The sequence below is a fragment of the Prionailurus bengalensis genome, chromosome A3 (genome assembly GCF_016509475.1).
Source record: "Prionailurus bengalensis isolate Pbe53 chromosome A3, Fcat_Pben_1.1_paternal_pri, whole genome shotgun sequence".
Taxonomy (NCBI): domain Eukaryota; kingdom Metazoa; phylum Chordata; class Mammalia; order Carnivora; family Felidae; genus Prionailurus; species Prionailurus bengalensis.
Genome location: NC_057354.1, coordinates 22,160,063 through 22,277,631, shown reverse-complemented (window position 1 = coordinate 22,277,631; position 117,569 = coordinate 22,160,063). Strand labels below are relative to the sequence as shown.

General features: G+C 54.5%; 1 protein-coding gene across 3 annotated transcripts; it reads left to right on the top strand.

The window, feature by feature from the left end:
- Positions 1–18,919: 18,919 nt before the first annotated feature.
- Positions 18,920–70,224, top strand: SRC (SRC proto-oncogene, non-receptor tyrosine kinase). 3 transcript variants are annotated; one of them, XM_043602409.1, is made up of 16 exons: positions 18,920–19,227; positions 36,741–36,811; positions 48,944–49,141; positions 49,977–50,234; positions 51,941–52,040; positions 53,009–53,026; positions 58,418–58,450; positions 59,306–59,404; positions 59,574–59,677; positions 61,502–61,651; positions 63,094–63,249; positions 64,685–64,864; positions 66,472–66,548; positions 67,267–67,420; positions 67,513–67,644; positions 67,939–70,224. In XM_043602409.1, the coding sequence occupies exons 4-16, from the start codon at positions 49,985–49,987 to the stop codon at positions 68,145–68,147; spliced, it is 1,662 nt and encodes a 553-aa protein (XP_043458344.1). In that variant the 5' UTR covers positions 18,920–19,227; positions 36,741–36,811; positions 48,944–49,141; positions 49,977–49,984; the 3' UTR covers positions 68,148–70,224. The 3 variants fall into 3 exon arrangements, with proteins under 3 accessions (XP_043458344.1, XP_043458345.1, XP_043458346.1); XM_043602410.1 differs by lacking the exon at positions 58,418–58,450 and having other exon boundaries at positions 18,921–19,227; XM_043602411.1 differs by lacking the exons at positions 53,009–53,026; positions 58,418–58,450 and having other exon boundaries at positions 18,922–19,227.
- Positions 70,225–117,569: the final 47,345 nt, after the last annotated feature.

The window sequence follows — 117,569 nt, the reverse complement described above, 5'->3', positions numbered from 1 at the left end:
CTGCACATATCCCTCAGAGACCTCATCCAGGCTCTTGGCTTTAAATTCCACCTACATACATGCTCACGTCTCCCAAACAAATCCCTCCAGATTCCTGGCCTTGAGCTCCGGAACTCCCATATCCGACTTCCTACTTCTCTCTCCATCCGGGTTCCCAACACGCATCTCAGAGTAAATTCCTGATTTCTCATGGGCAGTCCCAAGTCTGAGCTTTTTGTAGATTTCCCCAGCTTTAAGAGCATCTTAATTCTTCCAGTTGCTCAGGCCAAAAACCTTGGACGTCTCCCCTCTTCCAGCTCCTCTCCACTCCTGACCCTTAAGTGGTTCCTTGTGACTCAACCTTCGAAGTCCAGAATGATACCTGTTTCACCATTTCCCTCTGCTGCTTCAGTCCAGCCACCATCCTCTCAGCTGGATACTGTAGCAGCCTCCTTGTGGGTAGTCCTCTCTCCACACAGCAGCTGGAGGGGTCCTGGAAAAACCTATAATACCATGTCCCTCCCTTTCTCCCATCTCACTCATGGAAAGGTCAAAGCCCCACTGGGACCCACAAGGGCCTGCAAGAGCCACGCTACCTCCTTCACCCTTCTGCCCTTGTGAGACGTCACGCTGCCCTTGCCCACTCTACTGTATCCTCACCGGTCTCCATCTTCCTCAGGCATGTCAGAAGAGCCCTGCCTCAGGGCCTTTGAACTTGCTGTCCCCACTTCTTCTGGATACTATGTCTCATATGGTAGACAGAATAATGGGCCCCCCCAAAGATGTCCATACCCTAATCCCTGGAACCCGTGACTATATTACCTTACATGGCAAAGGGACTTTGTAGATGTGATTAAATTAAGGATCTTGAGACGGGGGGATGGTTCTGGATTACTGAGGTGGGCGTGCGCACAGGTGCCCACAGCATTTAACCTAGACCTGGTGGAGATGTAGCTGTGTGGTGTTATCGAGGAATTTACATCTCTGATTTTCAGTCCACCAAATGGAGATCGTACAATAATGTTGCAGGGCTATTGTAAAAATTACACATGTTGGGGGCACCTGGCTGGCTCAGTCGGTGGAGAGTATGATTCCTGATCTCAGGTTTGTGAGTTCGAGCCCCACATTGGGACTTTATTTTACTTAAAAATAAAAGTCTTAAAATAGATTAGACATGCTGTGTGTGTATGAGGTGCCTAGAGCATAGTGGGTAGTTTTATAAATGAAAATGACTAAAAATGATTATTCGATCAGATAAATGTATCATGAAAACATTCTGACCTCAGAGTGTCTGGCTGGCTCAGTTGGTAGAGCATGTGATGCTTGATCTTGGGGTTTGAGTTCGAGTATCCCATTGTGCACAGAGCCTGCTTTAAATAAATAATATTAAACACACACACACACACACACACACACACACACACACACACACACATTCTGACCTCCAGCTAGCCATGATCTTAGCTTCTTTGGAAGACAAGCAGGTCCTTAGCTTTTCAGTCCTGGGAAACCAGAGGTAAGGGAAGGGTTCTGAGGCTAAGCTCATAATTGTGTTTGTATTTGCAGAGCTCTTCATGTTTCTAGTAGATTTTGCTATCAGTTTTTCCCTTCCTCGTTTTTCAAATGATGGAGGTGGAAAGCTACAGAGCAGCAAAGGGGAGAGGAGCTACCTTGAAAGAAATTCTAAATGAGCACATGGAGGGAGTTCATTAGTCACCAGGGAAATGCAAATTAAGGCCACAATGTGATGCTGGAATGACAAATGGAAAAGACTGACCACACCACATGTTGGGAGGGACATGGAGTTAACTCTTGTACCTTGCTGCTGGACACGGAACATGGTAAAACCACTTTAGAAGACCGTTTGGGAGTTTCTTGAAAAAGTTCACCACATATCTGCTCTGTGACCCAGCACTCCACTCCTAGGAATTTACCCGAGAGAAAAGAAAATATTCGTCCATAAAAGTCTTACACTAAATTCTAGCTAGAATATTCATAGCCACTTTGTTCACAAAAGGCCAAAACTGGAAATAGCCCAGATGCTCACCTTCAGTAGAATGGATACATTGTAGCGTGTTATACAGTGAAATACTACACACAATAAATAAATGATCTACTCTACACACAGTATTATATGAATGACTCTCAAAACTATTATACTGAATAAAACAAGCCAATATACCCACAAACACAGAAGTACAATAAATGGTGTCTGGATCATATGGAAATCTAAAATAGACTGATCAGATAGGTGGTGGTTCCCAGGAGAAGGACTGACTAGGAAGGGGCACAAGAAAAATTTTCTAGGGTGATGGAAATATTCTGCATCTTGATACGCAGCTACCTACATTGAATGCTTAAGATGAGAGCATTTCATTATGTGTAAATTACACCTTACTAAAACACTTTCCTGTGGGCCATGCACTAAGTTATGTGCTTTGTATACATTATGTTGTTTACCTTGTCAGCAAATCCCATGAAGTGGATATTATTGTCTCTGCTTTACAAATGAGAAAACCAAGGCTCAGAAAGTTTAAGCAATCTGCTTCAGGACACAGTTAAAAAAAATTAGATTAGAACTCAGGCAGTATGATTCCAAAGCCCATGCCTCCAAGATTCCCACTTTTCCCTCAACCCATCTTCTTCCCTAACATTTTACAGATGGGGAAATTGTGTGATGTGTCTGGTAATGATTGGCATGTGTGGTATGTGTGTTTGTAGTACATGTTTAAGATGGGGTGACATTATCGTGTCTGTGTGGTGTATGTGCTGTGAAATTGCGTGTGCAAAGTGCGTTAGTGGAATGTATGTCTTTTATGCGTGGTACATATGAGCACCAGAGACGCGCTCAATGCCACCTGTGCTCTTTGGAGTCAGAGTTGAACTAGAACCCAGATCTCTGGGGCTTCCTTACTGTAGCACACATCTTTACTTGGGCTTTAAAGAGGTCAAGCTCACTCCTACTCAGCTCAGGGTCGGGAGCTAAAAGTACAATTTTTTTTTTTCATTTTTTTTTTCAACGTTTATTTATTTTTGGGACAGAGAGAGACAGAACATGAACGGGGGAGGGGCAGAGAGAGAGGGAGACACAGAATTGGAAACAGGCTCCAGGCTCCGAGCCATTAGCCCAGAGCCCGACGCGGGGCTCGAACTCACGGACCGCGAGATCGTGACCTGGCTGAAGTCGGACGCTTAACCGACTGCGCCACCCAGGCGCCCCAAAAGTACAATTTTTTAAAATATTTATTTGAGAGAGAGAGACAGAGCATGAGTGGGGGAGGGGCAGAGAGAGAGAGAGAGAGAGAGAGAGAGAGACAGAATCTGAAATAGGCTCCAGGCTCTGAGCTGTCAGCACAGAGCCTGACGCGGGGCTCGAACTCAGGAACGGCGAGATCATGACCTAGGCAGAAGTTGGACTCTCAACTCACTGAGCCAACCAGGTGCCCCTGAAAGTACAATTTTTAAAGAGTTGAGTATAACATTCATATTATGGGAGACCCAAACTCAGGGCACTGTGACTTCAAAATGAGAGACTGAATTTTCCATCTGTCTTTGTACTGCTAGAATAGTTCCAGAGGTTTCCTGTGACTCGTGGACATATGCCATTCACTCTCCCTGCAATTAAGACATGCTACCCCCAAACACCGCCCCCTATCACCAGGCTCACCTGTTACTGCTCTGTGTGTCTTCTTTATTTATTTATTTATTAAAAAAATTTTTTAATGTTTACTTTTGAGAGAGAGAGACAGAGCATGAGTAGGGGAGGGGCAGAGAGAGGGGAAAACACAGGATATGAAGCAGGCTCCAGGCTCTGAGCTGTCAGCACTTAGGGCTCGAACTCATGAATTGTGAGATCATGACCTGAGCTGAAGTCAGACGTTTAACCAACTGAGCCTCCCAGGCCCCCCTCACTGTGTCTTCTTGGTTGCAAGATGTCCAAGGCCTCCAACACATTCAGCAAGCTTCCGTCTACTTAATTTAAGAGGAGCACGCATGAGTTTCTCACTTTCTCCTTGACCGTTGGAGTTCAGACAGGGATTAGCGTCAAGAACAACAACAATGACAAGAAAAAAACCACATAAAAACCCCACAAACAAACTAAAAGAACAACCAAACAGCTCGTCTCCCTTGGCCTTAACTCACATCCAATCGGTGTTAAGAGTGTTTTAAAAGCCATGCAGTCTTTGGTGTTCTTAGAGGGCCGTACCTTGTGTTTGGGGGGAATTTGGCTTAAACGACGACAACTTCCTTCCCCCAAAGTATGGCTCTCTGAGAGGAAAAATATATAAATGTATAATAGAAATATATAAATATTTACAGTCTATAAATATATAAAATATATATGTTCTCCCAGCCTGAGTCCACTAAAGAGAAACTTCATCTTGAGATTATTTTGTCTTCTCTTCCAAAGTTGCAGAATGTATTTCATGGTCTGCCTTTTCTCTGGAACTGGCAAATGGTGCTGTGAATGAATCACCCTGTTTCTTGGGAATGTTTTGCTCCAAGAGCTCAGAGGGGGGGTACAACAAGATGATAAACAGCCTCTTGAATGATCTCTCCTCCCCTCACTGCAGGCCCCGGGGCCTGTGGGTTCATAGAACTGAACGAGGCTGGGCTTTTAGAGACTGCTGGGCCTAACCCAGTGTTGCAGACAAGGAACCCTAGGTTTTCGCACTTAGAGAAGGGGAGCCGTGGAGCAGGGCCAAGGCCATCTGAGTATGATTCATTCCCACTGGTCGTGGGCCCATGGACTGTGCCTTCATTGCTTTGAGTTTCAGCTTCCTCCTCTGGAAAATGAGGGCAGGGAGTCTGATATCCCTTTTGGTTTTCTATCATCTGGGGGCCGTCTGCATCTAAACGTCCACCTGATAGAAAGGCTGAACCTGAAATATGGTGTTCTGCCTCCAAAGCCAGAGAAGGGTCAAGGTCTGTGGCCCTCATAAGGCACCTAGTGGTTCAGTTCAGTTGAGCCTGGTTCAACAAACACACCCAAGCCCCAACTCTCTCCAGATCCTAAACTGGACACTGGGGACGCCAAAGTGGGTCAGATGTGGCCCCTGCCTTCAACCTGTGGGGCCACATGGACACATAGCCAATTACAATAGACTGTGGCAAGCTTGGTGATATCATTCCTGAGGGGCTTTGGGACTGCAGAGGAAGGACCTCAGCCTGGAGGAGAGTCAGGGGAAGCCTCCAGGGAGGTGACAGTCAGAGGATTAACATCAGGTGGCCTTGATGAAAGGAGGGGACGGAATGAGACCTTGGGAAAGCCCCTCTCCCGCTCTGGGCCTGAGCCTCCCTAGAATGCATTTGTGGGGGGTGGCTGACTGTTCTGATGGCCGTGGTCTCCCTAGTCTGGTTTTCTGAGGTGGGGAAAGTGTCGATTATAGTTTTGAGCTTGGAGAGTGCTTTGTCCAGCAGCCAGGAGAGACCTGCCTTTTTCTGGCATTCAATGCCTCTGCCCTCCGCATCTTCTAGGCCCACACTCCTCAGGGAGCACAGGGCCGCCTGCCACCCTCTGAGCTCCGACCAAGTCCCAGTTCATGTGGGAACAGCCCAAGCTGAGAGGTTGGAGTGAGTCACCCTTCCCTCCCCTGACCCCGCGCCCTGTCCTCAGTCCACGGGAGAATTGCAGAGTTGCCCTGGCCGGGGGTGGAGGGGGAGAGCTCTCAAGGCTGACAAAGGGATTAGGCGCACAGTGGGCTGGATGATATCAAAAAGGAAATTGTTATTCAGAAGTGTCTGTCCCTCTGGCAAATGGCAGGAGTCCCTGACCCCAGGTGGGCAGGATCCTCAGTCCTGTCAGCTTCCCCATCTCACCCCTGCCCTTACTAGCCAGGCTGAGCCCCCGGGAAAGTGCCCACTTGCTCTCCACCCTTCCTCTCATTCTCTCTGCCCCTCCACCCGACCCCCCTGCCACTGCTCCCCTGGGGTGCAGCCACAGCTGCCCTGTGGCTCAATCCCCTGAACACCCTGTGTTCCCGTCCTCAGTCCTATGGCCTCCTGGCAACATCTGACCCCTTCAGAGGCCTCCTCCTGCAGCCTTTTTAAATATTTTTTAATGTTTATTTTTGAGAGCAAGAGAGGACATGAGTGGGATGAGGGGCAGAGAGAGAGACACACGCACAGAATCTGAAACAGGCTCCAGACCCTGAGCTATTAGCACAGAGCCTGACATGGGGCTTGAACTCACGAACTATGAGATCATGACCTGAGCCAAGGTCGGACACTTAACCTACTGAGCCACCCAGGCACCTTCCCCCCCTTCAGCCTGCTAAACACGAGGGCTCCTTGGGACACTGCCTGCTTTCTTCTCACCCTATACACAATGTCCTACTCTGGGCCTCAGTTTCCCCATCAGCGAAATGAGCACACAGAAAAGCACCTTTTGCCAAGGGGATGATGCAGGGATCAAATGAGTTAACACAAATAAGGCGCTTAGTGCCTGAAGCAGTGTGTTCAATAACTGTTGGCTGAAGTATTACTAATTTTTCAAAATCTCCATGGATACCTAAAGGGTTTCTCCAACATAATTTGGCCAAAACTGAACTCGACTTTTTCCCCTCAGCGGGCTCCTACCCAGGCTTCCCCATCTCAGTAAATGGCAACTCCATCCACTCAAACTAAAAGCCTGGGGACCGGTCTTGACTCGGCCTCTCTGTGCGCCCACACTCCCCGTCCAACTGAGGACCCTGGGTGCTTCCTCCATGCACTTGAATCAGGTGCTCCTTGCTCACCTTCCTGACAGGGCTGAGCACTTCACCCCCTCCCAGAGGGCTGCCCGGCCCCTCTCTGCCCCTCCACTCCCCCTCCACGCAGCTGCCAGTGAGATCTTTCAAAAACATCCCCGGGATGGTGCCTCCCTCCTTGGCCCTTAGCACAGCCCACGAGGCTCTAGGTTCCAGCTGCCTCCCCCACGCAGGTCAGTCTCACCCCAGGGCCTTTGCCTGAACCCCACCAATCTTTGTAGGGCCACTCTTTCTGTCCTTCAGGTTTTCACCAAAATCCGTCTCCTGGGTGAAGCCCTTCCTGTCCTCCTGTCCTCACGCCCCCTGCCCCCCAGCCTGCCCGCCTCCCCCCACTGGCTCCTGCTCTGGCACACAGCACAGTCTGTGTTTCTGCATCAGCAGGGTTGCTCTCTGGCTTATTGACTACCCCTCACTTTTCCCAAGATCTCAACCTGTGATCTTAAAGGCAGGAGCTGTGTGTATTTTATCAGCCAGTGTGCAACCACCAGACGGGCAATGTTTCATCAACTCTCAAGGCCTCAAGTGGATATCCAGACCTGGGCTCTGTGACCTTGGGGAAGTTACTCACCCTCTCTGGGCCTTGAGTTTCCAGTGTCTGGCAGATAGAGGGGCTTGGCTGCTGATGGACTCCTCCTTGCCTTGGCGCAAGGTGCAGCAGGGTGGGGATGCCGCCCAGGCTGGCCGTTTCACCTGCTGTATATTTCCCGGGGCACATTTCCTCTTGTTGACACAGAAAACACTCTGTATGTGTTTGCTGAGTTGAATCAAGTCAAATAGTCCTGCCCCAAGGCCCTGGAAACACAGATACCAGCACCTCTAGGAATGGGAAGCCTACAGGGGAGCTAGTTCAAGGCCCAGGGAGCGAATTTAACTATTGGATGATTAAATATGCTTAATTATTGGGAAGTACCTGTAGTGGGAAGTAGAGCACAGACCGCAAGCGGCAAGAGGCCTGGTTCAAATTCGTGTTGTGGGGAGAAGCCTCCCTGCCAGCTCCGGGCCTCCCCCATCCAGCCATCTGGACGGGGGAGGTCTTAGCCAGGGACCGTGGCCCCAGGGAGCCGAAGCCTGGGCCAACACGGGGGCTGGGATCCTTCCTGGCTCCTCCTGAGATCCCCACCCCACTGAGCTGGCATGGGTCTGGGGAGAAGGTGAGGCCAGACTCAGGGCGTGACTTGGGGCAGGGTTGGCTCCGTTCCTGGTCTGAAAGCCTGTGTTAATATGCTAGCCTCAGGCAGGGGCTGGGATAGGCCTGGCACTGTTCCAGCAGACAGGGGCAATCCAGGCCTGAAGTTCTTGTCCCAACAAGCATGGGGCCTATGCAGTGTCAAGCCCTGGTCCGGGCAGTGCTGGGGCACAAGCATGACCCAGGCCCCAACTCTTAACTCCTGGAGCTCTAGGTCTGTGGGTAGAGGTGGGGGGGGGGGGGGGAGTGGAAGGGTTAAACTGAGCATTCCTTGTAGGAAGAACAGATGGGGTCTGTGAAGCTTTGGCCTAGGCTGGAAGGTCAGAGGAGGGACCAGAGAATGAACAGGATTAACCAGGGAGGAGAGGCAGGGAGGACACCCCAAGTGAAAGGGAAAAGAGGAGAAAAGCCTGGAGGTGAGACAGAAGCACAGGTGCGGGGGTGACCAAGATGGAGCTGGGACTGGAGAGGCTGGCGGGGTCCTGTGTGGCTTCCTAAGTATGGGCTCTGGCCAGAGGCCACAGAGTGTCAGTGAAGGCCCAGAGCTGTGTTTTGGAAAGAGGAGCATAAGGGCTCTTATAGGATGAATCGGGAACAGGAGACCAGAGGCCAGGAGCTCAGAGGACGGGATGGTGTGTGGATGAGCCAGGCTCCTCCTGGGCACAGGGGAGGGGGCCAAAGGAGGGGTGGCTGGAGGCGTAGAGGCAGCAGGTCTTGAGTGTGTGTGTGTTGGGGGCGGGGGGGAGGCTGGAATGCCTGGTTTCTGGCTGAAGTGCCTGGGAGGACGGAGCAGCTATCTCTAACTGGGGGGCACAGGAGGGGCCAGTTTCGGGGAGTGGAGGATGTGTTTGTTTAGGAAAAGAGGGATACCTGGGAGACCGGGGTGGGGGTTGGGGAGGTCATAGGGAAAGGCCTGCAGAATGATGAATGGATGGGTGTAGCGGTCTGCAGGACATTGGGGAGACGAGGGCTGGGGAGTGGGGGGGAAAACTGGGTGGTGTCCCTTCTCAGATCTTCTCCTTCTGGCTCTCTGGAGGCAGGGAGCAGGCTTGGCTAGGAAGTGAGGGAGATAATGGCCCTAAGAGCACCCCAAAGCCAGGGGAGACGGGAGTGGGGGACAAAGGGTCCAGCCCCCAGCTTAGGATGGATGAAACATTTCTGGGACGCATGTGGAAACCTACTGGACGTCGCAGAGGACTGAAGCTCCTGTGGCCTGTAGCAGTGACCTGGAGAGCACATCTTCTCTTGGTTTCTCTCCTTCCTAGGTTCTGCAGCTTCTTAGATCCCTCCCCGAGTGAGTGCTTGTCTCACACTCTGCTTCGGGCGGGGAGGGCTAAGGTAAAGTCTAGTTGAAGCTTCGGGACTGTGGGCTCCTCTTGGGCTAGCACTGGCTGTGTCCTTGGCCTTAAACCTAGGCCTAGGGCCAAAGAGCCCCCCCACTCATTACTGCCTCCGCCCGCAGGAAGGATTTGTGGAAGTAAACAGAGTGAGTCAAGGCGAAGGGGGAAGGGGAAGAGGGGGTTCTGGGACGTCCTGGGAGAGAACTGGGCACTTCCCCTGGGAGTTTCTCTCTTCCTCATCAGATGGAGCCAGGAGCAAAATGAGCACCAAGATCCCAGACAGATGCACCTCCAGGGGCCAGCCCACATGAGGCAGAGAGAGGTCAAGCGCACGACCAGTTCACCCTTGAGGACTTAGATTCCCAGGAGCCCTGAGCTGTGGAGCTCTGTGACCAGGCCTTGTACTGCGTGTCCAGGTCAGTCGGGGAGCAAAGACCCACTGTGGTCAGAGTCACAAATAACCTGTATTACTTCCTATTGCCCTAGGAACATGAGCTTACTGTAGAAGACTTAAAAAGTAAAGACAAGCATGGGGGCACCTGGGTGGCTCAATTGGCTAAGCAACTGACTTCAGCTCAGGTCATGATCTTGCAGTTCATGGGTTCTAGTCCTGTGTCGGGCTCCCTGCTCCCTGCTGACAGCCCAGAGCCTGGATACTGCTTTGGATTCTGTGTCTTCCTCTCACTGTCTCTGTCTCCCTCAAAAATGAATAAACAGCATCAAAAATTTTTTAAAGAAAAAAATTTTAAAGCAGTAAGGACAAGCACAAAAGAAAAAAATGATTAAGCTCATGTATGATCCTCTATCCCTGGGACAACTGCTAGAAACCTACTGATGTTTGTCTCTTTTTCCTATGCCCACTTTTTTTTTTTTTTTTAACAGAAATGGGATTATATGTTAATACTGTAACATAATTTAATTTACTAATACAGCATGAACTCTTTCCATGGCAAAGTATATAGATCTACATTGTTAATTTTAAGGCTGCCAACGTTGTCCACTTTATTTTATTTAAAAAATTTTTTTGTAACATTTGTTCATCTTTAAGAGACAGAGACAGAGCATGAGCAGGGGAGGGGCAGAGAGAGAGGGAGACACAGAATCTGCACCAGGTTCCAAGCTCTCAGTTGTCAGCACTGAGCCTAACGTGGGGTTTGAATCCACAAACCGTGAGATCATGACCTGAGCTGAAGTTGGACACAACCCACTGAGCCATCCAGGCACCCGCCCCCCCTTAAAAAAATTTTTTTTTTAATGTTTATTCATTTTTGAGAGACAGAGCTATGTTGTCCACTTTATTAATGAAGTCTTGGGCCAGCTGCACCAGAAATAATAGTAACAACAACAACATATCCGTTTACCAAACATCTAACATGCGCATGTCGAGCTAATCACTGAAGAGCCACAGGAGATGTGTCCTTTCCCCTCAGTTTACAAATGAGAGAAGGGAGGGTGAGGGGGGGTCAAGTGACTTGCCCAAGGCCACAGGGCTATTGAGGCAGGATTCAAAGCCAGGCGTCTGTAGCTGCTCTTAATGATATTTGGCCGCCTGGTTGGTACTCCTTCCTGGGCCCCCATATTTGTTTCCACCCAGAAATTCACATGAATTGGAGCCTTGTGCATGCATTTTACGAGTTCCACTTGGAGGGGGAGGCTTTATATTGGGGTTGGCAGGGCGGGGTGAGGGCAGGCCTCGTCATCCTTCCTGCCGATTTCTTATGGCATCCTGGACGTGTCATTGACCTCTTCCCTCTGCAGCTATGGAAACAATGCTGGCCAGAAAGGGGGAAGGGACGTGCCTAAGGCTGCACTGTGGAGAGATTGCACTGGACTGGGGTCCTGGTTTTCGATTCTGTCCGCCGGGGGTGAACAAAGCGTACGGGATGGACGGACAAGGACATAGGGGTTAGAGGCCCAAGCTCCAAAGGACCATCACTGCTACATCTGTCCTGGCGCAAGTCTTGCCATATAGGAGACCTGTGAATGGGATACAGAGGCCAGGATGGGGAGGGGTGTCTGTGGAAGTCTTCCAGGAGGGGTCCAGGGGCAAGCAGGGTTTGGACAAGCAGAGAGAGAGGAGACGGTGGACCCTATGCACAGGCAGATGTGTGGAGGCAGAAAGGAGAAAGGGTGTGCTGAAGGGCAGGAATAGGACAAGGAGGAGACTGACCAGACAAAGGGTCTGGGAGTCTTTGAGGGGCCAGAGAGGACCCAGAGGCTCCAGGCCTGGCCCTTGGGGCAATCCCCTAGCCACCACAGAGCCTGCCCTGGTAATTCCTAAACAGGAACAGAAGGAGGAAGTTCTATAAGCGACACTCAGCTGGTGAGTGGGAGGCACGACTTGGTTTCGTTTCCAGACCGAGTCCTGGAGTCGTTTGGCTCTGGTGCCCGCCCCCACCCTGGCCCATCCCCTGCTGCCTCTGCCCTCCGCTCAGGTAGTGGTGAGCCCCAAAGCCCAGGGAGAGGCCAGAGGAAGTCCTGTCGTGTGGAAATGCCCTGACGTCTCTTTCTCTGCCAGACCAGACAGTGAATTCCGGAAGCCTGGGCCGCAGTTTCCACTTCCTCTTTGCCTGGCAAACCCTTTCCTATCCTTCAAGACCCAACCTAAATGTCCCTCATCTGGGCGCCTCCCGGAGAAACCCCCATCTAGGCAAGCTGAGAAATGGCTACCTCTCTCAGCTCCTCCAGCCCTCAGACTGAACTTAAAAACAGATGGAAACGGGGCGCCTGGGTGGCTCAGTCGGTTGAGTGTCCGACTTCGGCTCGGGTCATGATCTCATGGTTCGTGAGTTCGAGCCCCACGTCGGGCTCTCTGATGTCAGCACAGAGCCTGCTTTGGATCCTCTGTCTCCCTCTCTCTCTGCCCCTCCCCCACTTGCACTCACTCTCTCTCAAAAATAAACAAACATTAAAAAAATAGACGGAAGGAATCACCGTTCATTGAGTCTGTGCAGTGCGCAAGGCACCGTGCTAGCTACCTCTCAGCCTTGACACTTTATTGGAATCTCTCAGCGTCACTGGTAGTTGGTACAATCAATCACCAGGTGCTCGACGTCACCAGCAGCAGAGTGAGGCCTCGCAAAGTCCCACGGGTTGCAGATGGTGGGGCTGGATCCTTCGGTCATGGAAGTTCATGGCTCCTGGCCCTCTAGCTCAGGATGTTTCAGCGTCTGTTTCCCCTTCTGATTTGAGAATCCCCAAGGGGCAGGGTCTGTGTCCTTGGACACCTGGCCCAAAGAAGTCACTGAGCCAAGGACAAATCTTTGAACCTCTCAACCCACCTTCACCATGATAAGGACATAGGCTGGTGCACTGTATACAGTAGACATTTAATAAATTCTTGTGACATCAAGAAACTTTTATCCTAGTCCAGGCTGTCATAAACTTGCGGTATGACCTTGGGCAAGTCCCTTCCGTTCTTCAGTCTTCAGTTTCCCCAGCTTTAGAAGGAAGTGTTTAGAGACCACTTTCTTGGCTTCCTGCCTGTCCTAAAACCCCCTTTTTTTCTTTTTTCTGGCTCTAGAACATAATGTGGCATATACCCCTATTGTTAACATCTTGCATTGGTATGGTACATTGCTTACAACTAATGAAACAATAGTGGTATATTATTATTAACTAATGTCCACACTTCCCTCAGAGTTCCTTAGTTTTTCCCTAATTTCCCTTTTCTGTTCTAGGATCCCATCCAGGATGCCCCATTTTATTTATTTATTTATTTATTTATTTATTTATTTATTTATTTAAAACATTCTTTTTCAAGTTTATTGATTTTGAGAGAGAGAGAGAGAGAGCGCGCGTGTGCACACGAGCCAGCAGGGGAGCGGCGGTGGGGGTGGGGGGGCAGGGGGAACACCAGAGAGCCTGATATGGGGCTTGAACTCATGAACTATGAGATCATGACCTGAGCCAAAGTCGGATGCTTAACCTACTAAGCCATCCAGGCGCCCCAGATGCCACAGTATATTTAATCATCGTGTCTCCTCCTTAGGCTCTGCTTGGCTGTAACAATTTCTCAGACTTTCCTTGCTTTTGATGACCTTGACAGTTTTAAGGAGAACGGGTGAGCTAATATTTGTAGAATTATCTCTCTACTGGCATGTGTCTGATGTTTTTCTCATGGTTACATTGGGATTATGGATTCCTGGGAAGAAGACCACAGAGGTGAAGTGCTGTTCTCATCACATCTTATCACGGGCACATGTTATCACCATGATTTATCCCTGTTGATGTCAACCTTGACCACCTGGCTGAGGCAATGTTTGTTGGGTTTCTCTACTGCAAAGTTACCTCCCTGCCCCACCTTCCATGCTGTCCTCCTTGAAGGCGGAGTATGGTATTAACATTTTTGCTTCTTTGGTATCTACTTTTCAAAGCCCTCCCACAAAACATTGCTACGGTCCGTCTTTCCAACAAGCCTGGGAGCCTTTGGAGATGAGGTGGAAATGGAGGCTCAGGGAGGGGACTGGGGTGGAGGTCAGCAGTTGGGCCAGGCTCCATGTGTCCCACCTCTCCCTTCTGGATGTGAAATAGGTGAAGGCTGTGAAGGCCAAGGCTCACAGAAGGTCTGGGCAGGACAGAACCGCCAGAGTATCATTCTCAGAGGGGCTTGAATTCTGCCTGGGTTTGCATTCGAGGTCCTGCACTCCCTCACTGTGGCATGTCCCCTCACTGAGCCTCAGTTTCCTCATCCGTACAATGGGAATCACAGTAGCTCCTACCCCATAGTGCTGTGAAGAACAAACAAGTACACACAGGGCCCCAGAACGGAGCACTGGGCAGGAAGCTCTGTGCACAGTGACGGTGAGCTGGTGCTATGATGATTATTTTTACAAGTATTCTTTGAAGCCCTCCTGTTGCAGGCTGTCTCCTGTGTGCTCAGCAGGCTCCTAACCCCCTCTGATCTGTGGGGTCACGGCTCTGGCTGCAGATTTCCTCCCTGCCCTCTGCCCTCCCGCCAGGCCAGGCGGATCAAGGGCCCGGCTCTTTTTCATCTTTTCTCACAAACATTCTGAGACATGGTGGAAGGAGGCCTGGGCTGGAGTGGGGCCTGCCTGCCAGAGATGCCCCGTGTGACCTTGGGAGAGTGTCTGTCCTTCTCTGGTCCTCCACCGTGGCCTGAAGAGAGTGGTGGGGTGTGTGGCTGAGTTTCTTGGCTCTTGGCCTTCACAGGAGCCTGGTGGGGCCAGGTGCCTCCCTTCTCTTCACATGGGCAGGTCTTTTCTGCCTGTGACATCCCCTGTCCTGTCACCAGACCCTGGGCTGGACAGAAAAGCATTTGAACCTCAGGCTTCCCGTCTGTGAATTGGCCGTGCACACACAGAAGGTGGGGCTGAGAGGATTTTGATTGTGTGGGGCTGCACTCAGTGGTTAACACCTTGGTTTGCTTGGGCTCCACCCGCTTCCCTTGGCTGGAAGGTGGGTGGATGCTGGAGGAACATGCTGGAGATTGGCCACACTCCTGGCAGCTGGCCTCTGAGGGAGAACAGGCTCACCTGCTCCTAGTCCTTCTGACTCTCCTGGGGCGAGGCACACTTCTCTAGTGTCTCGTGTTTATGCCTTCAGGCTGGTCTGGCCTGACTCCCTGGAACTCCGGTGCACACACACCAGGTGAGCCAGGGACCTGGCTTTAACTGGCTCAGCCGTGGCTGCCGTCAGCACAGAGGCCTCCAGACTGCTCCTCCCCACCCCTCAATCTGTCTCCCACTCAGTGATCGCATATCTCCTCAAGCCCTTCTCTGCCCACAACCCTCCATGGCTCCCCGGGGCCTCTGAGATAGATAGAAGCCAAGCCTGGCATTCAGGGATCTTCGGGGCTCACCCCAGCCACACTTCCCACCTCACTTCCCCAACTCCAGCCCCCATCACGTGCTCCGTTAGCGCTGCCGCGGCCATAGTTCCAAACACAGCAGTGGTTTGGGCCTGTGTCTTTGTTCATGCTGTTCCCTTCGCCTGGAACACCATCTCTCCTCAGGCTCCTACACTCTCCATAGAAGAGTATGGCATTACACATGCTGGGGGGCTCCCCTGGGCCCCTCCAGCCCCCAGTGCTTGCTCCATCACCATGCCCAGTGTGCGGGTCCCACTCGCCTCTCCCCGAGGCTGTGAGCAACTCCAAGGCAGAGACCAGACTTGGTTTGTTCCCCGCTGCATCCCCAGCCCCCAGCACAGACCCTAGCACCTAGATGCTCGGTAGATGCTTGGTAAATACTGAGTGGCCAGAGGACGGAAGAGTAAGGCTTGGCCAGGCACTAGGGCATGGAGAGCATTGCTGGCAGAGGGGCCAGCAGGTACGAGGCCTCCGGGTGGAATGATCGGCTCTGACGGAGTGGCTGCAGGGAGGCAGGCTTGACAAGGAGGGAAGGCCACCAGGACCTGCGTAGGAGGCCCGAGTGGCTGGCAAGAGGCACTGAAGAACTGGGCATCTCTGTGTAAACTGTAAAGTGCGGTGTCACGGAAGGTGCCAAGCCCACTCCAGAGCCTCAAGCTAGAGCCTGCCTACTCTTCCACCCTATTCTTTCACACTGAGCCCAGTGGTTTTGAACAGGCAATTTGTAGTAGATCTTCTGGGGAATGACAGGGCTGGTCTGGAATTTCCCGCTGAGAGTCTGTGACGGGTCAGCTTCCCAGTCGCTGTCGCTGTGGCTGTCAGAGGGTGAGCTGGGCTGGGGGTGGGCGTGGCAAACAGGCCATTGAGTCAGAGTTACTGGTGGGGGGTGGTGCCTCAGATCCCACGTGGCGGGGAAACCAGTCTCACCCAGGGGACTGTCGCCAGTCGTGCGGAGCCAGGCCTTGCCCCACACCTTCCACCCTGTCCTCTGTGTAGCTTTGACTCAGGTTGGGTGTCAGAGGGATGAGGAGGTTTCCAGAGACATAACATGTTGATATCCATAATATCTGTCATTTGCTGGGTGCTTTGGGTTGGGAGATTGTCCTCGTGGCTTTCTAGGCCTGGCCCAGGGCTTTGTATACTGTTGGTGGTCAATGAACGTTTGCTGTCCGTTAACGATGATGAATACTTTGCAGGTATTAAGCAATGAGTTGCTGTTCTACTAACAAGGTTTTAAACAAAATAATGCACAAAGAGCCACTTATCCACCAGGCTAGACCAGTGGGACTCTTGTATCTGCATAATCATGGAAGTTGGTACGGTTGTTTCCCCCAGTATATTGAGGAGTAAATTGAGGTTCAGAGGGCAGGGTCATGCAGTCAATGGAGAGTTGGAACTTGAGCTTTTGTGGATGTCCCTATCTCTCTGGCCAACTGGGCAGTATCTGCTCTGTGCTGGGCACGGGTCAGGCCATAGTCCCTGCCCTCGGGGTGGGGACAGACATACCCTAGATGGACTTGCAGTGTGCCTCCATCAGGGGTTTGTCAGGAAGCATGTCCCGGAGGAGGTGGCACTTTTTCAGGACCTTGATGAACAGCAGGGGTTGGGAAGCGGGAGATATGGGGCAAGTATTCTCCGCTGGCTTACAGCCTGAGCAAAGGCCCAGAGGGGTGGTTTGAAAATAACAAACACTTCCAACACTCAATAATGAAACCATTGTGCTGGCCACATCCTCCTGAAGGGCCTCCTGAGAACCTCAGCCTCTGAGCCAAGCCTCAAAACCAGTGATGGCTCCAGGTGGAAGGCCACATCTGTGCTTGAGAGCCAACATTTGCCCCAGTCGTCCCCCACTCCTCCAAGAGCGTGGGTAGGGGTATGACTAATGAGGGCTCTCACATACTAAGTGTATATCACCTATTTCATTTTCATGAGAGTCTTCTGAAAGGAGCACTATCTTTAGCCCATATTGCAGATTGGCATACCGAGGCTTACAGAAATGGCATGCTAAACATCACATATACAAGAAGTGGCAGAGTTGGGACTTGAAACCAGGTATGTGGGTCCAAAGTCTGTGCTTTTAAAGCCCTCTGTCATCCCAGGCCCAGAAGAGGCCCGGAACTTTCAGTTGAACTCCTGGGGATGAATGTGATGTACTTGTAAATATTTAACAATTAGCTCACTGGCAGGGAAAAAAAAAGCCTTTTTTTTTTTTTTTTCGCTTACTTCCAAGGTGAAAATATTCCCACCGACCGTGGCTAATATCAGGCTACCAAGGTGACATCGTTGAACTGTTGGAAAGAGATGAGCCCATTTAGCTCCTGCAAGGGGTGCCAAGAGTTGGTTCCAGCACCCACTGGATGAATATCCTGTCCCTGGCCCAGTGGGGCCCGGAGAGGCCTTCAGGAGTGAATAAGGGCTGAGAAACTTGCTCCTCCAGCAAGGGGCCCGCCCAGAATCCCAGGAAATTGTGGTTAATCTTTAAGCCAGCCCTGCAAACAAGTGCAAGCCATTTTACCAGCCCGGGCTGGCTTCTGGTGCTGGCTCTGCTGCTGGCCTACTGTGGGCCACTTCCCTCTCTGGCCTCAGTTTACCGACCATAAGAGCTACCATTAGCTGAGCACAAGTTCAGCCACCCTCACACTTGTCCCTTCTCACCTTCTCAGGAGTCCTCTGTGACCATGTTCACTTCTGTTTTACAGGTGAGGGGACTGGGCTGGGGAAGCTGGTGGATTGGTACCAGGTGCAGCAGGTGGGCAACTCGTCTAGATTTGAACCCAAATCAGTCTGGCTCTAGGCCTTGCTCATTCCTGATCTCTTGGAGGCTCTATTGTACTCTGAGGCCTTTGCCTCCTGTATTCTAGGCTTTCCCTCCCAGCTCCTCTTAGGAGAAGCCTAGGCCTGGTGCTATTTGACCTGGCTGGGCCTTAGTTTCCCATCTGTGAAATGGGAGAACTTTCAGAGGAGAGAGGAAGCAGGTGGTGGTATTTAAAACTGGATTCAGGCCCACCCTTCCCTAGGCCATGATTCCAGGAGGGCAAGCGAAGAGCCAAGGGTGGGGTGCCCACCCCTAATAGGGCAGTTCTGGAGCCTGGGCCAGGAGGCGGTGGGGGTAAAGTGGTTGGCACAGTGGTTGGGGGAGCCTCTGTGGCCCGAGGCAGCATTTCCTTATTGTCTCCTTTTTCTGCTAAGCTCCTTGCCCCCTGCGTCCAGATATAATTTGCCTCTTTATTTACTTAGAAGTGTGATTGCCACTAAATACCAGCTTCAGCCCCCTCATAAGCAGGAAGACCCAGAACTCAGTGACTTCTGATGAGCTGCCTTAGTTACTGTTTTGTTTTGTTTTTCAATGCACATTAAAACGAACACACATCTATTAAAATAAATGTTGCTCTTCCCCACACGGTGCCTCCAGCACCCCCGTCCCTACTTTGGGAAACACAGGTCAAGGCCAGGGTCCAAGGCCTGGTTCTTGTCAGGTGACTTCTTTCTCTGTGACTCAGTGTCTTCATCTGTAAAATGGGGACAATCATCAGCCCGCCCAGCCTAGGCGTTGTTAGGAATAGAGCCTAAAGTCGACCTGGCCATTAGCATGGTGCCTGGCCAGGAGTGAGGGCTCCATCAGTGCTAACATGATTATTATCATTACCCGTAATTGCGAAAAGAGGTGGATTTGGGGTGAATAGGGTGGGTCGACTGGGGGCAGTTGGGGAGGGCATTTTGGGGTCTCACAGGGCGGGGCGCTCTCACCCGGCGGGGTGGGGGCAGGGTTTCTGTGCCTCCGCCCCCTGCCCTGCCCCTCCCGGACCCCTGGCTCCAGTGGGTGGGGGACCCGCGTGTGGGTCTCTCCTAGGTCACCGGCGGGGAATCGGTCCCCGCACGCTTCCTCGTTCCTCCTCCTCCCGGCGGCCTGCCGGGCCCCTCCTCCCTGCTCGCGCGCTCCCTCCCTCCTCTTCCCCTCCCCGGGCCGCCGCCTCCTCCTCTCCTCCTCCCTTTCTCTCTCGATCTGTCTCTCCCGGCCCGGAATCCATTCCGGCCTGGGAGCCGGAGCGGCCAAGGCCGCCGTCTGCCCGACCCCCTGGCCGTCCGGCGGTCCGCCCTCCCGTGCGTCTGTCTGCCGGTGCGCCCGCCTGCCGACCGGCCCAGGTGAGCGCCCCCCGCCCGTCCGCGGGCCCCCAGTCCCGGCCGGCATGGGGGAACCCCCGCGCGGGACCACCGTGGCGTTGGGTCGCGGAGCCGCGGGGGCTCCTGTCCACCCCTCCAGCCTCCGCCCCCGGGTCCGAGCCGCGATCCCGGAGCGCTGGGCGGGCGCGCGGGGACCTGCCCGGCGCGGCCTTTTGTTGTGATGCCGCGGGGGAGGGGGCTGGGCGGGGGGCTCAGGGGTCCTGTCCGCGCGGGGACCACCGCCGACTCACCCTTCCCCTACGAGCCCCCTGAGAGCGGGAGCCGGGCCGAGCCCCCCGGCCGGGTCTAGGCCAAATCTGAAATCTGAGCCTGTCGGCGCCGCCTCTGGCCGCGGCTGCGGGGCCTGGCGCCCCCGGCCGGGGATGGGAGGTGGAGAGGGGGCGGGCAGGGTGGGCCTGGGGGCGCCAAGCCAGGGGCGCCGGCCCGGGCACCAGGACTTCCCTATACTCCTGGGGCTTTGGGTTGGGCCTGGTGCCGCCGGCCTGGAAGGGACTGGGCCACGCTGTTGGTCCCCGCTACCCCCAGCCCCCCAGCCTCGCCCCTGGCAGACCCAGCCGCCTGCCTGCTCAGAAGTTGGCAAAAGTTTTGGGTTTTCTCCACCAGGCCCGGTCCATCTGCCTGCCTGGGCTTCGGTTAGGGGTGGGTTTGAGTCCCCAAAGGGGCCACCACTTGCCCTGCTCTGTGTGGTCAAACAACTGCTTACCTTCTCTGATCTGGGGGTCCTGATCAGTGGCAGGTGGGTCTGGCTGGGACTACTGGGCTGCTGGAGGGTTGGGGGTGAACAGAAGAAGCTCACCTGTGGGGTATCAGTTCCGCCTCGGGGGCCTTTAGGCTGATGGCACAGTGGGCAGAGCAAGTGCGTGACCTCAGATGAGGCTCCCTGAGCTTCAGGACCTCTACAACTGGGGCAGTGGTCCCTGGGTCACCTGGGGTGAGTCCAGGCCCAGCCACAGTGCCGCTGAGATCGGGCTTGGTTTCGAGAATAGGCCAGGCTGGTCCTGTCACTGACCCTTTTCTCAGCCTCCTGGCCAGGCAGACGAGACACCAAGGCTTCTTGGCTCACTGGGTGACCCGGGCCAAGGGACTGCCCCTCTGGGTCCCCCCATGGAAGGGGGGCAGCGTGTATGTACTTCACCATGCAGGAGCCTGGTGTGTAGTTGGTGCTCCCTAAATGAGCACTTCGCTGGATGAGTCGCCTAAAATGGGTGGGGGCCGAGGGCGCTGGCCCTAGTGGGGCTCGTCTCCAGAAGAGGATGGATTGGTGTCCGAAAAGCCACTTCATAACCCCTGGAGAAAGAAACAGGTCCCGTACAGTCCTGCCATCCGGCAGCTGTGTGACCCTAAGCAACTCACTGCCTCCTCAGGCCTCAGTTTTGTTGAGTATAAAATCGGCCCAATGGAGAAACTGAGGCTTGGAGAGGGGAAGTGAGTTGGCCAAGCCCACACATCTTGAAGCTGGGTCTACACTTCAGAGACCCCAGCCTGGCCGCCCTTGCACCCCTCCGTTGTTGGGGGAGCAGGGGTTTGCCAGTACGGGACCAGGCACGCAACAGTGTCGGAAAAGACTGTACTGATAGTGACTGTGTGGAAGCCACGAGGTCCTTTTGGTGATGTGGTCTTTCCACCCAGGGAAGTGACTTGCAGTGTGTCACCTCTCTCAGCTGACTGCCTGCCTAGGCCCTCCTGTGTGGCCCCTGGGCTTTTCCTCCTGAAGGTGTCCCTGCCAGGACTGTCCTCTCCTCCATGAGCTGCTTATCTGTTCTTGCTCTTCAAGGTTTAGCTTCAGGCCCGCCTCTCCCAGGAAGGCTCCCAGGCTCTGTCCTCCACTGCCCACCTCTTCCTGGAGCATGAACTCTCCCTAGCTCACGCGCAGTGCCTTCTTTTGCTTCTTTGTGACCTGGGAGGGGTGGGGGGATGTCTGTCTCCGCCAAGCCCCAGGAGCCAGGGAGGGGATGGCTCAGTGACCTGCTGACAATGCCCCCCCACCCCAGCCCCCTAGGTCCTCAAATGACCTCATTTTCTCAAACCTGCCTCGATGCAAACATCCATGACCCTGTATGAGCATCTGCTAATAACCAGGAGTTTCAAACTCAGGCTGAGCGGTGTGGGGATGGGATCAGTAGTGAGAGTTGTAGGAGGCACGAGGAGGCGTCCAGGAGGTGGTGCTGAGGGAGAGCAACAGTTTGCTCCAAGTTAAGGAGAGATGGCACCCTTTCTCCCTTTGTTCAGACACTTCCCAGGGCCCCTGGGGTTGATAAGTCCTTGCTGCAGAATTGCAAACAGGGTCCCTGGTCTCCCAGATATTTGAGTCTAGAGGGTGAGCCAAGTATCAAACAAGTTGCCAAATAAATTAATATATAATCACAGATGTGATAAGGGCCCAGAGAGAGAGAGAGAGGCGTGGGGTGCAGAGGAATCTGGAAGGAAACATGTAGGAGTTGGCCAGGCATGGAGCTAGGAGAAGGGCTTGCCAGGCAGCGGGAACTGCATGTGCAAAGGCCCTGAGGTGGGGGAGTGTGTGTTGTTATGGAGAAACAGTGGGAAAACCTCTGAGTCTGGAGCACAGAGAGTTAAGGAGAGTGGGTGAGAGGTGAAATGGGGGTGGGTGTTATCAGCAGGGCTGGACCATATGGGGCTTTGTAGGCTTTGGGGGGGAGTTTGACCTTCATCTTCACACAAGGGGCTAATTCGTGTCCCCTGTGTGAACAGACCCATGTTGGAGGCCAGGGGTACAGAGCTGGCCAAGGCATCTGGTAGAAATAGATCTGTGGGGCTGGACTCCCAAGTATTCTGTGAGGGCCTAGATCAGGAGTCAGGAGGAGGAGGCATTTGAGGCTGGGCTTTGAGAGTGGAGTAGGAGTTCACTGGTAGGAAGACGAGAGGGTGGCTGGAGGTTGGGAGTGGGGCAGGGAGCAGGCAGGGGTCAGCTGGAGACCAAAGGTATGATAAGGGCTCAGGAGTCAGGTCTGCGTTCATGTTCTGTCTCCACTCGTTGTGCATCTTTGGGTCATTTACTGTATCTTTCCGAGAGTTATGCCTTCTTTGTCTCGAAAATGGGGACAATAAATATCTCCCTATCAGGTGACAATTAAAGGAGGGCCGTATGGCCCCAGTGCCTGGTGCCAGTAGGTACGTAGGAAAGGGGACCTGCCTTGAGTGACGTTACACTGGGTGGGTCGGTGGGCCCAGTGGGTCTGGCCATACCCGCTGTGTCATGAAGGCCTTAAGTGGACGAGCTCACAGAGTCTGAAGGGGCTGGTCTGGGCAGGCATGGCCTGGGAAGGGATATTCACAGACAAGGCCACCCATGTGCTGGGTGATTTGAGTCCTGCTCTGCCCTTGCTGTGTGAGGAGGCTGAACTGGGGAGAGCATTTATTGGGTCTAGCTCGGCCCCACTTTGAGAAAGCCTGCCTTACCTGAGATTGGCCCATTTTCCAGATGTAAATACCAAGACCCAGAGGGGAGAAGCCGCTTCCTGCCCAGGTCGTGTGGCCCCCACACCTCTATCTCCCTTGGGTCTCTACAGCCCTTTACTTCCCCTCCACTACCGCCTTATCTCCACGGTAAACCACTCTGGTTTCCACTCAAGCCACTTGGTGGGGGGGAGGGGTACTTCCTTTGGGACACCTCAGTTTCCTCATCGGTCAAGTGGCATAGTATGAGTCATGGCTCCTAGGATGTCCCACAGGGACCAAAATAAAGCATTCAGCACACATTAACTAGATAAATAGAGACGGGGAAGAACCAGACGCTACTCAAGTCCTTCCTCGTCTGGCAGCTAACAGCCCCTCCCTGCGAATCAGTTTCTGAAGCTGTGAAATGGGCATGGGGCTTACACTTAGTAAGGCCAAAGGGAGATTGGGATGAGATTGTACCTGCCTTTACCTGGCCATTGGCTCTGCACCACAGTTCTGGAAAGGTAGGCCCAGTACATGCTTCCTTGTGTTCAAGGCCCCGTTCCCACTGTGTGTCCAAAGGCAAGGCGCTTAGCCTCTCTGAGCATCAGCCTCGCACACCTCCCTTGTGAAAATGAAATCCACTAATTTCTCCCAGTGACTTGAATCTACTGGATGTTCAGTGACTGGGACGTCTTTCTCCCTTGCCCTCCCTTGTGGGGGCTCAGATATTACCCACCCTTAGGATGGCCCAGGCCTGCACTGCTGTGCTGAGAAGCATTCTGAGGCCAAGTCTTGGCTTCATGGGAATGAGTGCTGGGGGAGATTAGTAATGTCTGCCATTGGCAGAGGAGTAGAGCATGTTGTACGTGTGCCATGAGTTTGTCATTCCTGATCTATTCTGACCTTCTCTTTTCACAGATGGGGGAATTGAGGCCAGAAAGACCCAGGACATATTATCCAAGCTGGGAGAAAAATGCACATCTCTTGTCTTTTGATCCAGGGCTCTCCCGACTCAGCCAGCCTGCCCCTTCCCACAGGACAGCCTGGGTGGGGAGGAGTCCAGGGACAGATGACTGGGGAGGATCCCAGAGCTGGAAGCAAAACCCCCCATTTCTCCCCCTCCTTGCTATAGGACTTTGAACAAGTGACTCCTCTCTAACCTGGGCCTCAGTTCCTCTCCTCCCCATAGACTAACCAGAGGAGTTCCAGAATAAAATGAGAAGCTAAAGGAGAGGAGAAGCAGATGATCTTGGCCAAGTTCCCTCCTGCCCCGGTCCTCAGTTTCCTCCTCTGTGCAGTGAGAACTTTTCCCTCGCTGAGGCTCTATGATGGGGATCCTGGCCAGCGAGTTCTCCAGGGCAGGCATGACTGAGTCTTCTTAGCGTGCATGTAGGCTTTTTGAGACTGCGGGAATGAGTCCTGCGAGTCCTCAGACCCACTGGGCTGCGAGGCCAACAGAGATGGACTCCTGGTGCTAGGAGTGGAAATCAAGTTCGGATGGTGTCAGAAAACTAGGCCTCGGCAGATCTGATTGCCTTCTCCTGGCCTGCCCGGATTTGCTGCCCCGTCTTTCAGTGTATCTGATGTGGATGTCCTCATGTTGTGCCCTCTCCAGCCAGGTCATAGCACGGTGGCCCATTCTATCCTTTGCCCCAGCCTGGCGTGGACAGAACTTTTGTTCCTGTTACACAGAAAAGCAAACTGAGGCTCAGAGGGGCCAAGGGCTGAGGCCACGGTCGCCCAGCACGGTAAAGCGTGAGCCCAGGCTTCTGGCGGCTGGGTGACTTGTAGCATCTGATTCCCACGGAGTGTGCACCCAGCTTTCCTGAAATCTCTCCCAAGGTTTAGGGTTGGTATGTTGCTGGGGGCAGGCGACCCTGACTTTCGGGGCTTCTGGTTCTGGCTGATGGATCTCTACTCAGATCTGCAGTATCGGATCTTGCAGGGGGCCCCCAGCTGCCCGGATTGGCATCTCATGGGTGCTCCATGGATGCTCATGGCATAGAGGGAGTAGAAGTAGCAAGGCTCTTGGAGCCACTCGGTTCTGGGTTCGAATCTTGATTCTGCCGTTTGCTGTGTGGGATTGTGGGACAGCAATCGCTTGGAGCCCTAGTTTCCCTGTCTTTGAAACGGGACGACAGGGCCGGTGCCAGCTCCGATAAGGGGGTGTGAGGATCAGATGAGCTAATGTGTGTCTGCTCTGGCACAGAGCCTGCATACAGTAAGTGCTTAATATTTCTGCGATTAGGAAGGTAATCCCCTGACGAGGTGGGAATTCGGGACGGGAATTGCGGGCCAATTGATCAGGGAATCCCTGGGGCTGAGTCTGGGCACCTGTATCTGTGGCAGCCTTGTCCTACGGGACGTGGCTGAGGGGATGGTTAACCAGAAACAGACAAGTTTTGTGACTGGGTAGACTGGAAACCACCAGCGCCATCTAGCCTCCCCGAGCCCGGCTCCTGCCTCAGCTGACCTGTGACTTGCCCATCTGTGACGTGTCAAGGCCTCCCAGTGTCCTAATCCCTGGCATTGAAGGCCTCCTCACTGAATGGGTCTCTCTCTGTGAAGGTGACCACTGATGGAGCCGTGGGTGCTTTGCCCCTTTGCTTGGCCTGAGAGGCAGGAGCTGTTATTGCCCCAATGCTTTCTGTGGGGAAGGAGCTGTGGCTCAGAGAGAGGCCAGGTGGGCCCGGGCTCCACAGCAAGGGCTCCTGGAGGTGAGCTCTTCCCAGCCCCACCCCGGTCACTCCTACATTTTCCTTTCACTCGGGTGACCCCTTAGTCTTTCTGAACCGTTGGCTGTCTTCCTGTGTGCCCGAGCTGTCCAGCCTCCGTGCCTTGCCTCTGTGGGCCCGCTGCCCAGTGGTCTGCCGTCTCGCAACTTGCCAAGGCGGCTAAGATGCCTCTGCCTCCAGAAAGTTCTTAGTGACCACCCTCTGTCCCCCCACCCGACTCGTTCTTCCCTCCTCTGCACCCCGCTGCCACTCTCTGCCCTCCCTCATGGCTCTGACACATTCTGCCTTAGACAGCAAGTCATAGGATTCTTTTTTGCCTCTCAGGCAGTAAGGCGGTAATCATCACTCCAAGGGTGCCGCACTTCACAGTTTACAAAGCACTTTCCACAGTCACCTTTGAGTACCCCCCAGCACGGCTAGGCAGATGGGGAAACTGAGGCCTCAAGCTCAGGCTCACCCCAGCTGCTCTCTCCGCTTGAGCTGACGGGTCTGAACCCCGCCCCCGCTGCCAAGAACCCCCAATCTCCTGAGGCCAGAACCCCTCTCTCGGAGCCCCAAGAAAGGATTTGGAGGTTCAGAGAGGCGAAGTGACTTGTCTAAAGTCACGTGGCCTGGAAGGCCGGCAGAGCTGAGAAGGGGCGGATTGTGCCCACGTTCCCACAGCTTCTGAGTGGAGAATCAGATGTAACCGTGATCCTGAGGGAAAAGTGACCAGCCCCTGGGGTTCCTTCAAAAGTCATCGGCTCCCTCAGCACATGCTTGAGCCCGTGTTCGGTTGCGAGTGCTTGTCCTCGTCCTCAAACCTAGTCCTCACAGTGTCTTGCAAGGCATCAGTTCTGGCCCTGTTTCACCAGAGAGGAAACCGAGTCTCAGACAAGCAGAGACTTGCCCAAGGTCACGCAGTACATGGATTTGGACTCAGGGCCCCATGAACACTATGGGTCTACCCTGCCTCATCCAGGCTGGGCCCTTCTTTGCCTCCTGTCTGACCCCTGACCCTCCCTCAGCCCCTGCTAGGCATTCCTCTCAGGACAGAGAGGCCAGGAGACTTCTCTGGGGAGCCGCCTGCCTCCAACCCCAGGGCTTCTGCACCTCCAACTGCTGTCACCCACAAGCTCTGTGACTTTGGTGAGTCAGTTCACCTCTCTGTGCTTCAGCTTCCCTACCTGAAAAAATGCGCCTAATGACCGTATCCACGTTACGGGCTTGTTCTAAGGATCAAGTGAGGTGCCTGATGTCCTCAGCAAAGCCGGCACATAGCACACCCTCAGTAAATGTTAGCCGCTATTTTGTTATAATTCGGATCAACTTGAAGAGGAAAGGATTGACAATCCCATTCTCCAGATAGGAAGACCGAGACTCGGAGGAGGGAAGTAGCATCCACCAGGCCACAGGGGGATGTCACAGCTAGAAAGCTCCTGGGGCACATCCCACTTTCCAGACGGGGCAACTGTTTCCTTCTGGGATTCAGTTTTCTCATCCGTGCGGTGGGTTTGTGCATGTTGTGGGGAGATAGTTCTATCGCATCAAAGTACTGTGGTTCATCCATCAGTAGCCACCCTAGGGAGAGGGGAGAGGGGCTCCTCTTCTATCTGGGCTGGCGGGGCTGTGCCCTGTGCATTTTGTCCCTGAGTTTTGCCAAGTTCTCAAGCTTCGGCCCGTCTAGGAGGCTGAACTGGGCCCAGCCAGACCTTCTGGGTGCCCCGTGGCTGCTGACACCCAGGTCCCTCCACATCACCTGTTCCATCTGCCTCCTGTGCTGCGTGCCCTGGGCAAATGGCTTCTCTTATTGAGCCCCAATTTCCTTATCTATGAGATGGGGGCAGGGGTCTTTTCTTCACTGGGCAGTTGGGAGGACTGGATAAGCTCATTTCCCCCCAAATGCCCGCCTGCGCCAGGTTTATAGGAAGTACCCAGCTAGTGGTTATGGTTATAAGGATGGGCAGGTTTCTGACTGGCAGGAAGGAGGTACAGCATTCCAGGCAGAGGACCCATGTGAGCAAAGTCTCAGAGGTAGGACAGTTTAGGGAGCACCCGGTAGTTAGGTGGGGGTAAGTGGGAGAGGAACACCAACTTCCAGGCTTTGGACTGACCTGAGGCAAGTAGGCAGGGTGTCAGCAGTGACTGAGGTGATGTTGACCTTCCTGCCCTCCAAACTGTAGCGTGGCTTTTGGAGGCTTGGGAGCAGCCACCTGTGATCCCCACCCCCATCCCTGCCAGGTGTTCCCGAAGGCCCTGGAACCAGATGAGCCACAGTTCTATTTGGGGACAATTCTGCTGTTCCCGTTTCTCTCCTGTGCCCTAGTTTTAGAAACGACGTGGGTTTGGTTACCAGTTGGCCATTTGCAGAAAGCACCCCCGCCCCCCTCCCCCGCTCCGCCCATACCTTAGATCTGTGGGCAGCGTGGGCAAAACAGGACTCATTATTGCCTTTGGGGGTTGTTCCTGGCCTCTGTCCCTGGATTCTCTGGGCAGGGAGTTAGCAGCTGGACTCTTGATTACCTGCGGCTGGTGTCGGGGCTTGTGCTGGGTGCTGGAAACCCCAAGGGATGTGTTCTGGGAGCAGCCAATGCTCTGGTGGAGCTGGACACAGACATTGATCATTGTCCTACCACAGGGTAGGCACATATGAACTGTGGCAGCCCGTTACAAGGCCAGAAGGGCTTCCTAGAGGAGGTGATACCTGGTCTGAGTCTTAAAGGGTGAGCAGGAGCTCAGGAGGGAAAAAAGAATGGTGAGGGAGGGCATGGGTGAAGCTCTGGTGGTGGGAACTCGCCTGGCATGTGCAGGCATAGGTCATGTACAAGGCAGTTGGAAGGTTGACCAGGCAAGCCCTCAAACCCTTGCCAGGCTTTGCTGAGGTCTCCCGCTGAAGGTGCGAAGGGAAGACAAAGAGAAGGGTCAGACTTGGGCTCCGGTGCTCCATTACTGTTGCCGAGTGAAGGTAGCTCATGGGGGCTGGGGTTTCAGATAGGGATCGAGAACCCCTATCTGGGGCAGAAGGTGGGAGCCGGTTGGGGCCTTGGAGGGAGCAGGCCAGGAAGGACTTCCTGGAGGAAGTAATACTGACAGCTTGAACCAGGGCCTGAAGGTGTGATGTGAGCAGCTCCTCTTGTCCGAGCCCTGAGCAGTGGTATTGACTTGAGAGGCGGCTGGTGGCCGTCAGTGGAGAGCCCGAGGGCCTGCTCGGGGGTCTACATGCTGTCCTCAGGCATGAGGAGAGACTCCTGGGCAGGACTGACTTGTCAGGCACTGTGGGCGTTCTGTCGGCATCGTGGCTTTGGTGAGGTGGCCCTGGAGAGAAGGTGGGTGCTAGCCAGACAAACGGGATTGATGGGGGAGCAGTGAGGAGGGGGTGGGGGCCTCTGTCCCCTCTCTGCCTCCTCATACATCCTTTCCCTGCAGAAGCCTGCCTGGCAGGAAGTGGTGGAGACGTGTTGGGGCCTGGCTGGCCAATTCCCAAGGTGCCTGGGGCATGGACTGGGTGTGGGGCAAGGGCTCTGGGTTCAGGGCCCGACCTCCTTCCCTTGTTGGGTAAACCTTGCCAGGGTAAGGGTCTCCCCACTTGGGTGCAGGGCTAGGCATGGGTGCCCATTTGTACCTCCAGAAAGGCCCCTCCACCCTCTTGAACCCAGAGGGTCTGTGCTCCAGGCAAGGTGAGTTGAGAACCATGACTGAAGATTCTGGTGCCAGATGGGTGTGGGTTTGAAACCCAGCTTCGTTCTCTGCTGCCTGGGAGATCTTGGCCAAGTATCTCTGCCCTTCGGAGCCTCAGTTTCCTCATCTGCAAACACGGAGGTCACCCTAGAGCCTCCCTCCTAGGGCTTAATGAGGTTTCAGGGACCCCAGCCCCTGGGGTCTGGCTTTGGAGCCATTGGCCCAGCTGACCAGGGGTGGTGGGACCTGCTGGGCGGCTGAGGGGTGGCTTCTGGTCTGCCCCAGGCTCAGCACAGGCACTGAGGACAAAGCCCCTTTGTGGTAGGACAGATGGAGCCCGGGAGCCCCCCTCTTCGGACCGGAGGGCCGCCGCCTGCCCCTCCTCCTCACTCAGTTCCCCGGAGGGAAGGAGGTTCCTCAGACAGAGAAGATGGGAAATGAAAGTCGGGTTGTGCAGGAGGAGAGGCTGGGCTGGCTGCAGCTGCTCAGGCCAGAGCCTGGCTGGTGAGCTTGGGCGGGTCTGCGCCTGCTCTGGGCCATCTTCTCAGGGCCCTGGGCATCCCTGGCAAGTCCCAAGCCCACTGTGTGGGCCCAGTTCACTTATCCGTTCGTCGTCGTCTGTCCGCCCATCCATCCATCCATCCGTCCATCCTTCCATCCACCCATCCATCTATTCAGTAATTACCAGGCATCTACTCCATGCTAGGCCCTAGGCTTTTGGCCAGTGGCCGGACAGTGCCCAAGCATCCCAGCTGTTAACTCTTGAATGTTACACCCACTGCAGCATATTCAGCCGTGAGTGAGACAGAAGTGGCCCCTGTCCTCGCTAGATGTGTACCCTCACTATGTCATCAGAGCTGCGGTCCACGCTAGGAAGGAGAAGTTGAAGGTCCTCACTCCATCCAGCTGGGGGAGGTCAGAGAGGCCTTCTGCGAGGAGGGACAGCTTTGGAAACAAGACTCAAAGACAGAGCAGAGTTGTCTGGGTGTGTTGCCATTTGAACAGGTGGTTAGGAAAGGCCCCCTGAGCAGGTGATGTGTGAGTAAAGCGCCCGAAGGAAGTGAAGGAGCGAGGGGTGTAGCTGTCCAGGGGTGGTGTGCTCTGGGTAGGGGGGCCAGCAGGTGCAAAGCCCAGGGCAGGCGCCTACTGGGTTCTTGGGGTGAGGGGGAGCAGCACACCGAGTGAGAAGGGCAGAATAAATGAAAAGGGGTAGGACTGCTAGAGTCCTCTCTAGGGTTTTGGAAGCCCCTGTGAGGACTTTGTCCTTTGTCGGTTAGGGGCTGTGAAGGCTGTTAAGTAGGAGTGATGGTTCAGACTGACATTTCAGAAGGGCTCTCTGCCCCCAGGTGGCCAGCTTGGAGGAGGAAGCTGGGCCTGAACTAGGGGGTGGCCGTGTGTTTGGATTCAGGATGTGTTTGGAGGTGGGACTGACAGGGCTTGGAACTGAGTTACATGGGGGCGGGAGGAATCATCTTTCCTCTCTTGGGCTGCTGGTGATGAGGGGCTGAGTCCCCACCACAGAACACTGTGGCTTCTGGTTTATGTTTGTTCCCTCTCCCCAGCCCATCTGGAGGCACGGAGTCCCAGTGGCTTCTTCACCTTGTCCTAAGGACTGGACTAAGCCCTCCAGTTGCCGTGGCTCTAAACAACTGTACGCCTTAGGTGAAACTGGCAGGACCCTACCCGTCTTACAGACGAGAAAACTGAGGCCAAGAGTGGGACCTCCATAGCCTAGGGTACACAGCAGGGCAGGGTTGGGGTTTGGTCTCTCGGGACTCAGGGGATCTATGGGTTTGGGGTCTATGGACCTTGCCTCCCCCCACCACTTCCAGCTAAAGATTTCTGGGTGTACCTGAGATTTTTTTTTTTCTGCCCTGAACTGTCTTGGAGATATGGAGGCTGCTCAGTGTGACCTCAGGGTCAGGGGTGGGGTCAGGAGCCTAGACTCTCACTGGCCATGTGAGCCGGACCTCAGTTTCCTCTGTTGGGGGCTGGCCCTCACAGCAGCTTTGGGAGGACCAGATAAAACAATGCATGTCAAGTGCCAAGCCTGATGCCTGGCATACAATACACATTCAGTAATCAGCAGGTATTTTTATTATTGTTTCTGTGGGGAGTAAGGACATGTGTGTAAGTCTGGCCTCTGGCTACGTCCACCCACAGAGCGGGGCTTTGGGGGCAGGGCGGGAGTTGCCAAGTGATGTCTTCTAGATAACTCAGCACCAGGGGATTGAAAGTCCCCGGGATCCATGCCCAACACCACTTGCCACACCGGGAAACTGGCCATGAAACAGCTTGGGACAGAGCAGGGTTTTACACCAGGTGGCCTGCCGCCTTGCCCTGCTCCCGCGCCGCCCGCTTCCGGGCCTTCTCTTTCCCTCTAGGGCTTCTAGGCTGTGGACAGGTGTAGACAAATCCTAGCGGGAAGGGATCCTGCACTCTACAGGGCAGGTCAGGGTCTGGGGTCTAGAAAGGGGTCCCCTTTCTGCCCAGGAAGAAACCCCAGAGCTACAGGGGCTGGAGTAGTTCTGTCTCTCTGGGGCTGGGATTAGTGGGCTCTGTGGTCCGCTTAGGCTTTGCCCTCACCGGGCTGCAGGTCCTGTCCCCAGCAGCACACCCGCCTCTCTCTGCTGGTGCCGGTACAAGCCTGCGGCGCCTTGCCCCTCCCTGGCCACACTGGCAGAGCCGGTTTGAGGCCTGCCCGCCCCGAGCGTGTTTGCACCACGAACATGGGACCAGACATGTTGTGGCTGCTTTGGCCTGTGGATGGCCCCTGGCTCACTCTTCCCTCACTCCTTGCTCACTCAGCAAACATCCTCTGCTACCTGTTCTGTGCCTGCGCCCGTGCCGGGTGCGGCTTGGGGCCTGGAGTTGTCTCAGACTTGCGCACGGCCCTGTGTAAGTCAGGGGGGTCAGAAGCTCTGCCACAGGGACACGCCAGGCAGGGGCAGGAGAGAGCAGTGGTCGGGGTATAGGCTGTGGGACTCCACAGACCCAGGGCCGAGGCCTGTACATCTTCATCATATGGGGCCCTGGGTAGGACCGATTCATCCTTCCCTTCCTCCCTCCCTTCCTTCAGCTCTTCCTCCCTTTTTCCCTCCCTCCCTCCTTGCACTGGAGTTTGTGAAGTCTCAAGGGAGGCAGGTGGTATAGCTTTGGGGAGGTGACAGCATGTGCAGAGTCTGAAGGCTAGGGGGTGATTACAAGTTAAAGGGAGGGTCGGGGGGTAGGGAGGAAAGAGAACGCAGCAGGCCTCGATCCTGTGAGCAGCAGGTAGGAGCTTTGAAGCCATCTTGCTGACTACTGTCCCCAGCCTCAGGCTCAGATGCTCCCTCCCTCAGAGGTCTGCCAGAGGCATCATGTCGTACATAAGTAAATGGAGGACTGGACTTCCTGAGGTCACACATCGGGGACAGGCCACCTGTGTGTGGGCTTGGAGATTGGAGGAGGGGGGTGGAACTCAGGGCTGACCGTGTGGCAGGGCCAGGCCACCAGGTGCTCCTGCCCACCAGTGTCCCTGGAGGGAGTTCCTGCATGGGTGTGGGTGGGGAGGAGGGGGGCACTGTGTGTTCCCGGAGCAGAGAGGCAGGGTTGCTGGCAGGGAACAGCGAACACTGTGAGCCCCTGAAGGCAGTGGGCAGAGGCTGCTGGCTGGCGGTTGTCCCCCCAAGCCCATCAGCCATCACCCATCAGCCAGTGGGGGTGGGGCAGCTGGGAGCCCAGGGAGAGATGACCTCGGAGAGGCTTGTTATCTCAGTGGCATGGGGTGGCGGTGGGGTGGGATGGAAGGTTGGGATTGGGAATGGTATCTGCTAAGGAATCCTTGGCATGCCAGGGTCTCTGTTCGGGTGCAGATACTGAGCCCCGAGGTGGGGGTGTGACTTGCCTGAGGTCACACGGTGCTTCTGATGGAGGCCTTCCGCTCTCAGCCAGGTGGTACCTGGCTGTGGGTCCCTGAGACCTGCCTGTATTGGGCCTGGTGCCTTGAGAATCTTCTCTTCAGTCCCAGTGCCCACACCCTCATCCAGGGGCCGGCCCCGCCTCGCCGTATGACCTGGGGCCGGGTGCCCCTCCAGAGTCTCAGCTCTTGGTCTGTGAATGGGGATGTCTCACAAAGCCTCCCTGACACCAGGGCTGTGACCCCCTGGCCTATGAGCCTGCCCACCTGCTGGCAAAGGCCGCTTGGCCTCGACTCTGGGGTAGAGGCTACAGTAGGGTATAGGGTGGGTGAGACCTTCTAAGCCCGCCGCCCTCACCGGCCCCGGGAGGCTCCAATGGGCAGGAGGACCAGTAGCCCCCTTCCAGTGACCTCCCTCTCAGGCCTTGGTGGAGGGGGATGGTGGGAAGTGGGCGTGGGAAAGATGGAGCCACCCACTGTGTGCTTGTCTTTCCCCCCATTTTGCTGTTGGGGAGACTGAGGCTACATGGTTTACACTGATCTTACACTCCCTTTGGGCCTTCCCAAGCAGTCCCTTCTGCCTGGATCATACTTCCCCTCCCTCTTTTCACACACTGCCCAGCCTTCAGACCTCAGCTGGGATGTCCCCTCCTCTGGGAAGTCCACCATGGTTTAGGCCCCCTCTTGCCCCTCTAGCCCTCTAGAGTTCGAGATGACTGTGCTTTGCCAGGGTTACTGTGGGATGAAGGCTCAGTAACCTTACTTTGCCCTTCTCTACACCCTCAGGGGCCTGAGAAAACCTTCATGGCCTCTCAGTGTTTCAGGACCTTCTGATCTAGGTTGCTGGATAGATCCTCTCGGGGCCTCCTTCAGACCTCCTCGGGCCTGGGCCAAAGACGAGCAGTGGCCTGGTTAAGCTGGGACCCACACAGTTCAGACCTCTCACTCAATAACCCCCTGCACATCTGACCTTCCTGCCTCAAAGCCTTTGCACATGCTGTGCAACCTCCTAGACTGCCCTTCCCTTGCCTGCCTCCTTATTGGTCCAGTGGAGAGAGAATGGGCTTTGGTATCACTCAGATCTGGGTTGGCACCTGGGTCTCCATTTCCTGGCTGGGCAACTTCCTGGAGACTTTATGTTCTCATGTGTGACATGAGTGTGGCCATGGCTCACTTCAGGGCTCTTGGGAGCATTTGAAGGGGTAGCATGAACCCTAGGTGGGAGGATGTGAGGGGGAAGCGCGTGGCCATCAGCATGCCCCATTCCACCCTGCCAGCCTGCAGTGGAGCAGCTGGTGGCATGGAGTTCTGGAGAGGGAGCCGAGGTGGCCCTAGACCCGACCAAGAAGACCCCCACCATAGGCTCCTTCCTTGGGTCCTTCCCTTTAGGGAGAAGCTCAGAGAGGAAGGGACTTGCCAATCGGCTGCTAAGAGGTGAGATTTTAGTCACATCATTTAATCTGTCTGTGCTTCAGTTAAGAATGACACACAGTAGGTCCTAAGTAAATACTAGCTGTTACTACTGTCATTGTTCATATTCCCCCACTCTGAAGCCAGGGTCCTTTCCATGTTCTGAAACCACTTGTAGGAAAACACCCCAGTGTGACAGGTAATTGCTTTGAGAGTGTGAGGGAAAAAAGGAATCAGGTGAAGATCCCAGCCTGGGGGTAGGAGGGAGCTTCTGTTCTAGTGGAGGGGGGGTGGTGCGTAGGGGAGACAGGAGAGGAATTCAGCCCCCATCTGTGAAATGGGAGCGTTGGACTGGCATCCTCGCCGTGCTGCCCCGGCCTCAGCTTCCTCCTCTGGGGACAGGCCAGTGCTTGTGGCACTTGCCCTATGGGGCTGTTGTGAGGAGGGAGGGGGCATCAGTTGGGGACCCAGCCTTGGAGGCTCAGAGGGGTCAGTTGTTCCCTCTGTAAGTGGTCCTTGGGCTGGGTGGCCTTAGATCAGCCACTCTCCCTGTCCTGGCTTCCATTTCCCCTTATGGAAAATGACTGGCCAGGGAGCCCTGCTTCGTCCCCGTTATGTGGACTTACCTACAAGAGTCCAGCTGGGACCAGTGGCCTTGGAGAGAGGGGCTGACAACAGCCCAGGGCCAGGAGAGCCAGGATCCCCAGCTGACCCTCTTTTGTCTTGGATGGTGTCCTGGGCCCTGACTTGGCTTCTCTGAGCCTTCCTCTGTCCCCTCCTCTAAAAGAGGGGACTGACTGTCCCTGCATAGATGGGGCCTGGTGAGAACCAGAGAGCTAAGCAATAATGGAAACAGTCATGTTCCTAATAGGAAGGGCCCCGTTTATTAAGCATGGCCTGTGTGCTCAGGGCTCTGAGTGGTTAGCTCACTTGCCTGTGCGACTACCTGGGGGTGACCGTGGCATCTCCATGGTACTGAGGGAGTCTTCGGTCAATTTACCCAGAGTCCTCCCATGGGCTGCAGCAGGGCCCCCCCTAACCACGATGCTGTAGCCCACTTGGGTCAGGCAGGTGCCTGCTGGGGACTTTCTGGTCCCCTTTTTCCAGAGGCAGGACTGATGGCTGCCAGCGGGCTGTTTCCCTCCCCCCCACTTCCACCCTCCTCCCTCCTCTCTGCCAACACGTTCCTGACACAGCCTCCACCACCCACCCATTCATCCTGCCCCTGATTGGGCCACTGTTATCAGGAGACACTCCTGGACTGGCTGAGAAGAGCTCTCACCTTGCCCTTCCGAGGGGGGTTGTGACTGCTGATCTAGGCCCTGCTGGTGGCTCCCTTGGGGGGTGGGCCCTGGGACAGGAGGCTGCAGAGCCTAGACAGTTCAAGTCTACTTGCTGATGCTGTCTCTTATGAGCGCTGTGACCTTAGGCAAGCAACTTGACCTCTCTGTGCCTCAGTTTTCTCATCTGCAAAACGGAGCTGACCATACAGGGCCGCAGTAGGTTCATCTGGACTCATGCATGTGGTGTCCTACTTAGCCAGGTGCCTGAGCCGTACAGGAGTCTCTCTGCCCATTAACAAGCTGTTGTTAGCATTGGAGAATCAATTGTCCCTCCTTTTTTGTGGGGCCCCCAGTTTGGATGGCACTGTGTCTCCCTTCTGATGAGTGCACGTCAGGAGGGCCCCGCGGGCATTTTCTTCTTCGGGCCCGTGGGACGAGTGAGAGGGCAGAGCTGAGAGGCTCTTTTCAGAAGTTGAGAATGTGCTGTGTGATCTTGGGCAGCCCCTATCCCTCTCTGAGCCTCCTTTTCTTGGTCCGTTCTCTTGAGCAGTTGGATGTGGGTGAGGCTCTGCCTCAGCCCCTTCTTGTCCCCATCACTGTACTCTCTATAATTCCTCCTTTGGCTGGTCTAGCTACTTGGCTTTTGTCTTTCACTCTTCGGTGCCTGGCGCATAGCAGGTGCTCAGCTAAGCTTTGTTGAAGAAGCCAACCAATGCACGACGATTGAGTGAATACCCAGGGCTCTCCTATTTCCAGGTCTTTGTGTGAATGGCTCCCTTTGCCAGGAACACCGGCCCTAGTCATCTCTGCTTGTAGAATTCCTCATCCTTGAAGTCCCTTCTCAGATGCTGCCTCTCCCGGCTTCTCCCAGTCAGAGAGGGTTGCTGGTGCTCTGCACACTTGGTCTGAGGCTCTCTGCTCAGAGATGTGGATGGAGACCCGTTATCATCCAACTCGTGTACATAGTAACGTATTCATAAACAACGAGGACGAGGCACCAGGCACAGGGGGGAGCCTTGCGCAAGGGTTGTCTTATTTCATCCTCCACAACAACCTTGAAGGTAGACATTATTATTATCCCTCCCCTTGCAGATCACAGAAGCTCAGAGAAGTGAAGTGACTTTCCCAGCTATGAGAGAGAGCACACCAGGATTTGAAACCAGGTAAGACTGTGTTTTTTCTTAAAAACAAAAGGAAAACCATTAACACACACACAGCAAAAAATAATTCAAACAGTACAAAGGAAGACAGGGTAAAGCCTCTCTGCAGCCACATTTCCTTGCCCAAGGCAGGCACTGGGAGGGGTTTCTGGCGTGTCCTTTTAGGGAGAGGCAGACGTATACAAGCATGTATGTTAGAAAACAAACACAAACACGTTGTAACATGTGGTATGTCCTGTTCCACACCTGTTTTTTCTTCACGTGTACCTTGAGGATCATTTGTGGTACTGCTCTCTTTTTCATGGTTGAATAGTGTTCCAGCATTCACTGTGTGGATGGAGACCGTGCTTTATTTCATTGGCGAAGAGTATTTTGGTTGTTTCCAGCCTTTTGCTTATTATAGACAGTTCTGCAATGAATATCCTCCATCATACACTTCATATTCATGTGCGAGGGTTCCTCTAGGATTAATCCCAAACTGCAGGGTCGGGAGCATGTGGGGTTGCAATTTTGATGGAGATTGCCAGAGGTTATGATCATGCACCCTCACACCACACCCTCTGACCCCCCCACCAGTGCGGGTTGCTATAGAATTTCAGGGTCTTGGCCAATCCGACAGTTGAACAGTGGCCTCTGCTAGTGTTTGTTTGCTTTTTTTTTTTTTTTTTAATATCACAGCTTTATTGAGATATGATTCACAGACCAAACAATTCACCCATTTAAAACGTACAATGTAATGGCTTTTAGTATATTCACAGAGTTGTGTAACTATTACCACAATGAATTTTAGAACTTTTTTCTTTTTTCTTGTTTTAAAGTTTATTTATTCATTTTTGAGAGAGAGAGAGAGAGAGAGAGAGGATCCCAAGCAGGCTCTGCACTGGCAGTGCAGGGCCCGACGCAGGGCTCAAACTCATGAAGTGTGAGATCATGATCTGAACTGAAACCAAGAATTAGACCCTTAACTGACTGAGCCACCCAGGTGCCCCTAGAACATTTTTATTACCCCAGAAAGAAACTGTGTGCCCATTAGTCACTCCCCACTCTCCTCAAACGTTTCTCCCCTAGCCCCAGGCAACAACAAATCTTCCTGTTTCTATAGATTTGCCTAGTCTAGACCTTTTATATAAATGGAATCATACAATACATGGTCTTTCATGTCTGGCTTCTTTCACTTAGCATCATGTCTTCAAGATTCCTCCATGTTATAACATGTTATCAGGACTTCATTCCTTTTTCTTGCCAAATAATACTCCATTGTCTGGATACAGTACCACGTTTTTTTTTTTTTTTTTTTTTTGGTCCATTCATCAACTGATGGACATACGGTTGTTCCCACTTTTTGGCTATTATGAATAATGCTGTTATGAATATTCATGTACACGTTTTCATGTGAATGTTTTCTCTTCTTTGGGTATATACCTAAGAGCAGACCTTCTGGATCATATGGTAACTCTGTGTTTAACCTTTTGAGGAAATGCCAGGCTGTCTTCCAAAACAGCGACACCATTGCACAGTCTTAGCAGCAGTGTGTGAGGTTTCCAGTTTCTTCACATCCTTGCCAAAAGCTGGCTGTTGTCTGTCTTTTTAATTATGGTCTTCCTAATGGGTTTGAAGTGGTGGCCCATTGTAGTTTTGATTTGCATGTCCTTAATGATTAATGATATTGAGCATCTTTTCATGCAGTTATTGGCCATTTGTAGATCTTCTTTGGAGAAATATCCGTTCAAATCCTTTGCCCATTTTTTAATTGGGTTGTTTGTCTTTTTGTTGTTGAGTTATAGAAGTTCTCTATATATTCTAGATGCAGATCTCTTATCATCTATATGGTTTGCAAATATTTTTTCCCATTCTGTGAATTCTTTTTATCTCCTTGATGGTGTCTTTTGGACACAAAGGTTTTAAATTTTGATGATGTCCAGTTTATCCATTTTTTCTTTTGTTGCTTCTGCCCTGGGTGTCATATCTAAGAAACCAAGGTCATAAAATTTATACCTATATTTTCTTATAAGAATTTTTTCAGTTTTACCTTTCATATTTAGGTTTGCAATCCATTTTTATTTTAATTTTTTTTTCAACGTTTATTTATTTTTGGGACAGAGAGAGACAGAGCATGAACGGGGGAGGGGCAGAGAGAGAGGGCGACACAGAATCAGAAACAGGCTCCAGGCTCTGAGCCATCTGCCCAGAGCCTGACGCGGGGCTCGAACTCCCGGACCGCGAGATCGTGACCTGGCCGAAGTTGGACGCTTAACCGACTGCGCCACCCAGGCGCCCCTGCAATCCATTTTTAATTTTTTTAATTAAAAAAAATTTTTAATGTTTATTTATTTTTGAGATGGTGGGTGGGGGGGTGGGTAGGGGCAGAGAGAGAGGGAAACAAAGAATCTGAAGCAGGCTCCAGGCTCTGAGCTTGCAAGAGCCCAACACAGGGCTCAAACCCATGAACCATGAGATTATCACCTGAGCTGAAGTCTGGCATTTAACTAACTGAGCCACCCAGGCTCCCCTCGTGATCCATTTTGAATTGAATTTTTCAATTCAATCCATTTGAATTGAATTTTTAGTGTAGGGTCTGAGGAAGGTGTCCAGTTTCCTTCTTTTGCATGTGTCTATCCAGTTTTTCCTGTAACATTTGTTGAAAAGACTGTTTTATCTCCATTGTGTGGTGTTGGCATATGCTTGTCCAAACTCCTTTGACTGTAAATGTGAGGGTTTATTTCTGTCCCTCAATTCAGTCCCATTGATGTATACATCTGTCCTTATGCCAGTACCATGGTGTCTTTTTAGAAAAAAAAAAAAAAGTTTTTTTTTTTTTTTTTAAGTAATCTCTACCTCCACTGTGGGGCTTGAACTCACCATCCTGAGATCAAGAGTCCCATGTTGTACTGAGTAAGCCAGCCAGGGGCCCCATGGTGTCTTGATTACTGGAGCTTTTCTACAAGCTCTGAAATTGAAATGAATGAGCCCTCAAGCTTTGTTTTTCTTTTTCAAGATTGTTTTGGCTATTCTGGGTCCCTTGACTTTCCATATGAATTTTGGGACCAATTTGTCAATTTTTGCAAAGAAGATAGCAGGGATTTTGATAGGGATTGTGTTGACTCTGTAGATCAATTTGGGGAATATTACCATTTTAGCAATGTTTAGTCTTCCAATCCATGAACATGGGATGTCTTTCCATTTATTTAGATTTTCTTTAATTTCTTTCAATAATTTTTGAATTTTGCACTTCTTTGGCTATTCTTATTGCTAAATATTCTTTTGATATTGTAAATTGTTTTCTTAATTTTCTTTTTGGACTGTTCATTAGCGTATAGAAATAGAATTTATTTTTTATATATTGATCTTGTACTTTGTAACCTCGGTGAATTTGTTTATTAATTCTGATCATTTTTTAGTGGAATCCTTAGGAGTTTCTGTATACAAGATCATATCATCTGCAAACAGGGTGAGCTTTACTTTTTCCTTTCCAATCTGGATGCCTTTTATTTCATCTTCTTCTCGACTGCCCTGGCTGGAACTTCCAGTGCAGTGTTAAAGAGAAGTTGTAAGAGTGGGCATCCTTATCTCATTCCGGAGCAGTACTCAACACCATTAAGTATGATGTTGAATATGAATTTTTCATAGGTGCCCTTTATCAGATTCCCTTCCAGGGAATTTGTTGAGGTTTTTGTCATGAAAGGGTATTGGATTTTGTCAAATGCCTTTTCTGCATCTATTGAAGTTATGGTGTGGTTTTTGTCCTTTATTCTATTGGTATGGTATTAGTCGATTTTCAAGAAGTTAAACCAGTCTCGTATTCTTGGAGTAAATCTCACTTGGTCATGATGTATAATTCTTTTTATATGTTGTCGAATCCAGTTTGCTAGTATTTTATTAAAGATTTTTGTATCTTATATTCATAAGATATAGCAGTCTGTAGATTTCTCCTTTTTTGGTTTTTAATGATGTCTTTGTCTGGTTTTGGTATTAGGGTAATATTGGCTTCATAGAATGAGTTGGGTGGTGTTCCTAGTGAATCCTTGGTATTAATTCTTCTTTAAATGTTTGATAGAATTCACCAGTGAAGCCAACTGGGTCTGGGTCTGTATTTGTGAGAAGTTTTTAAATTACTAATTTAATCTCTTTTTCCTAGTTTTAGCTTTATTCCAATTTTCTATTTATTAGTTTTAGTTTTTTTTAAGGAGTTTGTCAGTTTCATCCAAGTTATGTTATTTGTTGGAATAGCATTCATAGCTTCCCGTTATAACCTTGCTTTATTTCTATAAGGTCTGTGGTATTATCCTCTCTTTCATTCCTGTTTTTAGTCATTTGAGTCTTCTCTCTGATTTTCTTGTTCAGTCTAGCTAAAGGTTTGTCAATTTTGTCAATCTTTTCAAAGAACCAACTTTTGGTTTTGTTGGTTTTCTCTGTTGTTTTTATTTTCTATGCCATTAATTTCTGTCCTAATCTTTATTTCCTTTCTTTTACTTGCTTTAGGGTTTGCTTTTCTTTTCTGTTGTGTTAAGGTGGAAGGTTAGGTTATTGGCTTGAGATTTTCTGTCTTTTTTTTTTTTAAATTTGAGAGAGAGAGAGAGAGAGAGAGAGAGAGAGAGAGAGAGAGAGTGAGTCTTAAACAGGCTCCATGCTGATGTGGGGCTTGATCCCATGACCCTGGGATCATGACCTGAGCCAAAATCAAGAATTGGATGCTCAACTCTCTGAGCCACCCAGACATCCCTTTCCTCTTTTTAATTTATTTTTTTTCTTCTTTTTTAATATAGGTATTTATACTTACAAATCTCCCTTCAAGTTCTACTTTATTGCATCCCATGCATTTTGATATGTGGTGTCATCATGTTTATTCACCTCAAAGTATTTTCTATTGTTTTGATGATTTCTTTGACTCATTGGTTACTGAGGAAGGTATTAATTTTTACATGTTTGTAATTTCTGTTACTGATTTCTTAATTCATTCTATTGTGAATGGAAACGTAGTTTGTATGACTTCACTCCGTTTAAATTTATTGAGGCTTAGAATGTGGTCTGTCCCAGAGAATGTTCTGTGCACTTGAGAAGAATGTATATTCTGCTGTGGTCAGGGAGCTTGTGTAGTTTTAATTTGCATTAATATATATTTTTTAAAAAGTTTATTTGTTTATTTTGAGAGAGAGAGAGAGAGAGAAAGAAATTTAGAGTGTGAGCAGGGGAGGAGCAGAGAGAGAGGAAGACAGAGAATCCCAGGCAGGCTCTGTGCTGACAGTGTGGAGCCTGACATGGGGCTCAAACCCACAAAGCATGAGATCATGACCTGAGCTGAAATCAAGAGTCAGATGCTCAACTGACTGAGCCACACAGGCGTCCCTGATTTACATTTCTCTTATAAATGAGGCTGAACATCTTGTCATATGTTGAAGAGCTGTTTGGCTTGCCGTAAACTATCTGTGGTTATTTTTCTTATTTTGTGGGAGCTCATTATGTATTGAGGGGTAAACCCTTGTCTATCATATGAGTTACAAATATTTTCCTTAGTGTGTTATTTGCCTTTTGAATTTGTTTATGATATTTATTGAGCCATGCAGACATTGTAGGTTTTTATGTAGATAGATTTATCATTTTTTTTAATGTTTACTTGTTTTTGAGAGAGAGTGAGAGCACACGTAAGCGGGGGAGGGGCAGAGAGCGAGGGAGACACTGAATCCGAAGCAGGCTCCAGGCTCTGAGCTGTCAGCACAGAACCCGACATAGGGCTCGAACCCATGAACTTGTGACGTCCTGACCTGAGGTGAAGTCAGATGCTTAACCTACTGAGCCACCCAGGTGCCCTGATAGATTTATCATTTTAAAAATGACTTTTAGGTTTGGGGTCTCTGAGTCGCTCAGTTTGTTGAGCGGCCGACTCTTGATCTTGGCTCAGGTCATGATCTCATGGTTTGTGAGTTAAAGCCCCGTATCAGGCTTTGTGTCAGTGGTGTAGAGCCTGCTTGGAATTCTCTCTCTCTCTCTCTCTCTCTCTCTCTCTCTCTCTCTCTCTCCCTCCCTCCCTCCCTCCCCCCCTCCCTCCCTCCCTCCCTCCTTCTGTCTCTCTCTGCCTGTCTCCGACTTGTGCTGTCTCTCTCTCTCTCAAAATAAATAAATAAACTTAAAAAAATGATTTTTAGGTTTTGTGCCATGTTAAGAAATGTTTTTCTCGTTCTGAGATTAGAAAATTTATTCTCTGCTTTCCGTTTGAGAGATTCATGGTTTTATTTTGAGTGGTTTAAATCTGATTGATCTGGGATTTATAGGCATATGGAGTAGGTTCGAAATCTGACTTTAATTCGTTTCCTGACGGCAGGTCATTGATCTCAGCTCTATCTTAAAAATAATCTACCTTTTTTTATACGGGCATGAAATGCCACCTTTGTTATGTGTTAAATCCCTGTATGTTTGGGAACAATTTTTGGACCCTCTAGTCTGTTCCATTGATTTGTTTGTTTTTGTGCTGATATCATACAGTTTAAAAAAAATTTTTTTTTTTTAGTGTTTATTTATTTTTGAGAGAGACAGAGAGAGAGTGCAAGCTAGGGAGGGGCAGAGAGAGAGGGAGACACAGAATCCGAAGCAGGCTCCAGCCTCTGAGCTGTCAGCACACAGCCCGATGTGGGGCTCGATCTCACGAACTGTGAGTTCATGACCTGAGCCGAGATCAAGAGTTGGATGCCTACCAACTGAGCCACCCAGGCACCCTGATTTTATTTTCTGATCGCCGTTGGTATATAGATACATTGTGGATTTGGAGGTATTAGCTTTTAATTTCCTTCCACTGAATTTGCTTTTTGTTTAGTGGTTTTGCAGCAGATTCTCTTGGATTTCCCAGATCTACACGGGTAACATCTGCAAATGATGATACTTGTCTTCTCTTTTCTAATTCCCCTTTATTACTTCCATTTCTTGTTCTTAGCTCATTGGATTGGCAAGGATCTCAGAGCAAGGTTAACTCGTGGACACACTTGTCTTTTCTGGACTCTTTCCCCGTGAAGTGGCTTTTCTAGGCCTGGGCTCCTGAGGAACTCCGCCAGACAATCCCTCTAGGGCCGTGCACAGAGCTTGGCACGTAGTAGGAATCTGGGAAGCCTTTGCCTCATTGGAGGAGTGATTACAAAAGATAGCAAGGATCTAAAAAAGGTTTTCCGTAGTAATGATGATGATAGCTGGTGTTTATTGAGCACTTCCTATCTGCGAGGCACTATTAAGCATTACCTCATGTTTTCTCACAACGAGGCTAGCTGTGTGGGAACAGTTGTGCGGATTCCCATTTTTGAGAAGGGCTAGACTGAGGCTCCCTTGAGGCTGCATGACTAGGACACGGCAAGGCGGCATCTGAACCTGGCGCTCTGGCTCCAGGCTTATATTTTTGTGATGCTTCCGCTTCCCAGGAGCGTCCAGAGTTATGGACGATGATATCAGAGGTTGGCCTCTGACCCCTGTGTTGCCTCTGTGTCAGGGAGGCGGAGGTGGTGGAGGGGTAGGTGCGCCTGGGGCGGTGAGGGCTGCCCGCACAGCACGCCGTATGTCACTCTCTTGGACCTCGAGCACGCCAACCCCAGTGCCCTCACTTGCTGCACGGCCTCGGGCAAGGTTTAGCTTCTTTGAACCTTGGTTCTGCCTGTCAAGTGGGCACCGTTGGAGCCCCTACTTCATTGTTCTGTCAGGACAACGGGGCATCCGCTGCCTGTAAAGTTCCCAGCGCTGTGTGTGGCATTCAAGGCCTGGCCACCTGACTGCCGCCTCCTCTCGTGTTCCTCTCATCCCCGGTAATGATAACAACGACAGTGAACAACATCGGGTGCTGTTTGTTGAGCATTTATTCTGCGCCTGGCACATGGGCTCTCTCTTTAATTCTCAGATGTTAGGCTTATTATTATCCCCATTTTAAAGAAACTGAGGGGCGATGTGACTTGCCCAAGAAGATGTAGCTAGTAAGTAGTAGAGGCAGGATTTGAACCCAGGGCTGACTGGATTCCTCACTCTCAACTCCTAATCCCCTGGCCTCCTTTTGCCCTGACAATAGTGGAGGTGACTCTCTTCAGAGTAGGGAATGAAGGGGTGGGTATGCCGTGACCGGACCACAGTTTATTCCCCAGCCTCTTCTGGATGTTGTAAACATCTGTGTGCCTGGGGAGGGGCGAGGGGGGAGAGTGTGGTGCCCTCCAGCAGGGGGGCCATGGGAGAGGGGATTCGGCTTCATCCAGAGGGGAGTGGTGGGAAACTCTTCAGTGTTGTTGTTTTTTTTAAGTCTCATTAAAAGACAGTTTTTGACAAGGTAATTTCTAAATGTCAAGTGATACAGCAGATACGTACAGTAAAAAAGGGATTTTCCCCTCCCCATCCCACATCTTTTGGACGAAACACTGTGAAGAATTTGGAATCCTTCCAGAACTTTCTCTACAGCTCTATAGCACGTGCTCTCATAGACACACTTACGCACATGCTAGTTTCCTTCACAGAAATCATTGCACATACGTGTGCTATGTGTGCGTGGTGAGCACAGGCTCATTTACTCTTCCCACTGACCCCACGACTTCGGTAGCGTTATTGTCCTCATTTTCCAATTGTGGAAACTGAGGTCACGAGAGGCCCAGAGGACGTTCTGCGCTGGCAGCTTCCTCTCTTCACAGCGCATCTCCTCAGGCCACACTGAGCTCTCGTTCTGTTTGATCAGCTGCACGGCTGTCCACTCCATGAACAGACCATCGTTTCTTTATCCAGCCCCTCTCTCCCGAGCACGCAGGTCATTTCCGGTTTTCCATGGAGAGTGCTAAGCAGAGGAGGCCCCCGCTCTCTGTGCGGTTTACAGGGACGCCTCTGGCTACAGGGAGGAGGGTGCACGGAGGGCCAGACTCCTGCATCCGGGCCCAGGCAGACGGGTGCCTGGCTGAGGGAATGGAGAGAGGGTTGGGGGAGGCATACATGTGAGGAAGATTTGGGGAGGTGGGAGAGCCAGAGCGGAGACGGTGACAGGTGACACGGGGCCGGGGCTACAGCCTTGAGGGGAGACGCCAAGTCAGCCTGGGGCCCCTGGGGCATGAAGGGCTGGGGCGGAGAGGGGCAAGCATTGCAGGCCTGCTTCCCGGCACCTCCCGTGCATAAGCCCTCAGTCTGGAGACTGTGGTCAGGAGGCTGAGGTTAGGAGCGGCTCCCCAGAGGAAAGGGGCCTCCTTCCTCTGGGAACCTCAGGCACCCCCCAGTACGGAGGCCTCGCCACTTCCCCTTGGCCCCACAAGGGTCTATCTGTATCTCAGAGTGTCCAAGTGGCGGAAGAGATGTGGGGTTGGCTCCTCTCGAATGGGCAACTCATGGTGACTTGGCGTTTGGGCCCCAGAACCAAAAGGCCCTGAGACAGCATCCTGCCTCAAGAAAGGAGCCCCGGGGGTCTGGGAGGGTGGTGTCTCCTGAGGTCACATAGCCCCCGGCAGCAGCCCTGCAGGGGACTAGACCCCACCCTAAATGTGCCTGTCCTTCCTTGAGCACATTCTGCTTTGTTGAAGCCAGAAACCTCTGGCTTTCTCTGGGAAGGGAGCTGCCTTATCTGCTCGTGCCCCATCCACCAAGGGCATCTGACTATTCCACGTGAGAGAGGTCCCGAGGGCAAGGAGGTAGGGCCACGAGTTCCCCCAGTAGACCCCATGAGCAAGCCCCTGATCCCTGCCTGTCCAGTGTGGTTCCCTGTCCCCTTTCCCCCTCGCCGTGTGACCTCAGATAAGTTCCTCAATTTCTCTGTGCCTCAGTTTCTTCCTCGGTAAAATAGGAAAACTATTAGTATCTGCCTTCTAGATTATGAGGATTTCATGAATGAATATTTGCAAACTGCTTGGAGCAGGGCCTGTCTAAGGTCCAGGCCCTGGGAGTGTTTGAATATCCGGGAACAACACTTGGTCTCCACAACATGACGTGACAGGAACAAAGCAGGATGCAAACCATGTCTATGCTCATTTAGTCTTTTGTCTATTCTGCACATATTTCCAGAACAATTAGTAGGTACCAGGTCTGTCCTGGCCACGGGGCAGGTGCAGATGGATATGACCCAGTCCTGCCCGCAGGGAGCTTAAACAAGGGCACTAGATGGAGCCCAATTTTGTTTACAGTCATACATTCCCATGATGCCTGAAGGAAACACAGTGTCACGCCCAGGCGATTGTGTTCTAGGGGCAAGGCTGGCAAAGTGCCGCTCTGTCCTGAGCATGTGCTATGTGCTTTCCTCACTGACTCTCTCAAGAGCCCTGTCATGTGGGCACCGTTTTGCTTCCTGACTGCCAGAGGAGGAGACTGAGGCCCCGGTCCCATGCTGGGATGGTAGGGCTGGGATTCAAACACTCTAGCACTCTAGCTCTTAACCTCCACACGCCTGCCTGTCCACAAACACGTGTTACTTGTATAATCAGATTTAACCACAAAGACCAACAAAACAAATAGAACAGAAACTCCACAAACCAACAAACATTGCAAGCAGAGGCCAGGCCACCGTAGCTGGTTTTGAAGGCCCTCTTGTACTTTTTCTCCTGCCCTGGGAGGAGTGGTCTTGGTCAGTATAAGAGATTGGGACCAGGAGCTGTCTTTTCTTCTCCTTGTACCCTCCCAAGAGGGCACGTGCCTTTTCTTGGTGCCAGGAGAGTGCTGGCCCTGGTCTAGGCCTGGCTCTCCCTCTTCCTCCACAGCACATTGACCACTCTTTCTCCTGTCCTTGATTACCTCCAGGGACAGGGGGCTCACCCTTCACCATTTAGTTCATTCTGAAGAAAGTTCAGGCTCCTAGAAAGTGCTCTATTTAAAAAAAAAAATATTAAAAAAAATTTTTTTTTTTTCAACGTTTATTTATTTTGGGGACAGAGAGAGACAGAGCATGAATGGGGGAGGGGCAGAGAGAGAGGGAGACACAGAATCGGAAACAGGCTCCAGGCTCTGAGCCATCAGCCCAGAGCCTGATGCGGGGCTCGAACTCACAGACTGCGAGATCGTGACCTGGCTGAAGTCGGACGCTTAACCGACTGCGCCACCCAGGCACCCCCCAAAAAAAATATTTTTAAAAAATATATTTTTATAATTTTTATATCCCCTGAAAGTCCCACAAACAAATGTCCTCTGACACAGGCCTGGCCAGGTCATCTCTGTGTCCCTCTGTAGACTAGCATAGCCCCTGCTGCTCAGTCAACGCTGTGAACGCTATATCAGGGAGCCATTGGGTAGGGAGTGCAGTGGGCGGGGCCCGGCCTCCAGCAAGCCCGGGCTGTGGGTAACTGGGTCAGTGGGGCCCACGGGACACCAGCTCTATGAGTGCTGATGTGACCGAAGTGGACTGGGTTGCCATAGAAATTGGTCTTCTTTGTCCCCAGGCCTGTTGGCCTGTCCCTCAGGAGGCCCAGGTGATCCCTTGGGCTATTGAGCAGATCTCCTCAGGGCCTCCCCAGCCTCACATTCTCTGATCTGGATGTCCCCCTCTGATCTGGTGGCCACGCCCACCTCGTGTGGCCAGTCAGCCCAAGGCCCAGGGGGTGCAGGAGCTGGCTGAGGTTCACACAGGGAGGAGAGCGTTCAGAGCTGGGCTTGCTCAGGGCCAGCCATCTTGCCTAAGGCCTCGGCCAGTCAAGAAGAGCACTTTTCCCCATCCGTGGGTTCCCAGAGGAAATTCTGGACTGATTGCAGGGACTGCCGCATTCCCTGGAGAATATTCAGAACCCACCTTGTCGGTGTGTCCAGAATCGCACGATGTCGGTAAGAGCTGATGTGGCAGGGTGACCTGCTATGTCTCCGCCAGGAGCATTCGGTTGCCACGGAGCTGGATGACCCCATTGTTTCCAGATGAAGAAACAGGGCCCAGAGAGGTTAAGTCACTTGCCTGAGGTCACACGGCGGATTAGGGGCAAAGGTGGGATCTGAGTCTGGGCAGTCTGGCTCCAGAGCCCATCCTTAACCACCGTGCCAAACCCTGCCCTGCTCATGCTCATAAGATGCTTTGGGAAGGCCGAAGGCTGTTTCAGGTCTGGGAAGCCCTTAACGTTGGAACTTTCAGTCAGAGCCTGATAAATTGTGACGCAAGAGCCAGAGCCGTGGTGATTTCTCTTTCTAATCGTGTCCTCCCAACAGCCCTGAAAAGTCTGCTTTATCCCTGTTTTGCAGATGAAGACGCTGAGGCCCAAAGAGGGGAAGTGAGTTGCTTAGGGTCACATAGCGGGGAGAAGTGGAGCAGAGCCTCTCGTCCGAGCCCCCTGACTCCACACCTGGTGTTCGTGCTGAGACCTCAGGCTGCCTCCCAGATCCTCTGGGACAGCCCCTGCCTTCCACCGGGTGAGGCGGTGACCCACCAGGGCTGCCAAGGTGAGGGAGGAGGGGGGCGTGGGCACGATGGGTGGGAAGACCAGGCTCACTGGGAGCTGAGGCCGGCCAGGATCTGTGTGTTGGGAGGTAGGAGGCAAAAGAGGGTGGGAGGGCTGTGGGCATCATTGGGAAGTTTTCAACTTGTTTTTTTTTCTGGATACCAATGTTATCAAGGAGAGGTACAAAAGCCAGGAGGACTTAGGCCAGAAAGGATTTAGAGAAAACTTCCCAAGGGGGGTGACTTTTAAGCTGAGGACTGAAGGAGGCCTGAGTTATTCTGGTGAAGTGGTCAGGGAAGAGCATCCAGGCAGAGGAAACAGCATGTGTGCAAAGGCCCTGTGGCTGGGTTGAGCTCCCAGACATCTCTCCTTCCAGCCTCCTGCTATATCTCTGCCTTGGTTGTATATCTTAGCACCTTCCTGTCTGCTGTTAGACAATTTTAGTCAGTCATGTATTTGCTCAGCAGACCCTCGGTGAGCCCTCTCCTATGTGCTGTGTGCCTCGGATATAGACATGACTCAGATTGTCCCTGCCCATGACAGACAGAAACTGATTCAGGGGAAGGTGGGGAGGTTAGGGCTTCTGATTATAAGTCATTTCTTCGCTGCTTGGCCTCATACCAAGGAAGCCGTTTATGGGTTTCGTCATCATTCCCATTTTACAGATTTAGAAACTGAGGCTCTGAAAGTCTAACTTACCCAAAGAGGCTAGTACCCTTCTTTGGGCCTCAGTTTCCTCATCATGGGTGAGGGTAGATGCTGTCTAAAGGGCCTAGGCCCAGCAGCCCTGCCTGCCCCCAGAGCCCTTCACCTCCAGGGTGCTTTCTCATCCCCAGCCAGGACCATGGGCAGCAACAAGAGCAAGCCCAAGGATGCCAGCCAACGGCGCCGCAGCCTGGAGCCTGCTGAGAACACCCATGGTGGTGGTGGGGGTGCCTTCCCCACCTCACAGACACCCAGCAAGCCAGCCTCCGCTGATGGCCACCGAGGCCCCAGTACGGCCTTCCCCTCTGCCGCTGCTGAGCCCAAGCTGTTTGGGGGCTTCAACTCCTCGGACACAGTCACCTCCCCGCAGAGGGCGGGGCCGCTGGCGGGTCAGTGGGCCTGGGAGTGTGGGTGCCTGCTGGCCGGGCCTCTCACCGTCAGGGCAGAGGCTGTGGGTTTCTTGGGTTTGGGGACTGTAGGGAGTTTCCTGGAGGCTGTGGGTGGGGAAGGGCTTTATAAACCGGAAAGTGTGGTACACATCCCATTGCCTTTGAGGGTGAATCCAATGCAGAGTATAAAGGGGTCTAGAGATGTGGGACTGTAGGCGGGAACTGAGGCCAGAGAGCCAGGGGGCTGTTTGCCCAGGACAGTACAGGGACCAGGTCTGAGGCTTTGTTTTTGACTCTGGTGGGCCCAGAGATGGGTCAGGACAGGAGGTCTTGGGTGGCAGAGGGGGCAAGAGCAGGTTAGGAGGGACAAAGGGAGCTCTGGTCCTCAGGCGCCCAGCCCAATGCCGAGATGCACCCCTGCGCCCTCTGCTGGCCTTTTTGGGGTATGGCAGCTCCAGGCAAGCGATGCTTAAGAGAGAGATGCCTGTATGGTCCCAGACACACACACACACACACACACACACACACACACACACAAGACATTCACATAAATACTTGCATTCTTACCTTGACATACTCAGAGCCACACACAGCCAGCAACTCACTCCAGGATATCTGTGCAGGCACTTAAACAGGCTGAGTTAGAGACACCATCAGAGATACTTGAAGATACTGTGCACATAAAGACACACGCAGGGACACGTGGACGTGCGCAGACACACACCTAACATAAATGCACACAAATGGAAACACACATACACAAATAACCTCAGCATCCCGGATTAAGACACACACACACATGCAGTCCGAAGCCCCTCAAAGACACACACGGGAAACACACACGTGCTGGGCTAGGAGCGTCATCACAGATACCCACAGGCTCACAGATGCACAAATGCACAGACACGCAGTGAGGACATGCAGGGACACTCATGGATGCCGTGGACACCTGCCCAAGTGAGACAGACCCACAAAAGGGCCCGTTCATTTTTGGTGTCCCTCCTGTGTGCTGGGCTCTTCTGGGGCTGGGGACACAATGGTATGTAGAAGAGACAAACCCCGATGGAGGAGAACAGAACAAGGCATGTGAACTGGGTAGGGTGTTAGAAGGTGGTGCCACTCTGAAGGAACAAAAAGGGTAGACAGGGGCTCTTGGGGGGATGTGCGGGGTGAAGGTAGTGGTTCAAACGGGGGACAGAGAGGACCTCTAATGAGGGGACACCACCTGGAGCCGAGATCTCCCCAGACACATAGAAGCACCAAGAATCACACAGAGAGAAGCTGAGCAGCCCAGCCGGGTGCAGTTTCCTTCATTCACTGGTTCATTTACCCACGGTTGCTTCCTGAGCACCTACTGTGTGCCAGGCTCTGGGAACAACACAAAGATGTCTGCTTTGGGGGCCTCTGGGGCTACAGGGAAGATGGGCACTGGACAGAAGCCAGCCCTCAGAATCACCTAGAGACCGGTGGGCACATTCATATGTGGAGAGACGCACGTGCCTCCTACACGCCCTCGCAGGGGCTCCCAGACGCACGCACGCAGTGGACACGCTGCAGGCCCACCCCCCTCTAAAGGTGACCGCGTCTCCGGGCTGGGCCCAGATGGTTGTGGGAAACCAACCTCCATCCCGCCCAGGGCCCTCCTGTTCACCCCTCTTTCAGGCTGTGGCCCTGGCCGTTCTGACACGTCCCACCCCTCTCTGCAGGTGGAGTGACCACCTTTGTGGCCCTCTATGACTATGAGTCTCGGACAGAGACTGACCTGTCCTTCAAGAAAGGGGAGCGGCTCCAGATTGTCAACAACACGTGAGTGACCCCCTTCCCCATCATCCCTTGGGGCCCTGTCCCTGGGACCTGGTCTTGGGCCAGAGCCACTTCTGAGCGCCCCAGAGCCAGGGGCAGTGCGATGGGCAGCAGGCATGGCTAGTGTCAAGGCCAGCCGAGGTCCAGGGAACCGTCCTGGGGCTATGGGAGAGGAGACAGGTAGTGGTCAGGGCTCTGGGAGGGCTCCCAGGGCAGGGATCTGGGCTCAGTAACTCCATAGAGCACAGCGTCCCAGACCTCACAGAGAGCATATGATCAGGGCACGACCCAGGACTGCAGAAAACAGGGCCTAAAGCTGGAGGCTGGACCCACAGAGGTGCCCTCTTGAGGGACCTGGGGCTGGAGGGCCTGGGGCAGCCGGCTGAGCCAGAATGTCTAGCTGCACGGGGAGAGGCCCAAATAGGGAGAGGCAGGGGACCCGTACCGGGCACTCAGTGTGAGAGGGTTATGACTGGGCATGGGATGAGACGGTGGGATGGGGTATGGATGTCTGGTTCACCTCCAGAGGTCCCAGCCTTGGAGGGGGGCATCCTAGGGCCAAGCTGGCTCTGGGGCCCCTGTGGGCAGGGGAACAGGAGCAGGAGCAGGTGGGAAATGAACTAGTGAGGGGTCGGAGGGGCTGTAACCATGAGGTGGGGGGGTGGGGTTCTTCTCCTCTTTCCTGCTCTCCTTTCCCCGTCAGGAGTACACCGGGGGTGGGCGCAGGTTTTGGGCCATATGCCCAGGGGTGAGGGGTGGGGAGCTTCATAGGGGGGCAGGAGGTTGCTCCTTCAGGCACTGCCGACAAAGGGCGGGGCAGAGCTCAGCACCTGCTGCACTCCTGCCCTCGACGGGGCCTGCTGTGCCCCCATCCTCAGTGGAACCCCCCACCCCGATTCCTGGCTCATGCTTGCTCCCTCCAGCCCTCCCTCAGCTCTCCCTCTCTCTGCTTCTCTCTCGCTGGCCCTTAGGAGGAAGGTGGATGTCAGGTGTGTACTCACTTCGTAGGTGGCGGGCTGGGTGGGGGGCGCTTCGCTGGTGGAGGGGGGCGGGGCTGCTGTCTGCATGTGCTTCCTCTGCATGTCCCTGCCTGTGGTCTCTGGCTCCCTTGGCTGTCCCCGTCCAGCTTTCCCAGCTTATGCCCTACCCCCAACCGGTGTGACCAGGTCCTGACCTTAACCCTGGGCTGAGACTGGGGAGGGTCCTACCATCCCGCTCTCACTCACCGTCCTGCCTCCACCCCACCCACCTTCTTGCTAACCTGCCCGCCCTCCATCCTGACCGGTTAGCCCACACTGAGTGCCAGCTGCATGCAGGGTCCAGTGCCGCCCGGTGAGGCCTGGGTGGAGAAGGGGCCTTCCTGGAGCCAGGGGCAGGGCAGGGGGTGGGGCGCAACTCCAGTCCAGGCCAAGTGACAGGCAGAGGGCAGGGCCAGGGTCCGCTCAGGCATTTGGTCCCTGCAGTGTGCTCCCCTCTGGTGGTGACCACGGGGACTGGAAGCTTCAGGCAGGTCCTCCGAGGAAGAACAGTGATACTGTGTAGCAGTTGGAAGTGGCCGGGAGGCAATCCCTCTCAGAGGGGCGGCTGACAGGAGGGTGCGGGGCTGGACGCCCTCAGGGCTGTGGGAAGGCAAGAAGGTGCTGGAAGATAGAGTAGAATTGGTCCCTGAGAGGCCTCAAAGGCCCGGCTAGGGAGGTTGGACATCACCATCTCCAGGGGTGTCGTGCCTGTTCATGCCTCCCTACCCTTGTGCATGCTGTTCCCTCTGCCTGAAACACCTTTCTCCCGTCTCTGCCTGGCAAACTCCTATTTGCCCTTCAAGATCCAGCTCAGGACTGCCTTCTCTGTGAGGCACGGGGGAAAAGAGGGGCCAGGTGCTGTGCCAGGCGTTCTTACCCATGTCCTTGTATTTACTCCTCCATGCAATCCTGCCGGGGCCGTAGTGACGGGGGAGGGGCTGTCTCCCTTTTGCAAATGAGGAAACTGAGGCTCAGAGACGTGAAGGCTCTTGACCAAGGTCACACAGCCACCGGGTAGCAAAACCAGGATCAGAGCTCGGGCAGCGGCACTCTCCCCTCCTCGCGCCGCTCTCCCTGGGGGTGGAGGGGCCTCTCCCAACCTTTCCCCCCCTTGCGTGTCAGAGTCCTAGTGCGCCCCAGTCCCCGTGTGGCTCCAGCTGTTTGCCTCTGCCTCCCCCAGACCAGACCTGCTCGCAGGTCTGCCGCCTTCGTGGGTCCCCACATCACCTGTTGCTCGGCATGGCGGGGGTGCCTTGCTGGTGTCACTGAGCAAGCTGAACCAGCAGTAATCAAACAGCCATGGTTCACCGTGCTCTGTGTGCGAGCCTGGTCTCGTGGGAGCGCTTTAAATGGCATCGTTTTATTTACACGTCACCGTCAACCGCAGCCCTGGGAAGTAGAAACTCTTCTTGCCTTTATTTTGCACTTGAGGAACCTGAGGCCCCGAGAGGCGGAGTGAGTTGCCCCAGGTCACACAGCTAGTGGTGGCAGAGGTGTGGGGGGGGGCGGGCAGGCCCTCCCACCCACGGCCCTCGCAGGAGGACTCAGTAGGGTGCAGGCGAGCCAGGAGGAGGGAAGGGCCCGCGCAGGGGAGGACGCATCAGGTTGGTGGCTTTGAAGTACCAGGGAGAATCTCAACCAGTGATGGGAAGGGCACCTCAGGCTGGGGCCACAGCTTGAGCCGAGGTGTGGTGGCAAGGAAGGCTCTGGAAACTTTGGTTCTGCCTCTTTCACCTCCAGCCAGAGGGCGGCCCTCACCCTTTCCTTTGTCTGGCCCCTCCCCTCCCTCCCTCCTGCCTTCCAACATAGGCTTGGGGGTGTCGGGCCAGGCCTGTCCTTGGATGGCAGTGAGGCGCTGTGACTGGAGGCGGGGCACCAGGAGCCCTTCCCGCATCGCGACGCTCGGCCACCCCTTTGCCTGAGAAGTCGGGTGGCGGTGGAGTCGGGGCTGGTACTAGAGGAAGGGGAGGGATAAGGGGTTGGTGACAGATGGGCCACCTAAATTGGAGGTGTTCAGGTCTCATAGCCGCCCAGGGACAACCTCGCGTGTCTTCTCCCGTTATCGCTCAGTGCCCACGATTGTTCACTCCTCCGGCCCTGCCCCCCTGGGCCTGTAAGAATGAGGGACTTGCTGGGCTGGGTGTCAGGATGGGGAGAGCTTTAGAGCAAGCCCGGCTCTTGACGGGGTTTGGCCGGGGCTTGCCGGGTCAGGGGCCTCACAGCAGCAGGGTCTGGAGATGCTGCTCCTGGACCTTCAGACCACATGGCCCCCGGGGCCCAGAACCCTGTGTGCTGTGTGGCCCTGGGTCCGAGGAAGCCCAGTGGGGTCTGAGGTCTGACTGGCCCAAGCCCTCAGCCCTGGTGTCTGAGTCTCTAGGCGTCGGGGCCCTTCTGGGTGGGCCCTGTCCTGGCCTCACCCTGCCCTCTCCCCACTGGGCGTGTGCCCAGGCCTCAGGGTGCCCTGGCTTGTCTGCAGTCCCCAAAGTGCCTATCTGACCAGTCTCGATGGTCCCAGTGAGTTAAATATAAGTGTCCAAACCAGAATTCTTCCCAGGTTGAGGCTGCCTTACTCCTGATCACATGCCGGCTTGGCCGGCTCAAGGCTTAGGGTCCCAAGAAGAGGATCCTGAGGCTCAGAGAGGCGAGGTCAGTTGTCTGATGTCACACAGCTAGTGAATGGGATGTAACACTGCAGCTGGAGGACCCCTTCCTGGTTCAATGCTTTTCCTCTGGCCGCACGTGGGAAGATGAGGGGTGGGGCAGGGGACGTGTGTAATTCCCTCGCTTCCTTTCCTTCTTCCTATCCATCTGATAAGGACCAGGCCCCCAGGGAAGGTGCTAGATGTAGTAAATCTACTCAGCCAGATAGATGACTTCCAAGTCTGGGCGGAGGTTGGTGTCCGAAGCTGTGGGGACTTTCGTGGGGCCAGCCCCCAACCCAGGCAGCTACCCAAGGCAGGTTTGAGCCTCCCAGACCACTGACATAGGAAAACGGGGCTTGATATCAACATTTCTCAGGTGGACCTGGATGGTGATCACAGTAATCATCTCCGTTGACCCTAAGCCCGGCTTGTTGCTGACTGCTTTATACACTTTGCCTGCAAGGGAGAGTCTGTGACTGTAATAGATGAGGCAATTTTCATGTATTTATTTATTTGTTTGTTTGCTTATGTGAGGAAATTAAGACCCAGAGAAGGTAGGGTGCTTGCCCAAAGTCACACAGCAAATCGTTATTGCAGACTGAGACTGAGCTCCTTCGGTTTTTGTTTTCATTTTATTCAATTAATTTATTTAGCTGCTTTGGTTTTTAAAAACATTTTGGATAGTGGGGAGGGGTGCCACAGAGATGCAGATTTAGTTGTTTTTCCTTTTTAAGCCAAATCGAGATGCTAACAGCTCATGCACATTGAGCCCCTATTGTGTGCCAGGCCCTGTGCTGGTATTTTACATCCTTGGGTGGAGGCATGAGTATCCCCATCCTACAGATGAGGAAACTGAGGCAAGGCCAAGGTCACAGAGCCTGCAAGTGGTGAGCTGGATGGTGCCCAGAGTGGTCTGACTCTGGAGCTCCAGCTCTGAGATGCCCCTCAAGCTGGGACCAGGTCAGAGTTGGGCCTTGGGTCTGTTGTGAGATGGCGGTGACCCTCATCCCTGCCTTGTGAACTAAATGAAACCCCAAACCTGGACTGGAAACCCCGAACTCACATACGGGCTGATGTCAGGAAGCTGGGAGATCTGCTGGCTGAAGTCTGGGTAATGTCAGCTAGGCTGACCCCCCCACTTGATTCTGGGTCCTGCTCGGCTGGCCTCTGGGCACATGCTCCTTGCCAGCCTTCCACTCTGAGTGCATGGATAGGGGCTCCCTAGAGGCCGGCCAGTTTGCAGACTTTGGCTTTGTCAATCTGTCTCGTTTCGTAGCCTCTGACCCAGACCTTGGCTCAGTTCCCTGCCCCCTGTCCTACTGCCTCCTCCTCTGTCTTCCCCTGGCTTTCCTGAGGGCCTCTGAGTCTCTGGACTCCAGGAGGGGTCCAGGAGGGCCTTCTGTGTCTGGCTGTGGACATGTGGACCCTGGTTCTCAGCCTTGCCCTGCCATCGATTTGCTGTGTGTCTTTTGGCAAATAACTGCCCCTCTCTGTACCTTATTTTCCCATTGGTGAAATGAAGGCTTTGACTGGAAGATTTCAGCTGTTTCTTGTGACTGGAGCTCTTGCTCTGCAGCTTTGGGCAAGTCTCTGCCCATCTCTATGCCTCAGAAAGTGCTAGGTTACTCCAGCCTGGGTGCTGTGTGGCCTTGGGCTGCTCCCTTGACATCTCTGAGCCACAGATTCCTCATCTGGGGGCTGAGGCCTGCCTTCCCTACAGGGTGGCCTTGAGGATCAAATGGGACAGACAAATGTGGACACCCCTGGGTGTTAGCACAACAGGGGGTTGGATGGTGGCCCTACGCTTCCAAGGCCCTTCCTTGAGTTTTGCCTTTGCCCCCTTACTCCCGAGCCCTCCCTCTCGAGCAGAGACCCCCATGTGAGCTCGTGCCTCTGCCTGAGTGTTGGTGCAGCAGTTGCACGGCTGAGTGGGTCCCTCAGCCCCAGTCATGCTCCCTTTGCTGTCCAGAGGGCACCCTGTACCCTCTGGTTCAGCCTCAACCCACCCCACTGAGCTCCCAGGTCTGGGTGCTCACCTGTATTCTGACCAGTCTTTGGAGAGCTCTCGCAACCTACTTTCTCCTTACCTCAACTTCTCTATCTTCAAAATGGGCTGAAAAGTATGGGTCAGAGGCAGCTCAGAAGCAGGAGCCAGCGATCTGGGTTCAAGTCCATACTGTGCAACCGTGGGCAAGGCTTTTTTCTCTGGGCCCTGGCAATGAGGAAGGGGGAGCCCATCCTGCTTGCTGTGTGTCTTCTAAGGGTCATGGTCATGGTGAGGTCCAAAGGCAGCCTTGGAGAGAGAAGCTCAGCAAGGTCTCGAGCCCCACCATACCCCGTAGGGGAAGATTCCTTCTGGTCTGGGAGTCAGGAGCCTGGGCCTGGCTGTGTGACCTTGAGCAGAGGCCTTCGCTTCTCTGGCCTGTCTTTCCATCTGCACGGTGGGAATGGAAGGGGGCTGGACCCTATTTCTCAGGCAGCCTTTCCCATCGGCCTCCCCTCACTCCCCCTGGACCCCTCCCCATCTCCTTTGGTTGCTTTGGATGTGAGGCCTCTGTGGCTGCCCCGCCTTGTCCCTGGTCCCCCGCACCGCCTGCTGTCCTGCTCTCCTCCTCGCTCTTTCTGCCTCTCTCTCTCACCACCCCCATCTCTGCCTCTTCTTTCCTGTTGAGCTCTCGCTTTCTCCTCTCTTCTCTGTGTCTCTGGACCCCCGCTCCAGCCAGACCTGGTTCACATTCAGATGGCTGCAAAGGTACTTCGCCCCCTCCCCACTCCCACCCAGGCCCAGGGGACCCGACCGTGCAGGGAGCTCCTCTGTCCCCGTCCCCATCTCCTCCTCACGGGGCAGTTAGTGTAGAAGTGCCCTGGGCATTGGGGCTCTGCCGCCTCAGCCCCTCTGACATGACTCTGTGTGACTCTGGGCAAGTCCCAGCTCCCTCTGGCCTCAGTTTCCCCCGTATGTGGGTAGGCTACAGGAGGAAACCCGTCGTTTTCAGCCAAGGAGCCCCTTAGGTATGACCGGTGATATGTGACAAAGGCAAGCATTGCTCTAGTTTGCAGGGTTAGTGCCTGGATGGTCACCAAGCCCCCAAAGGGGGCCACCCCCTACCTCCAGCCTGGCCTCACCAGCTTCCAAATCTCAGGGCTTTGGGATGGCTTTGATGATCTGACCTGACATCTATCTTAGGCAGGAATCATCTCTCCTGGTACAACTTGCTTGCTCCCCAGAGACAGGGAGCTCCCTCCCTCGTTCCCAAGACAGCTCTTGGCATCTTGAGATGGCTTTGTCTCTATGAAGGGAAGCAGATTACTCCCTATTCCAGGACTCTGCCCCTGTGAATTTGGGCCTCAGGCTGACCAAGGTCAGTCCTGTCACAGTCCTGGACAAAGTGCGTCTGAGTCAGCTTGGGCCAAGAGGCATCTGGGCCGGGGAGAGAGAAGTCCAGGCCGGCTTGGCCTGGCAGCACGGAAACTCAGGCTGGTCCCATGGCTGCCGGTGCCTCACTTGGCCTTGGGGACCCCAGCACAGCACCTGTGAAGACTGCAGCCTTGGGACCCACCACTGATGGCTCCTTCTCTTTTGCTCCTTCCCTCTCCCCCTCCTTAGAGAGGGTGACTGGTGGCTGGCCCACTCACTCAGCACAGGACAGACGGGCTACATCCCCAGCAACTATGTGGCGCCCTCTGACTCTATCCAGGCCGAAGAGTGAGTATGGACTCTGGCCTCCTGCCTGCCAGGAGCTGGTTGGGAGCTTCTCTCCTGGGCTGGAGTGGGTGGTCTGGCTGCCAGCGGCCCCGGCCGCATCCTAGAGAGAGGCACTATGGGTGGCCGGAAGCCTGGCTCACTGACCCCACCCTCCTTCCTCCTGTCCCAGGTGGTACTTTGGCAAGATCACCAGACGGGAGTCAGAGAGGTTACTGCTCAATGCGGAAAACCCAAGAGGGACCTTCCTAGTGCGAGAAAGCGAGACCACGAAAGGTAGGACCACTCCCGCTGGCCGATGGGAACTGTCTTTTGTGCGTTGTTTGAGCTGCGTATCGTAGAGTGAATAGGAGTTTGGTACCCGGTGTCGGGTGGGAAGGGCCCTCCAGGTGGAGGAAGTGGTAAGATCAAAGTCAGGGAGGTACATCTGAGGACAGCTGAGTTATCTGGGGTGGCCAGAGGTGCAGCAGAAAATTTCACCTAGCCTCTCTGGCCTCAGGTTCCTCGGATGAGGTATGGGCACAGGCTGTCAGGAGGCCCGAGGGTCACACAGTAAAAGACTTGTTCCCAGGATGGGCGCTAATGAAGTAGGCCCCTCTTCTCCGTCTCCAGGGGCTTCTAGAGATGCCCTTCCCCAGCAGTCCAGGCCCCTGGGCCTCTTCTGTCCCTCCCCCAGCCAGAGAACACAGATCACCCCTTTTCTCTCTAGCCCCTCTGCCAGTGGGTGGCAGGCAACCCATCACCATGGAAACGAAGCCGGGCCACGTCCCGTGGGCCTGGGGCTCAGCGAGAGATGGGAAGCAGAGCATCCGTGTCATGTGTGTGCATTTATGAGCAGTTGTGTGGCCGGGCACGCCATGCGTGGGTCTAGGCATGTGTGTGCATGTGGGGGTGCAATTGTCTGGGTCCTCCTGGGTGGGAGTGGGTAGTTGTAGGATTGTCTTTGTGCCTGGGGGGCCTGGGCCGTGTGTCCCTGCGTGAGCAGGAGGCCACCTGGCATGGGCATGCCTGCATGTGCGCACATGTGGTCAGGGCTGGCTTCAGACTCAGGCCGCTGGCATCCATGTGTACGTGGCCTGGGCCATCTGTTAGTCATGGTTGCCTATTGCAGGCTTTAGAGACCTGGTTACAGTCCTCTGTGCCTGACTTGCTGGGTGACCTGAGGCCAGCTGCTTTCCCTCTCTGGGTCTCCTTTTCCCCTTCTTGACACTGGAGATTGTAACCCCCACCTGAGGACTATCCAGAGAGCCCATGGGCTGTGGGGGCTGGGGTTCTAGCATGATGGCTCCTACCTTCTGAAAAGGGCTTTCTCTGGCTATTGGAGCCTCTACCCCAGGCCTCTCTTGGGCTCAGGTTAACAAAGGCTCCTAGCCAGGCCTGCTAGGCAGGAGGAAACTTTTCCAGCCAAAAACTTTTCCAGGCTTAAGAGAGGCAGGGAGGAGGCCACCAGGGCTGGCCCATCTTTGCCTTGTCAGCCTGTAGGCCACACCCAGCACATGGCCTCCTGCCCATGACTGCTGCAACCTTAGCCAGCCACCCGCTCCTGCCTGATCGTGGAGTCTTCAGGAAGGTGTGGGGCATAGAGAGTGCCCTTGTGAGAGAGGAAGCAGTTAAGCCAGGGACACACAGCCACGAGACCATTCCTGGCTCCTAGCAAACATTCGCTGAGCACCTACTATGTGCCAGGCCCTCTTATATGTGGTCTCCAATCTTCCCAGCATCTCTGGGAGTAGCCCCATTGTGCAGAGGATGAAACTGAGGCCCAGAGACTGGCCCAAGCGACTTACTTGTCCAGGTCACACAGTTGGGATATACACTCAGGCCTGGGAGATCTTGCCCCGGCTGAGGGTGCCTGGGGAGGTTCTCTGATCAGGTTTTCCTTTGCTCACTTGGCCCTGCCTTGGTGGCTGCCTGAGGGCTGGGTGCTCAGAGACAGGGCGGACTGGACCTGTCTGTGCCCCGGGCTGGGGCTGCGCCTGCGCCTCTGGCCTCCCTGTCTACCTGTGTTGGGCAGGCACAGAACTGCACTTAGCGCTGTGGCCTGGGGGCGGGGTGGGCTGGGCCAGGGGCTCATGGCTCCTCTCTGACCCTGCCTTGCAGGCGCCTACTGCCTCTCCGTGTCCGATTTCGACAACGCCAAGGGCCTCAATGTGAAGCATTACAAGATCCGCAAGCTGGACAGCGGTGGCTTCTACATCACCTCCCGCACCCAGTTCAACAGTCTGCAGCAGCTGGTGGCCTACTACTCCAGTGAGGGCGGGGCAGAGTGGGCGCTGGGCCTGGGGCTCAGCCCTCCTCCGAGGACCCTTTGGAGGGGGCTTTGGGGCCAACAAGGGCTGGGGCTTCTGTTATCCTGAGAGTGTGGGGTCTTGCTCCCCTCCCTCCTTCTTCCTCCTGCCCCTCCTTCCTTTCTTCTCTCTCCCTTCCCCCTCTTCTCTCCCTCCCCCTCTTTTTCCTCCTCTTTCCTCCCCATCCCCTCCCCCCACCATGCCCACCCTCCTCTTTCTCCTTCTCCGCAGCTGGCTAGGGAGGAGGGCTGCCTGGAGGGGAGCAGGGAAGGGAGGGGGCTTAGGCCGGTGTCGTTTGTTTCTGCAGCCCTAGGACCGGTCTGAACCGGTTACTGGGAGAGGAGGGGGCGGCCAGACCGACTGCAGCAGAGGGAGAGAGAGCAGCAGGGCAGGCAGAGGGAGCGAGGGCTCCCGGTACACACCGGGGCTCAGGTTGTGGGTGTGGGCGTGTGTGCATTATCCGGACACTTCAGGGCTTCCCCCGGGGCAATGGGGTCTGTGTGTACTCGTGTGGGCGGGTCTCTGTGGGTGCCTGTGTGCATGTGGCCGTGGCCGTGGCGTCTGTGTGCAGGTGCGGCCTAGCGTGAGAGTGCCAGCAACTCCCCATCCTGTGCCACCTCCTTCTCTGTCAGCTGGGCCCCCCGACACCCTCTACCATCTGCCACCCCTCTGTCCCCTTGGCCACCATCGTAGGGTTCATTCTGAACACTGCTCCCCCACATTAAAACCCTCCAGAGATTACCTTGGAATCTCAGGATAAAGATCCCCACGTGGCCTCCGAGGCCTTGGCTGCTGTAAACCTTGCCGGCCTCCCTGCCTTACCAGGGGCCCCCTTTCCCCGTTCATTCCCCTGCAGCCCCTCTGGCCTCCTTTCAGTTCCTACAACCCAGAGGCTTGTTCCTCTCTCAGGGCCCTTTACCCCTGCAAAGTGGTCTCAGCCCACCACTCACTCCCCTGCAGATCCAAGCTCAGGCACCACTTCCTCTGAGAAGCCTTCCAAGACTCCACCCAGCCCACCTGCTGTTGCACATACTGCTCTCCTGTGTCATGCTCGTGGTCCTGGGAGGTGATTAGGGGAAGTTGGGCTCCCCCTGCGCTGTGAGCTCCCTGAGGGCAGGATTCCACTGGACTTGTCCCGCACTGCATCCTTGGGACTCACCTGGGTGGCTGCCCTTCCAGGTCCGATGAACGTATGAATGAATAACTCAGCGAGCAGATGCGCGAGTCAGTGTGGGCCTGTGTGGGATGAGGCTGTGTAACGCACAGGTGTGGATGCCTGGCCTCGAGGGCATCCCGTGTGTCCCTTGTGCATGCCACGTGTATGTCTACACACACACACTGTGGGACAGGGAGGCCCCAGGGCAGACACCCTGCTGAACCCTACCTCCCCGCCTCTGTCCTCAGAACATGCCGACGGCCTCTGCCACCGCCTCACCACCGTGTGCCCCACGTCCAAGCCACAGACTCAGGGCCTGGCCAAAGACGCCTGGGAGATCCCCCGGGAGTCCCTGCGGCTGGAGGTCAAGCTGGGCCAGGGCTGTTTCGGAGAGGTGTGGATGGGTAAGGCCTCGCCCCTGCCCCCTCAGAGGGAATCACCGTCCCTTGTGGGGCTTTGGTGTCCGCACTCGAGAGCCGGGCAGATGTCATCCCCTGGGACAGCTCCAGGCCCCATTGCCCTCCCCCTCCCACACCCTTTACCTCCGCGAGTCACAGTCACCTCTGCTGAAGAGTGGGCTCTGTTTTCAGTGTGGAGACCCCCTCAGCACCACACACCTCTATAGACCCTGGCGTCGTTTGGCCAAGGGCTGCTCAGGGCTGGGCATCCTGATTCCCCGAAGAGCCACCGCGCAGTCTGGGACAGGTGGCTCGGCTCGGAGCCTCGGTCTTCCTCGGGGTGCAAGGAGGGTGGGGAAGATAGGAACCACCTGCGGGGTGTGAGAGACTGCTGGCCCGGCATGCGTCCACGCATTAGCGCTTCGCCGTGGGAAGAGAAGCCTCAACTCGCACAGGGGGTGCTTGGCAGTGCAGTCTGGCATGTTCTGGGCCTGTTAACAGTCTCCCGTCTGACCCTGGAGTAAAGGCAAAACTATCCTTGAAAACAAACACCGAGCAGCCCTGAAAAAAACCCAGGCCGCCTTCTGCTGACGCGGAGGAATCAGGGCGGTTGGCGTGAGGCAGGCATGACAGTTGTGAGCTGGTGGCTTCTGCAGGGGACTCGCCGCGTGCCGTCGTGTAAGCCGAGTATTCACCTGGCATCAGCGTCTCCACTCTCCTCCCTTCAGGGGAGAGCAGAGAGGCTTCCTGGGTGGAAGGCCCTGTAGGCACCAAGGCCTGGAGGCTGGAGGTCAGGCCAAGTCAGGAAAGGTGTTGGGCTGGGGACAGGGGCGAGGGATGAGAAGCCATTTCCTAAGCACAGCCACAAAAGGAGCACACGAGCAAAGCCTGGAGAAATCCCTGGCATCAGCTGCTCTGGTGGCTGCAGAACTCATTCCTGGCTTGGGTGTGTGGTAACGAGCAGCGGCTGCCCCGGGTAGACTCATGGAGTGCCAGGTACAGGTCCCCAGACCTGTGCCGCGAGGGCCTCGGGAAAAGGCCTGGGCCCCAGCCCTCAGATGGGGGCCCAGGGACTGGGAGGAATGGACCTAGGGCCACTCAGCAAAGGCCCTTGGGTCCAGCTGGGACAAGAACTCAGATTCAACACACTGGTCTAGAGTACAGCTTCCCCAAGGCCTCACGGTTTGAAAACCAGACAATAATAAAATGACAGCTGCAGCTAAGTGAGCCCTCATAGTGGGCTTGGCCTAGCGCCTCAGATCTCATTTAATTCTATAGGTGGGGACACCGAGGCTCAGAAAGGGGCTGGACCTTGGCGGAGCTTGTCATATGGCTGGGGAGGCCAGAGCTGAAACTGGTACCCGGGCAGGCAGATCCTGGGTCCCAGTGGTACAGGAATAGGGGGCCTTCACTGAGGCAGCCTTTACCCCTACCCATACAGGGACCTGGAACGGAACCACCAGGGTGGCCATCAAAACCCTGAAGCCAGGCACAATGTCTCCAGAGGCCTTTCTGCAGGAGGCCCAGGTCATGAAGAAACTAAGGCACGAGAAATTGGTGCAGCTGTATGCCGTGGTGTCTGAGGAGCCCATCTACATTGTCACGGAGTACATGAGCAAGGGTGAGGCCTGAGCGACCGGCACAGAGATGTGTGACAGTCCCTTGCTAGGCAGGAGGGGACACACTTCACTTCCCCCCCAGATGTAGGGTGTTTATTTTATTTTATTTTATTTTATTTTATTTTATTTTATTTATTTTATTATTTTATTTTATTTTATTATTATTTTTTAATTTTTTTTAATGTGTATTTATTTTTGAGAGAGAGAGCGAGCGCGTGAGCAGGGAAAGGGCAGAGCGAGAGGGAGACACAGAATCCGAAGCAGGCTCCAGGCTCCGAGCTGTCAGCACAGAGCCCGACGGGGGGCTCGAACTCACAAACTGTGAGATCACGACCTGAGCCAAAGTCGGGTGCTCAACTGACTGAGCCACCCAGGCACCCCTTATTTTTTTTATTTTTTAGAGAGAGTGTGAGCTGGGGAAAGAGGCAGAGGGAGAGAGAGAGAGAGAATCTTAGGCTCCATGCTCAGCATGGAGCTCGATCCCACGACCCTGGGATCATGACCTGAGCTGAAATCAAGAGTCTGATGCTCAACTGACTGAGCCCCCCCATGTGACCCCTAGAGTGTACATTTTATTTTTATTTAAATAATTTTTTTTAACGTTTATTTTTTGAGAGAGACCGAGTGTGAGCGGGGGAGGGGGAGAGAGAGAGGGAGACACAGAATCCGAAACAGGCTCGAGGCTCCTAGCTGTCAGCACAGAGCCTGACGCGGGGCTCAAACCCATGACCGTGAGATAGTGACCTGAGCCGAAGTCGATCGCTTAACCGACTGAGCCACCCAGGCGTCCCTAGAGTGCACATTTTAAAAGGTGGAATGGCATAGAACCAACTTGTCGTGTCAATGGAAAGTCAAACCAAAGGTGGCCTTTCTCATTTTGTTTTTAATAATTTCCCACAATGCATCTTGGCTCCCCAGTTTGCTGGTTTTCCAAAGCCATTTGCCATTATGTGGCTGAAAGAAAAGTCCCCCAACCCTCCAAGCGGAGCCGCTTCTAGGTCGAGCCCCTGGCTTGACCTTTACCTAAGTTTTAAATTAATTAAATGTTTCAAAATTCCGCTTTTGGGAGGTATAATTTACAAACGATAAAATACACCATGCTAAGTGTCCAGTTCTGTGAGTTTGAACAAATGGACACGGTGTACCCCTTACCATACTCAAGACGCAGGAGATCTCCGTCACCCCGGAAAGCTCCCTTATTTTCCTTTGCAGACGGTACCCTCCAGCCCTAAACCCAGGCAATAACTGATATGCCTCCTGTCATCATAGCTGTGTTTATTCTAGAGGTTCACATATTTTATCTTCTACATCCAAGCGTCTCCCTTATCACCCGTGTCACTAGTTTGTTCCTTTTTTTATTGCCGGGTAGTGGTAGTGCGGTACGGGGATGGGCCACGGCTTCTGTTCTCCTGGAGGTGGACATTTGGCTGTTTCCCGTCCTGCTTCGCCTTCTGAGTGACAAATGCTGAGTGAGGCTTTGTTCAGAGATGGGTTCACGTGAAATCTGCTGTGCCGCTTGAATCAGGGCTGGCCGGCCCAGGTGGGCAGGATGTGTGGGGATCTCTGCTTCCTGGCTCAGGGAAGACAGGGCTGCTTTCTCTCTGTCCAGGGAGTTTGCTGGACTTTCTCAAGGGGGAGACAGGCAAGTACCTGCGGCTGCCACAGCTGGTGGACATGGCTGCTCAGGTGAGTCAGCCCCGCCCACCTCCCATGGCCTTGGCCCTAGAGCACTCAGACCCACTTAGCTCAGCCCCCTCCAGGCAGCTTGCCTTGACTGCCGCCCACACTCTCTGATCGCACCACATTTAATACGGGGACCACTTATATGTGCTGTGAGTGGTGGCTCTGGGCAGAGCTTGAAAGAACCCTTAGCTGGGCGTCAGGAGTCAGTGATGCCTGTGGGGCCTCACACCTCAGTTTTCTTCTCTGTAAAGGTTGTTCGGTCACTCAACAAACCTGCATCGGTACTTGCTTGCTGTAGGTGGTGCTCAACAATCATTTCCTCATTAATCCTTATCACAATCAGGGGAGGTAGGGATGGCCCTTATTCCATTTGACACATGAGAAAACTGAGGTTCGGAGGGGACTCGGGACAGCAGGCAGGACCTGGCACTCATCTGTATCTGTGGGGCACCTGGGGCCTGCCTCTTCATCGTCACCCTCCTTCCTGGGCGGTGTCTTGTCTTGTGCTTCCCCTTTGCCCTCGCCCTTTGTTCCGCGTTCCCTCTTCCCGCTGAACTCTGGTCCTGCTTTTGTGCCAACGGTGTTTGTTGTAAGCTGACTTCGCTTGCCCGAGGGCTGGCAAGGGCAGGGCATTTGGCTCCCCACCCTGGGCACGTGACTCGTGACCTGGAAGGGGGCACGGGGTGGTCCCTGAGCCGGGTTCCCTGGGTTCTGCCTGCAGATCGCCTCGGGCATGGCCTACGTGGAGCGGATGAACTACGTGCACCGGGACCTCCGCGCCGCCAACATTCTGGTTGGAGAGAACCTCGTGTGCAAAGTGGCCGACTTCGGGCTGGCTCGGCTCATCGAAGACAATGAATACACCGCCCGGCAAGGTGGGCAGGGCCTGGGTCGGTGCCAGAGGGCCCTCTGCAGGCGCCGTCATGACGTTCTGCTGAGCCTCCCCTGAACTTTCTCCCTCCCGCAGGTGCCAAATTCCCCATCAAGTGGACAGCTCCAGAAGCGGCCCTGTACGGCCGGTTCACCATCAAGTCAGATGTGTGGTCCTTTGGGATCCTGCTGACGGAGCTCACAACAAAGGGACGGGTGCCCTACCCTGGTAAGAGGGCTCCTCGTGGCCCATCTTTGTTCCCTGAACCCCTCTGCTCTGGTGACCTGGGGCAAGCCATACCCCTTCCCAGGCCTCAGTTTCCTCATCTGTAGAACAAAGAGGTTGAGCATCTGATCTTAGAATCTCTCTGGTCAGGGCTCTCAGCCCCTGGGAGGCGACCTACCCATGGTCACACCCGCTCTGTCCTAGGCTGGAGGCACTCTCTGTTGTCCTCCTCACATCTTCCCCCCGCCCCACTTTCCTCACCTGAGCCAGCCTCCTCATACCTCCTTCTACCCACAGGGATGGTCAACCGTGAGGTGCTGGACCAGGTGGAGCGGGGCTACCGGATGCCCTGCCCGCCTGAGTGTCCCGAGTCCCTGCATGACCTCATGTGCCAGTGCTGGCGGAAGGAACCGGAGGAGCGGCCCACCTTCGAGTACCTGCAGGCCTTCCTAGAGGACTACTTCACGTCCACCGAGCCCCAGTACCAGCCTGGAGAGAACCTATAGGGAGCACACTACAGGGCCAGACTGGCCTCTTGGCTTGGATCCTGGGCTGGGTGGCCCCTGATGGAGGGTCTTGCCTCCCTCTGCCTGCCCGCATCGATCCCCTCTGTGGGGCTGAATTGCCAGTGATGAGGCCCCTCCCTCTTTTGTGGCATGGAAGGGCTTGGGGCCTGGGGCAGCCTTGAGGACAGGGTTTAAGGCTGGCACAGTGACTGCGTCCCGGCACCTGCTCCAGCCATATGCGTCCTCCCTGCCTTCCCTCCTGGAGCTCTGTGTATCTCAGCAGGAGGAGCCGGGAAGAAGGACGGACTGAGGGCACCCTTTGTCAGCCTCGGTCTGCTCCTCACGTTGACTCCTTAACACTTCCACGTCGCCCCACGTCTGCCTCCAGAGCTGGCCGAAGAGCCTTTCCAAAGAGGAGTGATGGGCGCCTGGCCCTCGGCCTGCCCGCCACCCTGCCCTTTGCCGTCCATTTCTGAAACACCTGTTGGTGGAAGCTGCTGGGTCCAGACCCCTCTGCCGTGGCTCCCAGGCTGGGCAGCTGAGGCTGAGCTTGACTTGATGATGGTGGGTGGGGTGGGCACCCCCCTCCAATCCTGTTCTTAGACCCAAGGGACCCTTCGAGATCACCAGTTTCATGCCCTCGTAGCACCCGTGGGGAGACAGTCCAGAGAGGGGATGTGACTTGCCCACGACCACAGAACAGTTCAGGGTTGAGGTGGGTTTGGAACCCGGTGCTCCCTCTGTCTTCCTCAGGAACCAACAAGATTGTCCTTGGAGGCACCATGGACAGACTGGGGCAGCCCAGGGGACCAGGGGCCTGAGGCTGAGTTAGAGATAACAGAGCCTTGCTGCCGCTGCCTGACTGGCAGGACTGTTGGTGGAGGGAGGGAGTGGAGACGGGCGTAGGGCGCAGCTGAATGAGGGGTGACCATGCCAGTGTCGGGGAGTAGATGTCGATCAGAGTGGGAGTGTTTTTTTCATCCTTGGAGCTAGCCAGCCGTGAAAGAGAGTGAGCTCCCAGGCTCCGGAGGCAATCAAACCGAAGTACAAGATCCACGTGGTTGGGTGGTCCTGGCCTCAGGAGGGAACCCCAGGTTCTCCTTCCCCCGTTTGTCCTGTGTCATTTCAATGCCTGGCCCCTGCTCCCCTCCCCCAGTTAGCACCCCTTAACCCATGAGTAGGAGAGGAGTTCCTATGCTGGGGGGTGGTGGGTGTCGAGTTCAAGTGTCCACTGCCATGCACCAGGCCTGGCTTTGTGACCTCGGGTGGCCCCCTCCTTCCTGTCTGGGCTGCAGCGTCTGCCTCCATGTGTGGCCGTGGCCTCTGCGACTTCTCTGCTCCAGACCCTGTGGCCTGGCGTAACCTTGGTGAGCCCAGCCTGGGGCGTCAGGAGACTCTGGCCCTCACTCTAATGTTTGGCCTTAGGGTATGTGGCGACTCCTCCCTGGGCCTCAGGTACCCCATCTTAAAAGGGGTGGCCGACAGTTTGTGGGCATCTTGCCAGGGCCCCTATGTGTGTGTGTGTGTGTGTGTGTGTGTGTGTGTGTGTTATGTGTGTGCACGTGTGTGTCCATATTTAACATGTAAAAATGCTCCCCCGCTCTGTTCCCCAGACATGTTGTACATTTCACTCACAGCCCCCCATCACAGCAATAACATTCCCGCTGCCAGGGGCTCTCGAGCCAGCCGGGCCCTGCCAGCGGGAAAGGAGGCCAAGCGGTGCCTGCCTATGAAATTTCAACTTTTCCTTTCATACATGTTTATTACGCAAGTCTGCCGTCCGTCCCGGTCAAATCTGGGCTTGCTTACCCCGGCACACTCTCAAGTCCCCTTACGGCTGCCTGGGGCCCTTTGTATGAGGTGTCCTAATACTGTTCTGTTTGTTTTGTTTTTTTTTTTTAAATAAACAGTGTTTTGTAGATTTCAGATGACTATGCAGAGGCCTAGGGGACCCCCGGCTCTGGGCAGGGCCTGGGGGTCCCGAATTCCACGGCCCAGGCTTGGGGGGGAGGGGGGGGTCCAGAATTGGTTGTAAATACTTTGCATATTGTCTGATTAAACACAAACAGACCTCAAAGTGTGGCCTGTGGTTTACTGGGCATCCACTGTGTGCTGGAGAATGAGAGGGGTGAACTGTGAGGGCAGACTGTAGTCAGAGGGGCCTTTATTCGGGCCGCACTGGTGGCCAGCGGGCTTCAGGCCAGGGGGAGACATGATCAGATTGGAGACAGCCACTTGGGCATGTGGCCGTGTGTGCGCCAGCACCTCTGTTTGGGGAGTGGGCACATCTGTCAGGAGTTCTGCTTGTGTCTGAGATGCACCGGGGGAAGCCAGGACTCCCAAAGTGTGAGCAGTTCAGGATGCCGATGCCCCAGGGGGAGGGTGGCAGTGGACAGTCTGGGGGCCAGGTGGGGCTGTTGGGCCTGGGTGTGGTCGCAAATGTGCTCAAGGGGAGATGTGGCCGTGTGTATGCTGTGTTGTTTCCCAGGAGCGCTGGGCTGGGCTGGGGCTCTATCCACAAAAGTCCTGGGCACTCTAGGGAAAAATCCAAAGACCTTTCCTCTCCTCCCTTTTTCCCCACCACTAAAGGGACACAACCGGGCAGTTCATTTGCAACAGTCTTTACGAAGAAATTTATTTTACATCACATGGCACATGCATCTGTGTGTCACCTCTGGCCATCGTAATAGTCTAATTAAAAACAAATTTCAAGATGAGGACATTTCTCTCTACAGTAGTATTTCCACAAGCCAAAAACCATAGTATCCAGGTCAGAATGGACACGCAGAGATGCACACACAGGAGCAGGGATGTATGTGTTTGTGGCTGAGCCTTCTGTTTGCTCCTAGGAGTGTGTGCCTTTGTGTTTGTGTGGGTATGTGCCTGGGCCAGTTTGCTCATGGGCATCTGTGTGGGTGTGTGGACACGCGTCCTGGTGGTCTGTGAATCTGGGTTCCCGGCAGTGTGTGCCTAGCTGTATGAACCTTCATATTCACCTGGGTCTGTGACCGGGAGGTTGGACATCTGTTTGCCCAGGGCTGTGTGCATCTGTATACACACATATCCGGGTTGTGTGCCAGCCTGTGAGTTCCCGGGGTGAGTGTGTATGTGGGCATCGATGGGATATGAAGCCAGCGAGTCTGTTTTCTCCGGATCAGTGTGCAGGATTTGTGTGTGTTACATGGACACGTGCCATAGTTGGTGCCTGAGGTTCAGGCTCCTGGGGCCAGTTTACTGTGGGCTTGGAGGGCACAGAGGGCACTGGCCACTCTTGGCAGTGCCCAGGTGTGCCTGGGTGGGTTGGGGGAGCTCAGGAACATGTGCCAGCAGGCCAGGGATGTGCCCCATCCCTGAAAAGGATGGGGACAAAGTGATCCCCCCCTACCGGCAGGTGGGGACTACACTTGAGCCGTGCTGGGGGGCGGTCGAGAACCGCGTGGGGAAAGGCTCTGAGCCCCCTTTCTCTGCACCTCTCTGTCTATCTTGCTCCGTGTTTCTCTGTGCTTATCTCCCTCTGTGCCTCTCCGTCTCTGTCTGTCTCTCAATCTCCTGCCTCCAGCTCTCTGTCTGGCCCTGGCTCTCTGTCTCAACACCTTTTTTTGTTTCTTCCTATCCCCCCCTCCCCCCCGACACTTCTCCATAGTTCCCAGTGTGTTTCTGTGTGCTTCTGATTTTCTTTCTGTCTCTGTTTCTACGTGTGTCTCTATGTTTCAGGCTGTGGCTGGTTTCTCTTTTTCTCTGTGCCTGGCTGCTGTCTCCTTCCCTAGTTTCTCTGTCTCACAGATTTTCTTGCTTGTCAATCTCTTCTGACTTCTGACTCTTCCTCAGGCCCTCCCACACCCCATGCTTTTGCCCAAGCTCTTTCCACTGTGGAGAATACCCTTGCTTTTCCCTCTGCAACCTGGAAAACTCCTATTCATCCTTCAAGACACATCTCAGAGGCCACAGACCACCTCTTGGAGCTTTCCCTGACCCCCCTGAAACTTGCAAGGGTTGTTGTGTCAGTCCACACAGCTCACCCGCTGGTACAAGAGCTTGAGGGACCAGGGAAGGTCGAGCTGATGCACCCAGATCTGGCCCACGTGTCTGGTCAGGAAAGGGAGGCAAGAAAGCTGGTTCCATCTCTCCCACCTCTCGTCTCTGGCTCCTTCTCTGGTTTTGACTCCCTCACTCTGGGCCTCTGTCCAGTTCGCTTTTGCTCGTCGCGAGAGAGACAGAGTGGAGAGGTGAGAGATGCGCGGTCTGGGCGACCACCGTCCCGTAGCCCCTCCGCTCCTCCTGCAGCCCTCTCCTGATTCTAGCCCGCTTCCGGGGACTGGAGACCCTGGGACCCCCGAGTCCTCTCCACCTTCCCTTCCTGATTTCAGTGGTTTTTCTCTTATTCTGCATGTATTTTTTTTCTCTGAGGAAAATGAGATGTCTTCCCTCATGGAGAAAATAGTATATATTCCTCACGGCGGAGTAGGAAAGATACAGAAAAGCACACACACGGACAGACCCTGATCTGTGCCCCAGACTCCATCCCTCCCGCCCAGAAAGGGTGGGGCACGTGTCTGTGTCCCAGGTCCATTCAGACCCGTCATCTGTTCTCTGCCCATTGGCCTCTGTGTCTCCTTGTCTCTGTCTGTCTCAGAGGGAGTCTGTCTGTCCTCTGGCTCACATTCACTGGCTCTCCCCGTGGGCTGCTGGCCTGGTCACTCTTTCATACGTTTGTGTGGAACACTGGTGTTGAAGATTCGCCCTGGGCCCAGTCCCGTCGGGGCCCGTGTAATGTGTGAGCAGCCGTGCCTGTCTGTGTATCTGCGTCAGGCCTTCTGTGCCGGGCCCGTCTTTCTGGGCCCCTCCCTGCCTCTGTTCTCCGCGGTCTCGCTGGCCTTCTCAACACCGCTACACTTCCAGGGGGTGCGGTGTGTGCACCACGGGCGTGCGGGGGTGGGGCACGTGTGTGTCCCTGCTCCCTGCTGCCTCCCAGGCTGTGGCCCGCGCTGCCTTCATTCTCTTCATTCATCTTCTGCTCCTGTCACCCCCTTCGCTCCCATGAAACTCTTACCAGGCCCTGTGCTGAAGGTGTGCGCACACGCACGCACACACACACACACACGACGCACGCGCACGCGAGGTCCATCGTCTGCATTTTCTCTTATCTCATCTTTCATCTTTTCTCTTGCGGGCTCCAAAAAAGCTGCGGTTTGCAGAGAGGAAAAGAGACACTAACAGAGACGGAAACACAGAGACAGAGATGGCAACAGCCAGGCAAAGGGGTCTGGGGGTCAAGTTGGTGCCGTGGTGGGGGGAGGGAGACGGAGCTCTGTCCATCTGTCTGTTGTTCATCCGGTCCTCGCCGTCCCCAGCCCTCCACACCCGAGGGCCTTTCCCACCCAGTGCCCGGACCTGTGCTTCCCTCACAGTGTGACCCACGGGATCCTGGATCTGTGTCTCCCCACCTGGCTCTGCCAGCCTGTCCATCTGTCTGTCTTCTGTCTGCTTCTGCGTACCCCGATGCCTCCCCCTTGCCGTGGTCTCATTAAATGTTCATCTTTGTCTTTGTCCCATCCCCCCGGGTGGGGTGCGTCCGTGTGCCCACATGTGCGTGGCTGGATCTCGGTGCCACTGGGTCCTGTCTCTGCCTCCCACCTCCACGTGTCTGCACTTTTCTTAGTGAGCTCCTTCCCCGTGACTCCTGGGACTTGGCCTCTGGGGTGAATTTTTGCTCAGTCCCCATCCTGGCCCCGGACTTAGTCCCGTGCTCCCTCCAGCCTCGGCTTCAAGGCCTCCGACCTGGACGGTTTCCCTGGCGACCACGCCCTGGACACCTCATCTTTAAATGTCCCAAACTCAACTCACCTGTGCGCTCCCACAGAGGGGCCCGTTAGGACTTCGGTGGGCCCCGGTTAGCTTTGCCTTCGTGAGCCCCTTCCTCCGTAAGAAACATTCAAAATTATATTACAATATTGGTGTAAAGTCAAATATGTGAATATATATTAAAGCGTTGTTTGAGGGGCGTGTGGCTGGCTCAGTTGACGGAACATACGACTGTCCATCTCTGGGCTGTGAGTTTGAGCCCCATGTTGGGTGTAGAGTCTACTTAAAAAAAAATGAGCTAAAAGTTTATTTGTCTTCTCCTTCTTCTTTTTTTCACTTTATTTACTTGTTTTGAGAGAGAGAGCAAGCAGGACGGGCAGAGAGAGAGGGAGAGACAATCCCAAGCAGAGAGCACAGAGCCCTACTGGGGGCTTGAACTCACGAACCATGAGATCATGACCTGAGCTGAAATCAAGAGTCAGACGCTTAACCGACTGAGCCTCCAGGTGCCCCTATTTGTCTTCTGATTTTAAGAAAAATTAAAATGTTTTGTGGGCCCCTAAAGTACTGTGGGCTGTAGATTTACTGGGCACGTCCTCTGTGCCAGGCCTGGTAAATGCTGCTCCTGGCACATTATGTGTCCTCTTAACCTGCTATCTTCTCTGTTCTTTCTTCTGCATTCTGCCCCCTGTGGTTTGCCCTTGACCTCAGTGTGAGTGCATCAAAGCAAGGTGACCTGTGTCAGCCCCTCCCCCACTGTCTCTGTCTGTCTCTGTCCAGCTCTCTCTTGCCCTAGCAGGTTTGTCCGTTTCTCTGGGGCCCCTCCGTTAATTCACTTATTCTCCCAACACGTGGCCCTCCTGTCTGTGTGTCCGGCAGGGAGCAGGTGTCTGGCTCCCCCTCTGTCCCGAAGGCCTTCTGGCCTCCTGGCTCTGTATGCTTGTCGAATTTCCGGTGCAGGCTGTGCTCCTGCACCCCGGCCCCTGGCCCTGGGCTGGAGGGTCAGTGTTCTCTCTCACTCCCACCCAAGTGCTCTGCCCCCCCCAGTCTCCGTCGTCATTATGCCAGGGGCACCTGCTCTACTCTCCACCTCATCCCTCCCCTCTCCTCTTTTACCCTCTGCCTTTGGTCCACATTCACCCTGCTGCTCTCTAACTTTGCCTTCGCTCAGGTGTGTGAGCGTCCGCTCCCTCCCTGGCCCATTGGACCAGTTTCCACGAGGCACCTGCTGTGGGTCCGGCCCTGGCCGGGCTGGCGGTTCAGGGGTGAGGGATACCCTGTGTGGGACAGATGAGCGGAACAGATGGTCCTGGGAGAGTAGGGGTGGGGTCCTGAGTGTGAACAGAGGGTCCGAAGGGCTCCCCGGGGAGGCAGAGCTGAGGGAGGCCTGGGGGCCAGGAGTACTAGGTGGGGGAGGAGGGCAAAGAACAAAGGCCGGGAGGGGGGAGGTGGCCGAGCTGGGCCGGGCTGGCCATCGAGTCACCACATCCTCTGTCTCCTGGGGCTGCGATCGTGTGTGAGGCAGCCAGCCCGACAGACATCTGGACGGACACTGGGAGAGAGCGAGAGAGGCGCGTGGAAAGCTCCTGCTTTTTCTGTGTTTATCTCCCATCTCGCTCCTCTCCTCTTCTCTCTGGGGCTTATCCGAGTCTTGTCTCTTCTCTGGGCTTCCTACGTTTGTCTACGTGCGCGTGTGTATGTGGCACGTGTGTGGCCTGTGTTGCGTGTGGATGGGGTGCGTGTGGCATACACGGTCCCGTCCTGGCTCCCTCACTGTTGCCTGAGTCCAGCAGGGGCTGTGTGTCCCGTGCGTCCCGTGCATACGACACCTCTTTCATTCCTCCTGACTTAAACCGTCATTTGCGCCGCTCTGAAGAGGCAGCCCCGGGGCGGGGGGGGGGGGGGGGGGGGACAGGTGCCTCCCTCTCTTCCTCAGCCGAGCCTTCTCTTCAGCCTTGTCATTCAGGCGCCGTCTCGGGTTTTCTCTTTCCAAACTCCTCTCTTGGGGTCGTGCTTCCGGTGGACTTGAGACTCATGTGTCCCGCTTGCACGTGTGTCTGTCTGTCACCTCTCCCTCCCACACACTTTCTCCTTTTCTCTCTTTGTGTTCCTGTCTTTCTTTGTCTGTGCGTCTCTGCCTCTGAGCTTTAGCTTAACTCTTTGTGTTCCCCAGCATTAGGTGGTTTTCCCACTCAGAGGTGACTGCACAGTCGTGTGTGTGTGTGTGTGTGTGAGAGAGAGAGAGAGAGAGAGAGGGAGAGAGAGAGAGAGATTGAGAGAGAGAGAGAGAGATCTCCTCTCACCCTTTTGCTCTCTACTCGAAATCCCCTCTCCGGCTCCATCTGGATTTTTTAAGACACTCTGGTTACCTGTCTCTCTCCAACTTCCCCCAAACTCTCTCTTTTTCTCCTTCCAGCTCCAGCTCTGAGGCTCTGTGTCCGGCATTTGCTTTCACTCTGTAGTTCAAGCATATGGTGATCTGCGTCTCCATCCATCCGTCTGTGTGTCTGAGAGTGATTTCCAGGCCCTTTTCCTAACCCCCCTTCCTGGGCCCACTGGTGTCTCCCCCTGCACACCGCTGGGCCCTCTCAGCACCTACGCCGGCCTCCGTCTCTCTCCCCTGCCCTTCTGTGTGAGCTCCTGGGCCCCTCGCCACCTCCCACCCCAGCCCCTGCACCCCTCAAGGCCCACCCCAGCCTCAGCACCATCCCCACCCACTGCCCCCACATGCCTGCTTCACTGTCCCCAACAGGTCACCCTGACCAGGCCATTCCATGGCGGTAGAATGCTCCAGGAGCCCCCAGCCTTGGGTGTCTCCAGCTCAAGGGGCCAATGTTGGTGATTTCCTTCCTGCCCCATGGGACCCCCTCCTAATTCAGGTCTCTCCGGGAGTCTCTCTTTCCGTGGGAGGGTCTAGGCATCAGTGTTTCTTGGTCACATTACCTTTTTACGTTCCTTTTCATCAGACTTTGTCAGGCTCTGTTCTTACCTGGGCATCGTTGTGTGTGTGTGCGTGTGTGTGTGTGTGTGTGTGTGTCCCCGTTCCTCCCTCCCCATCTGACACATACCTCTTTCCTTCTATCTCTTATCGTCTTTCTCTCATTAAAAAAAATGTAACTTCCATACCATAAAATGCACAAATCTTAAGGGAAAAACCTCAGTGAATGTCACCCGTGTCTACACCTGTGGACCCACTTTCCCGAGCCAGACCCGGACCTCGCAGCCCCCAGCAGCTTCCTTCTCACGCGACCACCCGCCCCCACCAGGGGAACCGCTGTTCTGACCGCTTCTGTTTACCCTCATTGCTTTATGTCGTTGTGTGTATGTGTGATGTTCTGTCTGTCTTAGAACTCTCTTAGCTGTTGCTTCCCTTCTGGGAGTCCCTCATCTTTGTTCCTTCCTTCGGTCAACAATTGAGTCCCTCCAAAGACAGGCTGTATGTCTAAATCCCTGCCTTCCCTCTCTCTCGCTCCCTCGCTTCGTAGCTAAGTCATTATTGAATTCTGCTTCAATTCTGTGCGTCACTGCAGGAGTGTGTGTTGTGTGTGTGTGTGTGTGTGTGTGTCCCCGCTCACCCACTGCCTCCCCCTCACTCACTGCTTCTCCCACCTCTGCCTCTCTCTCTCCTCTCCCGCTCCTGGGGGCTCCATCTAGATTTTTCCAGGTGAGTCTGGCTCTGTTTCTCTCTCTCTCTCCTCCTTTCTTCCCTCGCTGTCCCCGAGGGGTGGGTGAGAGCTGGCTGGCACCGTGCATGTGTGTGCGTGTCCACCTCTGCCGCAGCTCTGGCCTCACCCCCTCCCGCTGCCCCTCGCACCTCCCCTGCCCCCTTTGCAAACTCTCTCTGCCCACAGTGGATCCACTGCCATCGGTCTCTGGCCGGGATCTTGGAGCTAAGCCCTTGACCCCCACCAGGTCCACCTCTCCCACTGCGGAAACCCCTCCTCCAGGCCCCATCCCTCCCCTCCCCTTCCTGTCCCAGGCTGTCTTCACATCAGCACCTCCCTCTCCCTCCCCCTTCGGCTGCATTTGTTCTCAACCTCCCCAAACAGCTGGCACCGTGACCTCTCCCACCTGCCAGCAAACCCGGGGCTGACTCTGCAGACCTCAGTGACTCTGCGCCTCCTGACTCTCCCCCTACCTTTCGGATGCCTCCTCCTCTGTGTCTTGCCCTCTTCTCCCTTCCTGCCCGAGTCTGGTGACCTCACTCACTCTGGGCCTCACCTCTCCCTTTGCGTGGCCCACCCCCAGTCTGCAGATCTCCCTGTACACCTGCCCCCTGGACATTCCATAGGCACCACTACCCACTCAGCACCCGGGTCCAGGCCCTGGGCTCGTCCTCACTCCCCCTGCCCCTCCTTGCCCACTTCCTGTCGACATGGTCCCCCAGATGGGCCCCGCCTCATTCTGTCCTCTCCATTCTAGCACCTTGCCTTCGCCCGGGCTTTGTTTCCTCCCCTGGGCTGGGTGCCACAGTCCTCACTGGCTTCCCTGTCACCTGCCACCAAGGGCTCCGGCCTGCCCTTGGCCTCCCAGAGTGACCCTCTGACATCAGGCAAATTTGGTCGTGCATTCAGTCAACAAACAGCGGCTGAGCAGCCACCGTGGGGCAGGCCTCATACGTGGCCTGGTGCTGTCACGTGGAAGGAGACCCTGAGCCGGCGGGGGTGGGGGCTGGAGTGCAGCCCGTGGCCTCAGCTACTCTTCCTCCTCATCTTTTCACTTTTACCAGCCTCCCTTCCTTCTGTCTTGCCCTGTGGCTGTCGCGCCCATCTCTCTCCAGTGTCGGGTGCGTCTTTCCATCTGTTCCAGAGTGAGGGTCCTTACACCTCTGTCCACGTCAGGCAGTTTGAGATCTGCCTGTCCATCTGTCCCTGAGCACCAGTGCGCGTATCTGGTTTTCCTGTGCGTGTGTATGTGTGTGTGTGTGCGTGTGTGTTTCTCTTTCTGTTGTTTATCTGACAGCCTGTGTATCCTGACCTGGGTGTCTGATTGTTTCTAGGTGAACGTCTCTGTGTGTCTGTCTTTGTCTTGTGTGTGTGTGTGTTGACCAGTCCCGTCGGTGTGCTGTGATGAGGGTATGCGGGGATGTCTGTCTGTTTGTATGTCAGGGAGGGTCCCTCCTGGCCGTGTCTCCATGTATTGTGAGGATCACTGAGTCTCTGGTCATGTCTCCCGAGTAGGGGTCTGTCTGGGGGATTTTGTCCGGTGTCCTTCTCCGGCTGGGGGCCGTGGAGACGCCACGGGCTTCCTGTCGATCCGGCTGGCCGCAGATCCCGTCGCCTGGCCGCCTACCTCACAACTCGTGCCGCCCCTCCTCTTCCTTCTCCGCGTCCCCTCTCCCCCTCCTGGGGGCTTTGTTGGGGTTGCACGTCACCGTCTGTGTCTGGCCGCCTTGCAAGCCTGCGAGCAGGCTGCGTGCGTCACGCCTCGTGCCCAGCCCCGGCTGCCACCGCCGTCCCCTTGTGCGTCATCCTGGAGCCCCTGGCGGTGTGGGGGTCTTGCCTCGCAGCTCAGCCACCCCGGCTCCCTCCCACCCTCTGTCTGAGCCTTTCCTGATCTTTCTTCTCCTTCCTTCATGCGGCAGGCCTCCATCTGGGTTCGTGCAACTGTCTGAGGCTCCCTAGTCTCACCTCCTGTTAACTTTCTGCTGCTGGCGAGTTTATGGGGGGTTCTTCAGGGTTTACTCAGTCTTTGGTCAATAAACCCCACAGTGGGGAAGGATGGGGCTGGGGGCCTGACATGCCTCTTCTTTTCCTTCTGTCCCCCTGTCCTCACTAGGGTCCACCTCCCTTAAGGGGCGTGTCTCTGTAGAACCAAACTCGAAAACACTCACCTAGATCCATGGACGCACGGGAAGGCTCTTTGAGTCCCCTCTGTCATCCCCCTCACCTCCCACCGCTCCCTCTGGTCCAGCCACCTTGACCTTGTCTTTCCCTAAATATGACATGCTGCTCCCACCTCAGGGCCTTTGCACTCTCTGTCCCTGCTGCCTGGAGGGCCCTTTCTCGGGATCTGTGTGCCTGCCCACCCCTTCAGCTCTCTGCTCCAAAGCCCCCTCTTCAGAGAGGCTTTCCCTGACCACTTGGTCTCAAGCAGCATCCTCCATTGCCCTCCTTACCCCTACCCTGCTGCATTTGTCCTCAGAGCACTTGTCACTCCTGGCTCTCATCCTATATATTGTTATTTTGGCTTATCTTCAGTCCTTTGTGCTACTGCGCTGTGTGCCCCAGGAGGGCAGGGACAGTCTGTTTGGTGCTGGGTCTCCAGCATGCAGAAAGCACTCATGTGTGATGATTGAGTGAATGATCTAGTTTCTAAGCCCTGTCTGGCCAGGATGCAGGGAAGTGCCTCCTCTTGTTCCCCCCTATCTCCCAGTTCCATCCCGGCCTTCCCGATCTGCCGCTCTCCCTTGGCTAACTGGCCCCAGCAGCCTTCACTTGGTGGCTCAGACACCTGCCTCCTCCTGGTCTCCCCGTCTCAGGTCTTCCCCCATTCTCCTGGCAAAGCAGCAGGGATCACATACTCCCGCTGGAGCCCACCCCCACCTCCTATAATGTCTCCTGCTTTCAAGCCCCTCCCCTGCCTCAGCCATAACCCCACCCCTCACCTGCCTTCAAGCTTCTACACCTTTGGGTTTTTTTTTTTAATGTTTTTATTTATTTTTGAGAGAGAGAGACAGAGTGTGAGTAGGAGAGGGGCAGAGAGAGGGGGAGACACAGAATCTGAAGTCGGCTCCGGGCTCTGAGCTGTCGGCACAGAGCCCGATGTGGGGCTCAAACTCATGAACCGCAAGATCATGACCTGAGCCCAAGTCGGACGCTTAACTGACTGAGCCACCCAGGTGCCCCCCCCCACTTAAAAAAATGTTTTTATTTATTTTTGAGAGAGAGAGAGAGAGTGGGAGTGGGAGAGGGGCAGAAAGAGAGGGAGAAGTCTCTCCACCTTTGTACGTGCTGGTCCCTACACCCAGAAATCCCTTCCCCAAGTGTCTGCTTAGTGAACACCTACTTTAAAAAAATTAAACATTTTTTTTTTATCTTGGTGGAATTCATATAACAAAATTAATCATTTTCGTGAAGGGCTTAGTGGCATTTAGTTCATCCACAATGTTATTCGATCTTTGTCTAGTTCCAAAACCTTTTTTTTTTTTAGCACTCCCAAAGAAAATCCCACACCAGTTAAAGAGTTATTCCCTGTTCTCTCTCCCCACTTCCGGTCCCTGACAACCATGGACCTGCCTTGTGGTCTGTGGATTATCCGTTCTGGATATTTCCTATAAAAGGAGTCACAGGAAAGGTGACCTTTTGAATCTGGCTTCTTTCACTTAGCGTTAAGTTTTTCAAGGTTTACCCACATTGCAGCACATATCAAGACTTTGCTCCCTTTCTATGGATGAATAATAGTATTGCATGGTACGATTTATCTACTGTGTCTTTTGAGTCTCAAAGGACCCCCGTCGAAGGCCGGACTCTCCCTTCTCTGGCCCTCATGTTCCTGGAATGATCTGGGCTACCTTGGGCTGGCTGCATGCCTTTTCCATCTGTGGCTTCTCGAAGGAAGGGGCTTCCAGAATAGATTCTGCCCCACCGTGTGCTGCTCCAGGCTCTGGGTCACCCAGGCTCAGGATGGCATTCCTCACAGGCGGGTGCGGGCCCTCCTGTGAGGGAGGGTGAGGAAAGGCAGGGAAGACGGAGGGACCCATGTGGCCTGGCCCCTCGGCCTCTCCTCTCCCCTGCCTTCCCCTCTTCCTCTGAGAGCCTCAGGTCCCCGTTGCGTCTCCCCCTGTGTGCGGGTGGCTTTTGTCCATCTGGTTGTCTGTCACGCCTCCTTCTCTGGAGCATCCGCTGGCTTTGTGCTCCTTTTAAGCCTCAAATGCTTTTCTCTGTGCATGTCTGTGTCTCGCTGTCCCCTTGTTCTCGGTCAGCCTGACTATTCACCTGGCTGTCCCACCACACTGCACTCTTGCTTTCTCTCTGCTCCAGCCCTGGGAGTCATTGTCATTCCCTCCGTGTGTGTGAGTCGCGCATGCACACACACACACACCCAGAAGGAGAGAGGGAGTGAGAGAGAGCCCCCGCCCCATGGCCCCTCTGCGGGTTCTTGCTTTTGTGCTGTGTCTGTGAGTCACCGGCTTTCATCCCTCAGTTCAGTCACCACCCCTCTGGTGCAGGGCTGCTCACGCTTGCTCACGCACGTGTGTGTGTATGTGTGTGTGTGTGAGAGAGAGAGAGAGAGAGAGAGAGGGAGAGGAGAGGAGAGAGATAGACCCTCCCCTCCCTCTGCCCTCTCTCTGTGTCTAAGGCGGCTCTGCCCTGGCACCGAGGTCTCTCTCGGCCTCTCTCCGTGTGTGATTCCGCGGCTCCGTCTGACTCTCTGGGTCCCTCCTTCACTCGTCCTCCCCGCTAACTTCATCCCTCTCTCCCCACTGCACCTCTCTCTCCGTCTCTCTGCTCCCCTGCTCTCTCCCTCTTCCTCCTTCTCTGGGCCTCCCTCTCCTTCCTCCTGGATTTTTCCAGATGTGCCCATGTTTGACTGTCTCACGCCACGTGTCTCGTGCCCTCCCCCGCTCAGGCTCTGTCTTCTCCCCTTCCTCCTGATCTCTGGCGCACGTGTGCACACGCGTGTGTGTGTGCGTGTGCGTGCGTGCTTGTCTGTGAGTGCGCCTTCACGCCTGGGCCCCCTTCCCCTCCCTCTACCTGCTCCCAACCCGCTGGAGCTCCCAGGGGGTACTGCCTGGCGTCTTGTCTTCCCACCTGGACCCCCCGGCTGTCACCTCACCCCTCCTGAGGCGCCTGCGGAGGGACCCTCGCACCCCCATATTTGCCACAAATATGAGACCTGGTCCCCCGGGGGGCTTCCGAGTCGGGGATCCTCATCACCCCCCCTCTCCGCTTCCCGTACAGCACGCCCTCCTGCAGACGCTGTCCCTGAGCGGCTCTCAGCCGGCTCCTCTCCCTTCCTCACCGGGCCACCCCATCTCTCCCTGGGCTGCCTCTGCGGGTCTCCCCGCCTCTGCTGCCATCAGGGGTCAGAAATAATCCCCGCCTCCAGTGCTTAAACCCTGTTGGAAGAACAAAGCCAACTTCCAGGCCCGGCCTCGCCCTGCGGCCGCCTCCCATGTTCTGTGTCTCTCTCTCTGTTTCTGTCTCTGTCTCTGTCTCTCTCGCCACTCACTACTGCTCCCTGTGCTCAGGCTTTGCGCTCTGCCTGGCCAGCCGGCCCACCTTCACCCCACTCCTTCTCCGTCATCTGTCTGGCAAACTCTTCTTCCTTCCCCAGGGCCCTGCTTTGTTTGAGCTCTGGGGCCCTGGGACCCTTTTGGGGGAGACTCTTCCCCTGCCTGAGCCTTTGGTCACCCCAGATGTGCCACTCAAGACTGCGGTGGGCTTGAGGCGACCAGTCTAATCTTAGGGACCTGCACACAGTCGGCAACCGTAAATGCACCGCCAGCTTCCTCCAGGAGCTTGTTCTCCCTGTGTGAGTGGGGATGTGTTTGGAGGTTTGGGGTTCAGTGCCTCAGTTTCCCTACTTCCCCCTCCTCCCCACTGCTCCGCGTTCCCCCTCCTCATGTCTTCCCACAGTTCCAGGTGCATGTGTGTGTGTGTGTGTGTGTGTGCGTGTGCACGCCCGATCACCTCCTCCTGCTTCTGCCCGGAGGCTTCGTCTCCATTCCCTCTTTCTTTCAAGGCACACGTTCTTTCCTGAGCAGAAGTAATGCATCCCTCTTCATGATACAACACTTAGAAACTACAGAGAAGCACGGGGAGGACAATAGAAGTCCCATTTCCCAGGAGGAGGGGACACTGGGAGCATACCGGGGAGCGGATCCTAAACCGGGTTGTGTGTGCGTGCCCCTCTCACACTCTCTACTTCCCCTCCTCTCTGTCTCGCACGCTGTTCCCGCCTGAGGCTCTCGCTCCCTGGTGTGCATCTGAGCTCCCGCCCTGTGCCTCTCGGAGCCTGTCCCTCTGTCTCTGGGGGTATCACCTCTGCCCGGCCCTGGGGATTCCCATCCACAGTCACTTTCATTCATGCATAAAACCCCCTCTGCCGACTAGGGAGTGTGTGCCTGGGGGGTAGCATGCCCCTCCCGTTGCCCATGTCTCACTGAACTTTGCCCACGCTCTGTGAGCTCCGGGGGGGTGCATGCTGGGGGGGCGGTGTCCGTGCGTCTGTCTCCCTGGATGCCCATCTGCCTGTCTGCTTGCTTGCCACCTCCCTCTCCTGCAACCTTTTTGAATTGCTATCTTTCTTCTGCCCCACCCCGTGTGTGTGTGTGTGTGTGTGTGTGTGTGTGCATCCCTCCAGCCACTCTTGCCCCGCTGGCTTCCTTTCTGGTTTCCTCACAGTTTGCTCTCCTACCTCTGTTGGCCACTCTCATTCATAAGTTCTCTTGCTCATTCAAAACATAGAGCGTCATTAAAAAAAATTGCCTGCCAGGAACACAGACTGCGTGATTACCTTTGCAGTAAGCTCTAACCACAACCAGCGTAAGAACCGTGAGGGTGTTGGACTCCCATTGTCGTAGCATCCACGCTGAGTCACGCCCTGTGCTAGGTCTGCGTGAGTGTGTCTGTTCACCCGTCTCCCGTCCTCCCTGCCTGCCTCTTCTTTCTTCTCGTCTCTCCCCTTTTCCTTCCTTGGAGATTTCTGGACTCTCACTCTGGCTGTTCACGCTGGGAGCAGAAAGAATGGTGTGCGTGTGAGTGTGTGTGTGTGTGTGTGTGTGTGTGTACTTTGTTCCCCTCCGTGGACGTTTTCTTTCTTTTGGAAATGACATTTATTGCTTTCCTTTGGTTTCAGAAGTAGTACGTGTTCACTGCAGAAAAGGTGGAGAATCCCAAAAAGAATGTGCAGAAGAGTATAAGATAAAAATCCCCTGTAATTCCACTTCCCAGAGAGAAAGAAGCCACGGCTGATTTGGGGAGGTCTTTTTACAGTCTCTTCCTGGTGCCTCTGAACCTTTTCTTTCCCCCTTTCTCTTCACTCTATTTCGTCCTCCTCTCACTCACTTGTTCCTTCAGAAGCGTTTGGGGGGTCCCCACTTGGGACACCCCCATGTGTCTCGGTCAGCCCAGCTGAACAATTGGAATGTCTTTGTCTGGGAAGGTCTGTCTGTCCCGACAGTCTCACTGAACTTTGCTCCCACTCTCTGAGCTCCGGGGGGTGCATGTTGGGGATGCGTCTCTCACCCTGGATGCCCATCTGCCTGTCTGCTTGCCTTCTCCCGTCTCCCTCTTTTCCTCTGGGACTTTATCAGGTGTGTGTGTGTGTGTGTGTGTGTGTGGTGGGAGAGAGGAAGCTAGACAGAGAGAGTGAGCAGAAAGAAATGAGGTGGGGGAGAGACAGAGAGACCCGAGGTCCCCTCCTTTCCCTTCCTTGTGTCTCTCCTGCCTTTCTTTCCTGCCTCTTTGGTCTCAGGTTCCTTGAGAATGAACGTGAGCTAGAGCTTGGGGGGTCGGGGGAGGAGAGTGCAGGTGGAGGACACAGCTTCCACTGGCAAGTGGAAGCCGGAAATTGGGCAGTATTTCTGGAAGCTGTCCTTGTGCCTTGTTTCATCCTTGTGAAGGCTGGGAAGTGGGACGTAGTTTGTGGGAGCAAGAGGCGGGCAGTCTGGAACCTCCCAGCCTCTCCCCAGGGCCCGGGTCGCCTCCCACTGAGAACAGAACTATCTCCCTCCAGGTCCCTTGTCCCCCTGTTGGTCTCTCTCCGCCCGCCCCTAGGGCCCTCACCTCCATTCCTCTCTGGCTCTGCCTCTCAGGCCACACGGCAGACGAGCTCTGGACGTGGGTGCCGACGCCTGGGTCACGTCTCACTGTGGTCCTCAGATTGGTGACGTTCAGCGGAGCCCGCGTGTCCTCGCCAGCAAAATGGGGATAATAAGAGTCGTGAGGCTCAGAGGTGATGGATCGTGTAAAGGACGCTGGTTAGTTCTGGCTGCCACCAAGCTGCCCCTCCCCTCTTCTCTCTGCCCGAGTCCCAGCCGCTTCCCTCTGTGGGTCTGTTTCACATGCCCCTGCCTCCCCCTGCCCCCGCCATACACGACTTCTCTCCCAGCAACAAACTCTGTGCTGGGCCCGGGGGGTGTGTGCACACGGGTATGCGCAGCCGCTGAAGTTTCCTTGGGTAGCAGTCCCAGCTCCTTCTCCTGTCCCTGCTTCGGGGCCCCCACCACTCCCTTTCCGTGCAGCCATCCGGGGTCTCTGCAAGCCCGCACCAGTCACCTGCTTGTCGGCACCCAGCCGAGGCCCCTGCTTGACTTTTGCCTTCCAACACCCGCTCTCGAGCCGTCGGGCTTCCTGCCAAGTCTGTCCCCAGAACCTCTCCCTGAGGTGGTCAGGACCCCACCCCTGACCCCCGGCCCTGGGCCAGCCTGGACTTTCCCAGGTCCCCTCCACTAGACTGTGGTGACTTTGAGGCCCCCAGGGGATGGGGCAGGCTGGGTGCGGGGGGCAGAGAGGGGGCTCACGGCCTCGGAGCCTCCTCCTCCCCAGGGAGGGGGCATCCAGGGGGGGCTTAGAGTGTGGATTCCAGAGCCTGGCAGGTGGGCGGTCACTGCTTCCTGCTGGGACCTTGTCCCTGCTGCCTCAGTTCCCTGAAGTCCAAGACAGAGGCAGGAGGAAGACTGAAGAATGATGGGCGCCTGGGTGGCTCAGTCGGTTGAGCGGCCGACTTCGGCTCAGGTCACGATCTCGTAGTTCAGAGTTCGAGCCCCGCGTCGGGCTCTGTGCTGACCGCTCGGAGCCTGGAGCCTGTTTCGGATTCTGCGTCTCCCTCTCTCTCTGCCCCTTTCCCGCTCACGCTATCTTTCTGTCTCTCTCTCTCAAAAATAAATAAGTGTGAAAAAAATTTAAAAGCACAAAAAGAACGAAAGCATGTGGCCAGCGCTCAGTGGGCATTTGCTGCAGTCCCACTGTGGTTGTTCTTGTCGCTGTCCCTCTCCTCAGGGACTGGGGCTCCAGATCCATGACGCAGTGGGTGCTCCCTGCCTGGCATTTGAATGAGTGACTCAGAGCAACTTGGGGAGGAGGCCTGACCCAGGCAGGCAGACAGACAGACGGATGGGCAGAGGCGCATGTGTACGCGTGAGCGGGCACACGCCAGACACGTGGCGGGGCTGACCCTCCGGTTGGAGGGATGTTGAATTCAACCCCAGAGAAGGTTGTGAGGAAGAGAAAACCAAAGCTGGGGAGTGGGTGGGAGAAAGACCCCGGCGTGTAGCCCAGGAGCCCGAGGCTGACTGGGGGCTGGAAGGGGATCTGCCGTGCAGAGGGCATTAGGTCTGTGCAAACTGGACCCACAGTGAAAGAGAGACATACACGCAGAGACAGAGGCGGAGGGAAGGAGGGACAAAGAGACAGGGAGACAGAGGAAGAGAAAGAGAGGACCAAAGGGTATCGGTGGCCCAGGGAGAAACGGAGAGACGCACGGAGAGATGTGGAGATCTAGAGACAGAGGGAGAGACGGAAGGATACACAAAGAAACAAGAGAGAGAGAGAGAGAGAGAGAGCAAGACACACACACAGAAGACAGAAACAGAGGGGAGTGTGTGTGTGTTTGTGGTGAGTGTGTGGGTGGAAGGGATGGGGGAGCCAGAACTGCACCAGACCCCAAATAAAGACAGATACTCTGTCAGTCAGTCACACGTGAGCTGGGGTCTATCCTGTGCCAGAGTAGGGGACCCAGAGATGGCCCAGCCCACCCTGGTCCCAGAGGGGATGGCAGTCAGGAGGAATTCTGGGTTTTGCCTGGTGGGCCACAGGGAGCTAGTGAAGGTTGTGGAGCAAGGGCGTGAAACTGTCACAGTGGTGGAGTTGGGCAACATGCCCTCTGGCAGCAGTGAAGAGGAAGGATGGTGAGGGGCTGTGAGGGGCCAGGCAACAGCTGGGGAGGGAGGAAGGAGGGGGGTCCACCCAGGTTGGGCTCTTCTGAGGTGCCCAATAGATATTCATGGAATGAGTGGGCGAGAGAAACCATGGAGGCCTGTGGGTGGTGGGAATGGGGGAGGAAAGCCTGGGGACACAGGTGGCCTTCAGCAGCACAGGTGCCCACCTTATCGGCGTTGGCTATGGCTGTCCCCTGGCCTTCTCCCGTCCTCAGCCCGTTTACCTGGCTCTCTCTTCCTGCTCCATCATGGTGCCCCTCCTGTCAGCCCCACGTGGGCATCCTGTCCCGGGCTCTCATGAGCCTTAGGCCCCTCCCCGTCGCTGCCTTATTCTTTCACACCAGTCTATAGCTGAAGAACTTGGCCTTGAACTGCATGGTCCATTTATATGCAGATTTTTTCGGATAAGTATACTGCAGTACTGTGAATGTGTTTTCTCTTCCTTATGGTTGGCTTTCTTAATAACTTTTCTCCGCTCTAGCTTGCTTCATTGCAAGAATTCAGTATAGAATACACAGAACTCCAAACTATGTGTTAATGGATGGTTAATTGATGGTTATTGGTAAGGATTCAAGTCAACAGTAGGCTATTAGTAGCTCAATTTGGGCGGGGAGTCAAAAGTTATACGTGATTTTCAGTTGCGTGTGGGTCAGTGCCCTTGATCCCTGAGTGGTTCACGGCTCAGCTGTGTTTCTTCCGTGCCTGCCTCCCCCACCAGACCGGGGGTGACACCGGGGTCCGGCCTGATACGCAGTCTGGAGCTCTGACATCATCCGTCCGGCACAGGCCAGACCCTTGGGGGGGATGCTGGAGACTAGCTGGAATGATGAATAAACCTTCTTTCTCCCCCTGGCTAATGCATCCTCCCCCCTGTGTGCATCCTTCAAGGCCCAGCTCAGAGGACCCTCCTTCGCTAAAGCCTTTCCTGACCCCCTGTTAGGAAGCGGCCCCCCCCCCCCGCGTTCTCTCACACGTGCGGCTGTCAGAACAAATCTCAAGTCGCATCCTCGTTCTCTTTTTGTATGTCCGCCTCCCCAGAGGCTGCAGGTCCTCGAGGGCAGAGCAAGGCAGCCTATGACAACGACAACAGCTGATTTTACACAGTACTTAACTACAGGCCACAAACCACCCTAAGTGCCTTCCACGTGGCTTTTCATTGAATCGTCACAACACGGTATGTTATTACCCCCATTTTGCAGATGGACAAACCAAGGCTCAGAGAGGTTAAGGGACTTGTTCCAGGTGACACAGCAAGTAAGTAGTGGAGGTGGGATTCGTCCGGACCGCCTGGTGCCAGAGACACCACCTAAGTGACTTAAGATGATAGGCGGTACGCGTCTTTCTCTCAGAGCGTAAAGGGTCCCACAGTCTTTCTCCTTCCTGCAGCTCCTGTTCTGCTCTGAGCACCTTGTGCCCTCACTCCGTACCTTCTCCTGGGCGGTACATCCCCGGCCCGCTGTGCGGGGGCCCTGCGTTTCTCCCCGCGGTCCGCGAGGATGGAGACACATGCCAGCACCCCCCTCCCCCCGCTTTGATTCCGTGGCCCCCAAACATGTTTTTCTCCTGTTCTCATTAGCACCCACCGGCTGCAGCCAGGAGCCCTGAGTCGACTCTGACTCCTTCAGCTCCTGCCGCCCACGGCCATCTGTCTCTGCTTCCTGCTGACTCTCCCTCTGGGGCCTTTCCTGGCCCCCCACCTCTGCGCCCACCCCTCCACTTCTTGCTCCGACACCCGTCACCTTCCCAAGTCCCCCCGGTCTGTAAGCAAAGCCGCCCACGTCGCGTTCCTCACGGGGTGTCTCGAGGATCAGACGAAGTTTGCAAAGCTGTTACGGCAGGGCCAGGCTCACGATCCGGAGCTGTTATTAAAGATTTTCCGAATGAATGAATGAGCGAATGACCCGGTGGGCGCACCGTTCCTCTCTTCCTGGCCCTCCTCTCAGTCCCCGCTGCCTCCTCCGCCACTTGGGCCGCAAGGCAATACTTGTTAACGTTTTGGAAGGATGGCTACACTTTGAAAAACTTTGGATCCCTTCAGCCAGCGTGCAGATCCCTCCCATCCCAGAAAAGGGCTCCTCCCTTGGACCTATCTTGCCCCCAGCTACAGTTCCGGCTCCGTCCTCTCTTCTCAGTACAGTTTAGGGAAGGCATTGCCCCCATCGGCCCTCCACCTGCCGCCGTCAGCACCCCCACCCAAGGGCATCCGTGCGGCCTCCAAACCGTGGATTCAAGGCACACGTACGTTTTACTGGAACTCTCAGGCAGCATTTCAACACCGTTCTCCGCTCTCAGGACACTCAGCTCCATGTCTCCTGTGCTGCTGTGACTGGCCACCAGAGAAAAGCTGGAGAACCCCTTGTCAGTGTGGATGAAATGTTGGCGAGCCCATGGCTGTCATCGGATATCTCTCTGTCTCTGTCTCTCCTCACTTCCTTGGGAATCTAGATTCATCCTGTCCTGTGATTTGAAGACCCAGCAAGCTTTATGTGGATGACTCCCAGCCAGGGCCTGGACACCAGACTCTCGCGCCCAGCTGCCCTCTGGACATCTCCATGTGGAAGCGCATGGGAAACTCAACTTGGACATGCTCTCAGGGAGCCCTGGACTTGCATCCACTGAGCTTGGCCCCTGCCCTGCCTCCCTCACTATGGTGACCGGGACAACCACCACCCAAACCCAAAACAGGGGCCCCACTCTCGACATGCCACTGCCCCTCATCCCCAGGACTGTGTCCCCAGGCCTCCCCATTTCTCCCTCCACCTGTTTCCCTGCCCTCTGTTTCAATGACCCCTCAAATATTGATGACTGTCTCCTGTCTAACCATGACCTTGAGCCCCAGATCTGTATGGTCAGCCATCTCCTAGATGCTTCCACCTGGGTGTCCCTCGGCACCTGCCATTCCATGTGTCCCAAAGTGGACTCAGCATCTTCCCCTACACATGCTCCTCCTGCTGGGGCCCTGGGTTGGTAAATAAGACTACTATGTGATCCTCTCACACCATTCTTGACTCTGCTTTGCACACTCTGCCAGTGCTTTTCATTGGCCGGTGATTTGCCAACCTCCCACTGTGCCCCCTCAATCACTGAGGACTGTACTTCCTGGGTCTGCCCTCTCTCCATTCCTAGTCCTGGGGCCATCCTTGATGACTTCACACCCACTGGATGGAGTAGCCAACACCATGGTCTTGACCTCCCAAGTGCTGACCATCTTGTCCTCCACCAGACCTCAACCATGACCACATCCTTGACCTTGTCACACGTTAACAGCTCCAATGTGAAGCCCAGTTTCAAGCCATCCCACTCCCTGGCCATCATCCGCTGTCACCCCATCTCATTGTTCATTTCATGGCTTTGATCTCAACAAGACCTTGGAAGTCAGCCTCCAACCATTCTTTCTTTAACGCCTGCCCCGCTAATTAGCCTTTCATCCCCACCTTGTTACTGACATTGCTCTTGGCAAGATCACCAGTGCCTCCTGTCCTGTTGGACCCGATGGTCAGTTCTCAGTCCCCACCTTCCTGGTCCTATCAGCGACGCGGCATGTGGTCGAGCACTCCCTCAGTTTCGGAGCATTCACTTTTCTTGGCTTTCATGATATGATGCTCTTCTGACTTTCCTTCTTGGCTCTTTGGCTGGATCCTCCCATTTTCCCCAAATTGCAAATGGCCCCCTTCTCTTCTTCATCTGCACACTCTCCTCAGGGGATCTCATCTGGTTCAACGGTTGGACACACTCTCCATTTGCTGATGGCTCAAAATCTCTAGCTCCCCCCTGACCTCCAGACTGTACTGCCCATTCAACATTTCTACCTGACGCCCTAGAAGCCTCACGAATTTGCTGTGTTCTAAGCTGAAATCAACCATTCTCTCTACCCCCACAAACCTGCTCCCTCCCCGTATCAGCCAACTCCCTGAAAGTCATCCTGGAGTCCCTTGTTGCCTTCATCACTCATACCTATCCATACTCAATACACTAGTAAGTCCTGGTAACTAAACTTCCCAAAGATTCCAGATCCATTCTATTTTCTTCACCCCAGCTTGCTCCATCCAAACTCAAGCTCCCATCGCTTCTCTGGGACAAGAGCCCAGCCTTCTCCCTGGGCTCCCTGCTTCTACTCCTGTGTCGAATTCATTCTCCATCCACAACCGGAAGGATCAGATGACCACCACCTGCTTGAAACCCTCCAGTGGTTTTGCATTGCATTGAGCATAAAACCTAAGCTTTGTGCCACCCCCTGCAAAGTCTGACACGGTGTGGCCTTGACCACATCTCCAGCTACGCCTCCTGCCGCCTCTCCCTCTTATTCACTCAGTTCCAGCCCCACAGCCTCCCTGCGAGCCCTCCAATATGCCAAGCTCATTCCTGTCGCAGGGCCTTAGCTTTGTAGCTCTTTTATCCTGGAAGCCCCTCCTCCCAGAAATTCACAAGGCTGCCTCCTTCCTCCCTGACCCTCCGCTCAGATCCACTTCTTCAGGGAGGCTTTTCCTGATCATCCTTTCTGAAGTACCTCCACCTGCCCCAGGGCTCCATCTGGCCACCCTGCCTTACGCTTCTTCTAATTCTTATCAATATCAGAAATGATCTCAACTTACAAGGCCTTTTTTCTGCTTTCTGTACTGGAAGGTCCATTCTGGGAGAGCAGGCACCGAGTCTGTTCTGCTCTGTGCTGTAATTTGCTCACTCAACAGTGTCTGGCTCATCGTAGTTGCTCTGTAAATACTTGTGGGTTATACGTATGAATCTGATTGGCGATCAAGTCCCGTCAAGTCTGTTGATTTGACAGCTCTCACCTCTGCACCCTCCACCCCAGCCCTCTGCCTCCCCACCTTGCTCGACTGTGCCTTCTTCATTCTCTCCCAGCCTCTGAGTTCTCCCTCCGAACCCTCACAGATGTGGTCGTCCGCTTGTGTGTGGATCGTCCTGTGTGTGTGTGTGTGTGTGAATGTGAATTCATACCCACACCTGTGTGTGTGCGCATCTGTGTCTGTCTCACCACTGGCCGTGTTTCTATTTCTCTCGCTTAATGGGTTTTATCAGATTTCTGATCTGCTTCATCCGTTCATTCCTTTGTTAATCTATTACTTTATGGAGTTATTCTGTCTTTAAATACCTTGTGATAGATGCAATGTTAGGTACTGTAAGTGTGTGCTGTGTGCGTGTGGATATATGTGAATCACTCATATTCTGGACCCTTTATCAGGTTTTGTTCTCATCTCTAGAATACTCCATTCATCCGTCCATCCACCCACCCACCCACCCACCTATCCGTCCTCCATCCATTCAGCCATGCACCCATCCGCCCATCTACCCATCGTCTGACAAATGCCAGATTCTGTACCAGTGAGTAAGAATGCGAGTGCTTGTGCACAGTGTACCTGTTTCTGTGTCCCTGCTGTCTGTCTGAAGGTCCCATTCTCCCTTCCCCCCTGCCTTTGGGCAAAGCCACATTTCTTTTATTTCTACAGAGGATCCTTGGTGAATTTTTGCACTGAGTCTCTGAGCATTTGTGCTATGCATGTGTGTGCATGTACTCAAGCTGGCTGACCTTCCCTCTCAGCTCTCTCTCTCTCCCTCTCTCTCGCTGGGGCTTGTGGAGTTATGTTCTTTCTTTGTGACACTCTCACTTCGTGTGTGTGTGTGTGTGTGTGTGTGTGTGTGTGTGTTTGAACATCTGTCAGTCTCTCACGTCTTTCCCTCTGGGGCTTAAGCTGAGGTGGTTCTCAGTCTCTGGGTCACTGTCATTCACACTTTGTCCATTTATTTGTTGATTCATCCACAAGAGGTTTATTAAACACCTGCTTCATGCCAAGACCCGGGCCAGTCCGCAGTGTATGTGTGTGCTGTGTCAGTGCACAGCTGTCTGCTGTCCACCACCTGTCTCCTCTCCTCTCCCTCCACCTGCCTTCACACCCTGGGGCCCCCAGTGTGTGCACCGGACCCCACTCTCCTTCTGCACATGCTCATCCTGCCCTCGGTGCTGACAGCCCTGCAGGCCACACAACGTTTTTGTTCATAAGTTGAAAACTCCAAGCCAATCCCCAGCTGGCCTTGGTACTTCAAACTCAGCATATGACAGGCTCGTCACATAATTTCCGCACCTCTAATGGGTTTCTCTCCCTGTTCTCATTAGCGCTGTCATTGCCTGCCTGGGTCCACAGCCAGGAGCCCCGAGTCATCTGAGTCCTCACTCTCCTGCCGCCCACAGCCCATCTGTCCTCTTTCCTGTAGAACCTTTCTCCAAAAGCTTCTCAGCACCCCCCACCCCCACTGTCTTATCAGCCGCTGTCTCAGCCTGGGCCCAGGGAACTGAAGCATCTATCCACCCACCCATCTATCCATCTATCCATCCATCCTTCCATCCATCCATCCACCCACTTATCCACTTATCCATCCATCCATCCATCCATCCACCTAACAAACTTGCCCCGAGCAAACTTGCCTCAGCATCTCTGCTGAGGACAAATTTCCGAAAGCCATGTCCTACAGGAGCTCAGAATTTAGGGAGAAGACAGACCAATGATCACCGCATTACAAGATGTGTGATAGGGGCTGTCCCAAGACTTGATGTCACTGTGGTCACTACACTGCCTGTGTTTGGGGGGAGGGGTGACATCTGTCTTATTTGCTTTGGCCACCTTTTCAGACCTTCTTCCTCCTTCCAAATCTCTAGAATTGGTGCCCCCCAGGGCTGTAGTCTGCTGTCCTTCCATGAGCTCTCCTACACCATGTTGTCCATGCTCAGGGCTCCAGAGACCGCCCTCCATGCAGAAGTTTCCTCATGTAAATCTTCCTCAGCCCCATTCAGATGCCCCAGCAACATCACAGACTTATCAAGACAGGATCAAACTCTTCATCATCTGCACCCTCATCCATTGTGCTTACTCCCCATCTCCAAGACCAAAAATCCAGACATCACCTTCTTTTTTCCTTTGCCCTCCATCTCCAATTTAACTCTATTTTTTTTTTCTGATTCCTCCTCCAACATCTCTCTCCAGTCTTCCCCCTTGTTCCTCCCCATCTTCATGGTCAACTTGGTTGCCCTGACCATGGCTATTCTCTCCCTTCTTTCCAGACCCCTCTCATCTGGGGAACATGATCACTTCTCTTTACCTGGGGAGAAACGGTCCATCTTTCCCTGTCTCACTTTTGTCCACTGTCTTCTTCTATCTTCAGAAGAAAAATCTTGGCTTTACCTTTGATGCCTCCACTGCCTCTGTACCCACCATGATGCTTGAGCAAAGCCCTCTACCAACCTTCTGTTTGCCAGATACAACGTCTCTTTTCCCTTACTTATCACGATGGAGAGAACTCCATGGATGTCCCTTAGGCTCCTCCTTACTGTCAGCAAGGCTACAATAGCCTCTTTCCCTTCCCCTTCCAAACCCATCTTTCAAGAATAAGGCACTGTGTCCTTTCTGATGAAGCTCCAGATGACCCCTCTTCCTATATCCTATCACGTCCCCATCATATCACAGGAGCTCTTCCCCAGTAATAACCAGGTACCAGACTGAACTCTGCACTGATCTCTTGTTTGGAGGTCAGCATGGGATGGGAGAGGGCAGCTAGGGAATATTTGGGGCTGGGTGGGAAGGAAGGTTGGACAGACAGATGCACAGACAGATGGAAGTTGGGTTTCCTCTTCCTCCTTGGTCTTTACCAGTGGTCATTGTCTCCCCCTTTCTGCCACCCCATTCTCTTTTTTAAACAAAAATTACTTTTCAGTCTCACCAGTGATATACAAGTGCATTGTCCTCTTGGAAGATTAAAACATTACCTATGAAACTAAACTCTCTTCCACTGTCCCCCTCATCCTACATCCTGGTCCCCAATCCCTTTCCCAAGTGGAAACTAGAGTTATCAAATGAGTGGGGAAAAATCAATCACACACTCATGTGCATGTGAACACATGCACACGTATGCACACACACACACACACACACACACACATACACACACACTCCTAAAAAGCAGCTAGAATCATACTCAGTGGTGCAAGAGTGTTTTCCCCCAAGACTGAGAACAAGGCAAGGTTATTGCTTTCACCATTCCTATTCAACTTCGCATTGGGAGTCCTCGCCAGTGCAATATGGCAGGAAAAAGAAGTAAAAGAACATACAGACTGGAAAGGAAGAAAAAAAACTGTCTCTATTGGTGGGTGATATTTTTGTTTACAGAGAGATTTCTAAGAAGAATCTCCAAAAAAGAATCTCCAAAAAAGCTCCTAAAACTATTAGGTGAGTTTACAAGGTCATGAGATACAAAATCAATACACAAAAGTCAATGAATAATTGGATATGGAAGCAAAGATATTCCTCTAGAAAATGCCGAGTATGGTTTGGTGAAGAGTATTCAGAACACTGTTGTCCTTGTTTTTAAAAGAAATTGCCTCATACTGTGAGTATTATTCTCCAGTGAGCTTTTACACTCAATGGCTCTCCGAGGGCCCTGTTTTCCCTCTTAGAACATATCTTGCAGTCAGTTCTTCCCCTCTCCCGTGCAGGATTTCAGAGAAGGGGCGCACCGGAGTTTACTTAGCCCTTCCTTCAAGGATGGACATCCTGCTCGCTTCTGCTTTTTCACCATTACAGCGAAGGCTGTCCTGAACACATGCACATCTCCTTCTGGCTCCCTCTTCTCTAGGATCCAGGGGCCCTCCAGCCTGTATGTCCATCTGCGTCGTGGGGCCTCGGAGAGCTCTCTCTCTCCTTCCCTGCCTCGCTCCCTCCTTTCCCGCCTCATCTTCCCCACGTCTGTCTGGACTTGGCTCTAGCTCTTGAGCCTGTGTGTGCCTGTGTGTGCTGCGTCTTCCCCACTCTGAATGGGGATCGGTAAGGGTCCCGTCAGGAAATCGTAGCCCGAGAAAGGCCCCCGAGAGAGGAAAGCTCCTCAAACGATCCTAATTTGACTGTGCCATTGATTTTCTGACGGATGTGGCCCTAGCTCCTGAGTGTGTGTGCACGCGCGCGCGCGCGCGCACGCGTGTGTGTGTGTGTGTGTGTGTGAGGGTCCCACATCCTCCCCGCCATCCACACATTCTCCCGGCCACCACGCACCCGCCCACAAGGACACACCTAGCCTGTTCCAGCAGCAGGGCGTAGGCTCAGCACGTGTGTGTTAGAGTGTGTGCCCGTGCACGTGCCTGTGTCACCGGCTGTTTGCCTGTCAGTCCCCGAAGGTCCCCTCCCTTCTTTGTTATGTTCTAACTTTTCAGCAGACACATCATCCTGGCTCCTGTTGCCTTTGTTTTCATCTCTCTCTCTCAGCCATGCTCTTTCCCACTCTCCTGAGAAGCATCACTCAATTCTGCTCTGAGTTTGTATGTCATTCCTGCAGTGTGTGTGTGTGTGTGTGTGTGTGCGCGCGCGCGCGCGCACGCTGCTCACCCCCTCAGCTTTGTCTCTTTTTCTCAAGCTTGTAAAGCTTCGTGCTGTCTCCACGCCTTACCGTGTATGTGTGTGCACACATGTGTCCACATGCTTGGGTCGTGCGTCTCTGAGGCAGGGTCGCCATTGGGGTCCATCCTCTTTGTATTCTCCGTGACTTTTCATCCATCTACCTGTCCGTTTACCCAAAACATACTTGTTGAGCTGCATACTAGCGTCTGTCTGTCTGTCCTGGCTCTCTTTCTTCTCGGACTCCTCTGGCTTCACACATCCTTGCATTCTGGTGCCCCCAGGTCCCCGCCCTGGACCCTTCTCCTATCTCACCTGCTCCCTGGATGAGATCAGAGTCCTTTGCCAGACACCCCAGTGTCCCCCTGCCACCCAGACACTGCTCATTCTCTCCCGTCCTGCCATGGATGTTGGACCCTCAAGCCCAGCACATCCTCTTCCCAGGCCCACACGTGTTTCTTCCCGGCTCTCATTAGTGCCGCCACCTGGGGCTTCACAGCCAGGAGTCTCAGTCTTCTCTGACACTGTCCACCCCCTCACTTGCCCCATCTGTCCTGTCGACTCTCCCTCTGAAGGGCTTCTCCCACGGTTCCATCATCAGCTTTGTGATGCCTGGACCATTCATCCCCCCCATCTGTCCATCCCCCATCCATCCACCTACTTATCCATCCATCCATCCATCCACCCAACAAGCTTGCCCCAAGTGTCCCCTGGGTCTCTACTGAGAACAAAAGCCCCTAAACTCCAGCCCGTGTCCTACGGGATCTGAGTCCAGGGGGGAGGACAGACCAGTTATCGCCGCACTACAGGATGGGTGATAGGGACACTCCAAGACCTTATGTCACTCTGAGCATCACGGTGTGCGTGTGTGTGTCCATCCGTCCTGGTCACTTCTCCAGACCCTTTCCCCTCCTGGTTTCCAGTATTGATGCTCCCACAGCTGCACCCCCTCCTTCTGCTTCTCTCCCTCCTATGTTTCTGGATCTGTCCTCCTTTCCTGGGGGTTCAAAAGTCCCTTCCACAAGATGCTGTCTCACCTCAGTCCGCCAAACCCAGGTTCTTCCACTCAAGCCCCAGACCCCCGTGTCTGCTGCTCCCTCCTTGGCTCCACTTGGTGGTCCCCCCACCACCACGGACTCCCCAAGTGAGGGCCAAACTCTTCATCCTCTGACCAGAGCCATCCCTCACTTCAGAGCCAGAAGTCTGGCCACCCCTCTCACTGCCCCCACCTCTAATCTGCCCCCCATTCTTTGCGATTCTTTCCCCACAGGCTTTCCCCCAGGTCCCCCGCCTCTTCCCCATCCTCAAGGCCAGTGTCATTGCCCTGGCAATGGCTGTCCCCTCTCCTCTTCCTGGGTCCTTGAGACAGGTGGATTCTTTCACCCCCTCCCACCTGAGAAGTGAGGTTCCTCTCTCCCTCCTGTTCTCTCTCCTTCCATCCAGACAGCTGAAGAGGGAACAGTAGGCACGGGTCCTTTCTCCCCCTTCCCCTCCAATACACCTTCTGTGGTCAATGAACCCCCCCCCCCTCCCCAAGTCCCCTGCTACAGCTCGGCAAGATCCCCCACCTTTTGTTGACAAACGTGGCCGTCCCCTTTCACTCTTCACTCCCTCTCTGCCCCTGGGGCTTCCGAGTTCCCGGGGCAGGTCCTGGCTCCCATCCCCCTCCCGCCTCCCCCCCAGGCTTCCCTCTGCCTTGCTCAGCTCTGGCCCCAGCTTGGGTCACTCTGCCTCTGCATGAGGGAGACTCACTTCGGGGTGGCTTCCAGGGGCCCCTCTCCTTCTCCCAACTCCCCAACACGTGCAGAGAAAAAGGCTTGGGCTCAGCGTGCTTCCCAGAGAAGCCCCTGTTGACCCCTCCTTGAAGCCCTATTGGACCCAGTGAGCAGCCCCTGGGAGCACCAAGCACCGAACGTGCCTTCGTCTCCCTTCCCACCAGGCTCCTTGGGGCCTGGATCTGCTTTCTCCTGGGGTCTGTGCTGGAGGGGTGCCGGGCAGGAGGTGTCTGGGGACCCCTTCTCCTCTACCCCCTTGTTTCTCTCCCCCCTTTGCTCCATCTCTCCATTTTGAAAATAATTTGCAATTCCACAAGTGATAGAAAGATTGTTGTATTTGTAAGAAAGATTAAGGCCTTGAGTACACGACTGGTCCCCTTTGACCCCTGTTCCCGTCCCAGCCTCACGGGTCCCAGCAGGGAGCAGATGTCTCCTCAAATGAAGGGGATTTGAGGAGTGTATGTTTACAGAGGTACTGGGGTGTGGGTGGAGGCAACCATGAGGGGTGGTGCGCGAGCCCAGGGATAGTGGCAATGAGCAGTCATTACCACTGGGAGAAGTTTCCAGAACTGCGAGGAGAGGGCTGCCTTGAGAGGAGAGGGACACGGCAGCTTGAGCTCCAGGGGACCTAATGCGCTGACCTCTCCCCTCTCTCCCCCCCATCTCCTGCTGGGTCCCGAAAGGCCAGCAGGAAGCCAGGGCTCAGGCCTGCAGCTCAGCCTCTTGGGGGCGCAGAGCAGGGAGGGGGAGGGTGGAGCTGAGTTGGCAGCCCCCCGTGTCACCCTGGGGCCTTCCTCAGGCTTTGTCCTCACCCCCTGGGTTGCCCTGTTCATCTCTCCACCGCAAATGCACCTGAGCATCTCACGGGGGCATCTCGTGTCTGGGAGCCAGGGCCCGCTGGGCTGTATCTGGGGCCAGGGCCCGCTGGGCTGTGTGCACCTCTCCCCCCAGCTCCCCTTGGGCTTCGTGAACTTTCCTTTGACATATCACCCTCCTCTCTCTGCCTCTAGCTTCTCTCCCTCAGCCTTGCCTCTTCCTGCTCTCTGGAGGAGCCTTATTGAATTGTACTCTGTGCGTCATTCTTGCTGTGTGTGTGTGTGTGCGCGCGCGCGTGCGCATGCTGCCTTGCCCACGGCTTTCTCTCTTGTTTCTGAGGCTTGTGGAGTTTTTCTTTGTGCCTTGCTGTGTGTGTGTGTGTGTGTGTGTGTGTGTGTGTGTGAAAACTTATGTGTTCATGATTAAAGTCGGCTCCCACTTTTTCTGTCCTGCTTTATCTGTCTCTCTGTCTGTCTGTCCATTGTCCTTCCAGCCTTCTATCCCTTCACCCACACGTCCCTCCATGGCGCATGCGGAGGGGTCTGGGCCAGGATCTGTCTGTCCGACCTGTTTCCCTTCTTGTTCTTCCTTCACTAGGCTTTCTCCTCCACCCGCTTCACACCTGGGGGGCCTCAGGTCCTCTCCTGTGTCCCCCCCTTACAGTCCACATGTTGCCTCTGCCGTCCCTGGCCTCCCACTGTGCTCCTGGAGACGCGACCCTCTCTGAGCCGTCACTGGCTGGGTCCGCCCCCAGGGGTCTTGAATTCAGAGCATCGCCACATCATCTTTGGCCCCCAGATGGGGATCTCTTTCTGTTCTCCCTAGTGCCCAATGTCACTCCTCTCCTCGGAGCCCTGCGTCGTCTCTGACTCCCCCTCCTACCACTCGTGACCCATCTGTTCCCGCTTCTTGCCAAGCGACCCTCAGACTGCTCAGGATGCCTAACTCCTTAGCCCTGCCTCAGCAAGGACCCGGAGTCTTGTCCTGGGTGACATCCGTCCACCCACCCATCCGTCCGGTAGACACCCAACAAACGCAGGCGGGCCACCTACTCTGTGCTCTGCTAAGGGCAAGGAGCCCAAAGTCCCCAGTTGTGTCCCGAAGAAACTAAGCATGAGAAGATAAGGAGGGTGATGAAGTCTCCCCAGGTCGTGGTCTCCAAGCATCACGCTCAGGGTGTGCGTGCGTGCGTGCGTGCGTGCGTGTGTGATCTTTCTACGTTGCCCACTTCTTTAGACCGTTGCCCTCCTCATCTCTCCGGGATTGGTGCCTCAGCCTGTGTTCTCCCCTTTCTGCTCCTCTCTCCTGGCGAATGTTCCCTGGGCCATGCCGCTCACAGGCTGGGCTCCTGAGACCCCCTTCACTCACGCCTGTGTCCACCGAGGCCTCCTTTCTATGCCACAGGCCCACATATCTAACATCTTTCCTCTCCATCTGGATATCCTGCCCAAACCCCCCGAGCTCACTAAGCCTGGGAGGAAACCCTTGACTTCCTATACCTCCTCTCATGCTCCCCTTTCTCTGTCCTGCCCACCCCCCCCCCGCCTTTAGTTTTTGCCGATTATTCCTCTGAACCCTGCCCCCTCTGATCTCCGTCTTCCTCTTCACTCGTCCCCATCACCCCTGGTCAGTGTGGTTGCCCTGGCAATGCCATGTTCCCCTCTCCTGGGTTTTTCAGAGATGAACATTCACCTCCATCCACTGACCTTCGCCTCCCCCCTGTCTGCTCTCTCCTTCAGAGAGGGGACATTAGGCTCTGGCTTTCTCCTCCTTCCCCTCCCATTCCTCTGTGACCACCTGCAGTTGACCTTGAATCCACCACAGTGCTCAATTGAGACCTCCACTGACCCTTTATTTGCAAAACAGCATCCGTTTTTTTTTCCCCTCTCCTCCTCTCCTTGCATCCACAGGAACACCTGACTCAGGGGACCGGTCCGGTCATGTGGCCCTCTGCTGTTCCCTTAGCTCCAGGGGTGATGAGGTCCTGGTTTTCCTCCCACCTCTTGAGCTGTGTGTCCTGTTTCCTTTGGAGGGTCCTTTGCTCTGTGATCTGCAGTCTCTCAGCGTTCCCCAGGACCTCTTCTCTTCTCTTCCCCTCCTCTGCCTGCAGGCCAGCTCTACCTCTCCCAGGGCCTGGGACCGTTCGCACCTCGGCCACATCCGACTGTGTCTGTGGCCCAGCCTCTTCTTGCTGAGCTGGGATCCCCACGTCCGTCGGCCTGCAGGGGTGCCCCCACCCCCGGCCGCCACGCGTGGCCGCCATGGGCCTCCTCTTTTCCTCTCTCATCATCCACCCAGGAGACGTGTGTCCTCCCCACGGAGACGCCTGCTGATCCTTCCCTGAGGAGAGCACCCGCAGGGGTGCAGGGAGCACTCAGGCATGCACAGGCTGGGTGTCTCTCTTTGAGCTTCTTGGGACCGGGTCTGCAGGTCTGGGTCTCAGCCAGAGGGGCTGACTGGCAGCTGTACCCGGAGGAGAGGAGGACCAGACAGACAGATGGAAGCTGGGCCTGTCCAGAGGGGGTCTTTTCCTCCTTCGCTTCTCTTGTTCTTTCTGCCCTTGCTGCCTCCTCTCCTTTTAAAATTAATACTGGCCCATGTAAGTGATACGCGAACACGTCGTCTTTGTGTCAAAAGTACAGTGTCACAGATACGATGAAGGGGCTCCCTCGGACGCCCCTCCCAGCTGTTCTCAGGCCGCTTCCTCGGGGGGAAGCCACGGTCAATACCTTAGCAGGATCGTTCTGCGCTAGGTGCTTCTCTTCCACGCACACATACAAACATGTATAAATACGTATCAAGCACACGCATGTGCGTATAGACTCTTTCCTATGGAAATATAAAGGTTTCGGTTTACAGTGTTTTCCCCATGGAGATTATATGGAGCTATGGGGGGGCTGTGAACATTGTCCAGTGGGATTTTTGACTAATCTTTCGGGATCTCTTAGCATCTCAACACATAAAGATGTACATCAGCCTTTCTATCAGCTGCGTGGTATTGAGGAGCTGTCATGGTTTATTTCACTTTCTTCCAGTAATACAGACAGATGTTTCTACTTTCTTGTCATTCAAACAAGGTTGCCGTGGACGTCTGTGTCCCTGCCCCGTTCGCCTGTGCACCCTCCCTCCCGCCTCCCCAGGCTCCAAACTAGTCTGTCTCTTCCTCTCTTCGTTCCCTCTCAGCTTCTCATTGCCCCCTGTTCTTTCTAGATGTAGGTTCTCCTTCTGTGTGTGTGTGTGTGTGTGTGTGTGTGTGTTACAGCCCCAACAGGAAAGATCTGGAACATTCAAATGAGGAACATTTGAAGAGCGTTTTTCCACAAAGGTACTATATTACAAGGTGTGGAGTAGAAAAACTATGTTGCAAGGTGTGGGATTTTGCAGAAACCTGGGGCTAATAGTGGTGAGGCTGGGACGACCTCTGCTACTTAGGAGACAAGGGGTGGGAGTAATTACCAGAACCTGGAGTCACAGAGAGCCTCTGCCATGAAGGGCTGTGACCCTCAGTTGAGGGACCATCCAGCCAGAGCGGACCCCGAGGAGTCACTCCCCTCCTCCGCCCCTCTCCTGCCAGGGCATCCCATTGGCCAAACCCAACCGGAAGCCAGAGGGCAGAGAGCCTATGGATGGTGATCTGCGCAGTCAGCCCCCTGGAGCAGAGAAGGGTGGAGGGAGAACCGGAGGAGCAAGCAGAAGACATCCAGAACATTCTTTGCTGGGCCCTCTATCAGGTTTTGTTTCCAGCTCGGTGTTACTTTTATCTGTCTAGCCGTCGAAACCCTTCCGCACGTCCATCCATCGTCCATCTATCCAGCAAACGGCGCCAGCCTCCCCCGGGTGCCCTGTGCGGGCCGGGCCCCTGCTGAGTGGCGTAGGCACACACGTGAGCCTGTGCCCGGATCTCTGCCTGCCCCCCACCTGCCTGCCCGTGGGCCCCGCCACCCCCGCTTCTTTTCAACTTTCTTATTGACGTATAATCCCCCTTCTCTTCCCGTATCTGATGGTGTCTTGCTCATCTCTGCTCTTTCCCTCTCTCCGGAGGAGAGTTATTGAATTTTGCTCTGAGGCTGTGCGTCATTCCTGCTGTGTATCCGCGAGTGCGTGTGTGTGCTTGGGCTGCCTGCCCTTCCCCCGTAGCTCTCTCTTTTGTGGGGGCTCGCAGAGTTTTATTCCAAGGCCCTGAAATTCTTTTATTCCCCTGATCCTGGCTCCCACAGCTTTTACCCCCAGGGGACAGCTCAGAAAGGTGACCAGCAGAGTCGTCACACACGAGTCTTTCTCTTTCTGGTTCTGTTAACTGAATTTATTCTTATTCCCTGAGTTCTCCACCCATTCTTTATCCACTCGCCACCCATCCACCCATCCACCCACCTGGCCATCCATCCATCCACCCGTCCATCCATCATCCACAAACACACACAGTTCCCGAGTGCCAGGACCCGTGTCTTTTCTTGGTTCTGTCCTACCGTGTGAACATATGTGATTCACGTCTTTTCCTCTAAGGCTTGACTAGAGTTGGCTCCCACCCCCATGGCTCTCCTTGCCTGTTTCTCTGCCTGCTCGTCCGCATGTCCATAAACTGCTTAATTAGTTCAGTATCTGTCACGTCTCCTGCTCTCCTTCCCCAACTCTCTTCCTTCTGTTCTCAGACCTCAGGGGCCTCACGGCCCTGTCCCGGGTTCTCTGCTCACTACACACACGTTCCCTGATGCGCTTGTCCACTGTCCTCTGTGCTGATGCCCCTGCTGTCGCTGTGCCTCCTGTCCTCTCTCTCCTTCCCCCAGCCACGGTCTAGAGCTTGAAGCAGCCCTGACCCAGCTCCTCAACCCTCTTGCTTCGTTTCTATGCCTGCTGCACGACTTTCTGTCCCCACTCTCATCAGCTCTGGTGTCACCAGCGCCCAGGGCTCTGCAGCCAGGAGCCCCTAGTCATCTCTGACCGCTCCGACTCCTGCCCGCATGGCCCATCCGTCTCCCCTTCCTGCCAAGTCTCCCTCCGAGGCACGGGTCAAGACCCTCTCCGGCCCTTCCTTCAGCCCCTGCCTCAGCTCAGATATAACAGTCTTATGCTGGAGCCAAACATACCCATCCGTCTATCTGTCTGTCCATCCAACAAGCATGCGCTGAGCACCTACTGGGTTCTCTGTCGGAGGCACAGACCCCACAGCTCAGGCCGCATCCTGGTGGAGCTGAGTCCATAGTGAAGCAGTGAAAGAGACGATGAGGGTAAGTCCATCCCATGTTTTTATTTTCCTCTGAGCCTCACAGTGTGTACGTGAAAGAGAGAGGTGTCCCTATTTTTCTAGCCCCCCCCCCCCTGCTGAGGCACCATGTATCTCACTCGGCACCCCACTGAGGGTCCACCACAGAGATTCACCAAGTCCGTGACTGGCTCTGTGTTCCCTCCCCCACTTCCCAGATCCAAGGCTGAAAACGTAGGTTATCCCCTTTCCCTCCGCCTGCCTCCCATTTCCAACCTATGGCTGATTCTTCCCCCAAAGTCTTACCTTCTCCATCCTCCCAGTCAATGTGGTTACCCTGGCAACAGCGGTCCCCTCCTTTCTCTCTCCCCTGGGCTCTGTCGGCAGGGGGTGACATGCTCACTTCCCTCCTACCTGAAGAGAGGAGTTCTCCTTTGACCTTTAGTTCCTGTCTCCCTCCTGCCCTGTCTCTTTCCCCAGCTATCCCGTGGAGAGGGACTCAGCGCCGGCAGGGTCTACCCACGCCTTCCCCAACCCATCATCTTGTGCAGCTTGCCGTGGCAGCCGTTCTGTGCCCACCAGGGCCGCTGGAGGAGGCTTCCAGACCCCACGGCCCGTCTTCCTCTCCCATCTTATCCCTGGCCTCTGATGCCAGGGGCCTCTCCTGGTGACCGGACCCCCCTTACTTCCTCGACTCCCATTTCTTGGGACATCTCTCTGTCTCCTTTGTTTCCATCCTCTCTTCCTGCTGCTCTCTCTGTCTCCCTCCAGGGCCTGGGTAACCAGCCTCCCTCTCTGCCGAGCAGGGTCGTGCTCCGGGAAGCCCCCATCCTCCTAAAGAAGTCTTTACCGGCCTCTCCCTGGGGGCCCCACCAAACGGGGCTGAGGGTTCCCCCACCCGGAGCACCTCACCCCCCACCAGGCGGCGGGCTCCGTGAGGTCAAGGTCTGCACCCGATTTCTCTCTACTTCCCAGCACGGAGGGTTGGGTTGGAGAGCACTTGGGGCTGAGGGGAGGATGGACCGACAGACAGAGGGAAGGACTGGAGACCTCTTCCTTCTCCCCCTCAGTCTCACTCTCCCTCCCTTTTCCCCTCCAGTTTTCTCCCTCTCCTGATTTAAAACACTGGTTTAAAATTATACATGTGATACACGAGGACATTCTTTTCGCATACACTGAACGGCATGACGGGAAAGACTCGTGTCTTTGCCCTTCCCCCATCCTCTTCTCACCCCCTCCCCCACCCAGGGACCGACTGTGACCAGCCCTGCGCGAACCTGTCCACACCACACACACCTTGCCACCTAGAGAAACACCGTTGCTCTCTGAGAGGCTGGGGGGATACGTTTCAAAATGTAAATGCCGTTTACTATGCACAGGTTTTGCCAACAGGCTTTTTTGCGCCAGCGGTGAGTGTTAGAGTTCTTCCCGTGAGCGCGTCCACACGTGGCCATTGCCAGGCACGGACATCCCTGCCCAACTCCGTCCAGCGAGGGCGCGTGGGTAGCTTGGAGTTGGCCTTGGTGGTAGTATTTCTGCCACAGACGTAGGCGAAAGCTATAAATTGGGATTTTTTTTTTTTTTTTTTTTTTCCCCGCAGAGAGCCACTTTTGTCGGCACACTGCACGACGCACCCTGTGTTACAAATCTGCTCCCGAGGACGTTTCCGGAGAACGCGGTTGTGGGGCCTCCTGCGGTCGGGCACACAGACCGCTCTCTCTTTTTCACGACGACCGATAAAGTTGCCTCAAACACCCGTGTGCAGGCCTCCCCTTCTTCCTGCCTCCCTTCTGAATTCTGGGAAGGCCTGCAGAATGTGTCCATGGCGTGTGGGTTGTCTTCTGTCCGTCCGTCGGTCGGTCTGAGCATTCACAGGGCCGCCTCTCCAGAGCTGTGAGTGCGGCCTGCTTCCTCCCTTCACCCTGCCTCGTCTTCTCCCTCCTGTCGCCTTCTTCCCAGAGTTGGCCCTTGCCCCCAGGGTCACAATGGGTGGTGACACGCGCGGGCAGGCCAGTCTCAGAGACTATCTTCCTCCCACACCTCCCTCCTGCGCTCGCTCACCTGCCGTGCGTCTGTGCACGCACGTGCCTGCCTCTCTGCATCTGCCTGCCTCTGTCTCCCCGAGGGTGCCTCCTCCCCCGCTTTATTTTCTTTTTCCACTTTGTTATCGAGGCACCCCCCTCTCCGCCTCGGTCTTCATCCCGCTCCCGCTCTCCGGAGGAGCTTTATTGAATTTTGCTTCGAGTCTGAGCGTCATCCCCGCTCTGGGTGTATGTGTGTGCCTGTGAGTGCGCGCGTGTGCCTCCACCTTCCCCCTCCGGCGGCTCCCTTCTCCTCTTTCTGGGGCCTGTGGGGTTTTGCTCTTTCTCTGGGTCTCTCCGTGTGCACACGTGTGCACGTGTGCGCGCGTGTGTCCCGCGGAGGCATGGCCGGGGCTGGTTCACACACTCTCCATCACTGTCGGCGACGCTTCCTCTGTCCGCAGGATGCCTGGTGGGCTCTGGACGAGGGTCTGTCTCTCCTTCTCTCCTTCCCTGATGCCCCTCCCCTTACGCCGCACCTGCTTCCTGCACAAACTTACCTACTGCCCCCTGCGAGGGCACCCGGTGTCCCCCTGCACCCTAGAACGACCCACCCCCATTCTGTCTCAAACCACAGCTTGGAGCCAGTGTTGACTGGCCCCCTTTGCAGGTGCCTGGAACTCATCTCGTTGTCTCCACGTCCCCAGCCCGCCCCGTTCCTCTTCTCATTAATGCAGAACGTCACTTTGTCACTTTCCCGGTGCGGGGCCCGCAGCCGGGAGACCCTCAGTTGTTTCTGACTACTCCCACTCTGCCTGCGGCCCGAGGGTGGCTCCCTTCCCTCCAAGACATTTGTTGCCATCATTGTCCTTGTCGGACGTAGAGCTCCCTCCTGAACTGGGACCTGCACATCCATGTACCGCAGCAGGGGAGGGGCCGTCGGGGGCTCTTCTCCACCCCTTCTGCCATGGTTCTCTCTATCACCCTCCCACCGCCCGGCTCCCCACGCCTGGTGTAAGTGGACCGAGTTGCAGGCATCTTCTTGACTCTTTCCAGCCGTACCCAGTCCCATCACAGGGCCGTCAGCTCCCCGCCATGACAAGTGGGGACCCAGCTCTGCCTCCAGCACACCACCACCCTCTCATCCGATGTCAGTCTCCAGTTTTGCCCCCTCCCATCCACATCTGGTGAAGCCGCCCAGGCCGTCTTTCCAAGTCTCCCATCGGGCAGCTCACCCGGGCCGGCCGGCGCCCCGCTGGCCTCCGGGTAAAGTTGTTGTTCCATATTCCCTCTGGATCTGATCCTGACACCGTGCCGGGGACCTGTCTGTGTGTCCCATCACGGGTCACACCTGTGGTTCCTCCTCTTTTCTCTTCTCTTATCTCATCTGCTGGGTGCCACACCCACTCTCCCTCCCGACCACTGCCCACTGGGCGTCTCCCAGGTGTCAGGGCCGGGGTGGATCATGCGTGTGGGTCAGTGTGTGTGCCCCTCCCCCTGGCTGTATCGGTGTCTCTGCCTGTCTGGGTGTCTGTCCCTCTGAGCCCCCTTTCCCCTCCTCCCCTCCTCTTGCTTTCTCTGTCTGCATCTCGCTCAGCCATGCTTCTTCCCACTCTCCAGAGGAGTGCTATTGAATTTTCTGTTTGTGTGTCGTTCCCGCTGTGTGCGTGTGTGTGTGTGTGCGTGTGTGGGCGTGCGCACGTGCATGCACGTGCCTGCTGAACCCTCACTCCTTTTCTCTTCCGGGGCTTGTGGACTTTTCTCTCGCTCTCTCTATGCCCTACTGTGCGTGTGCCGGGGTGTGTATGCCCATGTGCACGTGCAGGTGGGCCGGGTCTCTCCCAGGCACGGCCAGGGCTGGCTCCCGCTTTCTCCGCCACTCCCACTCTCCTGGACTTTTCGTCTGTCTGCCCATCCATCCATCTGTCCACAGCCTGCTGAGTTAGCTCTGGGCAGCGTCTGTCTGTCCTATCTCTCTTCCTTTCCCTCCTCTCCTCTCACTGCCCACACACTCCCCAGACGAGCTCACCCCCTGCCCTCTGTGCTGACATCCCCCAACTGCTTCTGCAGCCAAGACCCCCTCTTTTGTTTCCTTTCCCTCAAGCCATAGACCCCGAGCCAGCGTTGGCTGGACCCGTCCACAAGGGCCTCAAAACCACCGCGTCCTCCTCGTAGCCTGAAATGGCTACCACTGAGTGCCACTGCATGCCTGGGGCTGTGCCCGGGGGCCCCAGTCATCCCTGCCTCCTCCTGCCCCGTTGCCCACCACCATCTGTGCTACTCCCTGCCCAGTCTGCCTCCTAGGGGCTGCTCTGAGACCCCTCTAATCCCAATCCCTTCAGCCCAGGCCTCTGGCCAAGGCCCAGCGTCATATCTGAATGGCCCTGCTACATCCTCCTTTAACTTCCGGGGGACCACGGATCTGCTCAAACCTTCCCAGGGCTCCCGTGGCACTCAGAGTAAAAGCTAATATCGTCACTACGGCTGGTGGGCCTTACCTAGTGTATCTCCTTGTTACATCTCTGCCTTCAGCTCCTATGACTTTCCCCTTGCTTGTGCTGCTCCAGCCACACCAGACTTCTTGGTGCTCCTTGAACAGTGCTCCAGGGCCATTGCCCGTGGTTGTTTAGGGTTCACCCCGCATGAGGGTACCCCGCTGAGGATGTGGTAGAGGCCCAAATCCAGCCCTTATTCTTGTCACGAGCTCTGGCCTGAGTTTACTTTTGCTTAGAAGAAAGATTGCCTTTTTCTTTTATTTATTAAAAAAAATTTTTTTAAACGTTTATTCATTATTGAGAGACAGAGAGACACAGGGCGAGCAGGGGAGGGGGAGAGAGAGAGGGAGACACAGAATCTGACGCAGGCTGCAGGCTCCGAGCTGTCAGCACAGAGCCTGACGCGGGGCTCGAACTCACGAACCGTGAGATCATGACCTGTGCTGAAGTTGGTCGTCCAACCAATGGAGCCACCCAGGCGCCCCACCTTTTTCGTTTAAATACACAGACATAAAGGCCCCTTTGGCATTCTAGCCTTCTTCTTATGCCATCTCTCTTGTTTTTGGATCTCTTTTTGTTTACGAAATTTTCTTCTAGTCATGGGTCATATTTTTCTGTTTCTTTTGTCCTGTCTAGGAATTTTTTATTGGGTGCTGGATATTGTGAATGTGATGCTATTGCTGGTGCATTGACATACAAGTAAATTACTTGCTAACTACCTTGAATGTTTTGAGGTTCATCTTTATTTAAAAACTTTTTTTTCAACATTTATTTATTTTTGAGAGATAGAGCGCAAGTGGGGGAGGAGCAGAGAGACAGGGAGACGGAGGATCTGAAGCAGGCTCTGAGCTGTCAGCACAGAGCCCGACCCGAGGCTCCAACTCATGAACCGCAAGATCATGTCCTGAGCCGAGGTTGGACGCTTACCCAACTGAGCCACCCAGGCACCCCGAGGTTCATTTTTAAAGCTCTCTTAGGATGGGTTCACAGTGATCTTCACTCATGGGATAGTTTGTCCCATCTCTTACACTAAGAGATGAGTGAGGGACCCAGATTGTCATCAAGGACTCAAGCTCTCGCTGGTCAATGCTTGTAGGCATGCTCACTCTGTGTGAACAATTCCTCTGGGAATTGTTCAGCTTAAAACTCCCCAGTCTTTCTTTGCCTGGCCTTGTGGGTTTCACCCTATACACGCACAACTCTGCATTTACTAATGACTCAAGGGGACCACCCCCCTCTAGATTTCTGGAATAATTTTTCTACATATTTTTTTTCATTCAGGTACTCTGCCCCTCAACTTACAGCCCCTTCGGCCTACCTGAACTTTGATTTCTGTCTCAAAGATTAACTCACGTCAGGGCCTTTGCATTGGCTGTTCCCTCTACTGGGAATACTGTTTTCCCTGATATCCATGTGGCTAACTTGCTTACTTCACACGAGTTTGCTCACATGTTACCTTCTCAGTGAATTCTAAGTAGGTGGCCTCTTACTTAGAATCACAACCACCCCAACTTGTTACCTTCATAACCCTCTGCAGGATTTATTTATTTAAAAATTTTTCTCATTACCTGTCTCTCTCCACGAACACGAAAACTTGATGAGGGCAGGAAATTGTGTCTATGTGTTCACTACCACATCCCCAGTGAGGGTGGGGCCAGCACACCTATGGGGCTCACGGGGGATTTAAGTTGAGCTGGGTTTCTGTAAGTGTCTAACACATCCTAGAGCCACAGCTGGTGCTGGTCAAGGCTAGAGTGGGAAGGGGTGGGGAGGCCTGGCCAGGCCCTAAGTGTCTCACTGTCCATCCACGCTTGGGCTAACGATCTCATTTGCCACACGTACCCATTGCCCCTGACACTTGGCAACATTTGACCTCCTTACCTTGGCACATGCTGTTCCCTCTGCCCAGACTGCAATTCCCTGAGTCAGCCACTGGCATAGAGATCCAGCTCCAGACATCTGCCTCTGTCGAATGTTCTCTGGACCCCATGACTCCAATCCCTTCTCCACTCTGGGACCAAGAGACTTCTTCCTAAGTTCAGCCACCTCCGTGTCATTCCCTTCCTCTAACACCTTCCAACTTCTCTATGACTCTAAGGAGAAATCCCAAACTTCTTAATTTGGTGTAATATCTTTTACTACATAACAAATTACCTCCAAACTGAGCAGCACAACACAACAAGTATTTATTCCCTCACACAGTTTCTGAGGGTCAGAAATCCTGGAGCAGCCTGGTTGAGTGGTTCTGGCTCAGGTTCTCCCGGGAGGTGTGGTCAAGCTAACGGCTGGGACTCTGGTGAACTGAAGGTTTGGCTGGGGCTGGAGAATCTGCTTCCAAGATGGCGCACTGACATGACTATTGGCAGGAGGCCCCAGTTCCTCACCATGTGGGCTCTCCAGAGGGCTCCTGAAGTGTCTCAGGACATGGCAGCTGGTTTCCCCCAGAGGCAATGAGGAGAGAGAAGGAGGGGGGGGGGCGGGGAGAAGAGCTGCAATGCTTTTTATGACCCAGTCCTCAAAATCCTGTACATCATTTCTGCTTTATTCTATTGGTTTTTTAAATTTTTTTTTAATGTTTATTTTTGTGAGAGACACAGAGTGCGAGCAGGGGAGGGGTGGAGGGAGGGGCAGAGAGGGAGACACAGAATCTGAAGCAGGCTCCAGGCTCTGAGCTGTCAGCACAGAGCCCCACGTGGGGCTCAAACTCACAAACTGTGAGATCGTGACCTGAGCCGGAGTCAGACACTTAACCGACCGAGCCACCCAGGTGCCCCATGCTTTATTCTATTGTAAGAAGCAAGTCACTGAGTCTAATCCACATTCAGGAGAGGGGAATTAGGCTCTGCCTCTTGAAGGGAGGAGTGTAAAAGAATTTATAGACATATCTCAAAACCACTACACTTGGCATTCAAGACCCTTGGGTATCTGGCCCTGACTGGCCCTCCAGGGCTGGATTAAGGTCTTCAGAGGCTCCAAGATGATGGCTTTTCTACCTCAACAATAAATGAAAACAACCAATAAACTATAAAGTAAGTATAAGGGAAGTCCACAGTGTTCTAATTTTTCTCATGATGACAAATTTAATAATATTTTAAAATCATCATGGTGCAACTTACATAGAGTGAAATGCACACATTTTAAGTGTACATTTCGATGAGTTTCGACAAACTCTACAGCAATGTATCCACCACTACAATCAAGATATAGAACGTTCCATTCCCCAGAAACTTCCCTCAATGTCTCTTTACAACCGATCTTCCATATTCCCTGCCTCAAGTAACCAGTAATCTCTTTTCCATCATTATAGGTTACATTTGCATTCCCCTGTGTTTCATATAAATGATATCATGTAGTACACATTGTTTTGCTTCTCGCTAATTTTGCTCAGCATGATGTTTTTGGGGTTTTATCCATGTTGTTGCATGTGTCAACAGATTGTTCTTTTTTATGACTCAGTACTATTCCATTGTGTAAATACATAAAAGTGTATTTGCCCTCTTGCATGTTGGTGAACATTTGGTTTTTTTCCTCCCATTTTTAGGCGACTATGAAGAAAGCTGTTATGATGTTTGAGAGCTGGTCTTTGGGTGGACATACACTTTCATTTATCTTGGGTGAGTACATAGGAGAGAAATTGCTAGATTGAATGGTTAGTGAATGTCTAACTTTATAAGAAGCTGCCAAAACGTTTTCCAAAGTGGTCGTACCATTGTATACTCCCACTAGCAACGTCTAAGCGTTCCAGTTGCTCTACATTATTGCCAACATTTGATATTGTCAGTCTTTTTAATTTTAGCCATTCTAGTGGGTATACAGGGGTAGCTCACCGTGGTTTTAGTTAGCATCTCCTAAATAGCTAATGATGTTGAGCATCTCTCCATATGCTTATCTGTCCTTCATGTATCGTCTGTGGTGAAGTATCTGTTCATATGGTTGCCACTTAAAAAAAGTGTGAGTATTGAACCCAGTATTTACCTCTTCTTTTTTTTTTTTTTCAACATTTATTTATTTTTGGGACAGAGAGAGACAGAGCATGAACGGGGGAGGGGCAGAGAGAGAGGGAGACACAGAATCGGAAACAAGCTCCAGGCTCCGAGCCATCAGCCCAGAACCTGACGCGGGGCTCGAACTCACAGACCGCGAGATCGTGACCTGGCTGAAGTCGGAGGCTTAACCGACTGCGCCACCCAGGTGCCCCTACCTCTTCTTTATATATTCTGGATATGGTGTGAGGTAAGTAACGGCTGAGGTTCACTTTTTTCATATGGGTTTCCAATTGTTCCAACACCATTTGAGGAAAATTATCCTTTCCTTATTGAATTGCCTCAGACCCCTTGTCAAAAATCAATTGACTATATATATGTGGTTCTATTTCTGGACTCTATATTATGTTCCATTTATCCACAGGCCAATATCACAGTGTCTTGATGACTGTAGGTTTTAGCAAGTCCTGAAATTAGATAGCGCAGGTCTTCCTACTTTGTTCTTCTTTCTCAAAATTGTCTTGGCTGTTCTAGTGCTTTGCATTTCTACATCCACTTTAGAGTCAGTTAGTTGACGTCTACCAAAAGCCAGTTAGGATTTTGACTGCAATTGTGTTGAGTCTATACATCACTTTGGGGGAGAATTGACATCTTAACAATGCTGTGTGACCCTGGACCGGTCACGTGCCAAATTTGAGCCTCCGTGTCCTCCTGGTCCCCCTTGGTGAGGTTTTAGTGAGTAGGTGAACCGAGCAGTTCCGGGAACACAAGGCAGCGGGCTCCGTACGGATCTGGGGCGGAGGACTGGGAGCTGCCATGATGCCCTTCACAGGGTGTGCCGGCAGAAGTTTGCAGGTTCCCCAGGCAGAAAGTCCAGCTGCCGCTTACTTGTTACAACACCTGGGCGTGTGGTCTCCCCTCCCTGGGCCTCAGTTTCTTCATCTGTACGTCCGAGGAGGCCGGCTTTGCTGGGCAGACTAAGCGAGATGGTAGATGAGCAGGAGCTAAGAAAACCATCTGTTTTCTCCATTCCGCCTCTGGGCCAAGTGCGGCAGGCAAAAATCACATCACCACGCTGATTCGCGCCAACACAGACTAATTGTCTTCAGCCTCAGCTGGGTCTTAGATGCAGCTCGGCGGCCCCTTGAGTGGTCCCCAAACCCTTTCCCTTTCCGTCCTGCAGCAGCGGTTCTGCCCGAGCCCCCCCCACCCCCGCGCCCCCTGTTCCCCTGGGCCAGGCAGGCAACCTGGGCCCTGCTCAATAGAGAAAACAGAGGCCTTTGTGGGGCACTGGTTCCCGCCACTGCCCCCCTCCTGGCTCCAGAGAGATCTGCCAGCACCTTCTCACGTCTAAGGCCAGCCAGCTGTCCCTTGCCCGTCTCCTCGTGGGCCTCACCCCCCTCCCCCTGCTTCTCCTCCTTCCTCTGATTTCTCCCTCTCCGCTGGCTCTTTTTCTCTGCCCGTAACAATTCTCAACCGCTCCCAATCCACCACCTCTGCCTCCACCTCCCTCCCTTCTCCTCCCCGGCCAAGCTCCTACCTCAAGCTCTCCCCATCCCTGCTCCCATCCTCGCTTTCCGTCCCCCGAGCTGGCTTCCGAAAGGCTCTCAGAGTCTCGCCTGCCCACTCGCCCTCTTGGGGGCTTACGACACCGGCCACGGTTAAGTGGAACGACTGGTGGGGACCCCGGGGCAGGATGCAACCCCGCCCTCCCCGGGAACGGTTCGGGACCCCGTGAGGTTCACCCAGGACACGGGGATAGAGTTACCCGCTGAGGACTTAATTAATTCACCTCAGGCAGCTCAGCCCAACACTGGGGTATTGTTTAAATCTAATCCTTCCACTCGGCCTGGATCCTGTCAACGTGGGTACCACCCCCCCCCTCCCCAGCCTGTTTCTTCTTTCTTAAAACACCCTCCCTTTCTCCTCTGGCCCCTTCTGCCCACAGTCCCCCTCCTTCCCAGGCCCGTCTCTGGCTGCCCCTTCTGGTCTTATTCCAGGCCCTCTGGGCAACCGCAGCCTCCCCGGCCAAAGACATCAGGGTCACTGCCAGTAGCTCCAGCTTGGCAGAGTCGGGGCTCGCTGACCACCTTTCTTCCTCCAGTATGTTTCTCCGGGCTCCCTCCCCGTCTCTGGGCACCTTCTTCCCACCTCCGGTGGCTCCTCTTCCCTGGACCCCGAGCCTCCAAGACTTGCCCTCCCTCCTCCTCCCTCCTCCCTTTCCTCCCGCTTCCGGGGGCCCCCCTCCTGGGTGCCAGACCCGTTACCCATCACCACCCTGGAGGCATCAGGCCCCAAACCAAACTCCGTCTTTCCTACCGAACGGCTCTTGAGCGTCGTGTCTCGGTGGCTTCTGCCAGTCCCACGGTCAACAAGGGTTTACTGAACATCTACTATGTGTCAGGCACCGTTCTAGGCACGGGGACACGGCCCTGGTGGTGGCCAATGCGGTGTTCTGTCTGCATCCTGTCAGCTCCCTTTTAACCAGCTTCCCGTGCTCCCCGGATCCCATCTTTGCTCTGTCTAGTTTCCTACAACGAGCACCTGAAGTTGTTTTATGGTGGACTATCCTTAGGCTCCAGGACCTTCTTTCCCCACAGGTTTTGAGAGCCAGAAGTACGTGGGGAACCATGGCATCCCCCTCCAACCCCGCCATGCACCCCTAGATCCCTTCGCCGATGCTGACTGGTGGAGGGGTGTGCAAGCCCAGCTTCCTGGCTTCCAGGAGGGACAACTCAGCGGCGCCTGACCCTCCAGAGCTCCCTGTGGGCTCAGGCTGGGGCTACCCTCTGTGGGACCTCTCCGCCTTCTCCCTCTTTCCCGTCCTGCTTCCCCACTCCCTTGCCTGTTTGTCTTGGAATGACTTCCTTTATAAAGCAACCACTTGTATCCAAATCCTGGTCCCATGGACTGCCTCTCTGGACCCCGACCTAAGTCAGCAGTGAACACAACGACCACGGACTGCAGCTCCTCCTGAACCCCCTTGGAACCTATTCATATTCTCTCACTCTCTGGAACCTCAGGGCCACCCCTAGGGTGGCCTTGTCACAAGGCACCGGGTTCCTCCCAGACCCCAGGGCACAGGCTCATCCACTCTGGTCCCCTCTAGCCAGCCCTCCACGCACACATCTGACTGTGCCCTTCCTCTACTCAAAACCCTCCATCGACCGGATAAAACATGGGCATAGTGCCTGAGCCACTCCATACTCACCAGAGGGGCTAAAATGACAACAAAACAAAATAATATGGGGTGCTGTCAGGGATGAGAGCTACGGGAATGCTCACACGTGGCCGGTGGGAGTGTGAAATGGCATAGTCTTTAAAACCGTTTGACAGTTTGGGGCGCCTGGGTGGTTCAGTCGGTTAAGTGTCTGTCCGATTCTTGGTTTCGGCTCAGGTCATGGTCTCATGGTTCATGAGTTCAAGCCCCGTGTCAGGCTCTGTGCTGATAGTGCAGAGGCTGCTTGGGATCCTCCCTCCCTCTCTTTCTCCCCCTGCCCTGCTCTCGTGTTTTCTCTCTCTCAAAATAAATTAAAAAAAAAATGGACAGTTCCGGGTCGAGTTAAACTGTAGAATATATAATCCCTGTCTTGGGCATTTAACTAGAGAAACGAAAACTTTTGTTGGGTGTTTAGAACAATTTTATCCACAAATTGCCCCAAACTGGAAACAACCCACATGTCCTTCAACTAATAGAGATTAAACGCTACAACAAAAAAAATGTGGCACATCCACAGAGTGGGACAGTTCTCGGCAATAAAAAGGGACAAATACTGAAACAATAGCATGGGAGAATCTCAAATGCATTGTCATAAGTGAAAGAAGCCAGACCCCAAATACTCTGTGATTCCATTTCTATGACATTCTGGAAAAGCCAAAAGTGTAGGGACAGAGACCAGATTCCCGGCGGCCGGTGGTGCGCGAGTGAATGTTCTGCAGGGATAGAAATGTTTTTTGGGGCGCCTGGGTGGCTCAGTCGGTTGAGCGTCCGAACTCGGCTCCGGTCATGATCTTGCGGTCCGTGAGTTCGAGCCCCACATCAGGCTCACTGCT

Bases quoted from the DNA above. Each gene is read 5' to 3' on its own strand.
- SRC (XM_043602409.1), top strand. From the start codon at position 49,985: ATGGGCAGCAACAAGAGCAAGCCCAAGGATGCCAGCCAACGGCGCCGC. The intron at 50,235-51,940 runs GTCAGTGGGCCT...CCCTCTCTGCAG, and splicing joins GAGGGCGGGGCCGCTGGCGG to GTGGAGTGACCACCTTTGTG. The intron at 61,652-63,093 runs GTGAGGGCGGGG...CTCTGTCCTCAG, and splicing joins GCTGGTGGCCTACTACTCCA to AACATGCCGACGGCCTCTGC.